Source organism: Rhinichthys klamathensis, unplaced genomic scaffold, assembly GCF_029890125.1.
Source record: "Rhinichthys klamathensis goyatoka isolate OS25496 unplaced genomic scaffold, OSU_Roscu_1.1 h1tg000401l_1, whole genome shotgun sequence".
Taxonomy (NCBI): Eukaryota; Metazoa; Chordata; class Actinopteri; order Cypriniformes; family Leuciscidae; genus Rhinichthys; species Rhinichthys klamathensis.
The window spans coordinates 201,056-314,219 of NW_026606902.1; the positions used below are offsets into that span (position 1 = coordinate 201,056).

The window sequence follows — 113,164 nt, forward strand, 5'->3', positions numbered from 1 at the left end:
AGGCTGAAACTAGCAAAAAACACTTGTCGCGCCTGGTGCTGCATTGTGCTGGGTGTATGATAGGACCCTTCAAGACAAAGTGACCATGTATACATTTGTACCTAACATTTTGAGCAAAACATGCATTGGCTGTGAAAGTCTTGTAATCCTAAGAGTTTTAAGTACTACCAATTACTGTAGAATGGCTGGTATCTTTACTTTAGTAATGAAGTAGAAATACTTTTGACATCTCTACCTGAGGGCCATGTAATGAAATATAGGATGTTAATCATAAAAATGATTGGGATTGAAAGCTATAGATTTCATTAACGATGAATACTGTTTTGAATTGCAAGTTTTGAGTTATTTTTATTTTTCTGTCAGGTTGGCAGAGGGAGAACAGATCCTGACCGGAGGAGTCCTAAACAAACAGAAGAGCCAAGACGACATCATTACTGAGTTTGGAGACTCAGCCTGCTTCACTCTGGCACTGCTGGGGCAAATCTACTGGTATGCTGAGATTGTTTGTTTACTTACCTTGACCTACTGAAATCAGTGAACCTTAATGAAAATACAGAGATATCTTCTCTGCAGTTGTTCCTGGGAAAGAGACACTAGTAGTGAGTCTTTGTTGTTTAACTTGTGGGTACAGCAGGCTGGAACCAAAGCTCTTTATCTGTAATGGATTTAAAGACAGACAGGACTGTTTTGAGTATTTTGTTTTGCGCTCATGGAGATTTAGGGCTGCACAATTAATCGAAATGAATCTAAACTAAATAAAAAGGCTGTGATATTTTTTTAATTTTATTTTTTTCCTCGATTTTTATTTAAATAAATGTATGTTTGTGAAGAGCGGCTCTGCGATCAGTAGTAAATGTTGCTCCATCTATAAAAGCACTGCAAGTTTGAGTCACTTATAACGTGCAATCGTGCATTTGAAAAGCAACCAGCACCAAACATCTTCTCAAACTTGTAAACCTGTTGTCCAACAAAAGAACATTTAATAGCATGTTTTTACGTGCTTCATATCAGTCGAGTGTTTGAAATTTCATTTTGTGATCTAATGTGGCTTCTTATCACAGAATTAGGGAGACAATATATCATTTTATATTATTCTATACAGTGATAAAGGCTATGTTGATTTGTATTGCATTATAAATATACTTTATTATTATGAAAATACCAGAGAAGGCTTGAAGAATAGAAGAAAGCGTTTCTATCTTCTTTTTATTCATCTACAGTGATTTCCTGGAACGTCATTGTATTACTTCTGCGAGGCATATTTGGAGTTTCTGCACGAGGGCGCCCTTTGGCGTCCAGTAAACAAACGCCTAGTAATGCTCACTCCAAATTAATACTTCTCTAAAGAAATTTATATGATAATACATGTTTTTCTCCAGTGTACAGAAGCTTTTTTCCCCACAGTGGATTTATAAAAGGTCATATTTCATATTAAAAACATGGACTCGTTTTTGACTTAATGACTTAAAAACAAAAATAAGAAATGATTGTCACAGAATTTTTTTATTTTAATATTTTATAATAAATCCTTAGACCTTTCTAATGATTTATAGTCATAGGCTGCCTGCATGTTAACAGGTAACCCTGCATTTTTTCTGTAAAATAAATATATTATTATTTTCTTAATATTATATTATGTTTATTCTTAAATACTCTATTTTTCATTTTTAAAAATGTAAATGTTATTGCATTAGTAATATTTCTTATTTTGTTTAATATGTTTATTTAGCAATAATAATAATCATATTTATTATTATTAGTCATATTAATATATATATATAAGCAGAAGCACAACAAACCAGGTGTTCTTATACATACATATAATTTTCATTTGAAAAAAAAAAAATATTTTAAATCGCAATTCCCCCCCCGTGCAGCCCTATAGAGATTGCTTTAGTAGATTAAGCTTCTCTGTTTTCTCACATGAGAGATTCTTCTTATGTATTACATGAGATGTATATCCTCACAGCTTCTGCACTCTTTGTTAATGTGCTAATAACACAGACAACAATCACTTTGAAATGCACACAGCTAAATCTGTAATGTTTTAATTTTGTCTGCAATACACCTCTGTAGACGTCAACAAGTTTGCTGTGCTTCTCCGTGAGCATCTCACAGAAGCTGTGGTTCTCTACAGCTATACATGTGACATTTTCTTACAGCAAATAAATTATCCATTGTTATTTACATTGAATTAAAAAAAACCTGCTGTTTCCTTTGTCAAAGATTGTTATTGGATTGTAAAGTTTAGATTTTTGCTGACATTATCAGCCTATTGTGTATTTTGGCAGAAAACCAAAAATTGAAACATTGCAGTTTATGAATTGAAACATTTTCAGTGGCTAAAATGTTGGTGATCATGCACAAAACGAATACACCTTTCTTTGTCCCTGCAGCAAAACAGATCGAATAGCAAAAGGAGCTGAATGTTACCAAAAGAGCATGAGCGAGAACCCTTTCCTATGGTCTCCATTTGAGTCTCTATGTCAGATTGGTGAGTTTCTTTTCCGTTATTAATTAGGGTCATTATCCAACCTTATCCAAGCTACACAGTTACAGGACTCCATGAGGAGATGTTAGATAATGTGATTTTAAACTGTGCCCTCTGTGCTACAGGGGAACGACCGGATCCAGAGCAGATCTTCAGACTGACCTCCTTGCAGAATTTCAGTGGAGGCAGTGGAGGAGGCATCCCCCCTCCTCCCATCAGCCCTGCACACACACCTAGTAACAACATGGGGCACAGACAAGTCGACACCGTCCTAATGGAGACCCCACAAGATACTTTGGTATGTCCTTCCTCTGGTTTTCCATGCATTTTATGTTTCATAAAGACAGATTTGTTTATGCATTAAGAATATGTGAACTATGATTATCCTTTCATCATATCTTGGCATTGTCTTTCTTCCCTCTCTAAAGGAGCTAAACCGGCTCAATCTAGAATCTTCTAATTCAAAGTACTCCCTGAATACGGACTCCTCTGTGTCCTACATCGACTCCTCCGTCATCTCGCCAGACTCTGTTCCACTAGGCACCGGTGGCTCACTGTTATCCAAACAGGTGCAAAACAAACCCAAGAGCGGCCGCTGTTTGCTGGGGGGCACAGCCACACTCAGCCCCCTAACACCAAGGTAACGACAACTTTGAGAGACCCAAATTGAACATTAGGGCTGTTATGCATCACACTTAAACATGCATAAGACTTTTTTTTATGTAGTTCCAAGTACTTTTTTTCTTCATTGATTCCCATTATGAATGTGATAAATTGGCAGAACTTTGGTTATCTTATGATTTTATTCTAGTAATTGTTCTTTCTGTTTAAAACTGAAGTTTTGGAATTTTGCCTCTGGAGCCGAGCCCGGGAGACCCAACGTACCTGCAGAATTACGGTCACAGTGGAACTGGGATGGAACCACCTCCTCCGCCTGGCCCTCCAAAGAAGGTAATCTTCTTTGCTTATAGCAGCTTGCTGTTATAATATTCCCATGGGACTTTTTAAAGGGGCTTTGTCTTACATTTTTGAATGAATGCAGGGTTTTTTTTTGTTTTTTTTTTTTGACGTTTTATACCATTATCCAAGGTGTATTGCCCTGTAAGAGAGCCATTTAGTTTGTACATTTTTGTTATTTATTTGAATTGTTTTGCTGAATGACACATATTATGTCATTATTCCAAAAGAGTGTGAAAAATCCTTCTTTCTGTGTCTCATTTATAATACAGACTATCAAAAATAAACTCTTTAAAACATTATTTATGTATGGCTTTCAGGCTTTGTAAAAAATAAATGATCCCCTCCCCCATTTCAGGCCGTCAGTAGAATCAGCCAAGTGGGGACGAAGTCAGTGTTTGCACAGAGTGGCAACAGCAGAGAGGTCATTCCAAACCCTTTCAACCAAACTCAGACCACTGCCCCACAGACCAGGTACATGTCACTACACATTTATAGGCAAGTAATAGCTATGCTAATGGCTTCTGATGACATCTCTCTCTGGTTTGTAGTACTACACCGCAAGTGCTGAGCCCAACCATTGCTGCTCCCCCAAATGTGCAGCCACGGCGGAGCTCAAGACTCTTCACCAGTGCCAGCTCCACTGCCAAGGTACTGTCTTTTACGCATGCAAGTTTATGCATATACATTTGCAACAAAAAAAAAAGAGAGAAGGTTTTATTAACACCCTGTTAATGATGGAATTGAACAGGAGAACAGTAAGAAGCTGAAAATGAAGTTCCCCACCAAGATTCCTAACCGAAAGACCAAAACAAAAACGGGTAAGGGAGGAATCACCCCATCTAACCTGAATGAGAGCATTGAGATCCTGAAGCTGGATTCTTCCTTATCGGAGGGCAAAGGCAACATCGGCTCACCACAGTTCCAAGCTTTTAATCTACAAAAGGCTGCTGCAGGTATCTGAGAATGCTCGTCTTTTTAAGATGTATTTGAAGTAGTATAAACAAATCTATCTATTTATCTTTTTTTTATTACTATTGCAAATAATTTCATTTCTGCAAAACTGAAGCAGGTTCTTAATTTTTTTCCCTTTGTTTTATTCAGATGGGCTGATGACGCTGATGCGGGATATTGGGAGGGGCTATCTAGCTCTCTGCTCTTATAACTGCAGAGAGGCCATTAACATCTTAAGTCAGCTGCCTTCACACCACTACAACACAGGGTGGGTGCTGGGTCAGATCGGACGAGCCCACTTTGAACTGGCTGAATACATGCAGGTGAGTAAGGGCTGCTGAAATCAGATGACATACTTTATATCTGTGAAATTATCAGTGGTAAAAATTATTTATTTCTAGTTATTCTTACAGAAAAGGTAATCAAGACTGAATTTTTCGGTCTGTTTAATCAGGCGGAGAGGATTTTCTCAGAAGTCCGGCGTATCGAGAGCTATCGAGTGGAAGGCATGGAGATCTATTCCACAACACTCTGGCATTTACAGAAGGATGTGGCGCTTTCTGCCCTCTCTAAAGATCTCACTGACATGGACAAAAACTCACCAGAGGTAAGTTTCTCATTGCAATATTGCAAATGCACAGGTTTTGTTAGCAATGCTTTGTCATGGTTTACTTTTTCTTCTCTCTGTGTACAGCCCTGGTGTGTAGCCGGTAACTGTTTCAGCTTACAGCGGGAGCATGACATTGCCATTAAGTTCTTCACAAGGGCCATCCAGGTGGACCCCAGCTTTGCATATGCATACACACTATTAGGGCATGAACTAGTTCTCACAGAGGAGCTGGAGAAAGCCTTGGGCTGCTTCCGCAATGCTATACGCCTCAATAAACGTCACTACAATGCCTGGTATGATTCAGATTCTTCTCTTTGGCTTTGGAAACAAGAGACTACTTTTGTTGAAACCTGAAGTGCATAAAAGGAAATAGTTGAATCTCACCAATTCATTTTATGTTGTCTGCTACTTCAGGTACGGCTTGGGAATGATTTACTACAAGCAGGAGAAGTTTAACCTAGCTGAGATTCATTTCAAGAAGGCTTTGAGCATCAATCCTCAGAGCTCTGTTCTGCTCTGTCATATTGGAGTGGTGAGTAAATCTAATGTAGGGAAAATAGTGTCTGTCTAAAGTGATCCAGCCGTAATTTGTGGGCCACATGCTCTTATTTCTTAGGTAAACGACAGTGCAAGATTGTTACTTGGAATTTGGAATGTCAGACTAGCTCTATATGTACTTGTTGCATTGCTACATCTTTATATCCATTCTCATGTGCTCCAAATCAGGTTCAACATGCTTTGAAAAAATCAGACCATGCACTGGAGACCCTGAACAGAGCCATTAGCATCGACCCCAAGAACCCGCTATGCAAATTTCATAGGGCCTCTATTCTCTTTGCCAATGAAAAGTACAAGGTACTTCTCAACTTCTTACATCATTCGGCCAAGATGATATACATTTTTAAATGTTAAGTAACTAATTTATTCTTCACAGGCGGCTCTTCAGGAGCTTGAAGAGCTAAAGCAAATAGTGCCCAAAGAGTCCCTTGTTTACTTCTTAATAGGAAAGGTACACCTAAAGCTCAGCTACTTACTTGCATATATTTTACATCAGCTATATGCTGATATGATCATTTTAAAAACGTCCACTAAACAAATGTACATCATCTTTATAGGTCTATAAGAAGCTTGGCCAGACTCATCTGGCACTAATGAACTTCTCCTGGGCCATGGACTTAGACCCCAAAGGGGCCAATAATCAGATCAAAGAGGCCATAGATAAGCGATACCTCCCAGATGATGATGAACCTGTCACTCCTGATGACTATCCCTACTACTCAAGTAAGTATCCTACCCAGTGAGCCATTTAAGTGGTGCTGTGTGCTCTATCTAATGTTGTTGCTTGGTCTCAGCAGCGGAGGTGGAGGAGTCACAGGAGAGCAGTATGACGGATGCTGATGACACACAGCTCCACACCGCGGAGAGCGATGAGGTTCTGTAGCCCCTGGACACCACTCTGGACTTTGAAAAAAATGCCAATTTGGGGGCTACTCGAAGACTCCAGCTCTGAAAAAGGAGGAAGAAGAAATAAAGGAAAACAAACTGCTGCTAATAACAGTACCTCCTCATTTCTGTCATTTTTTTTTTTCCATCATTCGTTCTTGCCTTTTTCCACCCCCTCGTCATCATGCCTTAGAGGTCTCTCATCGGTCTGATCTTCTGGTCCTGTCTCATCCCTCATCGTCACTGGCATCGTCACCTTTATCGCAGACATGATCACTTGAAGAATTCAAGTTATGTCTGAGCTCAAATTGCCCTTATTTGCCAATGACTCCACTGTCTTCTCAACAAGTTAATTGTCAATTTAAGACTCAAAAAAGAGCCACAGACATTCATCGATGTTCCTGTCTTAATGCGTAGGCCTTTTATGTTATTTTATCAGCATTTACTCTGAATAAAGACCTGTGTAAGAGTTGGTAGTCCTTTGATTCCTCTCCCCTCCCTTTTTCTTCATGGAACGTAATTGCTGGGAGAAAAAAAAGCACTTTCTGCCCACATCCAAATAAAAAACGTGTTTGGCTTAAGAGATTCAATGTAAACTGCATATATTCTATCAGATTGCCATCTGTTTTGAAGAAAAATCTTTTGGAAAGTTAACCATAGAAAGTACTAGTTCTGGATGATGCATTTTTTTTCCCCACCAGATTTTTAAACTTCTGAGTGATACTCAAAAAGCACTTCTTATGTTTTATTTTATTTATTTATTTATTTTCAGAACATTTTGCCACTCTCACACTCATCTGTTTTACTCTAGCAGTTATGAACCCTCAAAACATCTGCATCCATATTTTTGCCTAGCTGCAAGACATGAAGAATTGTTGATTAAACGATAAGCGTATGGGTGTGGTGGTTTCCTTGGCACACATTAGACTTACTCTGTGTTTAGGAACCCATACCACAATGTCCAAATTTACAACACTATTGTATGGCACAGTGACCAGTGGTCAGACTACTTGAGACAATTTTCTGAAATGTTGGTGCTGTTGAGGATAATACTGATGAACATAGAAAATGTGCACAAAGTATCTTTCATGGATTTTATTTTACCAGAACATGTTTATTATTATAAAATGTTTTTGATCTCTGCTAAATGCTTCTTATTGTACATTTTAAGGAATTAAAAGGTAATAGAATAAACGACTTTGACTGAAAGTCCTGATGTGTTCATTGAAGAAAAATACGAAACCTGTACACTAATCTAAACTTGGCTTTTTCTTAAACACTGTTCAAAAGTGCATAGGCTCGTAAAATTACCATTGGTTTTCATCAAAATGCCATGATTCCACTCGAATGCCTACAGTTACTTATACTGCTGTAAAAAACAATTGAAATGTGATGTTCCTTCACTGTACAATGTAACAAGGTTTCGGCATTTTTAACTTAATTATAAATGTCTAATAATAATGTATTTCCATAGATATGCGCTCACATTTATAAAATAGCTTGCGACAGTTGCGAGAATGACAACAACAGACAAAGATACTGCGATATTAAGCTATATAAAAGGCCTGAGGTATGTTCAAACGTGACGGTGTGTTGGGTACTTGTATATTTAATACACAATAAATTCAAACAAATAAACAAAAATCAACTCTTTTGCAAAGTCACATATTTTTTTACTTTCACTCGTAAGCCCATCTCTCACTAAAAACACATAAACCAGCCAATCAGCGGACGGCTTTCCACCCACTGACCAATCATAGGTTGAAATGAGGCGGTACTTCCGGCTCAAGTCTGGTTGATCTGTGCAGGTAAGTGAACGTGAATTCTGTACTCTGTCATGTAAAATATACTTATTTTGCTGTTTTAGTATGGGAAAAAATACTGTTTTCAACGTAAAATGTTGTATAAGGTCTAAATGAAAACGCTGTTTCATTTTTCATCTCATTCAGGAGCGGTAGACATAATGACAAAGTAATTTCATCCCGGAGATTGCAGTCAACAGGCCAAAAATTGTTTGGGTTCAAAAAAATCTCTCAGTCCATCAGAATTAACCTCCAAATAAAATCAAACCAACTATACAATTGTATTTTTCCTGTAGTTGCAAGCGAGAATGTCAGCTAAAATTGTACCCTTTGAATTCGTCTTCAAGATGTGAGTGGTGATGAAGGAAAGGCTGTAATACAGCAGAGACTGTCAGCTGATGATGTTAGCATGCTAAACCTACTGTGAACGGGCATGAGTAAACGAAATTAATACTGAACTTAATTTATTTTTTTAATCTAATTTAATTGCAGTAAATCTGCCATTCTTATTAATATTTTTATTATACTCTACACGTTTTATTTATTATATTGGTATTGATTGTACGTTATAGTTGTGTTTCAAAACCTAGTGAGCTGCCTACTAAATCAGCATATTGAACGCACGTATTATGGCAGCTTACGTGCTTTTGAAACACATTCCGAAACTCCATCATCTGGCTTCAGATGCCGTTTCTAATGCGCTGTTTGTTTTGTATTTTACTTTGTTAGTCTTGTTTTTATTTTATTTTTTTTATCTTATTTTGTTTACATTCCACTGATCTGACTGAACTAACTTTATGAAATAAGTTCTCTCCTGTTATTGTCTCCCAAAGATCTGACTGTGATAAGTGAAAGACATGATGCATTTGCAGCTTTATATTATGTAATGAATATGTAGGTGTAATATTTTAAAACTTTTAAAATATAAAGTTTAAAATTGTGCAATTTAGATTAAATATTATTTTAAAAAATACAATTAAAATCATGTATGTTATTGTTAGAAATATGGGCTATTAAAATGATAAATGTATATGCTAACAATCTTTTTTGTTTGTTTGTTTTCCAGACTGCAGGTTGGATCGCTGTCTGTTTGTTTTTGAGTTTACAAGTTACATTTGGATTAATAATGGAGGTTCCAGTAGACCATAGACTGAAACCAGTCATATCTAAGGTCTGACACTCTTAAGTTATTTTCATGCTTATTTACATTTATTTGTAATATATTATGGGGATGTGTAGTATCTCTGTAGTATGTATACTGTACGTTGTTAGAATTATCAAAAAAGGGTCAGCTAAATAACCAGTACCACAGAAAAGAAGTAAAAAAAAAAATAGTATTCCCATTTTAAACAGTAGATGGTGCTGTCTTTTTATTTATGAGGGCCCCTGTAAACGGGAAGCTCTAAACCCTCCTTATGGTTGCATAATTTCTAACCTCTTATGATAAAAGCCCATTATTGCCACATAGTGTTAAGCGTATTTTGATTTATATTCACTTTGTTGTTCATTTTTGTCTTTCTGTTTGCAACTACAACTACTAATACAAATCTTGTATTTAAGTTCACACGCAGGGGTCTTGTATAACATTTATCTTATTCTATAGTGGTTATTTGGTCATATTCCACTTCACTTAGTATTATTTTCTTGAACACTTCATACCCCCTTGGTCACTTTAGAGCACTTCAGATGCCCTTGAGTTCCCTCTACTGGTACATTTGTTTTAGAACTTCTTTCTAGAAATGTGCAACAACAGGCAGGGCTCTAGGCACTACTTCCTGTGCTGTTTTCATCCATATTTTATAGTATGTTATTATGTTTAAACTTAAACATTTGAATTATGGTAAAAATTGATTCTTGCTGTTTTCGACCAATTATGCGTCTGCTTGAATAAGATTTATTTGGTGATGATGTAGTTAAATGTACGTCTAAATTTGGCGCCCCCTAATGTCAAGACGCATGATGTCAGGAAGCTTGGCGCCTCTAGCGACCAGTCAGAGTAGCGCGTCTCTCTCCCGCCACTGCGCCGCTCCGCTTCTTTCTGTTTGTCAGACTCGCAATCCGAGGGAGAGGAGCGAGCCGCCATTTTCCGAGCTCGTTGCTTCCCCCTCGAACGACAACAATAAAAAAACGGACGAAAACGGGGTTTTAACAGCCGAAATCTTAAACGAAGACCTTTAGGAGAAGGAGAGAAGGGATTGCGCTCAAAGAACGACCGGAAAAGGGATACATTTCTCTGTTTTTACGTGGCTTTTGTCGGGGGCGATTGAAAAACAGCCGACTGGGCTCCTATAGCTCGACTGCCCCCGTTTCTTTCGCCCATTTCGTGATTCCTAAACGCAGCCTGGAGGAGTGGGAGGAGGAAGAGGAGGGGGGTTACCGAACACCGGAGCGCGCGAGAGGCCGGGGATTTTTCCACCTGAACGTGCAACAGTGGAATCTGCATCTGGATAATTGCTTCTGCCTGTCAATTATTACTACTATATTTTTTTTAAGCGTGGGGATTTATTACATCAATTTCCCCCGGAATCGGCTCCTCATCACGTGGTAGGTTCCTCCTTTTCTCTTTGTTAGTTTATAACTCGGTAACGTGAGGCAACTTCAGACATTTTTAACGCAATTATGCACTAAATCGACGTGCGGTGAAATAGTGCATGTCGAGGGCGCGTTAACTCTATAAATGCGGCTCAGATCGGACGCCTTTTGCTCTCGGTAGTTATTTTCCACGGTTTGTTCTGGTTAAACTCATAAAGTAGGCGGCGTTGAAAGTCAGACCATCAAGGTTGCAAAATCAGCCCGACTAGCACAGACATAATAATACGTGTCAACTTTACGAAAGCACGTAGTTGGTAATCACACATGAGACGAGTTCGTTCACTCAGAGGCTTTTGCATTGAGTAGGTTAAACCCATGCAATATGCGCGTTTGCGATCATGGGTTGGGTGCGCAGTATATGTCTGTCTGCTGCATCTAGATCAGTAGGGTTTCGCCTGTGCTGTGCGAATCCTGTGCATTGCATTAAGATCTGTTATTGGATGTTGTCTCAGGCCTGTGCATCACATGGATTTCCAGTAATACAGATTAATTAGACAGTCAACGCGTACTGTCCCTTTAAGACTCACAAACAAATTGAGTTCTTTTTTTTATTATTTTCTAATATCTTTTAAAGAAAACAAATAACACATACATTTGATTTCCGGGGTCTGTTCAGTACTGAATATACGCATGTATGTGTAAAAATGATGCAATCGTACGGTAAACAGTTACAACTTTTGCATTGAGACTGGACACGGGGAGTTTTCCATAACTAGCTGTATTACATAATATTTGGTTGTTTTTCCCCCTTCCCCCTTTGGTTTGCCCTCGCCCCGCTGAACCGGACTGACGTCGCGAGAGAATTTTTTGTAGAATCTTCTCTCTCCTCGCGCCGCACAACCATCGGCTGCGTCTCGAAACGTAAGCGAAATGATGTCCAAAAATGCTGTTTTGGTAGGCAACACGCCAGCTTTCGAAACGCAGCCAGCGATTCTTTATGGCCTTCAGCTCGCCCTAGCCCCTATTTTCCGTATAATTCGGGGGTTTATTTATATTTAGCTCAGTATTTTGCCTGGTTGTGGACAGCAGATGGCTTTAGGTGTAACAGAACATTAACCTGCTCAACCTGTGGTTAGTTTAACGCGCTGTACTTTTCCATTATATAATGTGTTACGTTGCATATTTTTCGCAGCACACCATTGATATCAGGTCTCAAATATAACAGGTTCCGCATGTGTACGTGATGTTTATGGTTTGAAGAGACATTCGTGATGTATTGTCCCTCATTAATGACGTCTTTTCATTGTTATGCCTTTTGTACCTTAACATGTTTAGCCCTTTTTTTAAGACATTCAGATACATTATATATTGTCTGTCCCACAAGACATTGACTGTAATTTATTAAATGGTGGCCTGCTTGTCGTTCTGAAACCTTGTTGTTCCTAGATGGGGTTAAAACATGGTTGAAACAAAGACTTTCCTAGACCCAAACCTCCCCCCTCGTCTGATAGATGGATACATACTGTATTGATCCTTAATGGTAAATGCCATGTCTCTCTCTTGTGCTGTTTGTGCCGTTTGCTCTCTTATTTCCTGGTTTTGAGGTCTTTTTGTGTTCTGTACTGGAAAAGTGTGGACCCCCCCCCCCCTCTCCAAACTAGCTCTATATTACATTGACTGCACAGCAAATGTATTGAATTGTTAATGTCTGTCTGTGGGATATTTTAAGAGTCTCCAGGGGTCGACATATGATTATGAGCTGTTGTGTACTTTTCGTTCCATCCAGATTTATCATTGTCCTACGTCCCCTCCTTACAGGAAGAGCTGTTACGTAACACATCAATACCATTGACTAAGTGCTTTAATTTTTTTCAAGGCGGTGCAGTCATTTGGAAATCTCATCAACACTTTTTTTCCTTTGCTTCGTGTTTTTGGTGCATAAATAAGTACTAAATATGCTTTAGGTAGCCTAAATTGTTTGACCTTAAAGTCATTTAGACACCGTAGTGTTTTTTAAGGTATTCATAAAAATCCAAAAATTTGTCTATTTCTTTCTAGACATACTTGATATACCTTTTGTGTGGGCGCCACATTTCTCAGCTGTTGAGCTGCATGAAATTATTTTTGTCTCCCACACTGATGAAGGCTGTCCAAGTGAATTTAAAGAGAATTGAATTATTGCTTTATGGCATTTAAATCAATCTTCCTGTAATCCTTTTATGATCCATTTGAGTATTGATACCCTTGCAAGTCTGTGCAAGTCACAGTCAATGTCAGTTTGAAGTACAAGTCTGCGTCACAAAAAGTACCTGTTTTTGTCTGACTCAAAAACCCCAAGGCCTGGCTTTATTTTAAACTTAAAAGGCTTAGCTTCTAACTTGTATCTGTTAAGTGTAATTTGAACTCCGTTCTCCTTGGCAGGGCATTAGATTGGCAGGACTTTGGGAGGTTAAAAATTAAAAGTGCAAGCTACTTGCAAACAGTGTCTGGAAACATCAAGGTTGTTCTTCTCTCTGGAAAGTTCAAGGCCGGGACTGAAGACATCCACCGGGCCATTTGGCTGGGAGCAGAGAGAGGAGTCAGTCAGATTGTGAGACGGGACCACCTGTTTAATGTGTTTGGGAAAAAGAACCTGACACGGTGGCCTGTATCCAGAGAAAACCTTTGTAGTTTTAGTCCAATTAACATGAATTCTCTGTTACAAGGGCAAGTGTGTCTGTTTTACAAACAACAGCACTTTTTTGTGTGCAAAGCTATTCACTCTTAAGTCTTTTTAAATTAAACACTTTTTTTTTATTTCAGTCTTAAAGGGCTTCTGTAAGTAAATTCCCCCTACTGGGAATACTTGAACCATATGGAAGAAATCAAAGCTTTCCAGACTCCATGAGAATGCCGAGTTGACCTTCTGCCTCTGAAGTCGAAATTTCCTCCTTTTTTGTAGATTGATCTTCTGAAGAGAATGATAAACCACCACTGTTTATTAAACGAGCTGTGACAGTTGTTGAAAGTTGTTAGCTAAGGTTAGGCCAAACCTAGAGTTTAAAGTTCATTTACCTCCCACAAGGGTAGTTGTCATGAAAAACTTTAGGGAAATTGACATGTCCAAGTGGTGTGACATGCTCTAAAGCAGGAGTCCCCAACCCGTCGATCGTGATCGACAAGTCGATCTTGGAAGCATTTTAAGTCGATCGCGAAGAGTTTTCAAAATCAGAGAAAAAACACCAATATTTGTATTCATTATTATTTATTACTTAAAAATGCACCATGTGTGAGCCTACTGTGTGTAGTAAATGGTGTCTAGGGGATCCAGAGGCGCGCGCGCCGTTACAATGACGTCATTTTTGGCTCATGCGGACGCGTCGAGTATAAACAAGGCTTCACGCTTTAACCAGCTCAGCCACTTCACACTACGCTCACATCAAGCTCTTCAAGCTAACGATACGCAAGCTAACGAAACGATGGCACAACGGTGAGGGAGTAGGCTATTGCTAGTTTGAAATCTGCAGGGGTTTTCCTGCATAGACAATTATGAGGCGGTCGCCTCCGTCAAATTTATAGTTAAGAAACAATATAACGTTATAGACGACCAGAGTGCTGTTTTCCTGAATGCAAGCACGATTGAAACCAAGATATTGATTTCATAACAGTTCAATAAACAAATAGCCTAGTTAAAATTAAGTTACTTACATTTTTAGACGCAATTACTGTTTTTGTTCTGTTTCAGCAGCGAAAATAGTTCCAAACAACAGAACCAGCGCATCTCACAGCAACACTCATCCATTATTCATCACTGAATGATTCAGCGTTTTGACCTAATCGCTCGAGTCAAAGATTCAATTAACGTTACCCATTATTAAACCGCCTCATTCTGAATCAATCAGCCGTTTGAACGAATCGTTTGAATGAATGACTCAATGACTCGCTCATTAAGACGGCCGCCTGCCACTTCTACTGGCGGTTTAGTTTCAAAGTATCATTCTTTTCAACATTCCTTATTTGTATATTCAAAAAATATTCAAAACAATCTCATAATCTCATTTAATACAGTTATAATTTTTCAATGTAAATTATTTAATTTGATTGGTAACAGCCTTGTCTTATTATTTTAATTGAATGTAGCCTATTGATAAAATGTAAGAATTTGAAATGAAATTTAGAGCATACCAGTACATTTAATAAAATTAGGGGGAAAATGCCCTTTATAAAGGTACAAAAAATTATTCCGATAAGAGTGTTTTCAAAAATGAAACATTGACAATTTAAGTTTAAAGGTAGTAGGCTAGAGCTGTCGCGATAGTCAATATATCGACTTATCGCACGATATATGGAAATGACCGCGATCATTTTTGGTGCGGCGATATATTGCAACTGATAATTTGTTTTATTATTAAAAATAATAATTAGATTTATTTTTACATTACAATGAATGTCACCAACATTTTAGTTGATCGCGCTGCCTCTGTCATCTTGTCTGCACTCTGAGTCGGAGGCGGGGCTCAGGCAGCGTGTCCACACACACACACACACACACACAGAGAGAGAGAGACCGTCAGGTAAAGAGAAGGCGTGAACCAAGTGTTCTGTTTCGTGACATCTACAGCGAGCCAGTTAGGAATAACGAGTCCAACATGGAATTGAGCCATGTGAGTGATTCTATTCAGAGTGAACACGGTGAAAGATATGAATAAAAATGATGTTTATTCAGCCAGCTCACATACCTGTATTTACTTCCTTTTTTCGGTCGAAGTCCACAGTAGTCAATTGTCCAGTTTGCGGGCGCGATCATTAGTTATCTTGGTTACCAATGATCGCGCGCGCGAACTCGACAATCGACTACTGTGGACTTCGACCGAAAACAGGAAGTAAATACAGGTAGGCTATGTGAGCTGGCTGGATAAACATCATTTTTATTCATATCTTTCACATCTTTATTCATATCTTTCACTGTGTTCACTCTGAATAAAATCACTCACATGGCTGTTCACTTAAAATGACACATCAAGGATGTTAACAGGTTTAAAACTAGCCCCGTTTAAGTCAACAATGTGCAAATTTTAAAAAGAGGATAACACGGTGTAGGCAACACCGATTTTTGTCGTTGTTCTCTGTACTGACAGCACTCCAAATTTACCAAGAAAATGAGCTCAATGTTAAAATTCTTTTCAGGAAAAGTTCTCCTTTAAGCCCCACAACGTAAACATGTTGGTGTTCCTTTCTCGGAATCTGCCTAACAATTAAAAAACTAATCTGACAGCAGAAATGTCCTGTTGATGCATCTGTGCCTTTGTGTGAGACACTTTAAAAGTTTAAATTGACATATTACTTTGTTTTGATCTAGTTCTTTATACCTTGCACTTTTTTTGTTAACGAAATTGTATTTATTTACTTGTTTTATTTATTTGTGATATATATTTTTTTCACATTTCACAATGTCTAAATATTGAATAGAATAAGAATAAAATGTTCTTTGAAACAGTGTACTTGCATTATTATGCTATTATATTGTCATTATGTAATCAGTGGCATAAAATGGTCTGAAAATTACAATAATATCGTTTATCGCAATTAATTTTGGTGCAATATATCGCACAACAAAAAGTAGATATCGTGACAGCTCTATAGTAGGCTAAATAAAGCCTCTGTTTAGGCTATAAAGGAAATGTAATTTTGACAAAAGAAGAACTTTTAATTTAAATAAATGTTAATTTTAAATCAGCCTACTTCAGTGTGATATGTTACCATATTATCATGCTTAATTGAATAATTGTAATGTGATGATCAGATGCAGATATCTAAATCAAAGAATATGGGTGGTTGGCGGGTGGATTATTTTTTATTTTTAACAACAGATTCGAGTGACTCAAAGTGCACCAGATTAACGAATTTATCTTTTAAAATGTACAAATTTTTCTCCCGGGGGGGCATGTCCCCGGACCCCCCTAGTGTTACGATTTTACCACCTCCGCCTCATTTTGAGACAGGAAAAACCCTTTATTGGCTATTGTTAAAAGGAGATCTGTGTTTTATGTTGTTGGAAACGGGAAAGAGAATCAGTCCTGTACATGACTGTTTTAGGCCTGTAATTGATTGATTATTGAGGTAAGGAATAGTAGTAGGTCTGTAATTTGTGTGAAAATATTTTTGAAGAATTGAAGGATGACTGTTGTCATAATATTTTGTATGCTAGTTGCACTTACCATTTTGATTTGAAATAGCCTATGTTTTAAAAGGGAAAATGAAACAGTACATTATTGGCTTAGGCCTGTAATTGACTGATTATTGTGTTTATATATGAGTAATAAGCCTGTGGATATATACTTAACAATGTTATATTACTGTTGAAAATGTTGAATTATAGTTGACAGTTTGTATAGTTATATATACTATTTGTATAGTTAAATAAATATTTTCCTAGTGACTAACAGGCAACAAAGAATGTCAAAGTAGAACTACATTGTGGCCTTGTTTTTTCATAATTTTCTGCAAGTGGTAGATCTTGGTTTACATTTGGACTTGGGATGTGATCTTAGGCTTGAAAAGGTTGGTGACCACTGATCTAAAGCTATTTTAAACAGCATTTTGCTTATTTTATAGTTATTAAATTTGTAACTTTTATGAATTCATATTCATGTTATATGGAATGTTTGAACTTTTACGACTTGGATATCACACCACAGGACAAATACTGCATTTTCCAGACTGATCTCATGAAATGGCGTATGTATGACACGCCAATTCGTATTTCCATTTTTGGCGTGCTATCAACACGCATAATCGCTTTTCAGCGTGTTTATCAACGCCTTGATTTAACGTTACATTACTGTATATATAAATATATGACCTACCCCAACCCCGTCCCTAAACCTACCCGTCACTGGGGTTAATACCATTTATGAGTGTTCCCCTACCATCCTAGGAAAAAAAATATTGCTCCACAGATGTAAATATACATTTTGCTTCGTTTCGCTCGGACATTTAACGGCGTACACATACACGCGGAATCACTCGGACATTTAACGGCGTACACATACACGCAAAAGATGACGGTTAATTTCAGCGTGGACACACACGCGGATAGCTCAAAATGCGTATAGATAACAAGCCACTTATCTTGAAAGTGGCGTGTATGTTTACGCAAAGTCATGATGTCATGTTGCCATTTTCCCATTATAAATTCATATCAATTTTAACCTAAGATTCTCATGTGTATTTTAAAATAGTTCAAGGACATGTGATGCGTCAACTTTCCACAAATAAAGGCCTTTTCATAAAGGCTTTCTCTCTCACACACACCTACATTTACACACTCAAAAGATAAGCTCACATTCACACACTTCCTCCTCAGGCCAGACAGTGTGAGAACCATGATCTGGACGTATTACAACCGCTTGAAATCAGTTTTGTTTAATTGATGTATTGATTATGAGTAGAGGTTGTATTTTAATCAGTAAAATGTGATCAGTCAATACCTACATTTTAATAATTTTGTGATGGATTTTTAAAAATGTAGTTATGTATAGATACTAGATTGATATAATCTTTAGATGCTCTGTAAGAGTAGTTGCCCAAAAAAGTACAAATTGTTACAGGATTTTTCTTGTGTAAGAATCTTGTTTTCTCATAAGTCAGCACTGTGTGTGGCATAGGTTACACAAAAACATGACTGTTCTGAGGTCTGTGTTGGTAGTGCTGTTGTGGCTTTAGGTAATAGTAATTACTCAACTGCATTGTGCTCAATATCCCCAGAGAAAATAAGAGTTGCTAGCTAGCGATGACATGCTCAACCTGTCTAAGAATAGTCGTCTTTGGTCTGTAAATAAGTGTCCAAACTTCAAATTTTGTGACTCTTTGAGAGGACCCAGGGAACTACTACTTTCTCTCCACCACTCAGGAGTCATTGAAATAGCCTACATGTTTTTGACCTTCACACATTTCAGGGAGTGAGAGAAGGAGGTTGTCACAGTCCACTGAAGGGGGTGGATTGGAATCCACTGCTGCTTCAATGTATATGTAATGAGTGATTATAATCAATATTTTTCCTTCTAAATATCAATGAGTTGAATGACTTCTCTGGAGATTTTACTTTGTTATATAAGTTTTATCACCAGTGTGATTACTGAAATGTTCTTTTCACGTATTCTCTAATGTCTGTGTTTGATATCTGAATGCAGTAACAGTGCTTGCTCATTTAGCCCGGCTTCCAGAAATGAAATATGGAAATATGTTTTGTTTTGTTAAGAAAAGTCTTGAACGTGTCATCATCATATCTGGTTCTGGGTCTTTGACTGTAAAACCCCTTACACCGCAAAGCAGATCGTTTGAAAACTTCCCTTGTTGATAGGTTGTTGTTTGAGGGCCCAGATTAGAGCCACACAGATTAAAAATGCAAAAAAAAGTCAATTTATTCCAACATTTTTTATGTTTTATTGAAAGAGGCTAAATTAAGGGACAACATATTAGGGATGCATCGATCCGATACTGCCATTTTTGCCGGATCGGGTATCGGTCAGACGAGGCCGATCCAAATCCGATATTGTGCATATTATTCTGTGTTATTGTTAAGCCCCACAAAAGGCACAAAAACATTATAAAGCACCATAAAGTTTTCGTGCACTATCTTCTAAGTGTTCTGAAGCCATTATATAGTATAATGTGAGATATAAATTAATATTTAAAGTCATTAAATTCAAGATCACGTAAACTTTTTCCCTCCGCTGCGGCTGTCAGTCATTCTCCATTCAGCATCAAACAGCGCGTCGCGTTCGGGTACAAGAGTCAACACGATGAAACTCTCCAAGATGATTCAATGCTACTATTATTATACTTGATCTGTAGATAAAAGGTCTATGGTTTCGCATAAAACAACTTTATATTGCAGGACTTTATTGCTGTAACTAAATCATGTTACTTTCTACCGGGCGTCTGTTAGATCGCAACACTAGAGTAGAGTCAGAGCACTATATAGTTCTTCACGCGCACAGTAACTGAAATGTAAAACTATTAAAAGAAAAGGCTCAATAAACTATTGCATAGATAGATACTGTGTATAATACACTACGCATCGATGTCTTTCCTTTGTGCTTTGAACTTTTCAATGCGGACTCGACGCCCTGTGACTCCGTGTTGCTTCAAGCACATCATTCTGCGCTCGGGATGCGCATAAGCGCTGTGTGCCGCACTGTATTGGAGTCTTTCATAATCATATCATACTACTTTTGCGCAATGAAAGATTATTAATAGCCTTTCTTGTTCTGTCCTATCTATCATATGTTGCTGCCTCATTAAACAGCAGTGCTATACATTTAAAACATGTCTCAATTTTATAGTAGCCTATATAGGCTATATATAATAATTTATCTTTTTGATTTTTGTTATCTTGTTTTTCATGAATGTATTTGACAACAATACAAAGAGCAATTTGTAACGTTTGACTAGATTTAGTGTTACACTTATTGTCTTATTTGTTCCCCTAATTTTTTTTTCACTAAATGTTCAGATTTTATACAATTATTGTGCACTCGTGATTTTTCTAGACTAAATTTTACTGCTGAATTATCCACTAATCTAGTTTATAATAGCATTTTTGTCACAGATTATGATCATATATTTTTTGGATTTGTTGTTTTTCTTTAAAATTAAGTTGTCTGTATTAAGTAGATTGTGTGTTGAACTTATAATCACTCTTTTGTGTGTTAAACATAGAGTTATAGAAATTTTACTTGATATAAAAAAAAACTGCACTGGTATCGGATTGGTATCGGTATCGGCCAATACTCAGAATTTTGGTATCGGATCGGATCGGTTTTGAAAAAGCGGTATCGTTGCATCCCTACAACATATATATGTAGGGTTCTATTTTGTGTATTCTTCTTTGGCACGTCAACCCTCTACAATGCAAGTAAATCACTCCCATATGCAACAATTTTCATGCTAGGCGACTAAATGTCTTTCATTAGTATAAGTAGCCTAGGCCTATATCACATAGTATAAGTTAAGCACATAGGCTATATATTTTCACTCATCTTGAACACTCGGAGCGCTTGAGTTTCGCTCTCCGTCTTTAAAATGCGCTATTACAATTCATCTCAATGGATGCGGAGCGTATTTGACGCACTGTAAACTGTAGTGTGAAGGTGCCTGACTAACCGTCGTTTAGCTGAGAGCCCTCTGTTTCTCTCACAAGCAAAGAGAGAGAGAGAAAGCGAGAATTGACGGTCTACGTGTAAATTATGTTCTTGGTTGTATTTTCCTGTCAAAACAGTTCATTTGGAATTATTCCGTTTTTAAGAACAAGCAGTAGCCTCTGCTGGTTTAATCAGTAGTGGGCGGAATTGATAACGCGTAAAAACGTAAACGTGAGATTAGTTCTGGGCGGTATATCGAGTGTGTTCGATATATTTTTTTAGAAACCATATGGAATGAGGCAATTCCGATTAGTGCTGCACGATTAATCATATCCAGGGTCCGAAATGAACTTTTTGGCTCACCTGCCACGGGGACTGGTAGATGAAAAAATTCACCAGCAAAGCATATTTTTTACCGGCCAAAATAATAAACAGCCTTTTTGTGTCACACATTAATTTATATATTTATGTATGTATATATATATATATATATATATATATATATATATATATATATATATATATATATATATATATATAAACATTTTTGTCATATTTCTGGTTTATTATTTTCCATTTTTACTTTTATTTACACACATATTACACAATTTACACACATTACACAATTTACACGCATTAAAATAATATTTTTGTGGTGGTGCCTATGAAAATAGTTCTGTACAAATGAAATGTGTTAATTGTATATTTAATAAAATATATGCAATAATAATATATTATAATTATTTTTTTAAAAATTATTTAGTTTTACTCTGCCTATTTTTTTACTCGGACTGATCCGATCAGTAACTGAAGGACTGCTATATTTACTTGACCTGTGGAGGGCGCTCTGTTCAGAAGTTGACCACGTCATGTTTTTTTTGGAGCTCTGCCCTGCTATTTGTGCATTTGTTTGTTTGCGTGTGTGAGCAAGAGTGACAAAGTTTGTCTTTTCTCTTGGTTTCTTTTTTTATGTAATTCGTCCCCCTTTTTGTCTGTGGGTTTTTGTTTCAAAAGTTGGCTCACTCATGGGCGTCAGTTTGGTTTGAAATGTGCTGGGGACAGAGACGGATTCGGAAGTGCATTTTCAGAAGTGTTGGGTACAATGACGCAATATAAGTAAATATTCAGTTAGTACAAAATATACTAATGTCATAGAACGGATGTACCTAATACAGATAAATAAAACATCTCCAGTTAACTAGCAGAGCATTCATTTAGTTTGCTATTAAATGAGAGATCTAGCGCTTAAATCTGTTGTTTTTGAAATCAAGCTGAGCGCTCGTTGCCACTGCGATCAGTTGCATAGATACAGTTGTTCTCCTGTGGCTCGCACACAGTCTTCACCCGGACGCGCTCTTAGATCTATCGCCGTTGTGGAGACTCCGCATTTTATTACATTACTATTTTGGTATGAACATTCACCTGCCAGTGTGGCGGATAGCCTTTTGAGATTCACTCACCAAACGGAAAATCTACCCGCATTTGGCGCTTGGCGGGTGTTAATTTCGGACCCTGATCATATCGCAATCGCTATGTCAAGCCTATGCGATTATATGACGCAAAATGCTGTGATTTTATTTGAAATAAACAAATTAGCGATATTAACGCAGCATCTCTTATTTTTTTACATCCTTTGGCTAGTGTTATGATCCTGCTCTTATTCGTGCGAATGCTTTTAAACCATTCATGACAAGTCAAAAGAGAGCACGCTGCATGTGAACGCTGCACGTCCTGACAGTGACTCACAGAAAGACGCACGCCAGTATCGTGCCCATGCACAGACCCGCGCGCCAGAATACAGCTCTTTCGTGCTTGAACGAACAATAACACACAATTATGCCAAAATGTTGTTTTGTCGAGTATCTTCATTAGGGCTGTACTGTCCCAGTCGATTAATTGGTCGATACGTTCTGATTCGACCAAAATTCTGATTGGTTGATTTTTTGGCGCGTTCATAAGTAGGCTATAGAAGGTTTGATGCTGAATATTAATTATTTAATTGTGAGAGCGTTTAATAGTCAGTGCTTTTCTAACATGTCAACAACAAAGACATTTTATTAAAATTGATAACGGGGAAAAAGGTCGAATGCAAAGTGTGCAAGCAACAGTTTGCCTTCCACAGCTCGACGACAAACATGACATATCACCTAAAAGCGGTAATCTAACTCTAGTCTTTGTGCGAGGACATGCACAGAGCGGCTGAAATGATAGTGTCTGACAGTTATAACTTTATATTATAACATATGACAAAAAGAATTGTCTAAATTATGTTGCATATTCCTCAACAGTTCGTGTGATGATATCACTAGTTGACAACATAGTACTATTTTCGGAAATCATAGGCTATGATTTTGCGCAGGTGCACGTGATGCAACGCCGTCAGAGCCGACAGACTCATGTGTCAGACTCATTTCAGTGCAAAATAATTAGGTCAAAAACGATTTAATATACTGCAAATAGCCTACAAGTTTTTTATGTTGATTTATAATTTATTTAGGCGGACAACAAGGCTACCAAGTACTGCGCACAGTGCGCAGCTAATTAATTTAACAGTTTTTTTTTTTATAACGTAATTTTTAGTCGATTTTTAGTCAATTTCAGGACTTCAGTCGACCAAGATTTTCTTTGGTTGAGTACAGCCCTAATCTTCATAACATAAGAGCAGTCTTATGATGGAGATAAAGAGGCCAGCAGCCAATAAAGCTTTCTGTCAGTAAAGTTAATCAAAGAACAAAGGGAACAGAGAAAATTACTCAGTGCTCTTGACTAAAGAACTTTTGTAGCTTTAATAAGGATTAGTCTATATATAATTTATAATTTATGCAGAGCAGACTGTTTGATAACTTTATTCAATTTCTGTATGTCCTACCTGTTAGACAGGAAGGGCACAGGTAACTCTGACATTTATTATGGGTTTATGTGAGGATTGTTTGACATTTATTATGGGTTTATGTGAGGATTGTTTGAAGTTCACTTAAATTAAAAGCTGTTATATATTTTTTAAGCCTAATAAATGTTGGGAAAAAAATGATTGCTTTCAATTGTAATGACTGAATCACTAATGTTGGATGGCTATAATTAATGTTTAAAATGGAGGGGGTCGGGGTCATTTTTATCCAGACATCAATGGCTTATTGATCATTATAGATGTTATCAATCATTTAGTTGTTGTTGCTAGTTTGAGTTGAGAAATACACATTTCAGAATTATCACTAATCTGTGTGCATTTTGCTTTAGAACCAAGCAAGTTGACTCATGAAACCATTTGTTGTTGTGAATCTCTGCTAAAATTCAAGCTTCTGTGAACGAGTGTGCCAAACAGACATGGCACAATAGAATACCGCAATAATTCTGACTGAGGGCGTTTTCACACCTGAAAGTCCGCACCAAGGTCCGAACCAAAGTTCACGTTTTGATACATTTTATACTTTCAGAAAGTTTTGGTTTGGTTTCACACTGCAATTATGCGAGCACAAGAACTTTACGTGACATACTTGCGTCCTGTCGTCATCATCTATGTGTGCTGCATCTTGACATTGATTGGTTTTGTAAATGGACGTGCGTCTGACGTCATCGTGTTGTCAATTCGGCGGGTAACTTTGACAACATGAATGAACAGACACATATCGTTGCAACTATATTGTTATTTTTATGGCATAATTTAGGGATGCACGATATAGGATTTTGGCCGATATTCGATATGCCGATATTTTCAGACTAATTTTGCCCGATACCGATATATTTGTGTGTTTTTTTTAAGTGCAAAAAAAGCTTATTAAAGTTCTCAGTCAAGAGCAGTGAGTGATTTCCTCTTTGTGTTTTGTTGTTTTATTAACATTAACGAGATAGTTCTCCCCAAAATTTAAATTGTCATCATTTACTCTCTCAAGTAGGGCTGGGCGATAAAACGATAACGATAATTATCGCGATATATTTTTTCTCGATAAAACGATATCAAGAGGTCGATAAATGTTCGATAATGTGTATGCGCCAAAAGCGGAACAAAACTCATTTGAACCGCGCGCCACACGGACCGTTTATCCGCTCGGCTCAAAGTCCAAACGGCAGCGCAAGCTCACTAGAGCAGACGCGTTTAATCTGATCGTCTCGCTCACGAGATCCAGTGAGAAGCGCTAAAGTTCAGCGAAGAACACATGTCCAGTTTAAATCAGTTTAAAGGCAGATGAAACACCGCTGACAAACAGGAGAAACACTGCGCAGCGAAACAGTCAGAATCTGAATTGATACTGAATCCATTTAGCCTACCATGGATTTACTGTAACGTTAGCCTAGTAATATTAACTGCACCATGAAATGTGGGATATACATATTGAATTGTATAATAGTATTAATGTAGACAATGTATTAAATGACTAATGGAATATAATTACAGTATTTAATGTATTTAACTGTTAGGCTACTGTTTTTCATACAAATACCATAGAAACCATAAAGTTCAGGGCTCGACATAAGCAATGGCCGCGCTGTATCGATAAGCTCGGACGTTATCGGTTCTGCTGTCGGTACTGGAGAAATACACGTAGGCTATGATTTATTATTGCTATAAAGACGTTTTTTTTTTTTTTTACCATCTCGCTGAGTCGCCAGCCATTTCTATAATAAAATTAAACCATTTGTCTGTGATGCATTTTTGCTATTCGCGCAGTCCAGAAGAGAGAGAGATCTCACGCGGTGCCACAACACGCACAACACCTGACGGAGGACAGAACTAAACATTCAAGTTATGGTTACACTTTAGATATGTGATATTAGTATGATTTTATTTTAGATTTCGGCTTCCAAAGATTATAGAATATATTTGAGGTAAAACCATTAAAAACTGCATTCTGTCTAGCGCAACTTCCTTCCCTTCGCAGCAGTACGCTGTCATTTCTCCTTAAAACTCAAACTTTAAGACAGAATCAGCACGATCGGTGATTGTTGTAAAATGCAGTCTCGTCTGTTGCTAAATTGCGGGACGCGTTTAATAATAAAAAGAGCTATTAAAAGCACAAAAATCTGCGCAAGAGATGCGGTTCCCAATACAGCGCGCGCTCCGAAACATACCGTAACGAGACAAGCAAATTATACTTTGGGCTTCATGTGCGCGTCTAAACGATCAAATGTACACAAAAATGTGTCAAAATGACTGGCTTGGAGATTCACTTAAACAGTTTATGTCTAAAATGGACGCAGTTATGGAAATAGTTGGGAGAAAATATGGTGCATCAGTAGACTATTAGATCTGCACTCGTTCTTAAAGGGGAAGCAGTCTAATATACATGCTGACGATCACGCCATTACTGAGAATCACACAACAAAAGGCACAAAGAAAATCACTCGCAGCTCTCTTGAATGAATAACTTTAGCTTTAATAAGTAAGATGAGGAGACTGAGAAAAAAAGAGAGAGGGAGATGAGGAGATTCTGCGCAAGTAAATTGTAACTGGGTGCCGTCTTGGCCAGGTCTCCCTCGGAAAAGAGATTTCAGTCTCAAGGGACTTCCTGGTTAAATAAAGGTTAAATAAAAAAAAAAAAAAAAAAAAAAAGGAGAAAGCAGGTATTGACAAATTTACTGCACACTGACATTTGGTTATTTTTGCATGTGTCTAGGGGCTCTCTCTTAATTCCTGAACTCCCTTCGCTGTTTTGATTAATCCTAATGTATACAATAAATAGTTTATTTCTTTCAGGGCCAGTCAAAATATAGAAGGGGCCAGCAAAACTCTGATCTACTGGCCCCGGGGGCCAGTGGGGATTTTTTTTTATGTTGAGCCCTGATAAAGTTACATTTTGCCATGATAGTGAGGGGCTATAGGCTATGCCTGGTTTTATCTGTGGTTATCATGATCTAAATGCATGATACTGGATGACCAATGGTTAATTTTAATAAAACTCAAACAGTCAGAATATTACATTTTACAAAATAAAAATGTGGTCCTTAAATTTAAAAAAACAAACAAACAGATGTTACTGTTTTTGTTAATGAACATAAATTTAACATAGTAGCATTAGCTTGAGTTAGGATGTAGATTTACTGTCAACTCAGTCAAATATACATTTCGAGACAAAACATGTAATTTGAATATTGCAGCCTGCACTGCAAACTGCTGAAGAAATATTTTTCTTTTCAGATATTTATTTTGTTAAGGAAAAATGACAAATGTTTGAATGTTCTACCTCAGATTTTTAAAACCACAACGCTCTGGTTTCTACAACTTTCACTTAGGAGCAAAAATCTGCCTTTAAACTTGAAATAAATAAAGATTTGACATTTATCGTGATAATTATCGATATCGGCTGATATAAAAAAAAATATTGTGATAATTTTTTTGGACCATATCGCCCAGCCCTACTCTCAAGTTTCTTTCTTCTGTTGAAATTATAAAAGTTATTTGGAAGAATGTGGCTAACCAAACAGTTGCTGTACTTCAGTGACTTCCATAGTATATTTAAGCACAAGAAAGAAATGAATACAGGTTTGAAACAACATTAGAGTGAGTAAATAATGACAGAATTTTTATTTCTGGGTGCAGTATCTCTTTAAGGACAAGCGGCAGCATATTATACTGTCTCTTTAAGAACTGCACGCGACGCGTCTAATATACACGCATTTGACAAGCAGATTTTCTCTGTTTGCTTTCACTTTAGACATAACCAACTTTGTTTATGTAAACCGTGTGTGTATTTGACAGTATCAGCGCAATAAGACTCGAAAGATTAGTCCAGTATGCAGACTCTGTAACAGGCTTTTAGTTCCTGTGAGCGTCGGGTGTAACGCGCTCAGAAAAGCGGATGTTAGAACAGCGCATCAGCACGTGAATGACATGTTTAACTAGCAAGACTTTGACGCACATGCAAATAATGAACTTTTGTGAATTGCGGTGTCCCGTGACCGTGAGTGTAACTCTACCTCTGCGTTTACATGTGATGTGATGTGAATGTACGTCGGGTTGTACAGTATGTTGAGATGAAGGCGCCAGAATTGAACTGATAGAATGCACGATACTATGATTTTTCTTCAAAAGCAGATCGTGGAGACATCGATCAAAAACCGTGAGACGCACACCCCTAGTTGGAAGTTGCTGGCGCTCATGCTTCGTTCGCGTCACGAGTAGTGCTGCCGCGATTAGTCGACGTAATCGACCATGCAAATTAGTCGACGGCAATTTTTTTAGTCGACGTGTCGTTTTACTATTGACCGCTATTTATTTTTGGTCTCCCGTCACAAACGGCTCACTGTAATTCACCTCCACACACCAGTCTGTGCGCCGTGCGCGCCCTGCTGGTTTATCTGCTATCATTTTCCTTCACGTTCCCGCCCGCCTTCACTGCTTTGATATGAAAAATTGTGGAGGCAGGTGACGGAGCTTTCACAGTGGGCTTGTTTGCTGCGGTCCGAGCGCGAGCGCAATTGTTCCCGGAGCCCCCCGCAGCGTTGGTCTGGTTTCACACTCAATTCTATCGAACCCTGTTGAGTTTGCGTGCATCTTATGCCATCGCAAACGTGCACGGCGCATGATAGAAAACAGAACGCGGGTCAATATTGTGTTTTTCAAACAGACTCTTTTGAGGAGACAGTGGATTTCCAAATGTGTTGCCCTGATTGCACGCGCAATGCGCGAATACACTGCAGACTCAACTCTCGCGTATCCAAGGTAAATCATCAACACTATCATCCCTTACATGTGTTTTATTTAACTAAATGCATCGTAATCAGCTAAAACGCATGGGCAGGTTACTTAACTTCCTGAACAAGCGCTCCCGAGTCCGTGTTGCTTTCACATTCACGCGAATCGCGGCACAGGCCCGCCATGCACGCAAGTGTAAACGCGAGCTACATAACTGCGTGCCTGCCTGCTTTCAGCGTGACTCATAGTGGGCTAGTCCAGACTCTTTCAATTCAATTCCAATTTATTTGTATAGCGCTTTTCACAGAAAATGCATTGCATCTACTTTACTATTCAGAGTGATGTTATCAGTTGTGCTTTTCAGAAATGTACATAAATTAATCATTATTAGCTTACTGTTAGGGATGCAACGATACCGCTTTTTCAAAACCGATCCGATCCGATACCAAAATTCTGAGTATTGGCCGATACCGATACCAATCCGATACCAGTGCAGTTTTTTTTATATCAAGTAAAATTTATATAACTCTGTGTTTAACACACAAAAGAGTGATTATCAGTTCAACACACAATCTACTTAATACAGATAACTTAATTTTAAAGAAAAACAACAAATCCAAAAAATATATGATCATAATCTGTGACAAAAATGCTATTATAAACTAGATTAGTGGATAATTCAGCAGTAAAATTTAGTCTAGAAAAATCACGAGTGCACAATAATTGTATAAAATCTGAACATTTAGTGAAAAAAATTAGGGGAACAAATAAGAGACAATAAGTGTAACACTAAATCTGGTCAAACGTTACAAATGGATTGTTGTTTTTGTATTGTTGTAAAATACATTCATGAAAAACAAGATAACAAAAATCAAAAAGATAAATTATTATATATAGCCTATATAGGCTACTATAAAATTGAGACATGTTTTAAATGTATAGCACAGCTGTTTAATGAGGCAGCAACATATGATAGATAGGACAGAACAAGAAAGGCTATTAATAATCTTTCATTGCGCAAAAGTAGTATGATATGATTATGAAAGACTCCAATACAGTGCGGCACACAGCGCTTATGCGCATCGCGAGCGCAGAATGATGTGCTTGAAGCAACACGGAGTCACAGCGCGTCGAGTCCGCATTTAAAAGTTCAAAGCACAAAGGAAATACATATTGATGCGTAGTGTACACAGTATCTATCTAATCTATGCAATCGTTTATTGAGCCTTTTCTTTTAACAGTTTTAAATTTCAGTTACTGTGCGCGTGAAGAACTATATAGTGCTCTGACTCTACTTTAGTGTTGCGATCTAACAGACGCCCGGTAGAAAGTAACATGATTTAGTTACAGCAATAAAGTCCAGCAATATAAAGTTGTTTTATGCGAAACCATAGACCTTTTATCTACAGATCAAGTATAATAATAGTAACATTGAATCATCTTGGAGAGTTTCATCGTGTTGACTCTTGTACCCGAACGCGACGCGCTGTTTGATGCTGAATGGAGAATGACTGACAGCCGCAGCGGAGGGAAAAAGTTTACGTGGTCTTGAATTTAATGACTTAAATATTCATTTATATCTCACATTATACTATATAATGGCTTCAGAACACTTAGAAGATAGTGCACGAAAACTTTATGGTGCTTTATAATGTTTTTGTGCCTTTTGTGGGGCTTAACAATAACACAGAATAATATGCACAATATCGGATTTGGATCGGCCTCGTCTGACCGATACCCGATCCGGCAAAAATGGCAGTATCGGAGCCGATACCGATACTGAGTATCGGGTCGATGCATCCCTACTTACTGTACATTTTTTAAAGGAACACTCCGACTTTTTGGGACTTTAGCTTATTCACCTTATCCCCCAGATTTAGATAAGTCCATACACACCTTTTTCATCTCCGTGCGTGCTATAAGTCTGTTTGACGCACCCACCGCTAGCCTAGCTTAGCACAAAGACTGGATGTAAATGGTTGCAGCTAGCATACTAATCCAAATAAGTGACAAAATAACGGAAACATTTTCCTATTTACATGTTGTGATTTGTATAGTCACAGAGTGTACAAAAAACAAAGTCACATGAGACACAGACATATTTTAACTGTATAAATACTGGGAACTATATTCTCTGAAGGCGAAGCACTGCTACTTGGGCGGAGTGATAACCGCAGCACCTGAGACGAGCCGTGGTGAGGCAATATTCAGAGAGCAGTTTATCTTACTCTGGGGGATAAGGTGAATAGGCTAAAGTCCCAAAAAGTCGGAGTGTTCCTTTAAGGCAGAACAAAGAGCTAATTTAAGTAATACATACATGTTTGTTATTAGAGGATTAGATTAGGACTCTGACTAATATGGTATAGCCTAATGGAAATGCAGATACTTAATGCTTAGATTGTTAATACATAATGTTTTTGAACAGGTGACATTTTATGTTTTGGCCCTTCAGTTGAGTTCAAAATAAAATGGACACAACGAAATAAACACTTGATTTTTTTTTTTAATTAGTCGTTTAGATTAGTCGACTAATCGAAAAATTAGTCGAAAGATTAGTCGTTAGAAAATTAGTCGTTAGTGGCAGCACTAGTCACGTGCGCATAGGAAACATGCCACCCTATCGGCAAGTCTCATCGGCAGAAATATTCATATCGGCCGATGCCGATGATGGTCATTTTAAAGGGATACTCCACCAGTTTTTCTTATTAAACTATGTTATTCCCTTAACTAAGACGAGTTGATACATACCTCTCTCGTCTCAGTGCGTGCACTATATCGCTCTGTATTGCCGCAAAACTATGTTAGCACTTAGCTTAGCCCATGCATTAAATATGGGCCAAGCAGAGAAGCGACCAAACACTTCCACGTTTTCCCTATGTAAACACAGTTACTCGAGTAGTGTAACTTGACCTGGGCTGGTGACACAAAATAAACCGTTGCGCTTTTCTAAGTGTTTAAAATTGATGACTATATTGTATGGCGGAATACCATAACAAGTGCTTTTGAGCACTTCGACTTGGCGCAATAATATCTTCACTAGTGAAAAGTCCTCTTACCGGCTCCCGCTTCCTCTCCCCTCGTGGCCACAGTGCCACCGTAAGATAAAAAGATGAATGACTTTTAAAAATATTGTGGAAAGCAAAACACTGGATAATTTTATTCGCATCTGCATCCATTGTATTTCGTGCTGTTTTACTTCTTTTTCCGGGTCAGAACGTCTACATTTGGTAGTTTCAGCAGTGTATAGTGTAAATGCAAAAATCGGATACGGGTCACTTTTAAAAGATGATGTAAGCGGGTCGTCAAAAAAATCGGATGTAGTCAGAAAATCGGATTTGGGCATCAAGACCTGCAGTGTAAATGTAGCCTAAGTGACAAACTCAAACTAAATAATAATTGCAGCCTTTGCGATTTCAAAATCGCGATAAGTCAAATCGGTTTAAAGGAGTAGTTCACTTTTTAAAAAACTTTTGCTGATAATTTACTCTCCCCCATGTCATCCAAGATGTCCATGTCTTTCTTTCTTCAGTCGAAAAGAAATGAATGTTTTTGATGAAAACATTCCAGGATTTTTCTCCATATAATGGACTTCAATGGTAGCCAAACGGTTCAAGGTCTAAATGACCGTTTCAGTTCAGCTTCAAAGGGCTTTAAACGATACCAGACGATGAATAAAGGGTCTTATCTAGCGAAACGATCTGTCATTTCGAAAATAAATAAAAAAGTTAAAGTTTTATAGGCACAAATGCTCGCCTTGCGAACTCTCCTGTTCGAACTCGTTCATCAAAATGAACGAATCTTTTTTCGAGTCATTGACTCGTTCATTTTGATTTCCCCTCACCGCTCAAAACGGACTTTTTTGTTCAGTGCTGAATTCTGTATGCTGGCAAATCCTCTAATTATAACAAACAAAGTGTGGATATTATGAAAGATTGATTGTGCAGTCAGCTTCATTGATAATAACAGAGATGTGTGAGATCGCGATGGACTGTCAGCTTTTTAGGAATTATTAAGGGAGCGCACTTTGCGCGCATTCAGTCATGCCAGACCATGCACGCAGTAGCCTGCTTGCTTTTATGTTAAATTAACAGTGGTTTGTGTGTTAATGCTTTAATAACAAATAGTTTATCATAGGGTAGGGTCGGGTTTTGTTTACATCCATTTTATTTATTGCTTTTGGTATTTATTCAAGTGCATTTTTTGTTAGCAGAGACATTGCTTTTATTGTTTTTGGTTGTTTTGTTCATTTATTGTGGATATTTAAAATGTTTTCCATTTTCAGTGGTAAATAGTTTTTAGAAATAAAAGTTTATTGATCTTTGAAAAGGTGTACCTGCATTATTATGCCATTATCATTATTTTAGATGTAAATGGTCTCAGAACGTCAATATTATCGTTTATCGCAATAATTTCTTGGACAATTTATCGCCCAGCAAAATTTGTTATCGTGACAGGCCTATGTAAGCGTACGTACACTCTAAATGTACATGCGCGCTAGTCTAATCTTCTAGACTACATTACGTAGTGTATGCGTGCACTCAATGGGTGTGTTTTTGTTTGTTTTTTGTATTGTAATGTCAGATCGTTAAATCAACAATTACGATATCATAGACGATATATATCGCACACTCCTACAACACTGGCCCGATCGGGCAAGTGGCCGTTCCATCAAGTGTCCCGAGCGTCGTTCACACTGGCCCCGGGCCATCGGGCAGTCCTTATTGTCGAGCCCTGGGTTAACCAAACAGCTTAGGAATAGTTTGTTCAAAAGTTATCGATCTGTCAGCGCTTATCGTCAAAGAATCGATTGCTCCATTTTACTACAAGTCTTTCATGGTTCTTGTGCTTCCTTTTTGAAAGCTCAGTTACTTGTTACTGCATGGAAAATGCCAACTAGTGTTGTGTTTTAAAATCTGCATTTAATTTTTGGATGATCTATTCAAATTCAAAGTAGCCATTTTCATTTTGAATAGAGGCAGTTTAGCCGCCTTTTTCCCCATGTAATTTATTGTAATGGTCATCTTACAAGACAAGGGGACATTTCAGCATTGAGCCATGTTGCTTTAGTGTGAGTCACCTCACTCCATTTTTATGTCTTAAGAACCTAAGTCTCTTTGCGAATTAATTGTCTCTGCTCTCAAAATATTCACCAAATCCGTTAAGGCATGACACATCACATCAGCTTGTTAGATTTAATAAGAATGGTTTACACCTAAAGGGTTTTGACAGTGCAGAATGAATTGGTTTGTTACAGATTTAGTTTTTGGTTCTGTCAACTTCAACCTGTATTCAAAGTCAAAGTCACTCAGAATAGGCCTAAATATTGTCTGATGTCTCTGTCTGAAGGCTGTAGTTTCACAGTTACTTGATGTAGAAATATGCTCATATTCATTTAGTTGGCCTTCATATAAAACTGTCTCTGTCCTTGTGGCTGGCTCTTTGTTTTTTACTCTTAATGTTTGACCTACATTGATACTGCCTACCATTAAGCAGTGGTCCTCAACTGGTAGATCATGAGTCGTAATTGGCTCCCGAAATTTAATCTCTGTGAATTTATTTGGCAGCATTTTTGCAAGTGCAAATAATTTTTGTGGTACGACCTTTTTTCTAGAGATGCACCAGCCGACCGGCCATAAATCGGAAACGGTTTTTAGTTTAATTTTAGCTGATCTCTATTCTGGACTTGCACGCAAACTTCATTGCAATCATTTCCTGAAATGTAATTTATGTGGAAATATAACACAGGCCAGAGATGCGACACGCTGAAGACGGGCGCAAAGAGGAGAGCGGAGACACGCAGCAGAGAAAATGCCAGACACAGCAAGATTACTGTTCGAGATGCTCGATATATAGGAAGAACAAAATAAATATTGAATTGGGGGTAGGGGTTTATATGAATGTCTCTCTGAAGGAAACTGACTGTCTTCAGAATAGTTTCGATGGAATTTTTTTTTTTCCTCTTACCTCCGTATAAAGTAATATTTATAAATGCAGCGCTGCTTTGTTTATAGCGGTACCCAAAGAAATGCTTCTTTTCCATAAGCACCACCTGCTGTGAGAGAGTGATTTTCCATTTTCATTCAGTCTGTCCGTTTTTGTTTTGTGCAGGTGTCTTATGTAACAAAACCAACTGCTCATGCTACATGTGTAGCATATTTGTTTGGATTGTGATTCAAATGCAGTGGTTGCCTCTAATTTCAAATGGCTACAGATGGTTTTTAATAGCCAGTTTGGCCTGTTATAGAACAAATAAACCGCTAAATTTGACTTGTGATGTTTCTTTGTCTTGTGTTATTTTCAGGCTGCCCCCTGGAACAGTGGTGGGTGGGTGGTGTGGAGCTGGCCTCGGCACCGGGAGAGGCCCCCTCGCCCGCCCCCTCCCAGCGCTGCATGGCTGCAATGGCGCCCGCTTTAACCGACGCGCCGGCCGAAACTCACCGCATACGCTTCAAACTGGCTCCGCCCTCCTCCACCCTCTCCCCGAGTGGCGTGGAGGAAAGTGGTACCACCAACCATATCCTCGTGTCCAGTAACGGCGTAGTCAAGCGCAAGGCCTCGGAGGAGCGCCCCTCTCGCGGGGCCGGCCCCTGCAAGCCCCTCGTTACCTCATATCACTGTTCAGATGTGACCTCTGTGTCCTCAGCAAAAGAGTCTCTCAAGCTGCAAGGTGTTCTACTAAAGACGCACAGCATCCTGCCAAACCTCATACCACGGAAGCACCAGGCCTTAGAGCTCTCTGAAGAGCAGCTAAAGAGCATCATGAGTGCCGGTGGAGGAGGTGGGCCATGTGGGCCGCCCACCGTCCAAGGCACCACTGTCAATGGCGTGACAAAGAAAGTGACTAAACCGACTGAAAGAGACAATGCAGTGACCTTTAATGGTGGTCAACATACTGTCGAGCAGGATTTGTCAAATCCGACTCAAATTGTCATTGCTACCAGGGGATTGACAACGAATGGTCCTCTTCGAGACGGTGCGGAGCAGCACCAGCTGTCAACGGGTGAGTCCCAGAATTGTCCCAGCAATGGAGCACCTCCATTAACATCCCCAACCTCCATTACACATCTCACAGTGGACAAAATCTCAGACTGTATCCCGCTAAGCAGTGAAGATCCGTTGGCGCTCTCGCTCGCTACCCAGCAAGACCCCTTAGGTGACCTTGGAGTGGAGCTAAGCGATCGTACCCAGCACAGCCAGAGCAGACAAGGGGAGATTGAGGCACGGCTACGGCGACTACGCAAACGGCTGCAGGTGGTGCAGGCCAAGCAGGTGGAGCGCCACGTGCAGCAACAGTTGGGTGGACTACTCAAGAGCACGCTGGGTGCTCTGGATGCCAGACGGCCAAGAGGCCGTTATGGTGACGACGCCCTCACCCCTCAGGAGAGGGACGGACTGGGACGTTTCCTGAAGGGTGGATCTATGCCGGCCGAATTAGAACGACTGTCCCTGAGTTGTACCACCAACCTGCAATCTTCCGAATGTGCTTTCGATTCCGATGCCACGGAAAGCAGCTCAGGAGGAGAAACTGATGTGGAGGAAGATGAATTGGCTCGGGTCGACATTGAGCAACGCCACATTCCTCTGTGAGTACCGACCTTCATTATTCCTGATAATGTGAATCTAGATGGTTTAATGATGAAGGATAAGTGCTGATGCAGGCTGGGTGTTTCATGAAACCATTGCGTTCTCACATGTTAATGAATCATGATGTGCAGATGTTGTTGACTGATTGTAAATTCAGTCAGAGGCTGTTTTACATATCTGCATTTGTAAGTGTAGACTTGTTCTTTCAGTTCAAGATCACATTGATTGCTTTTGTTACAGAGGAATTTTCTTGATAATGAAGGTGTGTTCATCTCTTGAATATCATTACTATCCTGGTTACACATGGACACTCGCCCCGCACTCTCTCTTACATGCAGCAAGCCAGTCGTTTCCTTCCCAAGGGCTGAGCCTTGTTTAAATACACTCAAATGGCAAAGGATTTTTCTTGAAAGGCAGTGTGTCACTTCCTTAAATCCATTCACACACTTTCTCATTCAGTTATTGGGCCTGTTTTCACCCATCCCAACCTCTGGTTAAGAACACACTGGACAAGTGGAAGGCAAAGATAAGGCACTGTTTAACTTCTGTTGATGTTTGTTATATATATTTTTTTGTTTTAGCTTGGGTTATTTTTTTTCCTATCTTCCCAGTATTTACTCTTAATGTTCCCAATGCTCAAACCCAGTAAATATTCCAGACACAAGGAAAGTAATCCTCTTTATGAGGCAGATCTAGATCATTGATAAAAGCATATAAAACGTGTACAGCTTTGATAAATACCACTTTCGCCTAATTTTGCTTTACTTGTTGTACATTAAACATCGGCTCCTCCATCGCGACAGGTCTTCAAGTGGTCTCTTTTGCTGCATCATTTTAGTTGTATGGTGTCTCAATAGCCCAGTGAGTCAGAAATGTTTCCTGGTTTTTCTTTTTTCTTTAAACACAGACTTAGACTGCTCCATGAGGGGATAACCTACATTCAGTGGAGTCAGTCACATGACTATTGCGCAAGGACAAATAGGCTTACTTGCAGATTATGCGACGAGCATAGTGAAGCGCGTTGACAAAGGACTGTTTAACTTTTTTTTTTTTTTTTTTACCTTCCCCACATCCATAGGTACTTCTTTAAAATGGGATTTTAGTCCTTTATTGATGATGCAACAGATTCCTTTGTGGGATTGAGCACTGCATGTTGTAACTTCATGTAAGGTCTTTTTGTTAGGTACTTGATTTGTCTTCCTGCTTAATCAGCCATTAAAGCCAGTGTCTTGATGAGCGAGGAGTCAATTGAGTGCAATCCAAATAAAATCTGCAGTACCCAGTGGGTCATTTGTGTTCGTTTTTGGTTTATTGGTGGTAAACGGTTGCTTTCCTCAAAAGTCACTGGAAGGAAAATGTATTCCATATGATTTCTCATTATTGCTGTTTTGGATTCAGCTAGATAGTTATTGAGATTTTATGTTATTGATGGTGCCTTTTGTAGATATTATTTTGTACCATTCCCCAACCTCAGACAGATTAAGAGTGCTCAAACACTGTGGACCACCTTTGGCAATTCAGGTTAATTATTTGCATGCATCCATGTTCCTCCTGGGACGAAACTCCACTAAATAATCATGTTTCCATGAAGACAAGCTCCAACATCCATTATGAACACAAGCGCAACCACATTTTTCAGTCTTGCTAGTGTCCTTCTGGTACCATGGGCTAAAAATGAGCTTTCATGTACTTTCACGCACCAGCTGGTTGCATTCATTGTTTCTGGGCTGTAATCCTGTTATCTAGAACCGGTTTGAATGAAAAGGAGCCATTGAACTGGTCGAACATCAAATCATACCTGTCATGCCGCTTTCCGCTGTAAAGACTCCTCAACACAATCCGGCCATAAAAAAAACGGAATTTACTGTATAACGTGGAATTTCACGGAATTTGTCATTTTTGATAAATAAAAAGCAGGTCAGTACACTTAAATCAAAACACGATATAGACTAGTGTCTGGGAATATTAAATTGCAAGTATGAATCCTGCATGTTCTGCCTGTCTCTGTGTGAATGAATGGCGCAGACGTGCGGTTTCATTTACCACACAAACTTAATCACGCATGACACTCGCGCCATTTTCAGCCACTGCCGCATCACTATCTGAGGACATGAATGCATGAATCTCCAGAGCCACTCTAAAGGGGGTCGCACACCGAACGAGAAGCGCAGCGCCGCGTCGCGCAGCGCCATGTCTTTAAAATCGCAGAGCAAAGAGGACACTGACACCGACAGACTAGAAAGCGCAGGTTACTTTTGATATGAAAAAAATAAAAAATCAGCTCTTAGGTTCTGTCCATTGTGACAGATCGCTGCGCCTCAGTTCAAGTAAACCGATCATCTGTTACTTTTCATTTGAAGATACAGTACAACTTACCGAAAGGTATGTGCCTCATACATAATATCGGTCAGTCAGTGTTTTTCAAACACGGAAAGAGGTCAATAAAACTGCAGGAGAACAGTTATGTCACAGAACGTTACATTTACCTCAGGAAAGCCATTTAATGACCAGCACATTAGTTGACTAGAAAAAAATAGCGAGGAGTATTTTGCTAAATATGTGCACTATATTACATATTTATTATGTTTACTTGTCATTACATAATTGTTATTATAATGAAAACCCCATTATATTTAATTTCTCTCTGTATGTTTACAGCATTATGTGAGATATATTTTTTTCTTGAGAACAATTTACATGCAGACTGTAGCCTACCTAATATTTATCCAAATGAGTCAATATTGAATTAAGATTGAAATCAAATCCAAGAATTTAATTGAATAATACAAACAGTAGCCTACCAGTCATTGTAACATGTTGTCACTAAACTTAATAAAATTCTGTTTAGTTACCATATGTTTTGAAAATCACAATTACACATTGTGAGGCAAGTTGTTGTTTTTTTAGATACCCACAATCCATATGTTTCTCTTGAGCAATTAAAATATCGTGATAATACTGTATACCGTGATAAAAAGCTCAATCAGTTAACCGCAGCATGAAAATTTGATACCGGCACATGCCTAGTCTAGACTTTGGTAGATTTATTTATTTATTTTTTAAAGGTAGCAAAGTATATCAGAAAATAGACTATACCCATTACTTGATAATAGGGCTGGGCGATATGGCCAAAAAAAATTATCACGATAATTTTTTTTATATCAGTCGATATCGATAATTATCACGATAAATGTCAAATCTTTATTTCTTTCAAGTTTAAAGGCAGATTTTTGCTCCTAAGTGAAAGTTGTAGAAACCAGAGCGTTAATTGTGGTTTTAAACTACTCTTTATTGTCAGAACATATCATGACAAACACTTGCCAAACAGGTGAACATTTCACAAATCTGAGGTAAAACATCATTTGTCATTTTTCCTTAACAAAATAAATATCTGAATAGAAAAATATATTTCTTAGTTTCTGCATGTGCTAATGGGGGATATTGTTAAGTCTTGAAACAGGTTTGTGTTGCCTGACTTTGATGACACGTATATTCAGCACAGTTTGCAGTGCAGGCTCCAATATTAATATTACATGTTTTATCTCGAAACACATATTTGACAGAGTTGACAGTAAATCTGCATCCTAACTCAAGCTAATACTACTATGTTAAATTTATGTTCATTAACAAAAACAGTAACATCTGTTAAAAAAAATTAACTACCACATTTTTATTTGGTAAAATGTAATATTCTGAGTTTTATTAAAATAAACCATTGGTCATCCAGCATCATGCATTTAGATCATGATAACCACAGATAAAGCCAGGCATAGCCTATATAGCACCTCACTATCATGGCAAAATGTAACTTTATGGTTTCTATGGTATTTGTATGAAAAAAGTAGCCTAAATACATTATTAAATACTGTAATTATATTCAATTAGTCATTTAAAACATTGTCTACATTAATAATATAATACAATTCAATATGTATATGCCACATTTCATGGTGCAGTTAATATTACTAGGCTAACCTTAGTAAAGCCATTATAAATGGATTTAGTATCAATTCATATTCTGACTGTATCATTGCGCACAGTGTTTCTCCTGTTTGTCAGCGCTGTTTCATCTGCCTTTAAACTGGTTTAAATCACTGAGACATTGGTGTTCTTCGCTGAACTCAAGCGCTTCTCACTGGATCTAGTGAGCGAGACGATCAGAGTAAACGCGTCTGCTCTAGTGAGCGCGCGCGCGCTGCCGTTTGGACTTTGAGCCGAGCGGATAAATAGTCCGTGAGGCGCGCGCGGTTCAAATGAGTTTCGTTCCGCTTTTGGCGCATAAACATTTATCGAACTCTTGATATCGTTTTATCGAGAAATTATATCGCGATAATTATCGTTATCGTTTTATCGCCCAGCCCTACTTGATAACCTAACACTCTTTATTCACCTAATGCCTTCAAACTGTTATTGTTGTTTTTTCTTCTTTTTCCTGTTATTAAGGCCTCCCCATCGGCATGGTTTCTGGTTTTACCAGTCAACCTTCTAGGTCACATAGCCGCTTGGCAAGCTTCTTTTTTTTTTTTTTTTTTTGGTCCCCTCTCTAATAGTTTTTCACTTTTTTGACATATTCGCTTCCATGTTTTGTTTTTGTTTTTCATCAGAGTTGTCTTGTCTTACTAAATCAAAAGTGTTCTGACAGACTTGACATTTTGATGTAGGGCTGCTCGATTATGGCAAAAATCATAAACGCGATTATTTTTGCCAATATTGAAATCCCGATTATTTAACACTATTATTGGTGGGCGATACGATAGGGGTGGGCGCTATACCGGAATGAACGTGACTACCGGTATTATGTTGTACCATGATATGGATTTTGCGATACCGGGGATGCACGTGCACAAATGTGAAGTACTGGTGTTTAACAGTTAATAGACATAGTTTTCATCCAAATCATGTTGATTTATTAATCAATTTATCCACTGTCTTTTTGTTACAAGGCCAATAGCCATTTACATTACAGCCTTGAATTTGATTTGCTTTTTGCTATTACTCGTCAGGCAGATAGTACTAGAGGATGACGACTTTCTCCTTCTAAAGAGCATTTTATTGCACACACATATTTCAATATTTGGCGTTATATCAATATTTTTGCTCTGGTAGAGAAAGAAATATTATATCTGACCTCGAAGCATATGGGCATGGACTAAAATTCATAGTATAGTTTGTTATTTTGATGTTCTATTCTGTTCAATTTCATGGATTTTACAAACTCAAATCCCATTTTACCAAATCATGAGAGTGGCGTAGTACAGTTGAAGTTACAATCTACCATTTTGAGTTTGTGCAGAGCGGCCCACGTTAGTGAGTAAAGGAAATGAGAGATCTTATATTGTGGCACTGTGGTTTCCGGTACATGCACACAGTATGAGAGAACAACAAACTCTCAGACAGCAAAACAATCATTCTGGCTTGTCCTGTATCGTGGACCCCAAACTGCAGGGCAAATGTGTGTCTTTTGTCCACAGATATTCCCTATAGACACCAACTGGGTGGACCCATGATACGTTGAGGATCTCATCAGGTCTTGAGTGATTGAAACTGCTTTTGTGTTTGTAGTAGCCTGAAGCCAACAGCAGAGAAAAATTGACTGATTTTTAAAGGGCAGACCAAGCTGTGCGCTGTTCCCTCTACTCTCTGGGCTGTCCTTCATCTGCATTTTTATTTTTTTTATTTTTTTATTAAATGCAGAGGTCTTGTTCATACACAGACTTGAATCTGTAGATCTGTAACGTAGGATTAGTTCACCGAAAAAATTCTGTCATCGCTTACACACCCTAATGTTGTTCCAAACCTTTATTACTTTCTTTGGTGGAACACAAAAGGAGAAATGAATGGGGGCCAGAACTATCACGTTTAAAAAAAAAAGTATGCTAAAGTACCGTGAAACCTGTCTTCCATGTCTTTTTGAAGCTACGATAGTTTTGTGTGATGAACAGGCCATAATATTTACGACTTTAAGCCGTTATGCACTAAATACTTTCCCCTCTAATGACTGTCAATTGTGACCTGATCTGAGTCAGTCAGTTGAACTTGAGAATCAGATCAGTCCAATCTGTGAAAGAATTATTGAGGTTTTGAGAACTGTCAAATGATTAATTGAAGGAAATCAACTCAAATGAATGATTCGTTCACAAATTGGACATTGCTACTTCTCTCATAAAGGAAAACCAGGGCGGATGTCAGGATGTTTAGTAGGATGTTTTGAACTTGATGAACACAGGCCTCATTTAGTGTCATTTATATGTGAAGGAATGGCAAGTGTATACTTAAATTCTTATTTTTTGTGTGTTACTCTGAGGGAATGACATGAGGCTGAGTTCAAAAACTGAAATACCCATTCTCCTTAGTTTCTGCTGCTTTTCTACCGTCTATTGCACTCCATTGCATGTTTATTCTGTGATCTCTCCTCCATCCATCCATCCTAACTTCTACCCAAAGCTAATTGCAAATGATTTAATTAGCTCTTACCCACTGCTCAAGCACCGGTTTTCTCTGTTTGAGTATGCATCTTAACCATTAGTGTAGAAACGGTAAATCAGCTCTCAGATGAATATTTCAGGGCATCCTTTTAAACATCAGCACTGCTTTGAAACTGCCAGCAGCTTTTTCCATCCTCCCTGTTGCCCTTTGGACTGCGGGATACAACAGCCCACCATCTCTTGTGTCTTATTGGTGATGGCAGAGTATCTCCCTGGAAACCATGTAAAGGTGTGTGTTTTTTTCTTTTCACCTTTAGATATCTACCTTGCTCTGGCCGTCTGGCGCTCATTCTGAGCTCATGTCCACGACCTTTCAGAGCTGCAGTTTTTATGTTGCAGTCAGAAGTGTGTTAGTACTACCTGCACTTAGTATGAAAGACTACTGCACTGAAAGATTGATGCTTGGTAGTTTGTGGAGTGCAAGTATGGTTAAATTGAGCCTGTGCTGCTTTTTGAACCATTTTTAAAGATCCCATGAAACCGCTTCATTTAAGAGGTTAATGATTAATTGACCGTTCATTTGAACAACTATTGATTATGGGAATTTGTTAGTTGACATCCCTAATTATTATTATTTAGTGCTGCCACTTACGACTAATTTTCTAACGACTAATCTTTAGACTATTTTTTCGATTAGTCGACTAATCTAAACGACTAATTAAACAAAAAACATGGTTTGTCAATTCGTTGTGTCCATTTTATTTTGAACTCAACTGAAGGGCCAAAATATAAAATGTCACCTGTTGAAAAACCTTTATGTATTAACAATCTATGCATAAGTATCTGCATTTCCATTAGGCTATACCATATTAGTCCTAATCTAATCCTCTATTAACAAACATGTATGTATTCATAACTTAAATTAGCTCTTTGTTCTGCCTTAAATTAATAGATTATTAGCTTACTGTACATTTTTATATGTACGTTTCTGAAATGCATAACTGATAACATCACTCTGAATTGTAAAGTAGATGCATGCATTTTCTGTAAAGCTGCTTTGAAACAATATGTATTGTGAAAAGCACTATACAAATAAATTGGAATTGAATTGAAAGAGTCTGGACTAGCCTATACGCTTAGCTCTGCCTAATAATGAATCGCGCTGAAAGCAGGCAGGCACGCAGATATGCAGCTTGCGTTAGAGTTCTCAACGGGTCGGGTCGGCCCGACAAACCCGACGGGACCCGCGGGTTCGGGTCGAAAATATTTGCAAATGACTCGGGTCGGGTCGGACCTCAGGCTTAATCTTTTGAATTGTACAGTGAAAAAAAAAAAGTATTATTCATCGCTGCTGTTCACTGTAAAGAAAGTCTGGCTGCTGCGTGCAACGTGCATCGCGACGCGAGGGCAGACCTTGCCGCAGGTGAAATCACCGTCGCTCAGGGGCGGCGCAAGATAATTTTTAACGCAGGTGCTGAGGGGGTGCTAGATCATTGACAGGGGGAGCTGCGCAATTATAGCCTATATATATATACACACACACTATTATTTAAATGAGCAAAATTTATGATGAGATGTGCTCCAGTTCACGTGCAATGCAATCGCGCCCGCGCCTCCTATATCATGATCATTATTGTCTGCAATATTTGCTTCTTATTTATTATAGGCAATTGGTTGATGAATAACTTATTAAAATTAAGATACAATTTATACAAAACGAAATTCACTTTAAAGAAAGGCTTTCTACAAAACAAAACTTAATTTAGTGGTCAAAATCATGTCTGACCCATCATATCTTCCGATATATTGCGCATCTTACTCATGCTGTTCAATTTTCATAATCAGCATAGATGTAAAAGAAACAACAACAACATTATAATATTTTAACAAAAATGAAACTAAATGCTCTTATTTAATGGCAACAACACATATAGTGGGCCTATATACAGACTATCTAAATATTGAAAGTAACATTAACAATGCTGTAGAAGTGCAGTTTATTAATAGTAAATGTTAACTAATCTAATTAAGTGTTACCGATTTTTTTATACACCGATTCAGAGGTCTCGTGAGTTCAGTGTTGAGTTAAAGTGAATGGTTAAAATGAGTCATTCGTTTGCGTATCTGACGTCTAGCCACGGCACACGTCCAGTTTAGGACATCGCACAAGATTTGCGTCAATACAGAAAACATTTAATCACTGGATAGGTTTTTTCGTTTATTGAAATGTGGTTTATGTCAGCTAGGGCGGAACGTGGGAGACGTGAGAGTGCGCGCGCGCAGCCACGGCTCTCTCTCTGCGTCAAGCGCAGCAGTCATTCTATTCTACATCACTCACCGATCAAAAGGGTGGCGTTGGGCCGCGGGCCGGGTTCGGGCAGATAATTCATGTTGATGTGTCGGGTTACATCGGGTCCGGGCTTAAAAAGCCACGGGCCGGGTCGGGTTGTAATTTTCAGGCCCGTTGAGAACTCTAGCTTGCGTTTACACTTGCGTGCATGGCGGGCCCGTGCCGCGGTTCGCGTGAATGTGAAAGCAACACGGACTCGGGTGTGCACTTGTTCAGGAAGTAAAGTGACCTGCGCATGCGTTTTAGCTGATTAAGATGTATTTAGTTAAATAAAACACATGTAAGGGATGATAGTGTTGATGATTTACCTTGGATACGAGCGAAAGTGAGTCTGCAGTGTATTCGCGCTTGGCGTGTGGAATCAGGGCAACAAATTTGGAAATTCACTGGCTCCTCAAAAGAGTCTGTTTGCAACCAGCAGAAGGCCACCTTATGCGACGCACGCACCTGTGTTGTTCACTCAGCTGCGCATAATAGCACAGAATTAATAAAAAATATATATATATATTGACCCGCGTTCTGTTTTCGATCGATGCGTAAGATGCACGCATACGCACCAGGGTTCGGGGGCGCCGGGAACAATTGCGCTCGGGCTCGGACCGCAGCAAACGCGCTCAGTGTGAAAACAATTTTTCATATCAAAGCAGTGAAGGCGGGGGAGGGGGAAGGAAGAGCATAGCAGATTAACCAGCAGGGCGCGCACAGACTGGTGTGTGGAGGTGAATTACAGTGAGCCGTTTGAGATGGGAGACCAAAAATAAATAGGCGGTCAATAATAAAACGACCCGTCGACTAATTTGCATGGTCGATTACGTCGACTAATCGCGGCAGCACTATTATTATTAAATAATAATAAACAAAAACAATAGTGAATAATTATTATTAGTATTACTGTGACAAATGTGATCCTGGATCACAAAACCAGTCACAAGTAGCACAGGTATATTTGTGGCAATAGCCAACAATACATTGTATGGGTCAAAAATATCGATTTTTCTTTTATGCCAAAAATCATTAGGCTATTAAGTAAAGATTATGTACCATGAAGATATTTTGTATATTTCCTACCGTAAATATATAAAACATTTATTTTTGTGAGTGAATGCAGCACAATTGCGAACATAAATGGACAACTTTAAACAACTTTTTTTTTGCACCCTCAGTTTCCAGATTTTCAAATAGTTGAATCTCGGACACATTGTCCTATCCTAACAAACCATACATTAAAGGAAAGCTTATTTATTTAACTTTTAGATGATGTATACTTCTCAATTTAAAAAAAAATTGACCCATGTGGTTTTGTGGTCCAGGGTCACAAATAAGAAAACGCCATAGCAGTAGGGATGGGCGATATATTATCGTTTGCGATATATCGTTAAAATTTTTCCTCACGATAAGAATTAGTCTTCCCGCGATAATAACGATAAAGCCTATGACGGGACGCATTCGCAGCTCACGCGCATGGCGGAAGGCGGACGTGAAGCTGAGGTGAAGTTTATCGCTAAACGAGTAACTACCTCTACAATCTGGAACTGGTACACACAGATTTTCATCCGCCCATCTCGCCGAACACTGACTGAGCGCTTGAGAGTGTCGCTCTCCGTCAAGTGATCCGTAAAGCCCACTATATCAGTTCATCTCAATGAATACACAGTGTATTTGACGCGCAGTAAACACTGAGGCGCATGACGTGCTGTCACTGTTGAGAGCGCTCCGTGTTTCTCACGCACCCGATGAGAGAGAGAGAGTCTTACATACCACGCAGAATTGAAGTGTACATGACGTCTACATGTAAATTATATTATTTGTTGTATTTTCCTGTAAAAATAATGGAGTTCATTTGGAATTATTCAGCTTTGAGCAAGCAGAAACTAATGCGCAAACGCAGACGTGATGATATTCATGAACCAAGCAGCTCATCAATCCTTAGTGTGGTTTGTATTGTTATTAGTATCAGAATTCGTAATAGTATTAGTATAACTATTCGTTGTTAGATTTTTTATATTTCAAACTTGTAAATGATTTGAATTATTACTGTGTGATGTTTTTCAGTATAGTTGCACTATTTAAACATTATCTGCACTTTTACAGAAGAAACGTATGCAACTTTTCCATTTCTGCAAGGGATGGTGTTTACTGTTTTACTGTTTTTTTATTATCATTTTAAGTCTATTTGGTGAAGGGTACATTTTGCTTTGCATGCAGCTATCACTTGTAGCCAAAAACAGTGGTGAATATGGTATTGTATTTATATCGTCATTGATATCGTTATCGCAATAAATGCCAGAAAATATCGTGATATATTTTTAAGTCCATATCGCCCATCCCTACATAGCAGGTGTACATTTAAAAGTATGCCCATTTTCTCACCTTATTTGTAGGCTAAATGAAATTCATTCTTCGATCCGAAATAACCATTATACAAAAATAATGTTTATTTTAACTACTAATTATCTAGCCATGTTGCCTGATAATGTAGCCTATACTGTGCATGTCAAAAATGTGGTAGAATGTCAAATATTTATTTCATGAGATCTTTATTTTTTGCCTGATAAGTTAGTTATACCTACAGCGGAGTTTTTTTTTCTCTCTGTATGGCTCACTATCATCTGTACCTGGCAGCGCCCGCAGTGCCTGGCCCATAATGAAAAGGCTCCTCTGTGAAGGGTGTGTGTGTGTTTGTGTGCCTCTGTGAATGTGTGTGGCACAGTGATTGAATAAAACCGTTCAATGCGTTGCGTCTTTCTGAGGCCTGTTTTTGTTCTGTAATGAAATATGCAAGTCATCATAGCTGTGGTTCAGGTCACATACCCTTCCCCGAGGGTTTGTCTGTATTTTTGTGCTGGTGTGGATCAAGGCTAATGAATGTTATGTTGCACACACTTGCCGGTTTATTAGTGTGACTCATCACTATTGTGACATCATAGAACCGCCATATCAATTTCCCCACACCAATCGGATAAAGTTTTACTTCACATTGTTTGGCAGTAAAGAGATTATTGCTAAAGTCCATGTTGCTCTATCACTTATTCCCAGGTGGTCAAATTGCAGTGCCAGAACCTTCTAGAAGCAACGGCACAAATAATGGTACTCATTTACTGCTTGTAGGGCCAATAAATGCATGGTGCCAAGCAAGCAGTTTATAGATGTGGCAGTACATCAGCAATCAGCTTTTTACAATTTGGCCTTGCTTATTTGTCTTCAGTGTCGGAGCTATACGAAATAGGATCTTATGTTAACATGTCAGGATGCTGTTAGACCGATACAGTCACTAATGCCCAGAGAGCAAGCAGATCTCTGAGTTATAGATACTTGTTTAATTTATTTTATATTTTTAGAAGGGATTCAAAAGAGAAAATAATTGAGACTAACTCTAAATTAAGCTGTTTTTTTCTCAAGAACTTTGCCAGAATAATCAAGTCAGGGTTCAAAATGTATTTTCTGCCTCACCTACTAGTAGTAGGCAGTTGAATGGCCATTCATTCTTGAATGACGCAGAGCTTCGCATTGAAACATTCAGAAAACAAGGGGAAGAAAATAGATATTGATGCTTAGTGTATCATATCTATGCAGCAGTTTGAGCCTTTTCTTTTAACATTTGTAAATTTCAGTTACTGTGCGCGTGAAGCACAATTCAGAGTGCTCTCTACTCAAGTGTGATCTGACACCCGAGAGAAAGACTCGTGATTTAGAAACAGAAATAAACTCCAGCGAGATAAAGTACTTTAATGCAAAACCATAGACCTTTTTTTTACAAATAAAGTATAATAATGGGAACATTGATCTTGGAGTGAGTTTCCTCATGTTACTGTTGTAACCGAACGTGACGTGCTATTTGAATGCTGAATGGAGAATGACTGTGTACAGTAAGGAGAGATACGTTTCCATTAACTTTAATGACTTAAATATTCATTTGTACCTCACTTTAGTGCACGAAAACTGAATGGTGCTTTACAAAAAAAATTTTATATCTTTAGTGGGGCTTAACAATAATAGAGAATAGTACGTACAATATCGGACATCGCTGAGAAGCTGCAGCCAAGCGGGGAGGATTTTTGGGTGAGATGAATCTCCCGAGCACTGTCACTGCCTTCCGCCATGTCTTCTCGTACAAAAGAACAACGTTGCATGCTGCGGCAGCGCCAGACTGATGCTACCTGGACAGGATTTAACGTGAGTTTTCAAAATCGCCATAATCGAACACGGTTTTCAAGATAATTAAATTTTAAAGGATAATACTAACCGTCATGAAATTTTATCGTGGTTTATCATGAAACCGGTAATTGTTCCATCCAATACATTGTGATTGTTTCTGTTTTCTATTTTTATATATTTTAAAATGTGATTTATTCCTGTGATCGCAAAGCAAAATTTTCAGCATCATTATTTAAGTCTTCATTGTCACATATGGTCCTTTTAATATGTTGATTTTATGCTCAAGAAACATTTCTTATTAATGTTGAAAACTTCTTAATATTTTTGTAGAAACCGTAATACATTTTTCAAGATTCTTTAAAGAGAATGTTTGTTTAAAAAAATAGCATTTATATGAAATAGAATTTGTTTGAAACATTAGACATTTTTACTTAGTTTACTTTTGCTTTTGATCAATTAAATGAATTCTTGCTGAATAAGTTATTTAATAAAAAAAATCATACTCACTGTGTATACCGATGATGTATATTTCTATAATATACATTTTGCTTAGCTCTAAAATATTCAGATGCACTTTAATCTTTTAAATCTGTAATCTTGTGTGTAATCTTTTTAAAGTTAGTTTTTTTCCTTATCCAGTGTCATGAACAACTGGAATAGTATGTAAATTTATTGGTCAAAATTGCTTATAATTAACCAGTTAGGCTAACCGTTAACTAACAGTAAGCATTTTAAATTATTAATACTATCGGTTGAGCTTTTGAAAAAAAAAAACAAAAAAAAAACATAAGCCGTATACAAGTCACATTTTATTGCATTAATGTAAAATACCGGTAGGTAGGGGTGTAACGGTTCACAAAATTAACGGTTCGATACGATACAGTGGTGTCACGGTTCAGTACATTTTCGATACAACAAAAAGAAAGAAATGCCAGAGAAATGTCCTATTTATTAAAAGAAAAAATATTTTTAAATAAGTTTGAGTTTTCCTACATCTTGAAACGTTCAGGTTTATAATTAAATAATGTTTTGGTCATCACATTAAAAATAACATTTAAATATAGGCCTATATTTATATAATATTTATATTATATTTGAGTTTTGAAGTGCTGGAAAAAGATGTGTGAAATACTTGAAAGCATTTCACTATTCCAGCCATACTTCCATGGTTACAGTTAGTGTTACTATATTAAATCCATGGTGAATGTTGCTGATCTGTGGACTTAAAGCCTATAACTAGATCATTCACGGCACAATGTTTCTCCTGGTTTCCACGTCAGCGATGTTTGATCTAATAGAGATCTACGGTTAATAACGGAGAAATTTTAATGCTTCTCACTAGATCTCGCAGCGATGTTATTACTTCAGTGGCGAATTCAAATGTTTTCTTCACTGGATCTCTTAGCGCTGTGTAGTAACAGTGTCGCTTGATCAAGATCGGCTCGCGCTGCACAGATGTTGCTGGTCCGAACTGATAAACGGTCCGTGAAGCACAATATAACGAGTAGCACAGTTTCGTTCCGCTTTCATTACGTTTGCCATTTGATGTTGCGCAACGTTGTGGTGGTCGCGCCAGCGCGGATTTTGTCGGCAGGAAAAATGGTCCAAGGAATCGTTCGGTGTGTATGCGTACCGAACCGGAAGCCTCGTACCGAAACGGTTCATTACGAATACATGTACCGGTAGGCCTAAATAAAGCAAAATGTTTGCAAACATTATAAACATAGCTATAGGCTATTTTAGTTCCCCTCACTCCACAATAAATACTTTAAATTAACGGTATTCAGAAAAGAACAAGAATGAAAAATAAAAGCAGCTATATAAACTTCAGGCCAAAACGAATTTGTTTAAAGCAAAACTGAAACCGTAAGCCTATAAGACTTTTCTAAACCTGTAAGACTTTCTTCTGCTGAGCATAAGAATATATACACTCACCTAAAGGATTATTAGGAACACCTGTTCAATTTCTCATTAATGCAATTATCTAAATCAACCAATCACATGGCAGTTGCTTCAATGCATTTAGGGGTGTGGTCCTGGTCAAGACAATCTCCTGAACTCCAAACTGAATGTCAGAATGGGAAAGAAAGGTGATTTAAGCAATTTCGAGCGTGGCATGGTTATTGGTGCCAGACGGGCCGGTCTGAGTATTTCACAATCTGCTCAGTTACTGGGATTTTCACGCACAACCATTTCTAGGGTTTACAAAGAATGGTGTGAAAAGGGAAAAACATCCAGTATGTGGCAGTCCTGTGGGCGAAAATGCCTTGTTGATGCTAGAGGTCAGAGGAGAATGGGCCGACTGATTCAAGCTGATAAAAGAGCAACTTTGACTGAAATAACCACTCGTTACAACCGAGGTATGCAGCAAAGCATTCGTGAAGCCACAACACGCACAACCTTGAGGCGGATGGGCTACAACAGCAGAAGACCCCACTGGGTACCACTCATCTCCACTACAAATAGGAAAAAGAGGCTACAATTTGCAAGAGCTCACCAAAATTGGACAGTTGAAGACTGGAAAAATGTTGCCTGGTCTGAGTCTCGATTTCTGTTGAGACATTCAGATGGTAGAGTCAGAATTTGGCGTAAACAGAATGAGAACATGGATCCATCATGCCTTGTTACCACTGTGCAGGCTGGTGGTGGTGGTGTAAGGGTGTGGGGGATGTTTTCTTGGCACACTTTAGGCCCCTTACTGCCAATTGGGCATCGTTTAAATGCCACAGCCTACCTGAGCATTGTTTCTGACCATGTCCATCCCTTTATGGCCACCATGTACCCATCCTCTGATGGCTACTTCCAGCAGGATAATGCACCATGTCACAAAGCTCGAATCATTTCAAATTGGTTTCTTGAACATAATGAGTCCACTGTACTAAAATGGCCCCTGCAAGATGCTATCCTATCAATATGGGCCAACATTTCTAAAGAATGCTTTCAGCACCTTGTTGAATCAATGCCACGTAGAATTAAGGCAGTTCTGAAGGCGAAAGGGGGTCAAACACAGTATTAGTATGGTGTTCCTAATAATCCTTTAGGTGAGTGTATAGAAGAATAAGAATGTTGTTGCTGTGGACCCCTTTGACTTTAATTTTATGAAGCAGTTCTTTGAGCTTTTGACCTTTTGTGCTGAAGTCAATTTTTCTGTAACTCTGCTTAGTCTCTCCTTAGTTAATAATATCTAATGTCAGCAGTTTGTGCTGTGTTGGTCTTGAAGTTGACTTGTAATCCTAAACATGTTTAAAGCACTTAATCCTAAACCTGCGAAAAGACTTGAGTCCCAGGATGAGTTCTGTGTGTGCGTGTTTGATCGGGAAGCAGCAGTAATGCACTGCAGATAATCTTATTGTTTTTGAACATTGTCTAGGGACCACAATACAAATTCCTGAGTTGCTGAACTGTGCTGAGGAGGAAACACTGAGTCTCTGCTCTCGTCCAGCTTTGGCTTTTGATCACTACGCTGGCTCTGATTCAGCTCAGAGCTTAGAGGCTGATTGGACCCAACTGCATCAGGAACTGTTTTCAAGAGGAGATCCTCTTGCTGTGTCTGTAACACTGGATGAACATCATATCACTCCGCTGAAATGTGTCCTTGTGCTTTTTGTGTACCGTGAACTGTGTACTGATTTGTAGTCTTGAACATATTGACGAACATTAGCATGGTTCTCGAAACTGCTAAAACACATATGCGCTCCTCACGCACTCACTCGAGTCATATTCTTCCATGCAACATTTTTTTTTGCCATTGTTCCCTTAGCTGTTGGAAGCTCACAGCCACATGTTTTTTTTTTTTGCTGGCTGCTTGAGTAACTTAGAGTAATTGACTTTGTTTTTCAAAATAATGAAATGTGCGTGTCTAGCCTATATAAAACTCATTTCAATGCCTTTAAACCAATTAACTGTTTATTGGCCCTTTTGTTAAATACATATTCTTTTGGAAGATAATCTAGCCTTTTTTAAAACTTTAGTGTAAAGATGTTATAATTTGACTATATCAGCGTTCGGCAACCTTATGGCACGCAAAGAGATGATTCAGCTGTTATAGTTGAGTTCAAGGGACATTATTTAAATTAAATTGTTAAATTAAATCTTTAGCTAATGTCACATGCCTGATTATCCCACGCCTGCCATAGGTTGTTGACCTCTGGACTATATCAACAAACTCTGACGTTGTCGATTCTCAACTTCTATAAGGTATTATATTTTGATGCTTTAGGCTACAACATATTGAATGGGGCTGCAATAAACAATTATTTTGATAATCGATTAATCCGTGGGCTTTGATTGATTATTCCGCTTTTGCAATCAGTTTAAATGTTGAGTTATACCTATTCTGACTAATAAAGAAAACAAGGAAATCACTGCAGATAAAAAAAAATGTTTATGTAATTTTAATGAACTTAAAACACGCCAGTCCAACTGTTAAAAATACTTTTTATTAGGCCTATGTATTGACACAAATTTGACGATTCGATTTCTATTCATAAGCTTGCAATTCGATTCCAATATAGATTCAGTCTCATTTGGATATATTCATTTGGATATATCAGGTACAGTATATGTAAATTTTTCTCAAGGAAAAAAAATCTCTTAAAGGGGTCATATAATGGTACATGCACTTTTTCAAGTTGGTTGTACTGAAATGTGTGTTGGCAGTGCCTGTACACAACCATCATATAATGATAAAAATCCATCCAGTGTTTTTGTTTTAATCTCCTTATATGTTTTCCCCAGTCTCAAATCGAGCCGTTCGACCGTGTGATGTCACACGGTCGGACGCCCCTCCCGCGATTGTTGATTGACAGCCGGGTTTCAACACAGACCCGCCCTTGCTCGTGAGCCAGCTGTCAATCATAGTCTGCGCGGCCCGGCTCGGTCATTGTTGATATGCTGGAGCACTGTCTATTAGAATGGCGTCTAAGCGATTGTGGTGTTCTGTTCTTGGGTGTAATAACGAACACAGCAGTCATTTTAATGTTCCCAAATCCGAACCGCTGAAGACGCAGTGGCTGTGTTTGTTTTCGAAGGGAATATTCCCCACGAGCAACGTCAATGCTCTCATGTTTGCGCGAATCATTTCTCACCAGACTGCTTTATAAACGAGGGTCAGTATAAAGCTGGTTTTGCTAAGAAGCTTCCTGAATAAAGGATCGGTACCAGCTATTCGTGTTCCTGCTGAACCTCTAGAACAACTGAAGTGAGTGTAACGTTTTATTATCCTTTATATTAATATTTATATCTTTGCAAATCGCTTGCACGCTTCACGATGAATGAGTCTAAGGTTTACACTCAGGGTACATTAGGGCATGTTTTCTATGTACGACGTTCTCAATATAATTCATAATCCCACGTTTATAATGAACAACGCGTTATGGTTATTGTGTTACAAACGTGCACAGAACAGAGAGGCGGAGTGAGCAAAGCTCATGATCATTTAAAGTCATATGCACTGAAACGGCGTGCTGAAAACAGAGCTGTTTTTGACCAGGTAAAATAACTGTTTTCTTACAATACTAATGAGAATTTTTAATTAAAGTATATTACAAACGTTTAATTTAGACCCTAAAGAATCATATTAGCTTGTATAAAAATGGCATTATATGACCCCTTTAAGTCAACTAATGCAGTAAACTATACCGGGAATCCAGTCAGCTGGTGCATTACTATAACATTGAATGTTAAAATGAACAAGAATTACAAGTAAAATGAACAATGCAGATTTCATTTTTACAACCATCTTTGATCATATTTACCAAGGGAGCAAATTATTCTGACCAGCACTGTATGTGTTAGAGTTGTCAAAAAGTACCGACTTCGGTACCAAACGGTACTGAAATTTAAAAATTGTGTCGTTTTGAGCGCTGTTGAGCGGAATCGTAAACACCTCTGATTGGTTATTGTGTATGCACTCATCGGATATGGCTGTGATTGGCTACAATGATCAACGCACGGGAGCGTTTGAGAGTATGAAAGTGTTTTTAAAAAATGGAACCGGGAGCGTTTTAAAGCACAAGCAGGCGTCTATCAGCGGACCGGTCCACTGATAGACGCCTGCTTTCAAATGCTCCCGTCTGTATCTGTGCAAGCGCTCGGTAAAGAGCGTCATTGATGTATATAATTTACAACATGTTTTTGAAGCGCTGACAGGGAACTACACTAACATTTTCCACTGGTGGCACTTGCGCTACTAACTTTTTCAGTTACTAGCGCAAAACATGATTTGGTCGCACAAATTATTTATATAGTAAGCCGCTCTGGATAATAATGACCAATAGTGAAACTGTATTGCATACAGATGTGCTTTTTATTTTACTCTCCATCTTTTAAAACACATGCCTTCTTGTTTTCTTTAAAAATGGTTGGGATAGATTTACTGCAATAGAAAATACAGTAGCCTACACAATAAAGTGCTAAATTAATTTCTTTTGGATTTCACCATGCTATGGTTGGCACAGATGGGCAGACTTCTGAACTCTTAAGGAAAAGTAAAATAAATATAATATGTCATTGTGAAGCTTCAATGATTCGTGTTTGAATTGTTTTGACGCAGTTACAAATTTGGACAGTCCTGCAATTGAAGGCCCACAGAATTTACAGTAGGGCTGCACGATATTGGTAAAAAAATGACATTGCGATATTTGATTTTTCTGCGATATATATTGCGATATAAAAACAATTTCACCAGATGACTTGAATAGCTCTACTTGGAAAGAATGAATCATTCTAGAATGACTCTTGAGTTCAGTGTTGGACAGATCAGTTGTTATTTTAACCATTCATTAAAGTGAATCGGTTCAAAGGAGTCAGTTCGCGAATCGGACGTGTCATTAACGGACCACGGCACACGTTGTGGGATTATCCAGGCAGTTTAGGACATCGCACAAGATTTGTCTCAACACAGAAAACATTTCATCACCAGATAGATTTTTTGTTTTGTTTATTGAAAGAGTGATTTATGCCATCTGAATGTGTGGAAAGCTTTTCAGAGAAGATGAGGCAACGTTATTTTAGCACAATTCACAACCAGTGGTAGTTCAGAAAAAAAAAAACTTCGGTCTTCCGACCTTTTACCATCGTGTATTCTCAAAGATATTCAGTCAACTCAATTCATTATTATAAGCGAGGGAGGGAGAGAGAGCGCGCGCGCGACTGGGGCTTTCACTCTCTCTGCTCGTTCTCTCAGTTAAACAAGCGCGAATCCGCGAAGCCAACTTGATGTGTTGAATGCTCAGAGCGCGTTATAAAACGTATTCTTAAAATACACATTTCTGTTTTAATAAATGCTCATAGTAAATCATAGCATATTGCCTAAAACATTAGGTAGGTACAAAAATAATCAAACGGTGATACATTTGCGACCCATTAAAAATTAGGGTCGCAATGGCATTTCAAAAGGTCGCATATGCGACCATTTTGGTCGCAGTGTAGTTCCCTGGCTGATCATTGGAGCCAATCACAGACAAATCTGATGAGTGTGTGAGTACAATGGGCAATCAGAGGTGTTTATGATTCCGCTCAACAGCTCTCAAAGCGTCACATTTTTTAAATTTCAGTACCGTTTGGTACCGAAGTGCCTTGCGCATGAGATATTATATAAAATATACGTTTTATTATATTTAATTTATTATTAATATTATTGAAATTGATGTGTATATACAAACACATTTATCTGGTGGTTCTGCTTGTGTGTCAGTGACTGAAACATTACTCTGTGCTTAGCTCATCGTTGGTGGTTCAAGGTTTCTGTTTCTCATAGGCTGTGAGTGATTGCTTTTCAGATCAGAGCGTGTTTGATGTCACACCAGCAGGTGTTTGGTGCATCACAGACATACACATTTCTAAATGGAGCGTCTGATTCCTCCTTTAGGGGTTTGATCAAGCTGGTTCATATCTGATCACCAGAGTGTGTCTGGTCTAAATGCTTCCTTGATCAGCACACACATCTGTGGTGTGAAATGAAATCCTCTCTCTGTCCCTCACATTGTAACATTTGTAACATCCAGGCTCACATGAAGACCTTGTACCTTGGTGGGCTTTATTGTGGAGTCTGATTATTTTGTTTTAATAGCTACATACATTGTGTGTATAAGCTAATTAACCGTGTGTGTTGCCTGGTAACAGTGGAACTTTATTGTAGCTTTTATTTTATGTACATCATTACTAGGGATGTGCAAAACTACAAATGTTCATACTTGACTAGTCAGTATTCAGGTAGCCTGTAAAATTAAGCTGTTTATGTCCACCAGACCAGACACATTTCTTTATATGGATGCTAAATTCAGTCCTTTATGGCATTTAGGCAAAACCTGAATGTTGAATGATAGGCTTCAGATGTATCCCCAGTTCATAAATGTAACGTTATTGTGGGTGAGAAACCTTTAACAGGAACATTGTTCACACTTCACAGCAGACGATTTGACATCTGTCAGTGATGGTCTGTTGTCTGAATTTGTACAAAAGGGCTGCTTTGGCTGTAGTAGCGGTGCTTATTTTCTCAAAGAGGGGTTTACCTCTTTAACACACTATAGCATGGCAAGATAATGCAACATCTGAGAGGGCGCATCTTTGTCATTTGAGAATTGCGTCTCGGTTGTTGAATGTCTACCCTGCTGGCTCACCTGTAAGGCTTGTTAGCTCTAGTCTTTATTTAGCCGTTTTGTTTATGAGTCAGTCAACAAGTCCTACCACATGTACTTTCCACTTTTCCTTAAAACACTCACACATTACCAGTGTACTGATTAAACTGCACTTAGTACCTTGAGCTTGAACCTGGTGTTCTTTCTTTAACCCAGCATGTGTAAGTGGTGGTTACTTAAGCATAGTGCTGACTGAGGACAAGTGAAAGTCTGATTAAAACGGATGTAACACGGATATATAACACAGACAATAGTTATAACATAGTATAGTAATAATATTGCTGCAGTATTAGGGCTGCACGATATTGGGAAAAAACTGACATTGCGATATTTTGTGATAATTAATAATCATTAATTATCACAAAATATCGCGATATTAATGTGTATCACACACACACACACACACACTAGGGGTGGGAATTGTAAGGCACCTATAACCACAGATAAAACCAGGCATAGCCTAACGTTATAAATTAGTACCTCACAATCATGGCAAAATGTTTTGGTTTCTATGGTATTTGTATGAAAAACAGTAGCCTAACAGTTAAATACATTATTAAATACTATAATTATATTCCATTAGTCATTTAATACATTGTCTACATTAATAATATTATACAATTCAATATGTACCCCACATTTCATGGTGCAGTTAATATTACTAGGCTAACCTTACAGTAAATCCATGGTAGGCTAAATGGATTCAGTATCAATTCAGATTGACTGTATCGTTGCGCACAGTGTTTTTCCTGTTTGTCAGCGGTGTTTCATCTGCCTTTAAACATTGGTGTTCTTCGCTGAACTCAAGCGCTTCTCACTGGATCTTGTGAGCGAGACGATCAGAGTAAACGCGTCCGCTCTACTGAGCTCGCGCTGCCGTTTGGACTTTGAGCCGAGCGGATAAACAGTCCGTGAGGCGCGCGCGGTTCAAATGAGTTTCGTTCCGCTTTTGGCGCATAAACATTATCGAACATTTATCGACCTCTTGATATCGTTTTATCGAGAAAAATTATATCGCGATAATTATCGTTATCGTTTTATCGCCCAGCCCTACCTCACGTTCCAATTCCGATTCCAAACCGATTCTTGATCTACTTTTTTTTATTATTATTAATTAGTTTCTTAATCTTAAAATCTTTTTTTTATTTAATTGCACGTGTAATTCTAAGTACTTTTTAAATAATTGCAAGTTAAAAAATATAGCTAATGAATACAATTTTGTTTAGATTTTGAAATATATAATCTAATATAGCTTCAAAACAGAAAAGCAATTAGCCTTGTAAATAATAGATTAACAGCAAAACATTACAAGCAATAAACAAAGAGTGCTTTCAGTATTTAAGAGTATCTGATTCTGAACGTTTTCCATTCAAGAGCTGTGAGTGATTTTTCTTTCTCAGCTTTACTGTTGTTTGATTATTACTGATGCCATTATAGACAGCGGGAGATCTAATAAGCTGCGTTCACACTAATCCACAGATCTCTTTTGAAAAATAAGATGTTTTTGTCCTGTCTGTTTGATCCCTTAAGACATCAATGACTGTTTACATCAGTTTCGCTTCATAAGACCATTTTGAGATTCAAGTACATTTAACCACTTACACAGAGTCGCTCACAGACGCATGTGCGAGCGCTCTTTACAAAGCGCTCGTCAGCATTTGAAATTGAGTGCAGCCTTCTGTCAGTGAGTTTCATGTTTCAATAAATAAGTCCACTGCATTCCAAACAACAAATTAGACCTTCGTAGAGCATTTGTAAGGAAACTACCGTACCGGCGGACGAGACCGTGTTTCGGTATACCGACACTGCGAGCGTAACATCAAGCAAAGTGCGTGTTTCTCACAGCACATATCCTGTGCAATGAAGACCGCGAATGTCCTTGTAATTTGCTTCAACCTTTCCGAACTTTATAAAAGATTGTTATGGAAGGTTCGAGTGGTGTGTGTGTGTGTGAGGAGTTGGAAGCAAGCAGAATACGGGTGTTTCTAAATCACACTCAATTAGGGATGCGCGGTATACCGATACTGCAAAAATACCGGTATATAATATATTTCAAACGGTACAATATCATAATTTTGTTCAATTCGGTATTTGATGCGCTGCTGTTTCAAAGTTCTCCGCTAGGCGGCAGTGCGCTACCTAAACTGACGCGGGTCACGCGAAACCGGCAAACGGTGACAACGGAGGAACACGATGGATCAAACGAAGCTCATTCGAATTTCTACACGCCCGAAATTAATAAATAGAGAGAGCAGTATGAGTGAAATAAGGCATTACTTTGCCTACAAAAGTAATGAGAAAAGTAAAGAAACAGATCTCAATGCACCACTCTGCAAACGTTGCTTTAAATAATGTGTTGCCATGGGAGGCAACACATCAAATCTGCCTAAGCACTTGTCAGTTGCTCATCCTGACTTGTTCAAAGAGTTCAGAGATCGACAGGTGAGTTCATCATTCAACTGATTTAATTTAGACTTTTATTGAACACTGAACAGCGCACATACATAAGAGCTTATCAATTAAATATGAAACGGTAAACACAAAAGCTCCAATCTTCTTGCATGACACGCTAGAACCAATTCAGTTTAGGTCTCATCATTTTTGCACTTTCAAACAAACATATTAATTTAATTTGAATGAATAAAGACTAAAAGTGATAGTAAAATGAATGGCATATTACTACCGCTGTGGCGACCCCTAGAGGAATAAGCCGAGAGAGAGAGTAATAGTAGTAATATGAATATTACTAATATTACAATTAAGCTACATTTGTCAACATTCATTAGGTAACCTGACCTAACAATATTATAGCATTTATTAATCTACATCAATCAGTAATAAAATGATCTAAAAAATTTTATATACTATTACTAATACATGTTTAGCATGTTAGCATTACTTTATGCAATGCATTATATGCATATGATGAACCCAAACACAAACCAAACAGTAACCAAACCAAGATGAATAAATGCTATAAATGTTGATAATTCTCTGTTGATGCATGACAGCTAATGGTTTACATGTCATTTCATTATTCTATTATTATTATTATATGTTAATCTATTATTATAGATATTAAGCTATTTTAATTGTATAAGTTCAGTGTTTTGTGTGGGGTTTTTTTCAGAATCAAAATTTTACCTATATGTTCCTTGACTAAATTTATTTATTTATTACATTTTGATACTTTTTCTTTGCACATTTGGTAGTGGAGAGTTTCAAGCAGTGTTTTTTAATAAAATTGTATCAATTCACTTAAAGGACAAGTTCGGTATTTTACAATTAAAGCTCTGTTTTAAGATCGTTTCTGATGAAATAGAATGGTTAAGATTGTTTTTTTAGACAGATGCTGCTGTTTTGAGAATTTTAGGTTTCTGTGGTTACCCCCCTCCCCACCTCCACAATGGTAGCATAGGTGCACTGGAACAATCATTCATAAAAACGCATTAAACTTTAGTTTACAAAGACGTGAAACTCACCGAGTGGTCTGGGGTGTTCACTGATATGCTCACACAAAAATCGCTGCAAAAGATGCTTTCCAACAGGTTTTATCGTAGTTTTTGTCCAACTCCATTGACTTGTATTGGATGTTCTGTGATGTACGGTATCACTCCGCCGCAGCCACAGAAACCTAAAATTCTCAAAACAGCAGCATCTGTCTAAAAAACAATCTTAACCATTATATTTCATCAGAAACGATCTTAAAACAGAGCTTTAATTGTAAAATACCGAACTTGTCCTTTAAATTGAGACTTTTTTTTTCCGACTGTGGTATCGATTTAGTATCGATACCGAGGTATTAGGTTCTGGTATCGTACCGAAGACAAAATTGTGGTATCGAGCCATCCCTACACTCAATGTCATCGTGCATCTGCGGTTAAAAACTAAGCTCAGAATCGATTCTGAAATTCTCAGAATCGATACAGAATCATTGGAGAGGGAATCATGATACAATATTTTTTGTTTTTGTTTTTTTAACCCCTAATATATACAAAATATAGCAATGTCAGTTTTTTTTCCCCATTATCATGCAGTCCTAATTGGTAGGTTAATTTGGTTGTTCAGTCTTCACAGATGCACAACTGTTTAGAGATCAGATCCCCCCTGTTTATAATGGGTGAAAATGTTTGGCTTTACCCTCGCTCTGTGTTTAGTGCTCCGTGTTGCAGTTGGTAATGAACCCACGCATGTTTTTTGACAATTTTTATCCTTTTTATGCATCACTAATGAATCTCGTTTTAATAATTGGTGCAGACGTGCTTTTAAACAAACATTGTAGATAATCAGCTGCCCATGTTTTGGCTCAAGACGCTTCCTGTAATACTGAGAAATAATTTTGGTTAATTGAGGTTTGATGTCAGAATGATAGTAAAAAAGAATGTTTACTGATGTTCAGTAGAGCTGTTTATCGGCAAGAGTGTCACGATACAATGCGTATCCCGATACGGAGGCCACATTACAATATATATCATGATATGGTTCTGCACTAAATTTCACCACAGCAGAATTTAGTATAACAGCTGTTTATTAAACAACTGCATACTATAGGGCTATTGCTAACCAAAGGTCGAGCTGGCAGTTGCCTTCTGCATGATAAAGGGCCTCTGTATAACAATATAGGTAATGGTGTAGGTTTCATGTTAACATTGGGCACTCCCAAACAGGTAAAATATTCTGATACAATATTCTGATTGTTTTCTTTAAGCACATAAAAAATAATGTACTTATTCTACTACATTTATATTGTAATGTACTCACTGTTGCTCACAAATGCACATTCAGACGGTCACTCGCACAGACTTGCACACGGAAACATTCAGCAACACAGAAACATCTCAACTCTGCCCTGCAATTTTTATCAACGAAATGGCTTCACCACTGAAGAAGTAAATTTTTCTCAGCAAGGAGTTTGTAACATCACTGTTTTTGATGCAATTAAATTCACTGTTAATAGTGAAACGTGGTACAGACTGAGGTAATTCATACAGGGACAGTTTCTCTCTCTAAGGCCCGTAAATGAACAGACTTCTGTGAAATAGAATATCGAATTATAGATCGCCAAGCTGCAATCTTACCAGTGTTTTCAGAAAGCCAGCGCTTTTATTCACATTGGAGAATGAGCGCGTGCACGTGGTTGCCAAGTTGGGAAAAATAAGTAAAACACTTAGCAGATATTGCGCAAGTGTAAAACTCTGATTGGGGGATTACGTCTCTTGGTATCAGGCAACCCCAGTTATGTTCTTCTGCAGGCCAGATTACACCTGGTTCTAGCCGATATATTCAAATCATTAATTTCAGCACATTTCCACTGTTTTAAATGATGTTCTTGTATTCAAATTAAGCGTGGTCCACTGCTGCGCGCGTGCCACGGAATAAAGCAGCAGCTGTATCGATACTTGTATCGACAAGTAGTAGCCTATGTGACGATACATATTTGCATCGATGTATCGAACACAGCCCTAATGTTCAGCACATTTTATATCACATGCATATTATTTTAGGATGTTTTTCTGAAGCATTGACACAACAACTTGTTTTTTTCTGTCCCATGCTCCAAGATTCAAGGCGAAGTATGTCAAATGTATTTAAAGTATGAAAAAAAGCAATCATAAGTAGATTATGAATGAAATTTGCAGGAAAATCACATTTTCTCAATTTCATGCTAAGAGCTGTGTACAGATGTATGCACTGTGCAGTTTACGCTCTGCATGTATCCCATAATACTTAGAATCTGTCAGTTCATCTCCCAAGTTGTCTTCTCTTTAGAATCACATCACAGATCTCTAATGTTGGTGTGATGTAAGGCCATTCCTGCTCTGGTAGTGCATTCAGTCAGGAGTTGAAGCATGCCAAGCAGCTGTGTCACTTTCCCACCCTGAACTCCAAACATCTGGAGCACAACTGATGGCCCTGGAAATCTGCACCCACACCCGTTCACACTCGTTATCTCTCTCTCTCTCTCTCTCTCTCTCTCTCTCTCTCTCTCTCTCTCTCTCTCTCTCTCTCTCTCTCTCTCTCTCTCTCTCTCTCTCTCTCTCTCTCTCTCTCTCTCTCTCTCTCTCTCTCTCTCTCTCTCTCTCTCTCTCTCTCTCTCTCTCTCTCTCTCTCATATACACTACTCACTTGTTCCTACATACTTGCTTTTTTAACCAGTTTGTTTTCTCCTCTCTTTCCCTTTTCTCTTCTCACTCTTATGTACAAACTCCAGAGTTCCACATGGGTTTCACCTCTCGTTTCATTGGCTCCTCCCTGCCTGGCATAAGTTCCTGTTTACATTTCTGTTCCGTTCACCTTCAAATACAGTCATAGCTCCACAATAATATTCAAAGGCCAAACACTCATCGTTTCTGTAAACTAGATTTCAGGATTCCAGAAGTTTTAAAAGCTGAATGGTCAAAGTTTCCACTCTTTTTAACTGATGAATGTACATGACTTTTCCAGTCATTTGGGATTTACCGGATAAGGGTAAAGGATAAGGATACAGATTTTTAAAATAATTTTTTACTTTAAATTTCTACCCAATAAAAAAATATTTAACTAGAAAATGTACATTGATTATTTCTGTTACAAATGCCGATGGAGTTTTATTAAAACGAATAACATTAGTGCTGCGATTTATTTTTGAGTTTAACACGTTAAAAATATTTAGCGCAGCGCTTTTTTTTTGCGCTTTTTTCTCGTCATCCTTTGGCTGGCGTTACAATATATGATCACACTCTTATTCATTCAAATCCTTTTAAACCATTCAAGCGCGATAAGACAAAAGAGAACGCAGTGCGGTACTGGTGCACGTCTGTGAATCTCCTGTCTGTGTGACACACTCGTGCACACAAAAAGCCGTTTCAGACAGCGCTTGAACAGACAAAAACGCACACAATTATGCCAAAATGCCTGTTTTGTCGAGTGTCCTCGCAGGCACAGTTAAATAAGTTAAAGGGGGGGTGAAACACTCAGTTTCAGTCAGTCTCATGTTAATCTTGAGTACATATAGAGTAATATTGCATCCATCATATCTCCAAAAAGTCTTTAGTTTTATTATATTTATAAAAGAAAGATAGGCTGTACCGAGTCTTTCCGGAAAAAGCCGAGCGGGTGGAGGCGTGCCGTGTGGGCGGAGCTAAATAATCACGAGCGCGCAAAGTTTTAGAACATTTGTGTGTCTACTCGTGGTTTATGAAGACATGATTTGGTTTTACAATAAACAAACAGACACCTACAGTAGCCACCTAAACAAATGTATTTAAACAAACACACACCATACATCGCATACTCCATAGATACATTAACTATACATTATCATGTTGTTTAGCCTACTTGCTGTGCTTAAAGGAGTAGTTCACTTTTGAAAAAACTTTTGCTGATAATTTACTCACCCCCATGTCATCCAAGATGCCTATGTCTTTCTTTCCTCAGTCGAAAAGAAATTACGTTTTTTGATGAAAACATTCCAGGATTTTTCTCCATATAATGGACTTAAATGGGAACCATACGGTCCAAGGTCCAAAATACAGTTAATAACAGTTTCAGATGCAGCTTAAAATGTCTTTAAATGACACCAGACGATGAATAAGGGTCTTATCATGCGAAACGATCGCTCATTTAAAAAATAAATAACAACGTTTAAGTTTTATAAGCTCACATGCTCGCCTTTCTCTGTTCTGTGTGACTCTCCTGTTCGAACTCATTCATCAAAATGAACAAATCTTTTTTCGAGTCATTTGATTCATTTAACGACCGAAATGAACGAATTGACTCGGAAAAAGATATGTTCATTTTGATGAACGAGTTCGAACAGGAGAGAAAGAGACACACGTCTCTTCACCTGCACAAACCGCACCAGGCACAAAAGATACCGTCCTTTTTCTTGTTAGAAAACCTGTGGACTCGATGTCCTGACAGGCCGGAGTTTTTGCAACCTCCACAAACACAATAATTTACCATGACGATGATAAATTGGAATACAAAAACTACCGTAAACACACCGACTCATGACCGCTCTCACTGAATACCAGCCTACTCTGCACTGAGCCGAGGCTGAGGCTCCCTGTCGTGACGTAAAATGACGCGATGTTGAAAAAAGCTGTTTTTACGAGCAGTCTAAGAAACGCTCACTTTATCTACTAAATTAGTGCCCATTATTCTGTTTATGGTATATCATACAGTAGGGCTGGGCGGTATGACGGTATATATCATTATATATACCGTCATTCTCTATATGGCGGTAGAAAATGTCAACCGTAATAGATTTTTTTATTCCGTGTATACCGCGACGTAAATAAGTGGGCGTGGTTAACTCGCGTGCAGCGTGCGTGAGTCTGATATGCTGAGAATTGTCAAAGAAACATGGAGAAAGCAGATCAAAAGGATCCACAAAGGAATTACGTTTTCCAAAGGGTGGTTGTTGTTAACGTGAAATTTTCGGGGGGAAAGGCGCAGCAGTCAACTAGCAGTGCAGCACCCGTAACGTTAGTAGACTAAGTTACAGTTTAGAGGAGTGCACGTTCGCAACGGGGAAAGCATTAATTGACAACAACAGTTCATATATCAATATTGTAACGAATAGAAATAACCTTAAATAATGTATAGTTATCTGCATCTTTCCGTCTCTTATGTATAGTTACTTTTTTTAAACACGAAAATCGCATTCAGCATGACACGCAAGCGGTTGCCGTGGTAATGAACAACCTGCTTGTTAAAGTGAATGTATAATCCTGTATCTGAGGCAAAATTACTAAATATGCAGCGCGAGTTATATATTTCTAACTAAAAAACAATTGGCCACCGAACCAGCTGATTAAAATTTTCCTTTGATTCGCTACATGATTACAACTTGACACTCAAATTAACCGATCGCATTTTACTGATGCAGATTACGCGCGCGTGCACACGCACTGAGAGGGAGTGCGGTGTCTCAGTGTTCACCGGGCTGTGGTAAAAAAATAACGCACCGTTACAAGGTGTGTACAATTTAAACTAGGCTACTTAGTCAACACTAACAGTTGCTGCTATTCGGTTTCCATACTGCTGCTCTCCTTCTAGTCACTTCTGAACTTCTCTTGATTAAAGCTCAGGGTGACGGGTTGCCAGATATCACAAAAGAGCAAAACAAGCCCCTTAAAAACGCAGTGTATAAGCAGACATGGCAAAAATGTATCGGGGAACACATTTAAACAACTAGTATTACTAATATCCTACAAAATTAAAAGTAACTAACTAATGTATTATGAATAGATTAGTTTAATCTAAAATATTCAGATATTATAAACTGATTGATGAAGTAAAGCAATAACATGAGATTGAAAAATTATTCAGCAACACTTTATTTAAAGTTTAATTGCACCTATGAGTTGTATTTAATATCAATCAGTTGGGGGCAGTTCATCTAAAAGTTGATGAGTGTGTTTTGTTTACTATATTTAGCCATCAAAATAGTTTACCAAAGAAATAATTTACCAAATAAAAGAAAAATCAAACAAGGTGAAGTACTTTTCATTTCTAAATTATTTGGGTTTATTTATTATACAAAGCCCTTTTTGTCAATTTTTAAATGAATTTCTAAATCACACGTGGTCCCCAGGTAATACTTATCCCGTGCGAATAGGGCTATAGAGACATCAGTAGCAGTATTGGTAATGGTGATACTGGCCTTCTTTCAAAAAATAGATGCCATTAAACAAATATTTAAAATATGGGCTACTGTATTTGTTGTTTCTACATTAATTTGGAGATTAAATGTGAAATTATTACAATATAAAAATGTTTAAAAAAACTTTAGTGTTAGGTACGATTAAATTTGTTTTTAAATTAAACAGAAAAATTTGTGATTAATTAAATAATTTAATCAATTTACAGCACTAACAGCAATACATAGTAAACCAAATTCAGCATTGTATTGACCATCATCATTATACAAATAATTCTCAATTATATAACTGGTTATAGGTGTCGTGTTTGTTCAAGTGGCTGCGTGTTTAACGTCAACCTGTTTATGCAAAACAAATCTCAACATGCAAGAGTTTACTGAATCAGTTACTGGAACTCCAGATGGCTCAGTTTTTTTCTCTTTAAATTCACTAGAAATATTACGTGTTTAGGTTATGTTATATATGTTGCAGTCATCATATCTGTACTTGTGCAGCTGTGATCACTGATCAGCTGATCATGACCTACTCCGACCTGTAGTTTTACCTGTGGAGATTATATTCTTGTAGGAACCTGTGATGTTATTTTGAGTTTTATATTTTTATATAAGCCTAATGCGACAAGCAAGTATGAAGTTCAAAGTGCTTAGACAAAGGCCAATTGAATGTTTATTGTTAATCAGGAATGTTCAAACGCTAATCCGAGACTGTTTTGACGTTCCATATTTACTGAAGTTAAACATCAGCACAGCAAACTGACCTCAGTTCTTTTGTTTGCATCAGCATGTGTGTTGTGGTCAACAAGGAAACATGGTTATTATCGGACCCTCCAGATTCTCCTCTATCAGTACTAACGCCCCCCATGCATGACTTGTGTTATTTACGAGTTCACAGCGCTATCTAGCAAACCACAGCCTGCCTCACACACTGAGAGCGGTGGGGGGATATATGTGAGAGGGTTTGGGCATCTGGTCAGTACTTTGGAAATCTGCTGACTTACAGTAATACACTGGGAGCCGGGATGATATGGGCACAGGCTTCCTGTGTGAGAGACCAGGCCCACCATCCACACATGCCACACATTCTCGTGTGTAAAGGCGACTGCTCTGAGTTAATGTATGGACTTATGAATTCTGAAATATGGTAAAATGTGTTAGAATACTGTCCTGTTGTTGGTTGCTGAAAGCATAGTCAAATTAGCCAAAATCATAAACAAACACGCAAAAACATTCTTTAGAATTTGACGTGAAGCTGATTATAGATTTTTTTTTTTTTTGCAAATCAGTACAGTGGAGTCAGTTCCTTCAGTTCATAGATTCATCATCACTCAACACTACATTTGTTTGTTTCATAATTGAAAATTAATTTTTGTATTGTGTGGCTCTGACTTGTTGGAATCTTAAAGTTGAGTATTTTACACACGTGAAACAGTTCCAAATAAATCATTTTTAAAAAGTACAAAAGGATGATTTGTTTTTTGAAATACAGAAATAGACATGATTAAAGACTGTTGGGAATGCTATGCTGTACTTTGTCTTCATACATTTTTAGTCATTGGACGTAATACCGTGTTAAATTAGTTTATTTCATCCCCATACAACTCCCAAACAATACAATAAAAGCATGCACAAACGCTATATTCATGCTTTAAACTTGGAGTTGGCATGCCTTTTTTTTCTCTTTTTTTCCATTCTCTCTCTCCTCTTATTTTGCTCCCTGTCTGCCTCCTACCAGTCATGTGACCCTGAAGGGGGCGGGACTCACTCTCTCTTTTTCTCAACTCTTTGTTCACCAGGCGACGCCCAAATCATGTGTGCAGTAGAGAGGGGCTCTATCCCTGGCCTTGAAGTCAGCTTTCATTCTGCCCTTCACACACTCACACTTTCTCACAATGATTACACATGTAGGCTGCACTAAAAATGAGTTACATTTTGAGCATGCCCAACTGTTTTGCCAGTTCTTTATTATTTTTTTTTTTCATCTTTCTGAGCCACCATAACTAAATTATTGTGCTTGGATTCTCAAGGTTGTTGATGTTTGCATGCATGTAGATGTGTGCATTCAGTCTTCTCGTCTCAGCTGTCTTCGTGTTACCCACGTAATGATCACCGCAGGCTTGATTTCCTGTGTTTTCATTTAGTTCCTCCACCTCGTTCTGTCATTTCCTGAAAAAGCAGGGTGTGCTTGCATGCGCACGCTTGTGTGTATGTGTCAGAGCTCAGAGGCAAAGGAGTTCATCATGATAAGATAAGAGTCCAGCCTGAAAATGCACTAGGTTTGTTATGGTACCAATATTTCAGTAGCAAAATCAGTATCAAATAATATATTTGCTTTGTATTTTGGTTATAGCTACTAACAAATTAAATTAAAGCAGTGTCACGTAGCCTTCAATTTTTAAGTTTTCAAGTTTGTCCATGTAATCATTATTTAAATATTGTAACTAAAAGGGCTATATGTAAGAATTTTCATGTATTATGTTTTTTGTATTGCCAATGCGTGAACAGCTTGCAAGTAAACTTAAAAACAAGACCTTGCCTGACTTCCTAGGTTGTCTATGAAAGCCTGTAGACTTATTTTTATGTGAAGGACTTGGGCCAGTTTTTCCTGAGAGCCTCTCTTCAATGACACGTGGAATGAATGCTTATACAACGTTCATGATAATGTCGAAAGAGCTGTTTTGTACTATGTTCAATGTGTCATGCAAAGAAAAGGGAGTAATTCAAACTATCTATAGATCAGTCTCAAATAGATTTTATAATCAAATTATCATAATTGTAATTTTAATGACCTCATCTGTAGACACGATGCCGATGAATTGCAGAGCTTGTGCATATCCACATCGCTATGATCAGATTCTTTCTTAACTGCTTTTTTCTCACCGCTGTCATTTTTGTTGTGTTAATATTTCGCTGCAGAGATGTTGCCAACTTATTTTTACTTCTAAGCAAAGAACGAAGAAGAACTTCGCCGCAAGTAGCTATATCGGGGCCTTGAATCACGTTCAGTCTTTTGTGCGTTAAATGTACGCACATGAACTAAGTTGCTGGCTGCAGGTCACTTAACGGCAACTAGTGCTGGGCGGTATACCGGTTCATACCGAATACAGGTGTTTATTTTTGTTATGATATGAATTTTTAATATACTGCAATTAATATACCGCAATACCAGTGTTTGTCGCCTAAACAACGTGCGACACGACACTGTTTGAGAGGGTCCTTTTCACTGTTGCACTGTGGTGATGCACAGCTGTGTGTATTACTAAGCTTGATGGTGAAGATGGATAGGTTTAACCATATTACAGTGTTTCCTATACATTGGTTCACAATATCAACACTGCCCGCCACAAATAGATTTTCCAAAAGGGTTTGTCATCGTTGAATAAACATGAGCACTGCACGTTTCAAAGTCAAAACGTGGCGCGTATCTGAAGTAGGGATGTGCACGACTATTCGAATTTTCGAATATTCGATCTGTAATTATTATTCGAAAAATAAAATACTATTCGAATTTTACTACGTTGCTTTGCTAGCCGTAAATGCAGTGAATCCATGATAAATCCCAAGCACTAACTCGCAATTATAATTAAATGCACAGGGTGGCGCTGTGGAGTGTGTTAACAAGTTGTGTGTATTTGATCACATAATGTTGTCGTCTGCCTCGCGAAGTTTGGAATTACTTGAAAATGATCTTACTAAATGGAATTACTTTTGATCAAATTAATTAATTAATCTGAGTTATAATATCATCACCACAATGAGAAATCACATGAAATCTAAACAGTCGAATGAGGCAAGACAGCTGTCCATCACTGCATTCACGACTGCAGGTAAGCGCAGCTGGACCCCGCATGATCCGAAATGATAACTTATCTTATAGAAAAATGATTTTGAGACATATACTTCCTTTAAGTTTCGATGAGGGAGACCGGTTTAAGAACAGAAAACGCAAAGTGCTGTTAGAAACTTAGAACTCCGTTATCTTTGTGTCTCTGAAGCGTCTGTCAGCAAAGCGCCTTTTCTCCCTCGAGCATAAATTGCTGGTGCATCCCCCTGCATGTGGATATCATTTCTCAATATAAACGTGAAACAATATAAACACGATAATCATATGCTGACTCGAGTGTGTGTGTGCGTTCTGTACGATATCTGGCGCAATCTGCTTTATTAGGCGTTTTTTCCCCGTTCGCGCTGCTTGAGCATGCTTTTATTAATGCTTTTGTTTTTTATATTTTTTGTTTACACATTGGCCTACTGTTTAACGTTTTCAACTAAAAGAAAACTTTAACATATATTGTAAGCTTGTTGTGTATATTGCCTAACTGTAAGCGTGTTCAGAAATGGTGACAAAAACGTAAAAAAAAATTAAACTTAAAAAATAACGTCTTTTTCGTTAAACGTCATTTAAATAAACGAATATTCGAATATTCGATTTTTATGAGCCCGAATATTCGAATGCAATATTTTAGAAAAATGCCCATCCCTAATCTGAAGTGAACTGACGGTCTTTAGAAACGTTTTGATTTTATTTTTATACTTACCTGATAAAGCAGCGTTTATGAGCGCTGTCTGCTTTGTTTACAGCCGTTACCAGGGAAACCGCTATTTCTGCCGCTCCTAAAGTGCCTCTTGCGGGCTCCTCTTTGTAAACAGCATCATTTTGTGGGGCTTTGCAAACCTATATTAATACTAGTGTGGATTTTTCTACAATATTCACTCATGACAGTAAAATAGTGCATTCTAAGTCAATCTACTACAGTATTTCCTCTCTCAGTCAGTAGAAAATGTGGTTAACACCTAGTCATTCTTGGGAAAAAAAACCCGCCATATACCGTATAATTTTGAAAAATACCATGATATAAATATTTGGTCATACCGCCCAGCACTAATGGCCACCAGTGTCTCTAATAACAAGGGTTTCTGAATTCTACATATTGCCCTTTTAAATAATCTCTTCAGTTATATGATAATGAGCAAAAAGACATTGCAAGCAGCATAAAAAAAACAGAACAGAGATACTATTTAGTAATCGCTGCTTGAATTTTTTTTGTCAACATTGGTATGTGGGGTTGAGTTCTGTTACTGTATAAAATATATTTTTAGTGATGAATAATTGTAGCAATAATGATTGCTTTTTTAAATAATAATGTCAACAATAAATCTAATAATAAAAAAATAGTGTTGTTTTTGACTAAAATACGCTGTGGTGATCACAGTCTTTTCCCACATTTCTGTACTGCTTGAGTTGACGAAATCCCCAAGGACTGTGTGTGTTACAGAGAGATACTCAGTAGTGTTTTCTGACCTTGAGGTGGGACGCCCCTGTCCTTCCACGTTCGTGCTTGAGTTGGTCTGTGATTGTGTCTTAGCTGAAGTGCTAATGTTATCATGTTTTGTTTTATACAGGGGTCACATATCATGGTTTGTTCTATACAGGGCTCACAGTTTGTAAGAACCATCAGAGAAAGGATCTTTAGGTATATATGTCTCCCTTCATTTCTGTTGATCATCAGCTCTGTCTCGCTACACTTGGGGACATTAAATGGTTGCTCTCCGCTCGCAAGCTATGATTTTAAGCCCTCCTCCGAATAAGATTGTCAGTTAATGTTCCCATCGATTTAAAGGTTAGTCATTGTTTTGTCCCAAGGATCAGTACAGCTTGAACATTGTTTGTGTATACTGGTTTTATTGACAGCTGAAAGATTGGACTGTGGTATAAATTCTCGCTTTAAGGTGTTGTAAATTTTTTTTGCTAAATGTTTGACTGTTTTCAAACAGATATTCCTGCCCCAAAGTCACAACATTTGTGTGGGGATGCTTAAACAACAATACCGTATTTTCCGCACTATACGGCGCACCGGATTATATGGCGCACCTTCAATGAATGACCTATTTTAGAACATTTTTCATATATAGGGCGCACCGGATTATAAGGCGCATAAGATACTGCAGTCAAACGTTTAACTGGGTTTGCGTTATGCATCCACTAGATGTCAACAAATGTCAACAAAACAGTCAGATAAAGTCAAACTTTATTAAGCTTTCTGACAACTCCGTTCACTCCCATGGTAACGTTGTTCAAACGTTAAAGGAAAACTCCGGTCAATTTTAACATTGAGCTCATTTTTTGTAAATTTGTGCTTTCAGTACAGATAACAACGACAAAAACACAGTGTTATCCTCTTTTTAAAATTTGCACCCTGTTGACTTAAACGGGAAAAGTTTTAAACCTGCTTTTAGCCTCTTAACAACCCTAATGTGTCATTACAAGTGCACAGCCATGTGAGTGAACACGGTGAATCTGACTGCAGTAAATGTGAAAGATATGAATAAAAATGATGTTTATTCAGCCAGCTCACATACCCGTATTTTCTTTCTGTTTTCGGTCGAAGTCCACAGTAGGCGATTGTTGAGTGCGCGCACGCGATCATTGGTAACTCAGCAACAGTGGAGACTCAGACTGTCAGCTGTCAGCCGATGACGGTGTTCTGAGAATATCAGCTCAAATGGATAGTTCATCCGAATCAGATGTTGAACACACGCGCGCGCGAACTCGACAATCAACTACTGTGGACTTCGGCCGAAAACAGGAAGTAAATACGGGTATGTGAGCTGGCTGAATAAAGAGATTATTCTTCCTGCCTTCGTGAAAGCTCGGATCACAGTTGAGACTGATATATCAGCCCAGGCATCCACGATCCATTGGCAGATAGTGGCGTAAATCGCCAGGCGCTGTCTCCCCGTCTTGGTGAACGTGTGTTCACCATCCATATATAAGGCGCTCCGGATTATAAGGCGCACTGTAGTTTTTTGAGAATATTAAAGGCTTTTAAGTGCGCCTTATAGTGCGGAAAATACGGTATTTGAATGGCTCCACAAATGGGGTAATGGATAGGGTTGGGTACCGAAACTCGGTGCCAATAGGGAACCGGTTCCGACGTAAACGGTAGTAACCAGACCGAATAAGAAAGAAAATTTCGGTGCCTGATTTCGGTGCCTAACTTCATTAGGCACACACGCGCACACACACACACACAAGGTCTCTCGCTCTCTCTCTCTCCGCCGTGCGTGTGCTACACAGTTTGGAGCACAGTTTCTTCTGTCTCGCATGCGCGCTCTTTCTCGCAAGGTTTGGCTGCATTTCACGTGTAAAATTACGTGTCAGAACGCCCTCTGGGTGTGCCGATAGTCTGAATCCCATATAGAATCAAGCCAATTCATTGGCTGATGGCGCCGCATCGACGCACTTACGTCGTCATACTATGCTGTCGCGCGCGCGCCATCTGCTCCTCAGATTTCTCTGCCGAAAAAGGAAGCTGGTCGGCAGCGCGAGGAGCTTGGCTGCGTCCCGTTCCCTATTGAGAGATATGTTACACCAACCAGAGATGTTCTCTTTCATAGGTTCACTCAACGCTGCGTAGCTAAGAAGCAGTGGATTTGTATTTGTAGGCTGCTGTATCACGTGCCGTTTGAACTGACGCGCTACAGCGATCTGTCACATTTCAAAGAGCCAAAACGTTATTTATTGTGTGAATCTCGTAAAAATATTGACAGAATCTGACAGCTGTGGATTTGTTCCATATCAAAAGTAACCTTCTCTGTCTTGTCTGTCAGTGTCCTCTTTGTCCGCGATTTTTCTGTGTGAAAAGGGTCATTTGCGTGAGTCTCACGGTCAATGCGTGAGAGTTGGCAGCTCTGCCTGCTAGTAATCTCTATTAATCTCCAGTATTATTACATTGTTTGATACAATATTGTTTCATTTGATATTATGTAAATATGAATTTTTATTTTATATTGGTTTTATTATTACCATATGTTACTTGTATTTATATTGTTTAAAGATTTAAGTTAATATTGTGTCCAGTTTGGCCCTGTAAATTAAAGGGTATTATTTTTTGATAAAGTGTGTGCGGTTTCATTTTCTTAAGTACCGATTTAAGAACCGTTTAAGCACCGGAACCGTTTAAAAAATACCGAGTAGGTACTGGAATCGGATAAAACCCAAACGATACCCAACCCTAGTAATGGACCACTTGCACTGAACTTCGTGACACACTTCCGTTTGGAAACAATACATATCACTTATTTCCGGTTATGTTTACTTTCAATGTACTGTGGTCAATGAGTTGAACAAACGCCAACTAAAAAAAGTGTCTATAATAATATTTTATATTTTGGACTTTTTTATTGACAGAAGAAGGGATGATCTGATGTTTACTGTGTGCAGAATTTTCAAAACTCATCGGAACATGAAGTTTAATTTGGTTTAATCCAAACCAAGCCAATCTGAGAAAGCTGCGGCTGTTAAAAATTCGCCATTATTTCACCACAGGGTGTCAGTGTTCGTCTAAACTAGTGACCACGACGCTGAAATGTGTGAGAACAGATGAATAACATCAGTATGAACCACGAACATTTATTTATTTGGATTAAATATTTTAATCATTCAGTGTCATTTTTCAATGTCAATCGTTTTACTATTTACATGTTCATGCCCAAAATGCTTAATTAATATTCAAAGAAGTTGACTGTCATTCTCCTCTACGCTTTGTGCGGTTCTGATCGTAGGCACCTCGCGTGTATTCATTCATTCAACTATTTTAAAAAGACAGGAATAAAGCACGAATGCACACAAGAAATACTTTTTATTAGTCAAATTCATTAAAAAATGTGACCTCAACAGGTATAGAATATAAGTAGGCTAAGAGAAAAATACTGTTAATGAGAAGACAGGACTGCTGCAGGTTAGTGAATAAATATATTATTCAGAATGTAACAGTTGGAAAGAAAATATATTTATAGGAACATTTCAGCAGGCTCAAGATAATTAATACAGAGATCATTATTCATTTTTTTAATCAATTGGCATCCATAAAACGTAGTGATAATCTGCATTCTCATGTAAGGACGTGCGATGAACCATAGACGAACACTCTAACCGGAAACTCCCGATATGTAATAAGTAGAACGCGGAAGTAGTTGTGCAAGTAGTGCATTAACCTGCAAATGGCTTATTTATAATTGTCTCTGCATTTTAAACTGGGATAGGAAAAAGTATTTTATTATAAAAAAAATACTTTATGTAGAAAATCAGTAACAATTCAAGGATTCTTCACAAAATTATCCACTGCATCTTGAAATCTGGTCACTGTTCTGTTAATTTATAATTTTTGTAAGCATTTGAAGTGTTTGTTGTTCTTCCTTTGTGTTCACTCATGTGAATGTGAATCTTTTCTTATAATGACCCACTTGACGTCCAGCTGAAGGTTTCTAGATTGTTTGGCCTGTAAATGTTTGGCTGTATGTGATTGGCATTTCAGTTTGTGTGTGTGACTTTGTCTCTGTAGAGGGAAGGGTCCACGAATAGTCGAATATTCGATCTGTAATTATTATTAAAAAAATTAAAATACTATTTGTAGTTTGAATCCATTTATGATGGATGTAGGGCCCGGAATCTAGTGTTAACACGGAATTTCGCGGAATTTTACATATTTGGAATGAAATTCTGTTTTTGTGAAAATCCAGACGGGTGGAAGCAAATCTGGGTGACACAACCCCCTCCCATCATTTCAGCTCCAATGACGGCATCAAAACAATGAAAGCATGGCGAAGCGGCTCTCCACGGCTCTGCTTTCGTCGGCGAAAAAGTTAAGAAACTCGACGCTAAGCCCTCGGTACCAAGCCGAGCAGTTCGCACGTGACTTTTATGAACTGTTTCCCATACATAGACTAATTCGTGGAGGTGCGCCAACAGAATCAACACCGGCCGCCACATATTGCGTTTCGTTCATTTTGTTTAACGCTATTTAAAGGTGCAGTGTGTAACATTTTTGAGTATTTATTAACAGAAATGCAATATGACATCCATAACTATGTGTTCAGTGGTGTATAAAGAACTTACTTAATAAACCGTAATGTTTTTATTACCTTAGAATGAGGCATTTATATCTACATAGGCGCGGGAATCCCCTTCTATGAAGGTCGCCATATTGTGACGTCATGTTTCTACCGTAGCCGAACGCGAACAAACAGCGTTACAGAGCGCGTTTCGTCACTACCTTGAAAGAGAAGCCGCAGGAAGCTAGAAGAAGCTAGTCATAAACACCGTGAGTAGTGACTTTTCCCTTGTCACTACGTAGTTGTGTAGTTATATGTAAATATGTAGTTGGATTGTTTCATGTAACGGAATTCTTCTCCCTCACTGTGTTATGGCTTTGCTATGTGGGGATAAATGTGCTGGTTAAGTTCGTGAGACAGCTGATTAGTAGGCTACTCTTGTCATTGACCGTAAAACAGTAACATTACAGGAATCACCAACCCGTCGATCTTGGAAGCATTTTAAGTCGATCGAGTTTCCAAAATCTGAGAAAAAAGCCTATTGTGTGTAGTAAGTGTGTCTAGGGGATGCGGAGGCGCGCGCGCTGTTACAATCACGTCATTTTTGCCGCGCACCTTTGGGCTCATGCGGACGCGTCGAGTTTAAACAAGGCATATCGCTTTAACCAGCTCAGCCACAGTAACAGCTCATATTAGCCAGTTAAACTTTTACTACCCTGTTAGAAAAAATATATAGTTGCATAGTTTTATGTGGTTCTTCTCCCTCGCTGTATTATGGGTTTGCTATGTGGGGAGAATGTGCTGGTTACGTTCGTGAGACAATCAGCTGATTACTATTATTATATTATGTATTAAGACCCTTGATCCTCACCTGAAACTTTATCCATGATGTGGTTTATAATGGACTGTGGTACAGAAACTTGGTTTACGCTGGCTATTCTCTGCTGTCTCAGACGACGATGTTTGTCCTGTTTTAGCCACCGTAGCTTCTTCAAAAGGGAGGGGTGAGCGGTGGGCTGAGCCCTTAGTGCAAACTCGCAACCGAACCGCTAGATGTCGCTAAAAGTCACACACTGGACCTTTAAAACACGCAGCGCATCAGTTGCATTTCCTTTCCCTCCTCTCCCTCCATCTCTCTGTCACTCACGCGTCTCTCTCTCACTCTCACTCTCACACACACACACACACACACACACGCACACATGCACGTCTGTCTATGAGGTGCCGGACTGGACAAAAGCGAAATGACACTGCGCGAGAGAGACCGAGTATGTCCGAGAGAGAGAGACAGAGTGTGACTTTTATTTAAACTTATATAAACTACCGTAATATCATTTATTTTACTGGACAGTTTAAAGCTCATAACCATATTTTGTTGTTACTTGAAGTACTAAGAGTGCAGTGTTATGTTGCATCATGCAGTATTTGTGCTGAAAAGTAAGAGTAAATGTCTGTTACCTCAATAAATTTAAAGTCATTCCTGTTTCATTTGTGTACATTTTAATCATTAAAATTAAATGCACACTCTTTTTACAACTAAAATAACAGTAAAGGGTAAAAAAAACTGAATTCCCAAAAATTTAAATTAAAAAAACGGAATTTGCAATAATTAAAACGATAAAAACGGAATTTGGGAAAAAATAAAACGGAATTTGGGAAAAAATAAAACTGATTTTATAGGGCCCTATGGATGAATCCCAAGTAAAACAACTATAATTAAATGCACTGGGGTGGTGCTGTGGAGCATTTAACAAGTTTATTGTATTTGATCACATTATGTCGTCGTCTGCTTCGCAAAGTTTGGAATTACTTTGATGAAAAATGATCTTACAAAATGTAATTACTTTTGATCAAATAAATGAATGAAACTGAGTTATCATAATATCACCACCACAATGAGAATCACATGAAATCCAAACAGCAGTCGAATGAGGAAAGACAGCTGTCCATCACTCCATTTACGACAGGTAAGCGCAGCTATACCCCGAGTGAGCTGAGCTGAGATGATACCTTATCTGATAGCAAAATGATTTTGAGACATATGCTTCCTTTAAGTCTCGTTGAGGGAGACATGTTTAAGAACCGAAAACGCAAAGTGCTATTTGAATCTTTGCATAGCACAACGTTATCTGTGTCCCTGCAACTTCTGTCAGGGCAGCACATTTTCTCACTGGTGCATTTATTTGGAAAATGGGTTGTTTTTAAATGCTAATTGGTTGGGTTTTTAATCACCGACAGTAGGGGTGGGCGATATGACCAAATTTTTATTTCACGATATGAGAATCACAATATATGTATATCACAATAAAGTTATTTTATCTCATTGCTGTTATTAAAAATAAGGGGAAAATAAGCAGATTACAAACAATAGGACAAATACAATATAACAAAAATATGAATTAAACAAATTAAGTTTTTCAGGTACAATAGGTTTATTTAACATGTAGTTAGAATTAGTATAGAAGTGTAGTAATCAAATGTGTAAAAAAAATATATATATATATTTACATTAGTGCTGCCACTAACGACTAATCTTTCGACTAATTTTTCGATTAGTCGTCTAATCTAAACGACTAATTTAAAAAAAAAAATACATTGTTTGTAATTTCGTTGTCCATTTTATTTTGAACTCAACTGAAGGGCCAACATATAAAATGTCACCTGTTGAAAAACATTATGTATTTACAATCTAAGCATAAGTATCTGCATTTCCATTAGGCTATACCATATTAGTCCTAATCTAATCCTCTATTAACAAACATACATGTATCCATTACTTAAATTAGCTCTTTGTTCTGCCTTAAATTAATACATTAGCTTACTGTACATTTTTATATGTACATTTCTGAAATGCATAACTGATAACATCACTCTGAATTGTAAAGTAGATGCATGCATTTTCTGTAAAGCTGCTTTGAAACAATATGTATTGTGAAAAGCGCTATACAAATAAATTGGAATTGAATTGAAAGAGTCTGGACTAGCCTATACGCTTAGCTCTGCCTAATAATGAATCGCGCTAAAAGCAGGCAGGCATGCAGATATGCAGCTTGCGTTTATACTTGCGTGCATGGCGGGCCCGTGCCGCGGTTCGCGTGAATGTGAAAGCAACACGGACTCGGGTGTGCGTTTTAGCTGACGCTGCGGGGGCGCCGGGAACAATTGCGCTCGGGCTCGGACAGCAGCAAACGAGCCCAGTGTAAAAGCACCGTCACCTGCCTCCGCAATTTTTCATATCAAAGCAGTGAAGGCGGGGAGGGGGAAGGAAGAGGATGGCAGATTAACCAGCAGGGCGCGCACAGACTGGTGTGTGGAGGTGAATTACAGTGAGCCGTTTGAGACGGGAGACCAAAAATAAGGCTGCTTTCACTTTAAGACCAAACACACGGATCCATTGTACTGATACACATCCGGTTTACACCAAACTGTTTACTTCCAGCTGTGTTTACATGAATACTCTAGACGATGTGCATTTTGACATAATTACGTGTGTAATTCGACCATTCAAATGCAATAAGACGTGAAAGAACTGAATTTGCATTCACATGCTGAGAGACGCTAGCCTGGTTCTACCAGACTCTCGTACATTTCATTTGTACAGAGAGTCTGGCCTCGCTCCATTGGGAAACGTTTACTTCCTTGTAGGCGGGTTCTCTGTTAAAGTTCAAAACTATTGGATCTGCCCAGAGTCACTCAGGATCACGTTAGCCAATCGCTAACGTGTGGTCGTGACGTATGTCATGCGCCGAAACCGGCTGGAAAGAACAAGTCCGAATTCCATATTCATAAATCTAAATATCTAAATGCTAAACCTCTCTTTCTTATATTTGTGAAAGAATTTTAAAAATACCTCTTTTCAATTAAGTTGTCTGAGAACAAAAAAAGCCTTAAAAACATTATCTGTTTGTAATTATTTTCCTTTTTTCAGTGTCATGTAATTCTCTTAACTTGTTCATGTTTATTTTATATTATCCCCCTACTGTTTTATTTTTGTTTTGTTTTTATTATTATTTTTTGTTTGTTTTTGTATTATGTTTTCTGTTATTACTTGTGTATTGTTTTAAGCAATAAAAAAAAACAAGTCCGAATGATCAGAGGATTATGTTTAGAATAAGATGTCTGTCAACGAGAGCTGCATGTTTTGTTCATCGAATTTAAGAGTTCAAGGAACAATTCTAAATTCTAAATGTATATTTGACACTAATGACAGTGATGTATTCAGTCAACTGTCGAAGCTGGGTGTAATCATTAACAATACGCCGCTGCGGTCGTTTCGGATCTGCCGCAAATGCTGTGACACAGTGATCATCGTGCACGCCGAGCTGCCCAGCACCAACTCCTAACCTTTCTGCCTCCCTCACTTGGTCCTCCATTAGTGCAACAAGAGGAGACGACAACAACTATCGGCTTTGCATCCTATCGTTCGCCTTAGCTAACTCATTCACCACTAGCGGAGTGAGCTGGAAAATTAAACTTTTCCCGAATCATGGCCACCAACAACACTTAGCAAACATTGATCTTGTTCCGGCTTTAACTTCTGGATATTCGGCAGTTTTGCAACAACGGACCGAATAGATTTTCTCACGTCTTTCTCCGCTGCCATTACTGAACTCCAACTCAAACTGACGCGCTACATCAACGTCATCGTTCTCAGCCACTCCCTCTGTTCGCTGATTGGACCGGTAAAAAAATTATTTCTGGAAACCAAAGTCTACAGCACAATCCCAGACGTAGTACTGAAGGAAAATAAAATTGAGCGGAAGTGCGTAGGAGGGCGGAGCCAGGCTAGAGAGACGCAGCTTTCTGTGCACCGCATTGAGTTCTTTTTCACTGCTTATTGTTTATGGTTAACATTTTTTTAAAATCAAGTCCCAAATTTGTGATCGCCTTCTGAGAGAGGCAGCTTTCTTTGCGCACACTTTGGCATTGTGCCAGTCAGCACGAGCACCGCATCGAGTTACTTTTTAGGGTATATTGCACTTATAACTCTAACATCAATCACGTCTCGTTCTTTATATTCTCATTAATGCATTTCATCACTCTGGTGTGTCAGTAGTGCTATATATTTACATACCACGATATAGCAAAATCTCTAAAGATACCGTAGGGACCATATATATTGTCATTCCGGCCAGCCCTAAGTGACAGCATATTTGATATTTTAAAAATGCAGTAGTCCTGTGGGTTTATTGATTCGAATTGTTTATTTTTATTGTTTAGATTCCCTTGACTAATGCAGTTTTTGTTTCAATTTTCTTGTGAACAGGATGTTTGGATGGGACAAATTGAAGGTCTTGTCCTCTGATATTTTTTGAACATTTGAGGAAAGTTGAATTTAATTAATACTACTTAGTTGTTTTGCTTTTTATTTATTCTACATGGGCATGATGTGTCAAAGCGGCCATCTATCAGTCATTGACACGTGGCTGATTTGAAGGATTGTAGGCCATTGAGATATATTGTAGATCATATTGGCCTATGCAAATTATCCTCACTCACACCCAACCTAGTAGCTTGTGTTGTAATGACATCACACAGAATGTTTATAGGAGCCTCAATCCTGTCTTTGTCGGTCTCTTTAGAATAGATTGTAGTTATTGTTAAAATTAAAATGCACGTCCTGCAAAATCAGTTTTCTGATTACATCTTAATGCCTGTGTGTAGCTTTCTGCCTTTGATCGTCACATAGTGTATGTTCATCATTTTGTGGCCTTGTCCTGTTTGTTTCCTGCTTCCTCTAAGGACAACAGGTCAGGAAATCTCTCATCTGCACACATTCAATCTTTTTGCACCACAAACGCTCACTCAGATCAGACTTGTCGCTCAGTTTGTTCTCTTACGATTTCAAAAGCTTTGTGTACCTAGACAGAAAATCTTGTCAAATTTTTCTTTACTAGCAAACATGCTCCATAATCATTCATGTTGACAAGCTGCCTCTTGTGGCCAACTGTGTGTATTACAGAATGTTTTTGTCCCTCCCCACCCTGAACCCATGTGGAAACATTTTGAATGCCCCAAAATACAAAACACTCATCTGAACTGGCAAGAGTGGAAACATGGCATTCCAGTAAAGAAGACGATGACTGGTCACGGTGTTTGTTAAGCTTGTTCCAGGGAGTCATAGCATGTTTACAGGAGCCTCATACTTGTCTTTGTCTGCCTCTTTGAAATAGATTGTGATTTATTTCCACATTTCCTGCAAAATCTGAAAGTTTTGGCTTTAGCACGGACACATTGCCCGATCTCCTCACCATCACAGATTGTGGGCTCTTATCTGGGCCGGTTATCTTTCCAGCCTCTAATATACAATTGAGCATTGTAATTGTCTAAAGTACTGATACTTTAAGAACAAGTCATGCATGCTAAATAAAATAATGCTTACTAAAATAAGGTCTTTCTTTAGGTGTTGGTAGTGATAGCTCAAGTCACTATGGAATGATCTGCCCACCCTCATCCGGAATGCAGAATCCCTGACAGCATTCAAAAGACAACTGAAAACTCATCTCTTTCGTGAGCACTTAACATAAAAAAAAAAATTCTTTCCTTTTCCTTTAAATCCTCGCTTATCTGGCTTATGCTACTCCGAGCAACGTCTGAACTTTGTATTTTGAGCACTTCTTGCGTTGTTTTTGCCTCTTCACGATGACTCGCTTGGTTTAGTCCTCAGTTGTAAGTCGCTTTGGATAAAAGCGTCTGCTAAATGACTAAATGTAAAAATGTGAATGTACTGTCAGGACCCATGCACTGCCTGACTGACAAAACAAGCATTCAAAACATTCACAAACACTTCGTGCATGCTATTTGTCGATAACTAGTGCCTTGCTGCAGTGTGGTTCGTTGACTACATAAAAAGAAAATGTCATTTTATTGGTTGTCAATAATGTCACGCATGATTGCTTAATGACATGCGGTGGACACAAACAAATGTTTTTGTCCTGCCCGGTGTGTGTGCTAGCAGTCGTGCTTGAAGTGGCCAGATTGTTGTACATGAGCTTGATGAGCATTGATACCTTCTGCCTGTCTCCCATTGAAAAAGAACTGCAAATTTGTGATTTAAGTCGAGTCTAACACGACCTTAAAAAGTTGGCCCCGTGTACATCTGAGAGTGAAGGATAAAAACACAAAAAAATCCTAAGGGTAGTTGGTTGAGTTCATTGATTTGATATTCTCTAGTGTAGTTCTTTTGTTGTTGTCAGGCTCCTCTGAAGCAGAGCTGAGTGTAATGCCAGCCTGTAAAGAGCGTTCTTATTGGACTGTTAAAAGAAAACACAAAAAGTAGTGATGTGTGCATGTTTGTCTTGTTTCAGCAAAAATAGTCTTTCTCTTCTCATCATTCTCCGCTGTGGTTTCAGTGATGGTTTTTTTTTTTTTTTTTTTTACTTTCATCTCTTAAGTCTCTCTCTCTCTCTATGATTCAGGGAAATCTTGACTCATGTTATTGTGCTTCAGATGAAAAGGTGCTGTTTATTTCTCCCCATGTTTTGCAATCGTTTTATTTTGTTATGTGCACTGGCTTTACTCTGTTGATGTTGCCTCACTGCATGAGCTTAGAGACCAGAGGTTATGCAAGATTGTACTGGGGTTAGTGTAAAGAGGTCAGAGGCCTATTCAGTGCATTTTCAAAATGGTGCTTGACCCTATGTTATTATTTATTTATTTGTATTATTTGTGTGGACTAAATTACGGTTTAATGGGAACAAATCAAGTGAATTTTTGAATGGTCTGTGACAAATGGCTTGCTAAATTCTTGCACACACACACACATACAAACAGTTAGAGGAAGTTTTGGATTGAACTGATGTTCTTGGTTAACTTCCTGTCAGATTTTGTTTCTCGGTTTTGTTTTCTCACTTCCATGTCACCATGTGCTGTGGAGAGACGATAACTATCAGTAGGGGTGTAACAATATATCGTGCCACAATATATCGCAATACAAAAATGCAACAATATGTATCGTGGATAGTGACAATATGTATCGTGGATAGTCCCCCCAAAATAAAAATTACTGTGTGAGAAAAAAATTCAAGTTTTCAGAGTTTTAGTGCAAGTACTACATTAAACTACTATATATAAAATGTTGATTATAATGTATAATAATGCAATGGGGTAATATTTGTGGGTCCTGATAATGCCAAATGTCTGATGTTACCAGTAAAAAGTGGCCGACATTATTTTAAATGTGTTGTTAACCTTTTACCATATGTCTTGGAGTATCGCAATAATATTGTATCGTGAGTTCAGTGTCGTGATATGTATCGAATCGTGACATGAGGGTACCGTTACACCCCTAACTATCAGACAAAGGTTACTTGATGTTTTTCACACTGTCATTACACCTTACTTTTTTTTACTTCTTTTAAAAAAAAAAATGTTTAATTGACTGTATTAGCAGTGAAAAATGGATTGGAAATTGTGAGGAAAATAATCTGTAAATGACTCAAACCAAATTAGCTCATCTTATTTGGAATCTTAGAAGCAAAGTCAATGGCAGAGGTGGAAAGTAACGAATTACATTTACTCGCGTTACGTAATTGAGTAGTTTTTTTGTGTACTTCTACTTTAAGTAGTTTTTAAAATCTGTACTTTTACTTTTACTTAAGTAAGTTTTGTTTGAAGTATTGTACTTCGCTACATTTGAAATCATATCCGTTACTGAGTAAAAAATAATAATACAAGGGAGAAAAAAAAAAATCACACTCCGGAAACTACTGCATTGGCTGAGGGCCGGGAGAACAAACGCGCAAGAAAGGTGACGCAGACCCAGCTGAGGCTGAATGCGCCCCCGAATTCTTATGAAGCGAATTATGGCAAGTATGCAAATACTTTGTAGAAAAAACGAGTGGTTGTCCTCGAGGATAGATATCCAATTTGCAAAAAATGTGGACGCAAAGTGGCTGCAAAAGGAGGATACATAGGACACCATCCTCCTGCAGATAAAGGTATGTCCCGATGATTATAACTTAAGGCCGAATGACTTACGTGATGCAGAGGGAATCCCGGAATCCAGTCATGAAAATGGAATTATTCACATAACGCAGATGTCACGTAAAACACGCAAAATAATGGATGGATGAATACATGGAAAGTAGAAATGTGCAATAAATCCAATCGCGACATGGTCTGTGAATATTTAAGCACAAAAATACTGCTATGTAAATATATAACCTATTTGTTCTGCTGAGCTGCGCCGCTTTGTCTACTAACGTTACATACTCAAGTACGCGTGACGTTCATGGTGTTTTCAGCGTCTCACAAACAATTTGAGGACATGAATACATGAACATTTTCAGAGCTGCTCTGAGAGAACGCCTTATGAGCATTTTCATAATTTTATTTGAGAAAAACCATTGTCAAATACACTTTGAAACGGGTCTTCACTACAACCTGTCAAAATAAAAGTTCGATTTTACTAAGGAGAAATTCTGGGCATAGAATAGAACGAACTTCTCAAAATAATGATAACAACAATAATACATTTTATTTAAACATTATTTAAAGGAATATATATTTTTTTGTCCATGGTTTAATTTAGTAAATCTGTTTTTGCAGCGCTTCCCCAAAAAATAAAAGGACACAAAGTTTAAATTTACATTTGATTACCACCATTTTTGATAATATATTTGGATTAAATCATAAAAAGAAACATTAATTTTCTGAATAAAATACATTTCATAGGACTATATTATTCTTAAACAATTTAATAAATTATTAATGTTAAAAATAAGTTGTTAATCTAATTCATTATCAATTATTGAATTTAATTGATTAGACATGTTTTATTGAAATTTTAATAAACAAAACAAACAAATGGTTTCAAGTTTGTTATAGTAAAAGCATTTGTTCAACAAAAAAAACCCCGTTTTCATTAATTTAACTGTCATTTTAACTAATGAAAATAATAATAATAACCATAATTTAATAATACTGTTTATTTATTTAAAGGTGCTATATGTAACTTTTCTTCTAAAATGAATCCTTTTTTTATTGCCTGTGTGTGAAGGGGTTGTAATCACACATTACAATGATCCACTTGTCGGGTTCTGCTATTACCTCTGAAGGCCAGTATTCCTATTTCTATGTGAAGTCTCTGGGTCGGATTTTCTGCGAAAGCCATCGAATGTGACGTGCATGCGCTCCCGAGCCTCTCTCCTTTATATGCAGTCTATGCGACGGCACTGCAGTTGACGACATGGAGTCTGATAACACCAACAAACGACCTGCCTCCAGCACAACACACACTCCAACACAAACTCCACAAAAATATAAAAAACAAAACAAAACAAAAATGATCTGCTGAAGCTCGTCAGGCCAAACGTGAATCGGATCGACTTAGGACGAAAACACGGATCAACATCGGCAGAGCGTTTGAATTATGGAGAGACCTCCGCTATTTTTATTGCGATAAATTACAAGTTTTCAGATATGCTGAAATAATGTTAAACTATAATGAAATAGCAAGGTAAACTACAACATACATGAGACATGAAATGAATACAAAAGACTGTTCCAGGATAACAAAAAGTAGGTGCTTTAGGATGTAACTTTTATTTTATGTACTAGATCTACTGTCTAACGTCACTCATCCCACTACTATCATATTGTTTATAATACACATTTCCAGACACGTTCAGTACAGTAATGCTACTTCCTACGATCTTACTGTTACACTGAAATTGTTCAGTCTAGTTCACTAACCGTTTTCGTTATCACATTCATCTATGTTGACATTGCTGCCTGATTGTGAAAGATACACGAATAGTTAGTGAAATGCCTTATGCTAGATAACACCACATGTAACGTTATCATGGTACGAGCATGGAGCATTATTGTAACGTTGCAGTGGGAGTTTACATGAGTTTCCAGCATGTTGTGTGATGCTTTCTCCGGTGTGTTGAAAGTCTCAGTGTGGCCGGTACCATGAGTGCTCGCTCTTGTGTTCGAGCAGGCGCAAGAGCATGAGTGCTCTTGTAAAAATTGGTTGCAATCTGAAACATCACCGATAGAGGCAGCTAAAAAATACATATAGCACCTTTAATAATTGATTAATACTGTAAACCGTGATATTTTCGGAGACGTTATCATACTGTGAAAATCTCATACCATTAATACAACGCTACACGGGGGATTCCCACCCCCGCTGTTAAAAAAGTAACTCAGTAACTTTTACTCTGAGTAAATTTTAAATGAGCTACTTTTTACTTTTACTTGAGTAGATTTTTAGACCGGTACTTTTACTTGTACTTAAGTAAAATTTCATTGAAGTAGTAGTACTTTTACTTGAGTAGAATATTTTATTACTCTTTCCACCTCTGGTCAATGGGATGCATTTGTGCATTTAGCTAAAACACGGTGTGAACGCTATTTACTGACAGATAGTGCCTAAAACATGAATGAAAAATGTTTGTTAAACTGTTGTCCTAAATTGTAACCAGTTTATTTCTGTGTGTTTTCCAGATGTAGGAGAGCAGAAGGCCGTTATGCTGTGGACAGAGCTGCAATCATCAGTCACTGGAACTGGCTACAGGCCCAAGTCTCAGACCTGGAGTACCGTATACGTCAACAGACCGACATTTACAGACAAATACGCTCCAGCAAGGTGTGCACAGATACACAAAACATGTACATTATCACATGCTTTTTTAAAATTTTGAATCATGGAAGTTCACTTCATGCTGTTTATCCCAGAATCACTAGTGTAGTTTAAGTTTTAACCCAGCGGAGGTGCCGTCTCCGCTGGTAACTTGGCAGCGCAGGTTGTCTCTCGGGTTCCCGTGGTGAATTGTACTCTTGTGGGATCGTTGTTTCATGTTTCTTCAGCTCACTGTTTTTTTTTTTTTTTTTAAAGCGCTTCTCCAGCTTGTTGTCCCTGTGTGATTCAAATATAATTTGGAGAATATCATCAAGTCTTTATCTGACATGTGAAGTGATTGATGCATTTAAAAATCATTCTGACTGGATGTGAAACTTCTGAAATGTATAGAAAAATTAAATAGAAAACAGTTCTTTCAAACTGGACTAATATTTTTCAAATTGCTGTTTTAGATCAAATGAATGTGATTGGCCAATGCAGATTTCAAAAAGTTGTTTATTTGAATTAAAGGAAGTGCGTGACATTAACAGTACCATCAGATTGCCAATCTTTTGTGAGTTACTACAGATAAACATTTGATCTGCTGTGTGCTTTTAGACTTAGCAAATCTAAAAGAAAAAGATTTGAGGATTTAGACAGAGGAGGAAAAGCAATGTCTCCCAGCTTTGGTCTATAATTTGTGTGTGGTTGTTTGTTTTCTAGGGCTCTGTTGTACTTGGGGTGAGCTCAGTGTGTGAGTCAGCACCAGAGGACAGCAGTGACTCAAGGACAGAGAACATTACCTGCCCTGTCGCACGGGTAAGGCCAGGAGACACAGACACATGACCATATTAAATAAACTACCAACAGAGCCAGTCTAGTCCTGAACTTAGTTTAAACTATAATTCAAGACCAATGTATTTATTTACTGTTATTGTTAGATTACAGGTAATCATTTATCAATCCATAAAACAGTCCAAGACCCATTAGTGTGTTTATTCTCATACAAACAGATAAGATGCCCATGACACGGGCCTACGCACAGCCTAGGAGAATGCTGGGATTGTTGAGCTAGAGGATTGAGAATAGGGGCTGCAAACACTCGATCTCTTTGTCTGTTGTATGCAAAGCGCTGCTGACCTTTTCATTCAATCAGAGTAGTGAAGAAATGCAGCAAGATACCATTCAACTCATCCAGACCAACTCAGGGGGGAAATTGGTGGGATGTCCTTTCCAACATCACATTTGTTTTTGTTATTTTGTCTTTTTAGGAGCATGATACTGTTGGAGTGGAAGTGTCTGTATCATCCAATGGCATCGTCACAGAAACTGGCTTGAAGAAAAGCTGTGGACCTGTGAGACAGGTCAATGGTGTTATCAACAGGTATGATATTATTTAAAGGTGCATTCATTATTTTATTTTTCTCTACATTAAAAAGTTTACTACAAAAAGAATTTTACTGTCATGTTCATTCATGCTTATTTCCTCTCTTCATCCAGCTTACGACCCGGTTCCCCTGTCACCTCAAGCCCAGACGAGCAGAGCTGCTCTGAGTCTCAGCAGAAGTTGGAGCTGGGCCCTCTGGCTTCCTCTGTGCATGACAACACATGTGTGTCGTCCCGCACGCGGCCACTGCTCTCATGCAGGAAACGCAGGGTCCTCCGGCCCGGTTCGCTCACCAGTCTCAATCGTAAGGTAAGGAGATATGTGCATCTTCTCAAGATCCAGTGGCTGGTGTAGTTTTGAGCAAAAAGGGCTGTTCACACTTGAGTCTGATATGAATACTTGACACATAACTAATATAGTTTCACTAAGAATATTCACTAAGGATGTACATTTGACTTATTTTAACCCACTTTAGTCTGAATAAAAACAGACAGATCTTTGCAGTAAGATGTGTCAGATTCTTAGTGAAGAAGGTCACTTGGTGTGAATGGGCCTTGAAAGCTGTAGTGAGAGATGTGTGAGACAGAACAAACCAGCTCTTTCAGTGTCACCTGTGGATGTGTTTTACTGAAGATGCACTGAGCTCCTTAAGGTCCCTGCGGGCTTCTTGCAAAGGTTACAGATTAAATGGAGGTGACACAGAAACTGCAGTGTTACAGAGATCACAGTGCTGCTCCAGAACTGACTCTACTGTCGTTTATTGTGTTTTAAGTTACTATGAATAGTATATTTATTGTTTAAATATATAGGATCAGGATTTTGGTTCAGTGGTTTTTCTATGTGAAGTAGAAGCCAAGTGGATGTAGTTTGAAAACTAGTTTGGCTGGTTAGGATAGAAACTCGGATTTATATAGAAACCAGAACTTTTATCATTGATCGCCTCACACCTGGTTATGACATGGTGTTAACAGTCCCTGTCCAACAGGCAGCTGTCCTCTGAAAGATGGGACAATATCTGCCCTATTCACACTTGCATTTTGCTGCATTCATAAGACAGCTTCAAAGTCTTAGCACTGCTTTTATAGATCTGTTTGCTTTCTGAACAGCCTTTAAAACTCGATTCCTCCCATAACACAGGCCCACTGTGAGCGAGAACGCGCAGGCATGTGCTAAAACAATAAGCGCAACCCCAGTCGATCTCAGCTCCATTACAAATAACAGCGCTTGGATGTCATTCAGAGACTGCGCTCTTGAAATGTTATGAGAAATGCTGCCAGTGTCATCAATGTACTAACAGCCAAATTCACTCACACTGCCAGTTATAAACTACCTGCTAACTGATGTAGTCCAATCCTAACGTTACAACAAGCACTCTAGATAAACGCTACCCCAGTTAGAGGCAGACACGCAGTGGCTTTTAAAATTTTACACCATTATGTTTGAACACTGACAAAGACCGAAACATACTGTTTAGCTTAATCTCATTGTAAGTAAAGTAGGTTCAACATATAAAAACTTGATGTTGAAATGTTTAAAATGGATCGTGAAATACTAATTTGCATTTCATTACAACCAAGAAAGAAGATCAGTTCTGTAATTCCATGTGTTTTCTGTGATTGCAGACATTATTGTCCCTGTACAAACTGTCCTGCTCTAATGTGAAGCACTCTTGTTTGAATAGGCTCGGAAAAACCGGGCACAGTTGCCAATAGCAACCCTTTCTACCCAGTGCTGTGCTCTGGGTTAATGACACGAACACATGAGTGCTAGAGAACCTGCCACATGCAAAACTGTGTGAGCGGCTCAGGATCCATGTGTGGTCATCTGCTGCAGAGATTTGTATGAGAGCATCAGGTTGACTCCTGTAAATGGAAACAAAGGGAAAGGCTGATCCCTGGCAGAACTAAATTTTGGTCGCTGATGCTCCTGAGATTTTATTAACAAAAGCAAGATCACAGTGGAAGTCACTTGAAAGACTGGATTTAAGATGAATAAAAAGCATAATTGATGACAGTCTATAGATGCTTTGATATAAAGGCTCTTTCTGCAAAACTCATGAAATTCACATTTGATCCTATCAAGGTTGGAGCTGGGATTACTGCCAGACACACAAAAAAGTGTAGTGTCCACTAGTGTTGTCACGATACCAAAATTATTGTTTCGATACCGATACCAAGTCAAGAATTGCGATTTCGATACTTTTTCGATACTTTTCCTGAAAAGGGAGAAACACTCAAATATCATTGCTGTGCTTTATTTTAAAACTGGGACAACATTCCAATCATAACACACTAATAAATGAACATATGAACAGCAGATAGGCTATATTAACCATTTGAACAAAATATGAAAAATATAAAAAATTAATTAGAGCAGCATTATCTCAGTTATCATAAGAAACATAAGATTTTATCAATATCAATGCCACTGACGATTCTGCTTATCGATCCGATTCTTTAACGATTCTCTTATCGATTCATGATAGCACTGTGTGGAAAAAAGTAGTCATATGCTTTTTCGGGGGGAAAAAACAAGTGTTTTTATTTGTTTTATGTAATTTATGTAATAAATGAACTCTTATTACAAAGTGTTAACGATTAGTTATACACCGATTCAGACAGATCAGTTGTTTTAACCATTCATTAAAACGAATCGGTTCAAATGAGTCATTAGTTCGCGAATTGGACGTGTCATTATCGGACGTGTGCGCGTTGTGTGATTATCCAGGCGGTTAGGACATCCCACTGTCATCACAGAAAACATTTCATGACTGGATAGTTTTTTTCGTTTATTTAAAGTGTGGTTTATGTCAGCTGAATGTGCGGAACGATTCAGAGAAGATAAGGCAACGTATTTTACCACAATTTACACCCAGCGGTAATTCAAAAAAAAAAAACTCCGAATGCTCCACATGAAACTTTAGTCTCCCGACCTTACCATCGTGTCGAATTATTTTGATTAATATGTGCGAGGGAGAGAGAGAGAGAGAGCAAGACAGCGCTTAGTTTTGAGACGGTGAAGCCTTGTTTATACTTTCGCCTGGCTCCGCAGAGAGAGAGAGAGTGCGCGCGCGCGACCGGGGCTCGCTCGCTCTCTCTCTCTCTCTCTCTGCTCGTTCAGTTCACGCGCCCTGTCACACGCGCATGAGGAGAAAAACACAGACGTCCATAGGGAGGCACTGGAAGCGTGCAACACACACCAACATGCAATACTCTCTTACAAATCTGGAACGCGGTCATTCTTAGAAGTATCGATACTAATAAATTTAGGTATCGTGAAGTTTTTAATTTCCGAGTATCGCGATACTTTTGAAGTATCGGTGCACCTTGCAACACTAGTGTCCACGGATCCTTAATGTCTTAAATCTACCAGTTTAGCAAAACAGACAACAAACAGTTTAGTCTTGCCTTATTCGTTGATGTCCTAAATCTGTTCCCAAAACTGATCATCATTTTCATCCCTCAAAGGTCATTTTACATTAATTGCAAAGTTTTAGTGTAGGTAAACATTTCTGTCAGTTAGTAATTGTTAAAGGTTTAGTTCACCCCAAAATTAAAAAATTCTTGTCATCAAGCCTAAATTCAATGTCTTCAGAAAATGTGGACGAAACTACTCAATTCATATGGATTAGTTTTACGATCTCTTTATGAACTTTTTGAAGTGTCAAAGTGGTAGTTGCGTAGCTGTGAATGAAGCGTACTGAACTGGCTCAGATTTTATAAAAAAAAATCTTCATTTGTGTTCGAAAGATTAATAAAAGTCTTACAGGTTTGTAACAACACAAGGGTGAGTAAATGATGACAGAATTTAAATGTTTTGGTGAACTTTCCGTTTAATACATAAATTACACTACCGTTCAAAAGTTTGCTGCAGGTCAAATTTTTAAAAATATTTTTTAAATCTCTAACTGTTACGTACACACCGCCGCCGGCTTGAGCTGCAAAGAAGCTCTGGCCGTCCTGTTAAGGACGCTTGTCAAAAAGTACGGGGATGCTTCTTGGCGCTTTGGCCGCTCTGACGTAGCAGCATTCTATGTTCGATCATGGGAGAAGAGAAGTGTCACAACATGAAATGTAAACCGAAAAAACAAGCAATACATTGACACTAGAAACCTTTTATAATGACAGCATTTTTATAACCGTTTTGGGCACATTTGTTCGGGGAAAACAAGAATAATTAGCTATTATTATTATTATTTGCATTTAGTGAAATTGGTTAAATCGGTGTTATCGTGAGCAAATTAATTGCATTCCCGCTTAAAACGAGCGTTCGTAAATATTTCCAATGCCTCGTTCTTTTGTAACTGGTCCCTATATGCAAACAACGTCATATCATAAATGATAGGAAACCCAGCAACGGCGATGATTAGCTTCTCTTCCATTTTCTCGGAACTAATGTTTTGGTAGGAACGAAAGTTTACATCGTATGTTTCTCAGGAATCAGCCAGCGCGAAGGACATCTATATTCCGATTGGTTGCTGGCTGTTTGCAGCCGCTTGCCGCTGAACCGCGTCATAGCTCATTACCATAAAGTTGAGCTACTTTCAACTTTCTGGTTGACGCTCTGGTCGCTCAAAACGCGACGCCGGTGGATTTGACGCTCCCTGCAGCCGAGAGAAGCCAGCTTCCATTGAAAATTAATGACTTCTGGTAACCTTGGAAGCTCAAGTCGGTGGCGGTGTGTACGTACAGTTATACTTACCAAGGCTTAATTTATTTGTTCAAAATTACAGTAAATAAAGTAATATTGTGAAATAATATTTGTTTAATATATTTTACAATTCAATTTATTCCTTTGAGGTCAACGCTTACCGTATTTTCCGCACTATAAGGCGCACTTAAAAGCCTTTAATTTTCTCAAAAAACTACAGTGCGCCTTATAATCCGGAGCGCCTTATATATGGATGGTGAACACACGTTCACCAAGACGGGGAGACAGCGCCGGGCGACTTACGCCACTATCTGCCAATGGATCGTGGATGCCTGGGCTGATATATCAGTCTCAACTGTGATCCGAGCTTTCACGAAGGCAGGAATAATCTCTTTATTCAGCCGGCTCACATACCCGTATTTACTTCCTGTTTTCGGCCGAAGTCCACAGTAGTTGATTGTCGAGTTCGCGCGCGCGTGTGTTCAACATCTGATTCGGATGAACTATCCATTTGAGCTGATATTCTCAGAACACCGTCATCGGCTGACAGCTGACAGTCTGAGTCTCCACTGTTGCTTAGTTACCAATGACCGCGCGCACGCACTCGACAATCGCCTACTGTGGACTTCGACCGAAAACAGGAAGAAAATACGGGTATGTGAGCTGGCTGAATAAACATCATTTTTATTCATATCTTTCACATTTACTGCAGTCAGATTCACCGTGTTCACTCACATGGCTGTGCACTTGTAATGACACATTAGGGTTGTTAAGAGGCTAAAAGCAGGTTTAAAACTTGTCCCGTTTAAGTCAACAGTTGTGCAAATTTTTAAAAGAGGATAACACTGTGTTTTTGTCGTTGTTATCTGTACTGACAGCACAAATTTACAAAAAATGAGCTCAATGTTAAAATTGACCGGAGTTTTCCTTTAACGTTTGAACAACGTTACCATGGGAGTGAACGGAGTTGTCAGAAAGCTTAATAAAGTTTGACTTTATCTGACTGTTTTGTTGACATTTGTTGACATCTAGTGGATGCATAACGCAAGCCCAATCAAACGTTTGACTGCAGTATCTTATGCGCCTTATAATCCGGTGCGCCCTATATATGAAAAATGTTCTAAAATAGGTCATTCATTGAAGGTGCGCCCTATAATCCGGTGCGCCGTATAGTGCGGAAAATACGGTAAATTTCACCATTACATGATCCTTCAGAAATCATGCTAATAGGATGATTTGGAGCCCAATAAACATTTATTATTATTATCAATGTTAAAAGCAGTTGTGCTGCTTAATATATTTGTGAAAATCGTGATACATTTTGTCTGGATTCTTTGGCCCATCGAAAATTTCAAATGGAAAACATTTGTAATATTATTAATGTCTTTACTGTAACAGTTGGTCAATTTAATACATCCTTGCTGAATAAAATTATAAAAATTTTAACCATAGTATACATTAAGAATTAATTTATAGTTCTATGATATAATTTACTGAATTCTGAATATCATATATGAATTCAAGGCTAATATGTTGGGGGGGGGTTTTCAGTTGGGTTTTGTTTGCTTTTTATGGACTGGTCGCCATAATTACTTTTCATACACACACACTAACTTTTCTCCTTGTTGTTCTCTGTCACACTCAGAGGTCAGTGGCTCCTCGCTGTGGCTGTGAGCTGAACACTCAGTGTGTGATGTGCAGTGGATGTGCTCTCCCTCCTGCAGACACCCAGCATCAGCTCCCCCTACTGGACAGACTGGCACAGTTCGACCCCTGCATTCACCCCATCCTCTCCTTTCCAGATGGTGAGGACGCGTACCCTGGCTCTTTATGTTTCTTTCATTCTTTCCAAAATGCAAACATGTACGTAGACACGGACAAAAACAGTGACGGCATCGCACATGACTAGCGCAGCTCTATCTATCCTCCACCTATTGTTTCCCAGTTTGCCTCAAGGATGAATTTTAATACGTTTTTTTTTTTTACTGCATAACAATTAGGTGCTAATTTAAGTGTTAATTATTCTGGACACTTCTTAAAATAACCTGCAGGCTGCTCTGGGTTTGGAGCAGGTCATTAGTGCTGAGATCTCAGAACTGTTTTTGCTTTTCATGTCTGCGAATTCAGTAACATTTTGATTTGAAGAGCTGATCTTAGATCAGCAATCCTTCCCTGTGCTGGTCAGATTAGCTGATCATGCATTCATCTGCCTGACCTTAGCGGTGATAACCATTTTAAAGAGCAGTGCAACCTGACTCTGGTTAACTGAGCCAGTAGCGGCTAGCTTTATCCGACTAACTGAGACAGACGTATTTTCCCTCATTAATACGAGCCTGCTGTCCTCTAATCTGCCGTCTATTGTGCAAATGAATAATGGGCGTAGAAGAGGCAGGTGACACCACTGGTGAAACCCGAGTAGATGGAGGGAAATAGGAAGAGGAACCAAAGTATGATGCATTCTAGAATCGAGCTCTGATTCCTGCTTTTGGAGAATTACTCGCATGAGTGCTACACTTTGTGTCATTGATGTTTACAGACTATTAGGTCAGTCACTATTCACATTATTACAGTAGCCAAAGGATGAAAAGCTATGACAAATAGTTAGCAACTCCGTGTTTTGGGTTTGATTTCTATGGAATGCACATAATTGTCATTTGTCTCTCATATTAATTTTAATATATATCTTTTTCTATTTAACTTTTCTTTATATCTTTATTTTTTATCATTTAAAAAAAATAATTTATTTCATTTTTAGAAATCATTTTTATGTGAAGCAATTTGAATTACCACTGTTTAAGAAATGTTCTATATAAATAAACTTGCCTAATTATAAAACGTATTCCTTAAAGGGATACTCCACCCAAAAATGAAAATTCTGTCATCATTTCCTCACCCTCAAGTTGTTGCAAACCTGTATGAGTTTCTTTCTTCTGATGAACACAAAGGAAGATATTTTGAAGAACGATTGGAACTTTGGCACCATTGACTTCCATAGTATTTTTTTTTTTTTCTACTATGGAAGTCAATGGTGCCAAACAACTGTTCATTTTTGGGTGGAGTATCCCTTTAAATGCATTGAAAATCTGGAAAATCCATTTGAATGTGTGATGGATAAATGCAAATATATATGTACGTGTAACACAATCGGCACAAGTTTGTGTCTGACTCATAGCCTTTCCTGATACCAATCCACCCTCTTTTTCCCATAATTTCAATTTCTGGCCCATCTATAAAATTGGCATCAATGTTTAAAAAAAGAAGAAAAGAAAGTCAGCATGAATCTGTCACAACCCATTTTACTTACACAATCTGATGTATTTAAAGTAAAACAGGATATTCAACAAGAAAAATGTTGCGAGAATTGAAAATTAGAAGGCTTGAGGTCGGCCAGGACTTTCAGGGGTGTAGAAAGTTATTACATTAAGGTCTAAGATTGAGGTCTCTGACAATGCAAAACCAAAATCAGTGCAAAAATTATGAACTTTTTTTTTTTTTTCACAGATGTGATGATGAATCTCCATATGCAGCGTGTGCTGAAGGGACACTGGCAGAATCGTCCTCTGGAGAAGATCAAGCCCATCAAGAAGATCTCGCTCAAGCACAAGTTGTGTTTGGGTAGCCGCATCTCAGACCCTTCCTCCAAAGACAAGCACAGGCTCGCCAACTCTCTGCTCTCCTCCACAGTCCGTAAGTGTGAAGAAAATAAAAGACACTGAAATATCTTATTTATTAGCCTTAAAGGGCATTTTCTGCACTTTCATGGACATGAAAATACAAAGGATATATAGGAAATGCAGGTGGCTGCACATGAACAAGGCTCTAGGCGCCTAGGCCACTGCTCTGACGGTCTACTAAATTATGAGAGAAAATTCCCTGCATCCTCAGTGTCTGAAATGTCAAGAGCCGAGTTTTCTCCAATGGAGGCAAATTCTTACACCTTTAGGAGAGTCTAAATTTGGTCTAAATGTGACCGCCCCTATGGGCAGTTAAAGTGACCTGTGAGTGTCTGGTCATCATTAGCTGCTCTCTGCAGTGACTTAGCAGTTATGTCTGGCATCATACAAGTCCAGCCACGGTTGCTTACACACACACACCCCATGTTATGGGTATGAATTATTGAAGATTTAGTGATCTGTAGCGTATAGTTGAATGAGTCACATGTTATATAAAGAAATTACTATTAATGGTTATTGTGTATTATTTAATGCAATTTATTGTTTGAGATTTTGACATGACAATTAATTATTTACATTAGTTACGTAAAATAAAGATGACTAGGGGTGTAACGGTTCACAAAATTCACGGTTCGATACGATACACTTGTCACTAGGGTTGGGTACCGAAACTTGGTGCCAATAGGGGAACGGGTTCCGACGTAAACGGTAGTAACCAGACCGAATAAGAACGACAATTTCGGTGCCTGACTTAATTAGGCACACACACACGCACAGTCTCTTCTGTCTCGCAAGCGCGCTCTTGCTCGCAAGGTTTGGCTGCATTTCACGTGTAAAATTACGCGTCAGAACGCCCTCTGGGTGTGCCGATAGTCTGAATCCCATATAGAATCAAGCCAATACATTGGCTAATGGCGCGGGCGCCGCCTCGACGCACTTACGTCGTCATATGTTGGCGCGCGCGCGCCATCTGCTCCTCAGATTTCTCTGCCGAAAAAGGAAGCTGGTTGGCAGCGCGAGGAGCTTGGCAGCGTCTCGTTCCCTATTGAGAGAACATAGGTTACACCAGTAACCAGAGATGTTCTCTTTCATAGGTTCACTCAACGCTGCGTAGCTAAGAAGCAGTGGATTTGTAGGCTGCTGTATCACGTGCCGTTTGAACTGACGCCCTACAGCGATCTGTCACATTTCAAAGAGCCAAAACGTTATTTATTGTGTGAATCTCGTAAAAATATTGACAGAATCTGACAGCTGTGGATTTGTTCCATATCAAAAGTAACCTTCTCTGTTTTGTCTGTCGGTGTCCTCTTTGTCCCCGATTTTTCTCTGCGTGAGAAAATGGATGTGTGGCGTGAGCGTGTGAAAAGGGTCAATTGCGTGAGTCTCACGGTCAATGCGTGAGAGTTGGCAGCTCTGCTAGTAATCTCTATTAATCTCCAGTATTATTACATTGTTTGATACAATATTGTTTTATTTGATATTATGTAAATGTGTAAAATGTAATGTAAAAATTTGTATTTTATATTGGTTTTATTATTACCATATGTTACTTGTATTTATATTGTTTAAAGATTTAAGTTAATATTGTGTCCAGTTTGGCCCTGTAAATAAAAGGGTATTATTTTTTGATAAAGTGTGTGCGGTTTCGTTTTTTTAAGTACCGTTTCAAGAACCGTTTAAGCACCGGAACAGTTTAAAAAATACCGAGTAGGTACTGGTATCGGATAAAACCCAACCGATACCCAACCCTACTTGTCACGGTTCGGTACGTTTTCGATACAGCAAAAAGAAAGAAATGCCAGAGAAATTTCCCTGATTTAATTTTTTTAATTATATGTTTTATTAAAACTAACATCATAAAGTATGATATTTTTTTACTTTGAGCAATGATGGGGCTATACTTGACTTTTTTCTTAGGAGCATACAAAAAAACAAAACAGCTCATTGGACAAAATTAAATGTAATATTGTAGTAGTTATAAAACACAGGTTTATTTTAGTTCAGATTAACATTTGAGGGCAGTAATTGTATTCATAATGTCAAAATAAAACCGACGTAATGTTACTTGAAAGCATTATAGCCTATGATTCCTGTCAAACTTCCATGGTTACAGTTAGTAGTGTTACTACAGTAAATCCATGGTGAATGTTGCTGATCTGTGGACACGGATTAGTTCATTCATGGCACAATGTTTTTTCCTGGTTTCCATGTCAGCGCTGTTTGATCCGTTAATAACGGAGAAATGTGAATGTTTCTCACTAGATCTCGCAGCGATATTATTACTTCAGTGGCGAATTCAATTTTTTTCTTTACTGGATTTCGGTGTGTAGTAACAGTGCTGCTTGATTAAGATCGGCTCGCGCTGCATTGGTCCAAACTGATAAACGGTCCGTCAACCACACAATACCGAGTAGCTCAGTTTTGTTCCGCTTACATTACATTTGCCATTTGATGTTGGGCAATGTTGTGGCCACACCAGCATCTCTTACATTATGAGCGCACTTGCCACGCGCGACTCGCCTACATTTGAAATAACGAAATTTTGGTCGGCAGGAAAAATGGTCCAACGAACCGTTCGGTTTAAAAATGCATACCGAAAACCGAACCGAAAGCCTCGTACCGAATGGTTCAATACGAATACGTGTATCGGTACACCCCTAAAGATGACATATACTGACAAAGAAAGGATAACATTAAAGATTAGAAATAAGAGATAAAAAAAAATAAGTTAACAGTACAGATTAAATGAGAAGTTAAAAGTAGAAAAAGCAAATCAACAACAAAAAAGATATAAGCAAAGACAAAATATGCAGAGTAACTGAAAAGGGAATGTTAAACAGATAACCGTATAATGGGGTGGGAAATAAATATGTAAATAATAGTGCTGAACAAAAACAGTGTATCTCATACATAAATTATGTAAAATAACCCGAAAATACAGATAAAGATTAAAAAGTTATAAAAACAAATGTAATGTGTATATATGTATGTATGTGTGTGTATATATATATATATATATATATATATATATATATATATATATAAATGAGAATTATAAAAAAAATATTAATTTGACAAGTAATAAAATGTACCCCTTATTTCATTCTCTTCCTTTCATACTTGACTGTATTTTTCTCTAATTTTCTCTTCCTGTTTGCTTTCTCTCAGGTTTGTCGCATCATAAGGTCCGCTCAGAGAAGGTGTCCCGGCAGCAGTTAGACATCCCGATGAGTGCCAGTAAACTTGACTCTCGCCAGCATTTCCGGCAGAGCAGTTCTTTTGACAGGAGCCACAGCCGCAAGAGACCTCGTGAGCCCTCGCTGGACCGCACAGAAAGTACGTTCTTCATTACATTTTCCCTCTCATTCATTTTATTTTATTCATGGCAGTCTTGTTTGCTTTCGTCTCTCTCTTAATCAACATTGAGTTCAGTCCTTTAACACACTTTGATTTTCTATAGATGCTAATAAGTTATATATGGATATGGGGAGTCCATGCCCATCTCTGTCCGCTTTCAACACACCCACCAACAGCCCCTTGATGAGACAGCCATCGATCTCCGAGACCTCCACACCCCTCCACCTCAACAGCAGCGCCTCTGTAAGATGCTCTTGAAAGCTTTCCATCTCTGATTGTATGAACACATGAGAACCAAGTTACTTATGCCTGTGTGTGACTCTTACAGACTATTCGAAGACGGAGAGGAGAGAGCCCTTTTGACATCAATAACATCGTCATCCCCATGTCTGTGGCCGCCACCACCCGAGTGGAGAAACTACAGTATAAAGAGATCCTTACCCCAAGGTCAGAGACACAAACTGAGTTTCCAGACCTGTTTATTAGCCACATGAATCTTCAAAGATTTAATTGCTGATTATTTTACCTTTTGCTTTTTAATTGTAGTTGGCGAGAAGTGGACGTTTTTGCAAAACCAATAGCTGAAGAGGACGATGCAATGGAGGTACGGCCTTGCTGTTGGTCACCCAGCAGTTATTTTAGGCTGTCAAGACTGTAAGCCGCCTACCTAGAAGTTTAGTGTATTATAGGTTTGTTTCACTAAGTATGCAGGGTTCGAATGTGACGATAATGCCTCAGAATGCTTTCTTGACAGGCAGCTCAATAGGTTTTGAACTAAAATGGTTGCAATGTAACAACAAATGTGCAACACTAATTTAAAATCTAGACAGTCAGGAAAAATTGTGTGTCCATATGCAGTTTCGACATATATATTTTTTTAACTAAAGTAATAGAGAACCGAATAATGTTGTTAAGGAAATGAAGTACTTAGGTCTTCTATTTGACAACAAAAAAACTTTCATTCCTCATTTGAACTCACTAAAAACCAAGTGTCTTAAAGCTATGAATATTAGGGGTGGGAATCTCTAGGCACCTCACGATTCGATTCGATTACGATTCAGAGGGCTCCGATTCGATGCTAAAGCGATTATCTGAATCTTTTTTTGTGTGTGTGAGACTATAAATACTTTGCTTTAAAAGTAAAAAGTAATGACCCATAAAGAATTACCGTACAATATATTTTATTAACATTGCAAAGAACCAACAGGAAAATAAATGTGTGCCTGAACTAGCAGCATACTTGTAGTAAATTAATAATATATCAACGACCGGTAGCCTACAGCCGAGTGTTTTTCTTCCTCTGGGTGGAAACGTGTCATATGGCTTCATCATGTTTCCGAAATATTTCAGTTTTATTCTACAAAGCTTACAAATAGTGTGGCTCTTGTCCAGCTCCTTTCCCCCTTCAACTTCATAGAAGCCAAAATATTTCCACACGTCAGCTTTTAACGCGGAGGGTGTTTGGATTTCGCACTCAGCCATCGCGTCTCTGTTATGTGCACGCCACAGACGGTCCGGCCACTGCACTTCCGCACTTCAGAGCTCCGTCTTTTGCGCTCTGTCAGTATTACGTTATTATAAATATAAATTTAATTTTTTTTTTGAAAATCGATTTTTGACATTTGTGAATCGATTCAGAATCGTCCGCATTGCGATGCATCTAAGAATCGATTTTTTCCCCCCACCCCTAATGAATATAGTGAAAGTATTGGCAAAAACAAAATGGGGAGCAGATCACATTGTTCTTTTGAGACTCTACAGAACATTAATCTGTTCCCGTCTGGACTATGGAAGCATAATATATGACTCCGAGTCAAGCATCTGCTTAAATGATTTTCTGGCAGTGCATCATCAGGGCTTACGACTTGCCTTGGGAGCATTTAGAACTTCGCCAGTGCAAAGTTTGTATATTGAAGCCAATGAACCTTCACTTCAAAATAGAAGATTAAAGCTCTCACTCGAATATGCTGTTAAGATAAAGGCAAATAAAACCAATCCAGCCTATTCTACGGTCTTCAACCCACAATTTACTCACTTGTATGAGAGCAAACCTAAAAGCATCAGATCCTTCGGTATTCGTATTAAACCACATTTGGAGAACTTAAATATAAATTTGAACATTTTAAACCAAATACAATTTAGTTCTATATCTCCCTGGAAGTTAAAGAAGCCTAATATCAATTTGGATTTGGCTCATCAGAGGAAAGGAGTGACTCATCCAAATGTATATAGACAGCAATATTTGGACATAAGAAACCAATTCCCTTTTCACGTACCTATATTCACAGATGGTTCGAATGTAGAAACCATTCCAAATATTCCAAAACAGTGCTCAAATTTCTCTGCTGAAGCACGTGCTTTACTTTTTCGCTTTGGAACATATTGAAAATACACAACAAAAGGATTCTATAATTTTTACAGACTCTAAATCTTGCCTAAAAGGAATGGACACTTTAAAAATTGATCATCCTTTGCTGGACTGTATCTTAACCAAAGTGGATTATCTACTAAATCAGTTCTTCAGTATTATCTTTTGCTGGGTCCCAGGCCGTGTTGGACTTTCAGGAAATGAACGAGCTGATGCAGCTGCTAAGGAAGCTCTTAATCAGGAAGTTAATGATATTAGATATTATCTAATATCCTTCAGATATTAGACCGATTATTAATCGATACATATTAAATAAGTGTCAAGAAGAGTGGAATATGTGCAAGAATAATAAGCTATATGAAATTCATCCGGAAATTACAAACAGACTTTTTATCACTCTTAAAACTAGACTTGATCAAGTGCTCTTCTCCAGATGTCGTATAGGTCATACAAGTTTGACCCATGCTTTTTTGCTTAAAGGTGAAGACACAACTATATGCATGTTTTGTAAGATTCCCCTAACAGTTAAACATATTTTATTAGATTGCCCTGGACTTAATACAAGTAGAATGCTTTTTTTTATGAAGTTACCTCACTTAAGGACTTATTTAGTAAGATTATGCCTGAAAAGGTTTTTTATCACAAGTTAATTTAAAGGTGCCCTAGAATGTGTTGAAATAATATTTAAATTTTGCCTCTGATATCTACATAGAGGGTATTTGGCTTATTTAAGGCCATTTAAAATATGGCATTTAATATATGTCCAGATATGGTTTTACAGGTCCATTTTCAACTCTAGAAATTGGCCCTAGAATGAAATGGTCTGTTTTTACCTTATTTGGAAGGGTCATGAATAGTAATGAGTTGTTCTGCTCTGATTGGCTGTTTCACTGCAGGCTCAGTGAAACAAATGGACTAACGTTAGATGCCTTGTCAAATAAATATCGCTTCAACTTATGTGGTGGAGAATGTGACGTTAGCTAGAAGGATCGAGTGAGCTAACACTATCTGTGAGCAACTAAACTAATGTAGTTAGCCCCTGACGTGTTGTTGATGAAATAGACGAAGGTAAAATTATTTGACAAAAGCGAATTTACATATGTATCTACAGTATTGTTTTGTAGATTTATATGACAACACAGGCAAGAAATATTAACCTCAGCGTAAATACTTTGTCATACTATTTAGTTATGTATGTTCGTTACTTGGAGTTTGCTATTTGTTACTGTACTAGGATCTTGCGCTGGATCTAGATAACACAGTGTAAATTATCGTTAATAAAATCACTACTTCTCGCTTGCGGGAATATAGTTGGAATTGCCCCCTTCTTCAGTATGAGACGCTGAGAGAAGTCTGCTTGATATTGTCCCAGGTTAGAAAATAAGTCCGTGGTGTCTTTTCTGTGGGAAGGGTATGAAAAGTCCTCACATCCCCTGCACATCCTGGAACATAACATTTGTTTCCATGATCTGCCATTTTCCCTATGATCCTTGCTTGTTTCTTCACCTGCAGAACTTCCGATGATTCGGCTGCGCAGTTTCGCCTGGCATTGAACAAGGGCTGGCATATGCACATTTTTGGAGGCGTACATACTAATGATCCCGACTGTTGCGTCATAGTCGGTGTTATGTGGAGATTCGCCTATTTTTCAGGGGTGTTTTTCAAAAACGAAATTTAAATGAGGAGGAGAAAACAATGGTGTTTGAGACTCACTGTATGTCATGTCCATGTACTGAACTCTTGTTATTTAACTATGCCAAGATAAATTCAATTTCAAATTCTTGGGCACCTTTAAAAAATCTTATATCATATGACTTGCTGTTTTTGTTTGTTTGGTTTTTATTTTATGATATTTGTAGTTTTGGAATTCATTTTTTGCCATGAAAATAGCCTTGGATGCTGACATGGCACTAAATAAAACAATCTGAATCTAACTAAAGTACGTGTGTGTTGTGACCGGAAGGGGAAACTGCCACACAATGTCTGATTACTGATTAAAAAATAACTCATTCGTTCCGAGTCAGACCTGAGCAAAATTCAGATTCAAAATGTTTTGTTGTAATACATTTTTTAATGGTAAAATAAACATTTAAATATTTGCATTCAATGAACTGAAGTGCTTCTGAACAACCTTCTTTATTAAGCAAATCAAAATTTGTCATTTAGCTCATAAAATGTTTCATTTGAGGACCACCTTTAATTTTTTTATAGCCTGAAGCCCTAAATACTATGTTGCCTGGTGTATGTATTCAATAATCTTCTCTCATTCTCTCAGGTTGAGGATCTCTCTGACGTAACATTCTCTGAGCTTCATCTTCCGTATCAGGATCAGGAGCGCTCTCGCTGGAGTTGGACCGCCAGCAACGTCGCAATGAGAAGAGGCAGCAGGTGAGGGAACACCACTTGCACTGCTTTGCTCAGCCCTTTTAAGGGATAAGTGCGATTTTTCTCCTGGTTAACAACTTTGCCGCTGTCTACATGTGGCTGATCGTTGAGTTTTGCACTTCATGATGGCAGATGAGGTGCAAAAAAGAGAACCGACAGTTTTAAATGCGAGAGATAATAAATGCAGTGAATTATGACACCAGGCTGTTCACTTACATCAACATGTTATAATGAGAAGTCATTGAAGCAATAAGCATTACACTGATTTCACCACTGCCGCACTGTTAGTTACATGATAATCAGCGCCAGTCTTTTTCTCCACAGGTCGTACAAGTCTGTGGACGGACGGACAACCCCCTTGCTGTGCGGCACCAACCCCTCCACGCCGCAGCCCTCATCTCCAGACACGGCGCCTTTCCACCTGCTGCACGAGTACAGCTCAGTGGCGTCTCCCTCCAGCCCCGTCAGCCCGGAGATGCTGATGCTGTCCGGCCTGTACACGCCTGGCTCCAGAGACTCCCACCGGATGCTGTCCAATGAGGACACGCGCTGCTCCACCCCAGATACCTGCGAGGAAATGGTAGGCCCCCATGGTTATTAAAATAATCAGTTATTAAATATGTAAATTTAGTTTTATTTAATAAAAAAAAAAAAACGAATGTACATCGACACTATACCACCTCAGTATTAAATTAAAAATAAAAATAGTTATCATGGCTACATGAATGTTTCTGATTCAATGGCTAATGCTAAATTTTAACAATCTCGCAATGTTTTTTTAAAGTTATAGAAATTTTATTGTTTGTTTGTTTTTTTCAAATATGAATGCAAAAAATATATATTTGTCATAGTTTCCATTCACCACTATTGAGGTTTACCCAACTATGACAACTTACACTTCTGAGAACCCCTGAAATGTGAAAAGGGTCCATTGTTGAATTTGGCTAGTGCTCCAATATAACCTAGAGGCTTTATTGTACGTTCAATTTCACACATGCTCAGTTGTACACCACTGTAAGTCAGTTACAAAAAAAGGTCCCTTTTTTTTTTTTTTTACCTTTTTGTGCAGTTGTCTTCAATTGTGTGCGCGGATTTTTACTTAGTCTGTCTCTGTTTGTCCCTACGGGCTCCCCAACCGGTACAGCCATGGGAACTCCGGACCTTTCCGCTGGACGTGGACCCGCAACAGGAGTGCGAAATCCACCTCAGTCCGGCTGGCGAGAGGCCCTGTAGGACTGTTCGACGTGTGTCCGGCAGCAGGACTTCCAAGTCGGAGTCCGACGCAGGGCCTTCGTCACCTCTGGGCGACGACTGCGCCAAGCAGCAACAAACCAACCCACCCAAACCTACTCACCGATGAAGCCTAGACTCTGCCCACCCACCAGCTTTCAGGAACTCCTGAAACAGCAGCAACGTAGACGGAAAGAAAACCAACAAAACGAATGAAAGTCCCTGTTGTTTGATATTCAAACATCAGTAAATTCTTTCACAGTTTTTAGTGAATTGTATGGCGATATATATATATATATAGACCTGTTTTAATTCAGTCTTTCTTTTGGGTCACTGGAGGACAAAAATGTTTAGGAAGATAAATACAATTAAAAGAAAAAGAGATTAGCTTAAGTGCTAAACCAAAATAAGCAGCTCCGAAACGTATCGTATATCGCAGAAGAGCACTTCCCCCTTAGCATGCTGTCGTACTGAGGGGCTCAGCTTGCGTTGTGTGTGGTTCTCTTCCAGAAGTTTTCCAAAATCCCACCTAAAATTACTTGTTCGGCCTTGCAGTTTATACTGGAGTGATAAAACGCAAAAATAAAGCCAATAATAATGATTGCAAGGCGCCAATGCTTGTCTATGTTCTCTCTGTGAAAGCACTTCATTTTAAAATCTTTCCACGTTCCCTTTTTTATTTTGAACAGACTTTTTCATATTTAATTCCTGGGAATTGCACAAATCCCAATTTCTGGTTTCATTTTTGTCCCGTGTTCTCTTGTATACCATGGTCCGTATGTGCCCCATTTCTGTCAAAGGGACGGAGATAGCAGGTGCCTTCATCGCAGCCAGGAAATGAAACTGCCATGTTGCTCTCATGCGCTTTTTAAACACCACCAAGTCTGATTAGAGCACTTAATTGGTCTCTCTTGCATGACACTATTTCCAGGAACCCTACAATCAGCACCCAAATAAACGTGCGCAGCCCGCTGATATTGGAGACTCGATTGCACTCGCTGCTTTCAGCATCGGGGAATGGCCCTTCTCGTGTGGGCTTGCGTTAGTGTGAGTTTTAAAGCACTTGGCGGTACTATGCATGACCAGGTTAGTCCAAAGAACATGGAGTCACTCCAATATAAACTGAAATTTCCTGCCTTGTTTCCCTTTTAACATGGTTCCTCCTTTTATGTCCCAACCCCGTGGAAAAGAGCTCTTCCATTGATTGGTCAGGTCTGAACTCTGTCTTCGTTTCATACAACAATCTGCAATACTTAAGCCATCATCAAATCCCGTAACTTTGATTTATGATGAGTTATAGCATTAGCTGGAGTACTTGACAAGAGAGGATTTGGCAAAATTTCATTCGTTGGCTCCTCGGTTGTTGTCGGTCACAGCCCCGTTGTTTTTGTTTTTTTCATTGTGTAACGAGGAACGATTTCTGTTAGTTCCCCGTCAGCGAGTCACTGCTTGCAGCTCCTTCCTGTTATTTTAACTAATACGAATGTAATAAAGTCTAATAGCGGACACCAGTTACTTACAAATTTTATAAGTAGCTTCTATGTATCTGTTGTCACACGAATCTAGCTATTGTAGCCATTTGTTCTTGTTTAAGGGATGTCATGTAAACCAGAAATCCTTAATATATTCCTTTATCTCACTGGAGCATAACAGCATTCATAGTGTCAGAGAAATCTCTTCTTTTGAGGTTGTGTGGCAAATTGTAAGGGGACCATCAACGACTGTCCCATTTCCTGCTGAGAAACCCGCCGCCCCTTTCATTCTTAATATCATTAATTATGGTTTAATGTCTCTCTCTGTGGGGGTCTGTGTACTTATCAGGCAAATGTACCATAAGATTTGACTAGCTTTCAAAAGCCAATATTGTATCGTGTGAGTTATTTTCATACTTTGAATTTCCAATGTGGTGAATGAGGGTTGGGTGAGTCTGGTATTATATCCTTTAGCATGTAATAGTTTGTACAAAACAACAACAACAAAAAAAGTTTATTTTGTACATACCTTGTTTGATTCTTTACTGTGTTTGATGTTCAGGCTGTAGCTGTCCTGATTGTCTAGGGAGAAGACACATGATGAGAATATTTAACACTTTCTTTATGCAGAGGCAACAAGAAAAAAAAGAAGTTTATGGATAATTGGCCGATCGGACAGACAGGCAACGTTTGTGCTTCTCAAATTAAAAGTGAATTATATTGTACTCAAATGTCTTCTGTCTTTCTGTTGTACTAGTGAAATGTTTTCATCAGGGTAATAAGAAGCAAGATTATTCATTACAGGAATCTGCTTGGATCGCTAAGGATTTGGATGGGACTTTCCATTATTTTTTAACGTATTTATATAACGTTCAACTTAGAAACCCAGGTCTCGTTACAATTTTTTTTTTTTTTTTTTTTTTTTTTTTTTTTTTTTTCAAGGACAATGGAGAAAGTTAGGTTACTCATATGTGCACTGGACTTTATTATGTAGTCCACAGGTTGCTGGATAAAGGGCCACTCAAGTAAAACTATCAGAAACTGTTGAGAAGGAAGCTAAAGACCACTAATAAACGGGATAAAAGATTTTTTTATTTTTTATTACCGCAGAATGTCAATGCACTTTAGCTTAACTGTTTAGCATGATTTAATCTGTTTAAATGATTTCAGATATTATTGGTGATTTTACTTTTATGGAACAATTTTGGCAAAATTGATCTTTGCCACGTTCAAATAGGTAGGTGAGCTGTACTTTCATCATGACTTCATGGACATTGCTGGGCCTAGTGAACCGACTTTGAAGGTGCTCAATTGGAAAGGTACATCTAATTCGTCATTATACTGACTCCTAGTGGCAATAATGCAGTCTCAAGCAAAATCATTAGTATTTGGTTATCAATTGCTTTCGAATGTATTCTATTCGTCATGAATGTGCTCCTCTCTGAGCTAATCGTCTAGTCACGTGAGGCTCAATGATGTTAACCCCTTCGGATCATGCGTCCATTGGAATGGACCACGTGTTTTGTTTGTGCAAACCGTGGTGCAGGGATGACGTCTGAGCTCTCGAGATTTTTCTATAGTGTTTTTTCCAATTTATTAGTAAAATAAAGCCTGTGGTGAACAAATTACACACACCCATACTGAAAATTAGAAATACATTTTCAAAGTAATTAGATGAGAGTAAAGTCATTTCAACTCAATTATATTAAACTATCTTTTGAAAAAATTAGTTGGATCTTGTGTAACTTAAAAAAGTTGAAAACATATTTTGAGTTAAAGCAATGAAAAAACAATGTCATAACTTATTGATCATATATTTTTTACAGGGTGTGTGTATATATATACATGGATGTATTTATATTCATTTCTACAGTGAAGAGCAATCAAGTAGGTATTTTTTAAAAATCAGGTCTAAAAATGCTATTTTTATCTTTTCCCGCCAGCATTTTTGATGTTTCACAAAAATGCAATGGCCCCTAGTATATTTTGTTGTATGAATATCTAAACATGCAATATATTAAAAAGAAGAACCGTTTTATTCTAGCTTCATGTATGAATGTGGGTAAGTTGTTTCATTAAAACAAAGAGCTAAAAAAAATCACGTTTTTTCAAAAGACTACAGCGTGCATAACCAATGCTTTTATCGCCTGTTTCTGCTCTTTTTCCCTGTTTTGATCATGGTTTTGATCCATAAACTGTGTACTCTTCCAGAAGATCCGTATTAGCGCCCCCTACAGTATAACAGTAAAAACACGGAAAGCCGGAAAAGTCTGTGGCAGGGAGGCAAGAGTTATAGGCTATGTTAATCTTTTTAATGAAGTAAAATGACATTTCCTCCAGATAAACCCGCCAACCCTTTAATTCCTAATATAATTATTATATATCTCTCTGTGGGGGTCTGTGTACTTCAGGCAAGTGTACAATAGTTTGACCAGCTTTCAAAAGCCAGTATTGTATCGTGCGAGCTAGCAAGACAAAAAAGAAAAATGACTCTATACCTTTAAACATAGCTATCTATTGTTCATAGCGCCACGTCCATTCAACAATTTTGAGGAAAAAAGTAATACAACCTTACTTAAAAAAGAACGAAAGGGCACATAAAGCAGTTTAATACGGACCTTTATTTCCAAATTCACGTTTACAGCAAGGAGTATCAGTGTAAACCAATTAATAAAACACATTACGATAAGGAAGATCACAACTGTCAAGCTAGAATGAAGAATGAGATAAGAGCAGAGGCGGGAAATGAAACGGAGGAGAGAGAGAGACCTCAGAACTGGTTAACAGATTACAGAACCGTTTGAAACACATCTAAAGGTTAGAATTACCAAGAAGGCCTTATCCTGTGCCATTTTTAAACATTTCATCTGATAAGTCTGTTCTTCAGCTTAACCCACACGTATAAATGCTCAGGTTTATGTTAGCAGCATGCTGTAAAGAGGATGCAGTGTTGGGTTTACAGCAAACCGTCTAAAGCTTCTCACAGGGTCATGTGGCACTAGGCAAGACTTTTACTTCTATTGTGGATTCTGAATGCAAATTGTACCCCTATTTGTATTTTTTTTTTAAATGCAAGATATACATCTTAATGAGTAATGTAGTTTGAGGCAGCTCAATATGTCTTGTCAAATCAGTGCATTCACTTTCAAATGAGCATAAAGCTGCAATTCACTGCAGATATTAAATAAAAAGCTTAGTGACAGATCATCTGAACACATTCGTACATTTTACATCGTCCACACAATACTATTAGAAAAAAAAGAGTGCAACATAAACCTGGATTTTAGCAGGTAGCTTTGTTCCTTTCATCTTCCTCCAGTTTTTTTTTCTTCTTTTCATGTTTTAAGACTAGTTAAACGCTCTTAAAGTCTAGTTAAGGTAGTTATCTTAACAGCTGGACAGGGATGTGGTGACTGTGGCTACTATATTCAAGACCATGGATGAAGTCTATTGCATGCTGGGAATGTGCAGCGTGTGAGCATTGTGGTTTGTTTTGAAGGCTTTAATACTGAGGGAAGCTTGGCTATGTTTTAAATGTCCTGCATCGTATTTCAGACCAAATGAATCAGCTCTGTGCTGCTGTACATGACTGAATCTGTCTTAAACCAAAGAGAATCTTTAAAGCATAGCCAGTTTTCTGAAATGTAGCTGATGGACACTGGGGAGGCACTGTCAGCTGTCTGTTCTCAATGCCAGATTTTCTGGAATGAATGTTGTCAGATATTTTGAGTGATTTGAAATCCTCTTGGTCCATTCACACATTCTTTGGAACAGCATTTTATACACAGAAGCTGAAATCCATCAATACAAGAGGATCGTTACCATACAGGGAGGATTAGGTCATGAAAAACCGAGTGATTCCAGTTAGATGGTGCTTGTGCAGGGCAAAACTACTTCAG

General features: G+C 38.2%; 2 protein-coding genes across 4 annotated transcripts in view; both read left to right on the top strand.

Moving 5' to 3' along the window:
* Positions 1–6,924, top strand: part of cdc27 (cell division cycle 27) — an 11,110-nt gene extending 4,186 nt beyond the window's left edge. Inside the window, exons 4-19 of one of the 2 annotated variants that reach the window (XM_056234621.1) lie at positions 364–489; positions 2,397–2,494; positions 2,617–2,789; positions 2,920–3,131; positions 3,331–3,442; positions 3,807–3,922; positions 4,000–4,099; positions 4,200–4,404; positions 4,553–4,725; positions 4,857–5,009; positions 5,097–5,305; positions 5,427–5,544; positions 5,739–5,867; positions 5,947–6,021; positions 6,128–6,293; positions 6,365–6,924. In XM_056234621.1, coding sequence (XP_056090596.1) covers positions 364–489; positions 2,397–2,494; positions 2,617–2,789; positions 2,920–3,131; positions 3,331–3,442; positions 3,807–3,922; positions 4,000–4,099; positions 4,200–4,404; positions 4,553–4,725; positions 4,857–5,009; positions 5,097–5,305; positions 5,427–5,544; positions 5,739–5,867; positions 5,947–6,021; positions 6,128–6,293; positions 6,365–6,453 — 2,254 coding nt within the window. In that variant the 3' untranslated portion in view covers positions 6,454–6,924. The remainder of the gene's footprint in view (positions 1–363; positions 490–2,396; positions 2,495–2,616; positions 2,790–2,919; positions 3,132–3,330; positions 3,443–3,806; positions 3,923–3,999; positions 4,100–4,199; positions 4,405–4,552; positions 4,726–4,856; positions 5,010–5,096; positions 5,306–5,426; positions 5,545–5,738; positions 5,868–5,946; positions 6,022–6,127; positions 6,294–6,364) is intronic. The other variant, XM_056234622.1, reaches the window with a different exon arrangement.
* A 2,380-nt stretch (positions 6,925–9,304) lies between these two features.
* On the top strand, positions 9,305–107,197 carry kansl1b (KAT8 regulatory NSL complex subunit 1b). 2 transcript variants are annotated; one of them, XM_056234694.1, is made up of 14 exons: positions 9,305–9,428; positions 34,845–36,126; positions 88,628–88,769; positions 89,466–89,561; positions 90,014–90,126; positions 90,243–90,438; positions 96,425–96,584; positions 98,281–98,466; positions 101,622–101,789; positions 101,914–102,053; positions 102,139–102,257; positions 102,357–102,414; positions 106,454–106,566; positions 106,888–107,197. In XM_056234694.1, the coding sequence occupies exons 2-14, from the start codon at positions 34,934–34,936 to the stop codon at positions 107,162–107,164; spliced, it is 2,961 nt and encodes a 986-aa protein (XP_056090669.1). In that variant the 5' UTR covers positions 9,305–9,428; positions 34,845–34,933; the 3' UTR covers positions 107,165–107,197. The 2 variants fall into 2 exon arrangements, with proteins under 2 accessions (XP_056090669.1, XP_056090668.1); XM_056234693.1 differs by lacking the exon at positions 9,305–9,428 and adding an exon at positions 10,295–10,801.
* The last annotated feature ends 5,967 nt before the right edge of the window (positions 107,198–113,164 follow it).

What these genes read in the sequence shown, in the direction of transcription:
- kansl1b (XM_056234694.1), top strand. Translation starts at nt 34,934, where the DNA reads ATGGCTGCAATGGCGCCCGCTTTAACCGACGCGCCGGCCGAAACTCAC. An exon ending in CTCGCTGGACCGCACAGAAA is followed by an intron (nt 101,790 to 101,913) that starts GTACGTTCTTCA and finishes GATTTTCTATAG; the next exon opens with ATGCTAATAAGTTATATATG. An exon ending in AAAGAGATCCTTACCCCAAG is followed by an intron (nt 102,258 to 102,356) that starts GTCAGAGACACA and finishes TTTTAATTGTAG; the next exon opens with TTGGCGAGAAGTGGACGTTT.